At 40.1% G+C, this 113,376-nt stretch overlaps 2 protein-coding genes across 21 annotated transcripts; both read right to left on the bottom strand.

Annotated features, from left to right (window-relative positions):
• Positions 1-1,394: 1,394 nt before the first annotated feature.
• Positions 1,395-13,424, bottom strand: PGD (phosphogluconate dehydrogenase). The gene is made up of 13 exons (XM_056330699.1): positions 13,296-13,424; positions 12,748-12,823; positions 12,129-12,308; positions 11,930-11,995; positions 10,686-10,804; positions 9,262-9,331; positions 8,775-8,909; positions 7,836-8,025; positions 5,079-5,209; positions 4,455-4,588; positions 4,001-4,100; positions 2,346-2,468; positions 1,395-1,683 (listed from the first exon to the last, which is right to left on the bottom strand). Exons 1-13 carry the CDS (start codon positions 13,301-13,303, stop codon positions 1,564-1,566), a joined length of 1,452 nt encoding a protein of 483 aa, XP_056186674.1. The 5' UTR covers positions 13,304-13,424; the 3' UTR covers positions 1,395-1,563.
• Positions 13,425-14,524: 1,100 nt separating this feature from the next.
• On the bottom strand, positions 14,525-111,379 carry KIF1B (kinesin family member 1B). Of its 20 annotated transcripts, none has more exons than XM_056330680.1 (51): positions 111,053-111,379; positions 105,464-105,651; positions 88,873-88,949; positions 86,696-86,875; positions 84,552-84,617; positions 82,515-82,693; positions 81,710-81,821; positions 80,589-80,666; positions 80,280-80,345; positions 79,489-79,506; positions 77,889-77,964; positions 77,508-77,586; positions 76,832-76,974; positions 75,635-75,676; positions 73,028-73,161; positions 71,851-71,930; positions 70,387-70,462; positions 67,418-67,497; positions 65,909-66,015; positions 65,345-65,428; positions 63,589-63,769; positions 63,098-63,170; positions 50,457-50,547; positions 49,539-49,687; positions 48,784-48,962; positions 47,670-47,807; positions 46,663-46,911; positions 41,119-41,237; positions 39,249-39,334; positions 38,976-39,105; positions 38,490-38,649; positions 37,761-37,851; positions 37,062-37,180; positions 36,159-36,214; positions 35,440-35,640; positions 33,353-33,461; positions 32,667-32,733; positions 31,169-31,253; positions 30,801-30,906; positions 29,297-29,323; positions 26,391-26,505; positions 25,693-25,826; positions 25,112-25,173; positions 24,264-24,409; positions 23,651-23,890; positions 23,182-23,253; positions 22,451-22,572; positions 21,506-21,655; positions 20,816-21,008; positions 20,078-20,196; positions 14,525-19,271 (listed from the first exon to the last, which is right to left on the bottom strand). In XM_056330680.1, the coding sequence occupies exons 2-51, from the start codon at positions 105,567-105,569 to the stop codon at positions 19,229-19,231; spliced, it is 5,595 nt and encodes a 1,864-aa protein (XP_056186655.1). In that variant the 5' UTR covers positions 105,570-105,651; positions 111,053-111,379; the 3' UTR covers positions 14,525-19,228. The 20 variants fall into 20 exon arrangements, with proteins under 20 accessions (XP_056186655.1, XP_056186650.1, XP_056186652.1 ...); XM_056330675.1 differs by having other exon boundaries at positions 73,028-73,239; XM_056330677.1 differs by lacking the exon at positions 79,489-79,506 and having other exon boundaries at positions 73,028-73,239.
• Between the last annotated feature and the right edge of the window lie 1,997 nt (positions 111,380-113,376).

Here is a 113,376-nt window from a genome sequence, read left to right on the forward strand (position 1 = left end):
GTACGAGGTGCCACAGGGCTGAGCGCCGGGCCCTGCCCGCGGGGCACGGCCACAGGCACCGCCACAGGCTGTGGGCAGAGGGGCTGGGGAGCTGCCGGCGGGGGCTAGCTGGCCGCCCGGGTATGGGCCAGCAGGGTGCCCAGGTGGCCAAGAAGGCCAGCAGCATCCGGGCTTGTAGCAGAAACAGTGTGGCCAGCAGGACCGGGGCGGTGACCGGCCCCCTGTGCTCGGCCCAGGTGAGGCCGCACCTCGAATCCTGGGTTCAGGTTTGGCCCCTCACTGCAAGAAGGACGTTGGGGGCTGGAGTGGGGGACTGGGCACCAGTCTGATGGGGAGCGGAGGGGGGGTTCAACCTGGAGAGGAGGGGGCTCGGGGGGGGACCCCTCACTCTACAGCTCCCAGAGAGGAGGCTGGGGACAGGTGGGGTCAGTCTCCTCTCCCAAGAAGTGACAGGACAAGTGGAAACAGCCGCATGTTGCACCAGGGGAGGTTTCATGTTCATCACCCTCCAGTTATCAGTATTGCCTGCAATTTGTCACACATTTATTTTATAGAATTCCTAAATCTTACAACATAATCTGCAGAAAAGTTGCTTTAAACGCAAAGCAATCTTTTGGTAATTATACAGATACCCAACTAGGTAGCTGCCCTAACAGAAATAAATGGGGAAAAAAACACCCAGAAAAACTGGTGCACAGCACAAAATGTAACACTTGAGAGGTTCTGAGAAAAGCAGAAAAAAAGCTACAGGCACCCAGGTGAATTTTCAGAAATCCTAAAGATGACTGGCAGTGGGATTGCAGGAAGAGGATCTCAAACAGGGCCAACTTTGCATGCTAATGCAGGTATTTTTAATTGCCCCATGGAAAGAAGAGGCAAAGAAGCAGGGAGATTTGGGGAAAATAGTGCAGGTGCACAGCTAAGCCAACAGTTTATGCCAGAGCTTAAAACTACAAACAACACTTAGAGGAAGAACAGCTTGGTGACAGGAATATCCATCTTGACACCCTCTAAGCTGCATTCAAGTTTCTTCTCCATGATCCATCCCACCCTTCACACTTTCACAGAAAACAAACAGAGCTCACAGTGTGAAAGACTGCAGGTCAACACCCAGGAATTAATCTTTAAGCGCCAAGCTACTGCCTGTTATGAATAAATAGCAGAAACAAAAAAAAAGGCCCTTACCTCCCTGGAATCTTGGGCAGTGTTACTGTGCCATCTCCATTCTCCATTTTAGCAATTACTGAAACGCAGTCATCTCTATCTTGATCCCTATAAGTTTATGCACTATAATACAATAAAAATATTATCATTATAAAATGTATTCTATTAAATACTGCACAAAGACATTTTAGCCGGTTTTGCCCAACAGCAGTGGAAAGAAAACACTTCAATGCGTTCATAAGCAAATTTATTTAGCTTTCTTATAATATATATAAGTATACCCACAAGTTATTACAAAAGTGTCCAAACACAAGTTCTAGCACAGTACAGTAAAAAGTGGTATTCTAGGAGGAATATCTGAGATCTACAGTATCTTGGCTTCAAGAGGAAATATTTCCATTAGACATTGTAGGCAGAAGAGGACACATTTCCTCCATGGCCTGTCCAGTTAGTATGGATAAATACACCTGGCTTTGATAATAATTCATATGTATGTGCACCGAAGTAATCACGCTGAGCCTAGAATAAAAACAGACACACAAAATAGACACATGAATATCACAGTCATACGAGTACTAGAAGTTGCACCTACTGATACTTGACTATAGGAATTCTAGAAGTAAGATCCGACTCCGATATTATAACATTCAAACTTATTTTCTCATTATTAGCAAAACCACTGCAATTAAACACTTACTAATATCTAGTAATCTCAAAACCAAGTATTATTTCTGCTAGGTAGTAATCTCAAAACCAAGTATTATTTCTGCTAGGTAGTAATCTCAAAACCAAGTATTATTTCTGCTAGGTAGTAATCTCAAAACCAAGTATTATTTCTGCTAGGTAGTAATCTCAAAAACAAGTATACATCCAAAGGTTCAAAGATACCTACTTCTTTATAAACTGTTTTGATTCAAAGATATCTTACCCTTGGTTTACAGATGGAGTAGTAACACTGTCATACCCATATCTCTGATGTTCTTTATCCAGGTATCTCATAGTATTTTATTGCTGTGAGTTTCAGGTTTAATAGAATTATGTTAGGCAGTCTATGCCTTTATCTTTACAGTGTTGGAGTGATTAGGACATATTGCCATTAGGGCCTTTAGACCAGTATTTAAGTAACAACATGATGGTATTTCAGTAGGCAGAAGACTGGCTACACTATTTCAGGCACCTACCTGAAGCAGGTTAGCTGGTAATATTTCATGCCTGTATCCATCATAAAAAGAAAGTGCTGTAGTGAAGCAGGGCATAGGGATACCAATCTGTATTCCAGTACTGATCACATGTCGCCAAGAGTCCTGGAAGAAAGGAAAGGGAGTGGGGGGGAAACACAGAGAAGAAAGAAAGAAACTAATCAGTGCTTGCTCAGAGGTATGGGCAGGCATATGAACTATTCTAGTCTAACAGGACGTGCTATTTCACGTTATATGAAATCTATTGACCAAGTCTGAGCAAATGCAGCAGTAGATTCCTGATTTTACATAAATGAGGTCGATCCAAAAAAATGGCAAGTAAGATAGAGTTAACAAACAGGACATTAAGCGCGCAAACATATACTTCACGTGCAGTCAAACCACAGCCTCGAGCAAGGATGCTATTCTTTCATATAAACATAATCAGTGCATCCCAAAAACATGAACACAGTGGGGAACATGCTGAGGAAACACTGAGGCACTTTTAGGACCCCTAATCAAGCACAGTACAAAGCTCGCCAAAGGGCATAGCAGGTCAGCACAACACTTCAAAGACATGTGGGTAATCCCCGTTTCAACTGTACATCTGATTTAGTAACCTGCATGGAATACTCAGCTTCAGTTAAAAGAATTATTAATGATGAAACTACTTCTTTGTTGGTCAGATAATGTGATTTTAGTTCTGCCTGTCAACTCCATCCAAAAATCAGGACACTGTTTGAACAGACCTAGGTCAAACAAACAGCAGGTCTGGAACACTTACTTTGGTGCTCCTGCAAACAGTGGTAATAGAACAGAGCTTTGCACTCTGTACAGCTTAAGTCCAAATGCACAGTAGGCACAAGATGCAGGGCAGTGATGAGAACGTTCACAGAGGCTAGACATTTTTTCCTCATGTCACAATTCTTCTGAATGGCTAGATCTCTGCCTAAGGCTCTTCCGTAATACTAAAATGGAAACCTCCTAACAGCAGCTTGGCTAGCATCGGAGAGAAGAACCACGACACAACAAGGACTCTGTGTTTGTTTGTATTATCTTTAGGTCAACAGTACAAATATACCTTGCAACATTACATGAGATCTCAGTTCATCACTTGATGTATCTGGATGCTGATTTATAAGGCAGCGCTTCAGTGCTGCAACCCCCTTTTTTTCCTTCATTTAGAACTACCGTTCTCCAACTTGCTGATGAAACGGAGGCAAGAAGCATTTTTTCAAGAACAGGATGCTAACCCTGGTGTCTGGCAGAATTCTAGTTTGGACCTCAGCATAGCCTGCCTCATCACAGTAACTTTCTTGTTCAATTTCAGCCAACTCCAACTATGCAGTCTTACAGGATCAGGATGGGAAAAAACCCGATATGTTCTACTAAAGAAGGGTACCTTGAAGCCATAGATGATGAATTCCTGCACCCATACCTTATATGCGTACAGATATACATACACAATCCCAAAGAGCTTAAAGATTGTTTAGAAATCTTTTAGATTAAGGATGCTGTATAAATCAGTTTCAAGGGTGTTCTCTGCCTTTTCATTTTTCAGTCTAAATAGACCTGTAAAGGTAACTCCTAAGAAAGCAGCTGAGTAAGTCCAGACTGTAAACTATTGCTTTTATGTTCTCCCTTCCTTGGAAACTCACCTGGCAGTTTTCAACAGCTGTCTTAAAGAAATCATCCAACAGCAAATTCTGGAGCTCAGGGTTTCGATCAAAAGCATCTTTGATTTTTCCCAGGAACACACTAGGCAGAACACATGTAAACCAGGAATAAAATTTCAAAGCTTCCAACAAAGGCCCAGAACAAAAAACTTACAGTGCCAAAATTTGATTCAGCCAGACTCACATTCCAAACATTGAGAAAAATGCAAACAAAACAAAGACCAAAGAAAATCTGCAGTAGCTAAGCCACCAGAAAATTGGCTTCATCTGGTGACCTTTAGTGCTGTCTACAGAAACAGCATCTCAGTATCTTAACAGCAGATTGACTCCATAAATTTTCCAAGAGAGACTCTAGACCTGTCAGTCTAGAACTGCATAAACTAAATTGCCTGCTTTTCTCCCCTCCGCACCTAAGTTACCTCATTATCTTAATTACCTTCTGATGATGCAGCCTCCCCTCCACATCAGTGCAATGCCACCATAATTCAGTGTCCAGCCAAATTCTTTGGCTGCTTGTCTCAGCAGCATGAAGCCTTGAGCATATGAGATAATCTTGGAAGCATACAGGGCCTAGAAAAAACAAATTCACATTCCCAGTGAAGTCCTACAAAGCTGAATGAGAAACTTCAGTGTCTGCATGCTCTGTTTAGTCCACATCTCATCAGGGATGAATACAGTAGGCACATCTCTGCTATTTGAGAACCAAAATATCCTTTCTAATTTTTGGAAAGTCTGGTCTCAACAGAAAGAGTTCAAGAGCTATTACCCCCACTACAGAGTGTTGAGGAGCGAAAAAGTAAGCTCCTCTGCATGAATTCTGACCTCCTGCACCCCAGCTAGTTGTCGCTGCCCACTGTGCCTTTGACTTTAATTCCTTCTTTGGTCAGGAAAGGAACTGGTCGCACTATGCTCGTGGACATCACTAGACAATGCACAATGGGACAGCCGAACCACTTGTCATGAAGTGTAAACACAGATGCTCTTCGCCAGGGTTTCACCATCCAAAACCTGCTTTGATACACAGCTTGAATAGAGCACCCTGGCAAGCAGAGTGACTCACCTTGCGTATGTCCTCCAGAAAGGCCTTCTTGTTCCCACTGAATTGGGTCATTTTAGGCCCATCCAGCAGCTTACTGGCCTGTACTCTCTCGTCCTTGAGGGAAGACAGGCACCGTGCAAACACAGCTTCACCTTTAAGTATGGCAGGAAAGGGGAGATAATTAGAAAGTTCAGCATCGCTGTAAAGGCCCGAGATACTTGTCCTCAAGCACTCAATGAGCACGTCACTGAATGATGAACCACATACATAGCGAAACAGAGTCACACAGGAAGAGAGGTGTGCAAATGAATTATTTTAACAGCATTACTGAGGGACCAAACTGCCTGTCAGCATAACCAGTGGGTAAATATTGACTAATACAGCTTTCAAACAATGAAGAAAACAAGCCACAAGTCATCCACATGAAAGTTTATCTTTGGGAAACTTCAACAGCCCTTAGTTTTAAGAATTTACTTTAAAATCTCCTCTGATCTACAAAAAGACAGACAGCGCTGCATGACAGTCTAGGGACAGGCAAGGTTGAAGACTTCACTCAGTACTGTATCATGTTTTGAAGATAAAAAGCTGCTGCATAAATGCCAAGTGACATTAACTAAACGTGCTTTGAAATACACACATGCAAAATAAGAGCAATTAAAATCAAGAATAAATTCAGCAGGTTAACTTATAAGAGGAAATAAGTTTTACAAATCTGGTAGGCCTGTAACACTGGTATTCAGAAGCCCATAATGAAGTTTTATAACATCACTGAGCAGGTTACTAAATGTCATTTGCCAGGGCTAGGGTGTTAGCCAAGTAGCTCCTGAAGAGAAATCCCTTGATCTGGCTCAGTCAATTCCTAATCATGGTGGTTTAAGCTGTACTTACTTGCAATTGAAGACAGTATTGTTAATGGTAAAAAAAAAAAAACCAAAACCAAATCAACGCCACACTCAAACAAAACAGTTTCCAGGGTCTGATGGAAGGTAAGTAATCACGTTTATTATAGTCTTCATACTGAACTTTTCTTCCACCTTTTAAGTGAGTCATGAATTACCAAAAAAAACCCCCACACCCCTCAAAACAAACTAACCAAAACCAAGATGAATGAGTAATGTTTTCACAAGATCCTGAATCTTCCCTGCAGTTCGATTAATAGATTGTTATCAAAATCAGAACTGCCTCCTCTCCATTTCTGCAAAAACTTCCTTCTGCACCGGGGAAGAGAAGTGGGGGGGGGGGGGGGGGGGGGAAATGAGGAAAAAGGAGGAGCAGCGTGACTTGCTTTTACAAGCAGAAGTCTGCAAGTCATGCTTCTGCAGTAAAACCACACGCACAGCAACTGCCCTATGAACAGCCAAGTTTGCACAAGGGCTATTGCACATACTTCCTTATTAACACATCATTACCTAACACCACTCCCCTGGCACTGCAGAGGCCTAATTAGGGAGGGTTTCCTCCACCCTTAATCTTCGCAAGAACCCCAAACGGGAGAATATTAACAGCACAAGCGAGAAACACACTCTCAAGCCTAGAACTGAAAGACTATAGCTGTAGTAGAACATTAAAACCATTTACAAAACCTGTTTTGTAAAAATACATTGTTGAAATGCAGCTATATTTCTCTGATAGCTGTCACTGCAGTTACTCTTTCACCCTACTGAATACAGTTTTTCTTATCTTCTATTACAACACGACTCAACCAGCCAAGGCAAAGGAAATAGAGGTAGAGAAAGCATGAAAATTAAAGCCAATTTGAGAGCAAAGAACCTGTTGAGTCACCTTACTTACTCGGTGGGAAAGTCTACATTGGACCTGTGGTAAGAGAGCACTCTAAATGCGTTGCAGATGTATTACAACTCCTATGTCACACTTCCATTCAAAAGCCAGGCTAGATAAAAGGGTAAGCACCCAGACCGTTAGGTCTGTAGGTGAGCTGGTAAATTCTCACACGTTAGGGATACAATTCAAAGCAATTACAAAATACATGTCCATCACCTTAGTTTGGTTTTGGGTCAGCAGCCTTATTAGCCACAAAACAAAAGCCAGCAGTAGTCCGGAGTGCATGAAGAAACACCACAATTAACTGTTGTATTGGAAAAACAGCAACCATCATCCTAGGGTGGTGGTCTGCTGCTAGCCTCAAAAAAAAAAAAAAAATCTGTCTGTGCTCCTCAACCCATAATACAGTCCAACCCTCGTGTTTCTGTTTAGTCACACCAATGCTGGGGCTAGCCAAGTTATAACAAAACACCGAAATAGAAGACTTAGATACCTGAAAAATAATCCTTATGCCTTCAGAGAAGTCTAAGTACTTATCAAGCAATGGTCAAGCAACAAGGTTTTCAGAGTGTCCTGCCCCAACTTTTTTCTTTTTTTTTTAATATTTCTAAGACTATGATGTGATTTGGAGTAGCAGATAAGGTGGAGTATTACTGAGAGGAGCTGACATTAATTTCATCAATCTAGTGTGACACTTCTAGCACTGCACTTACATTCACCTGTCACCGAGTCATCACCAGCACTATGAAGATACCACGGACGAAGGCATGATAACACTACTGCCAACATTTGAGAAACAAAGTAAAAACCAAGCCCAGCAAGAAAAACAGTAACGGCTCTCATGGGCAGAAAGACTGCAATGGCTACACCTAGAAAAGCCTCTTCGAGCCAAGCCCTAGCGTGGGCTTATTTCTGAGATTATCCGTTACCGTGCTCCTTACTGTGATGTGGTACATGCCAGCAGGAAAGACGAGGCCAGATCAAGGAACCAGTTACCTATGAGTGTGACGGGGACCCCATATTCCAGGGCAGAAATGGCTGTCCACTTTCCTGTGCCTTTTTGTCCCGCGCTGTCCTTGATCTTTGGGAGGAGGTATTTTCCATCGCTGTCTTTGAATTTGAGGATATTGGCTGTGATTTCGATCAGGAAAGAGTCTAACTCTGTTTTATTCCATTCCTGAAATACCTGGAAAAGGAGAAAAAAGCATATATATATATATATATATACACACACATATATGTACACACACTGATTTACTATGTATCTCAACCGATTTACTGATGTATGTGTACACAGACATACATATATATATATACATACAAAAAGGGGGTCATACTATCTCAGTTACTGGTTATTGGCACCCTGTCACATCTACCAACAATTTCAGCGCTGCTGGAAGGCCATTGTGCAGGAGCCCTGCACTGGAAGGAGCACAGCTCAGAGTCGGAGCCGAGAGCACCCATCTCCAAGCAGGAAGGCAGAGGCATAGCCCGTCCTGCTGCCTATCATCACAGGCACTGAAGGCTGGAAACAGAACTGCCATTTCAAGACACATCATACTTATTTGACTTGCTTCAACAAGGACTTTGCAAGATTTGCCAGCTTGATTATAACATTCGATGTTTTACTAGCTTTTTTCAGGCAAGATCATTCACTTCTCTCTACAAGAAGCTGCTCCCTGGGGAGAAACCAGCCATAGAATGGGAGATTTTAGACAACATTCAGGTGTACATGCTTGCTGCTCCCCGCCTCATTTAAAGCTCAGGAATATCGTGCTCTGCCCTTGGTAGAAGGCACATCAGAAAATTTAACTTCATGACGTACAAGCAGCTTTACCTTCAACCTCATGATGTACAAACAGCCCAGCTGCCTCCTTCAATGGCAGACACAGCCACTTGGCTCAGGAAGGCAAGACACCAAAAATGACAGATCACCTTTGACATCTCCTCATGCTCCATGCCCACCACATCTTTCATCAGGTGATAGGCCTCACAGATCAGCTGCATGTCTCCATATTCAATCCCATTGTGCACCATCTTCACAAAGTGTCCAGCACCTTCATCTCCTACCTGTCAGGAAATATCAAAAAATGGCATTGGCAACAGCACTGCCACCACTTCCAGTGTTTAATACCTGCCTATAGCTTCCTCCTGCCTAAAAAAAACCCATTACTAGCTGAAAACACTGTGGCTCACAGTTCCATTTAGCTCCCCCAGCACATGATCCAGCCAAAGAGCTTTTCCCTTCTGTTGTATGGGCTAAGTTACCAGAGATGGCAGATTTGAAGCGAATGCAGCCAGACAGAAAATCAACCCACTGTCGCTGGCCTTATTAAGGACAAACGTGCATGAGTTTCATCAACCAAACTATCTTAGCCTGGATCTAACCACAAGTTAAGGTCAGTATCAGATTAATATTTACCCAGTCACAACAAGGTTCCCCAGATCCCACTTTAGCAGCAATGCTTTGAAATATGGTCTTGATGTGGGGCCTGTGGGGAGAAATAATACGCCTCAGCAGATAGGCAGAGGTCACAAACACCACACGAAAAAAAGAAAAAACAACAAAAAAAATCCACCAGTATGATTCATCCTTCTGTAACCTGCCAAAAAGCAGTTCGGTGTGAGGGAATCCTGGTAGGTTGATAACCTACCACACAGCGATGTCAAATAAAATGTATGCTCTTCCCAGAACAAGACACTGTTCGCAAGAAATGAGGACAACCCAATGTCACACTTGCAACACTGTGCAACAAGCTTAATATACCTAAAGGAACCCAAATTTCTCTATTTTATTCTCTATATTCTCTATTTTAGAAATGGAGAAATAGAGAGGCAGGTTATGATACAGGCTCATACTCATTAAAGGATTAGTGGTGGAATTGGAACAAAATCCCATTCTGTTCTATAGCCGCAAGAAAAATCCAGGGTGATCTGGTGGAATAGAGGGAAGGAGGAAAGAAACTCCACAAATGCAAGTGAGGATACAGTTATCTGCATTACTGCAGGAAGCAGGAGCTTTTGTCATTGCCAGGCTCCTCAAGCGTACTGAATTGCTTAGCCAACAGGACAGCGTTACAGAATGTCGAGTTTGGAGCAGCACTGGGAAAGGAGCATGGGTGGCACACGGGCCGCAGGTGCTGTGAAAAGGGCGGGGGACAAAGTTCAGGTAAGGGTGGCAAATAGAAGCTGTCTTTACTGAGCTGCTTATGGCAAAAAAATTATCAGACAGCAGATTACTGTGATGTTGTTTCTGGCTTTGCGCTGTCAAATTTGACCAGGCAGATGTTCACAGGGAGGAAGTTTAATATGAACATTGATAGACAGACCTTTACAGTAACATGAGTGCAGAAGAGCACAGCAGCATGGCAGAAACTTGAAAAAAAATCATGTATTTAATAGCCAGTACAAACACATACTGAGGGCTCTTTTTATGGTGTCTATCACTGCAGGGATATTTGCTGCTGCCTGTTTCATGGTTAACAGCTTTCCAAGTGCATAGGGCCTCAAAAGAAAAATCATAATCAATAAACAGTACTTGTTTAAAATTTAAGCAAACTTCCTTTCTCCCCTGGCACACATTTCTCCCTTCAGATCTGTGCAGGTCCTACTTTCACCTGTGAATTTCTGGAAGAAAAACGTGCCTTTGTTTTGCCTGCTATGGAAGCTCAGCACTGCCCCATGGGCCCAACTAGGTTGAGAAATCTTGAGCCTTGAGGAAGTGAAATGGCAACATATCTTATTCTCTCCACACCCACGTCCTCCTCCTCCCCTCCTTCGGCTCTCAACGTGAACAGAAGATGCTTGTTACAGATCATATCGAAGAATATTCTAGCTCATGCTTACCAGGCTTCTTTAGCTCCTCCTGGCATGAGTGAAGGACCGTATCTGGCACCCTCCTCTCCACCACTAACACCACTTCCAACAAATAAGATGCCCTTTTCCCGTAGCTCCTTACAACGTCTCTGGAACAAAAAGCAGAGCAGCATTATTTAATTTCTTTTAATGCCAGAGCCCTACAAAGGTTAGAAATTTAGAGCTAAAATTAGGTTTCAGTGCTGCTCTGGACATGCTAGAAGAGACAACCTTAGAGGAAGTTTGTACATGCACCAAAGTGAACATTAGGAAACGTGCAGTTGCTTTGACATGGGTCCCTGCAAAACAGACATGCTGAGAAAACAAAGTCCTTGGAAGCACCGAATAGAAAAGAGCAGCACTGAGGCTGGAAAAGGCTCGGAATTAAGTATCAGGTGATACATGCTGTGTGCAAAGATGTGGGGGAGGCAGATTAGGCCCGAGGTGGAGTTGCCGAGTTCATTGCAGAGTGAAGGTGCAAGCATGAACAACTGTAAGAGCAACTAATTCCCTCTGAGTGGGAGAGGAGCACAGGCTGAGATCCTTAAGGGAAGCTGCAAGCTCCCCAAGTATTAATCCTTATTTAATACCTGTTTTTTACTCTGGCATGGCCAACTCACTCATCCAAAATCAGGATGCCAAAGCAGAAAGACTAATATCGGCACCCCTTCCAAGATTCAGAAGTACCAATCTGAAAGCAGTATTTTCACAGAACCATCCCAGATACGCTAACGGAACTCCTTTAACTTCTATAGGTCAGCCCTATTGCAAGCTTTTTTTGTTGCGGGTTTGTTTGTTTGTTTTTTTAAACAGATAATTACTCTGCTGTTCTCGTTACTGAGACAGCCAAACCAGCAGTTCTGTCTTACAGGCTTTTCCTGTGGTCATGTAGGATTGGGATAAAACAACAACTCCACAAATATCTTCAGATTTTCAAATCTCCCTGAAAGCACCTTAAGATTGTAACAGGAAATTGTCTAAAGACCATCACTCTTTAAAAGATCTCAATAAAAATATTCTTTGATGATTCGAGCAACTTCTATAAAAATATACTTACATAACAGTCCTTAACTACTGTAACAATTGCATTTTAATAGGCTGCATGATCTGGTTTTGTAGAGATCCTTCCCCAAGCAGGGGGGAGATGGCATCTTATCAGCTGACTATTCTGATGATCAGAGGAGACAGAATCATGTGTATTTCATTCATCCACTTCAGGCAGAAAACAGACTTACCGTGGTATCTCTGTACTCGGAATTCCCACCATCAATTATGATGTCTCCAGTCTCCAACAACGGCACCTGCAAAAAAATAAACTGGCAGTTTGATTTTATCCATGCATTCCAAACCTCATTAGTGATGAATAATTGAGATCTTCTAAACATAACTTCTCCAAAAAGACAAAAGGAATCACAGATAGAATATTTGCCTCACCAATTTATTGATGAAGTCATCCACTGCACTGCCAGCCTTCACCAGCAAGATAACGCGACGGGGCTTCTTTAAGTGGGAGACCATCTCTTCCAGGCTGTGAGCACCAATCACTTTGGTTCCCTTGGCTTCACTGGCCAGAAAGTCATCCACTTTGGAAACTGTCCTGTTAAAAGCACAAACCTGGGGGAGCAAAAAACCCACGTTAACAAAAGCTGCCGACAGAGCAGTTACTTTAGCTTGGAGTAGAAATTAAGTAAGGTTCAACGCTACGTGCTCTCCCACTTCCACCTTCCCTACAGACACAAAGCTGGGATGAACCTGCAGCATGTCCCTGCACGTGCCTTGGGAACCTGCGGGTCGTGGCCAAGCCCTAAGCAAACTTCAGGGAAAAACCCTACGTAACTAACAGGCCAGGCGGCCGGCTGAGCGCGGCACGCACCGCGGGGCTGCTCTGGGAGCGGGACAAGGGGCAGCCTCGGTTGTGACTGAAAGGAGAAGCGATACCCGTTAGACCGATACTCATTAGACCGTCACAAGGGAAAGGAAACCCCCAAACCCCGTAAAGTGCTTGGCTCCAGCCCCAGGCGCTAGTGGCTCCTGAACACCGTCCTGCCCTTACCACGAAGCCATGGTCGTTCATGTTCAGGATCAGGTTCTGGCCCATCACGGCCAGTCCGATCAGAGCGATGTCAGCCCTGCAAGGCGGGAGAGAAGCGAGCGGTGAGCGGCTGCGGCGGCTCCGTGCTGGGGCAGCCCACCCCTCCGCGGGGCTGGGCAGGGCGCTCCGCCGGCTGCCCGCGCCCCGGGGCGGCCCCGCACGCACAGCCGCGCCCCGGCTCAGCGGCAGCTGGCCCAGCCGCCCGGCACCGGGAGGCGAGTGCGCACGATACCCGGCCCGGGCGCCGCCAGCGCGTCCCTGGTGGACCCAGCTCAGCCACGGCCCCACCGCCGCGGCGCGGGCTGCCCGGCACCGGGACGTGCCGCCGAGGGCTGCCGTGCGAGGGCCGCGCCGCGCCCCGCCGCGGGTGCCGGGCAGGGCGAACTCCCCGCTGCCGGGCCCGGCCGCCGCGCGCCCCCCCCCCCCGCGGGCCCACCGCCTTCCCCCGCCGCGGGCCGCCCGCGCAGCGCAGCTGGGCCCCGCGCCCCCCGCCCGCCCCCGGCGCTCACTGGGCCATGGCGGCGCTGGCGGCGGCGGAGCTCGGCCTGCAGCGCGCGCCGGATAGCCCCTCAGCCGCGCGGCCGGGGCGCGCCCATTGGCTGTTCCGGCAGGCTCCGCCCCCCGCCCATGGGCCGATGGCGGGAGCGCCCCGCCCCCTTAAAGTGGCCGCGCTCGGCGCGAGCCCGGAGAACGGCGGCCGGCAGCGGCCCCTTCCTCCGCCCTGCCTCGGTCAGCGGGTCGGCGCCGCCAGGCCAGCTGTGGACGCGGCCCGGGGGCGCCAGGCCCCCGTCCGTCTTCGGGGCATCCTAGAATGCGGCCGGAGGAAAACTTAGGAAGCTCGCGTCAGCGTCGAGACTAAATGAGGCTCCAGAGAAGCTGGCTCGCTTCATGCCGCCGCTCCTCGACAGTCGGTCCACCATCGCGACAGGCCAACGCCTGGGCGCGTTGTCCCCGCTCAGGGCACGCTGCGAGCACGCGGCCGCCGAGCCCCGGGGCGTGGGGCAGGGGCTGCAGGAAGGTGACCGCAGCCGGGCAGCGCCTCGCGGCAGCGCCAGCCGGGGGGCAGGGGCCACCCGGGGCAGTCGTTACCCAGGTGCGACCGGAAAACTGTCGGGGACGGGCGACAGCAGCCAGAAGCCGGCAGGGCACCCGCGGCCGCTTCCCCCGTAAGACCAGATGTCGCCAGCAGCCTGACAAACGTCTGCCATGGCGCAGCGCTTCGGGGGCAGGAGCCGTGTCGGACAGCAAGCAGCGGCCCCCGCCCGCGGGGCCGGGATGCTTTGGGAAGGCCCCGACCGGCTTCCCCCCCGTGACTGGTAACACTACAAAGCTCTGCCTGCAGACGGGGAGGAGGCGCAGGGACTCCCTGGCACACCCTTCTCCACAGAGCTGGTGCCTCACACTCCGCAGTTACCTGCCGTGGTTTGATTTCACACGCTTCCTCTCATTTTTAACAGCCACACCCAGATAAGCGAGTGTCTAATGGCAGCTCTACGACAACTTATTTTATCTTTCCATCAAAAGAATCTTTTGAAAGCACCCAGAAACTACTTCTAAATGCTGTGTAACATAAAGGGAAAAGGGTGAGGAAGGAGAGGGAGGGCAGAAGGGCCTCTCATCTTCCTCAAGAACAGCTGAGGCAAATTTCACAAAAGAGTAAGCTTATTCAGGACAGGTATGGAAAACAAGTGATCATTATAAGGTCCCAGTAATTAAATCATAATAAAAGGAGTACATGTTGTATCTGCTAATGCACTGGTTGGGTTGTACCTTTATTGTTTCACCTCGTTCACTAACAATTCAGTGGTGCAAGGTTACCATACACAGTTAGATACCTGCATTGCACACCTAAGGCTATACAGCAAATGGATCAGAATTAGTACAAATACATGAACTATATTTACATTTTGTATACTCAAGCTCCAAATATCGGATATATTTACAAAATAAAATAAGAAAACGAAAACCTGAAATTAATGTACAGTGTTGCTGATACACTCCTTTGCTGGGATGAAGTCAGTTTGCAAAGAGATTTGTTCAAGAAGGCCACTTATACAGCATATACCTTGTATACTTAGTGTACAGACAGATTGAACAGGGAGATGGGGACCGCAATTAAAAAAGTATGTATTTCAGTGCAACAGCATGTCTAACGTCCCAATTCAAGAACCTTAATCAACTACACGTGAAGTAAGAACAAGCGGAGTGGAAAATTAAGAACTGATCCTGGGAAGTGCTGATCTTTTGAGACTCCCTCTGCCTCTAGTCCCTGGTTTCAAGGCGAGCCAGAGGTACTGGGTGCTGCTCAGGATCAGGCCATTAACATGGCAACATGAAGAACCGAAGACCTGGGAGCTCCGTACCCTCGGTTTTCTGAATACACAGCTGAGCCCGGCAATTTAAAACCTGTTCCAAATAACATTGGACACATCCATCTGGTTAGTGTTGGACTAGTTTTGATTTCAAATACTTAGAACGCATAAATGGCCTTCTGAACAAAAAAGTCAATCCTGTTCTTGAACAGCTGATGTTTTTAAACAAGGAAGCACAAAATTAATACATTCCTGCTACATACAGTACAGTTCAGACCACACATTGGGGTTAACAACTACAATGGAGAGATGCAATGCATACATGTCAGAGACCCACTTAACGTACATTCCGCCAACCGTTCCAGAGCAGCACCGTTATCCTTCCTCCAGCAGCAGGGTAACAGCTGCATCTCCAACAAAAACACCCACCACGGTATAAACTAACACAAACTAAGGCTGCGCGAGAGTACCAGGAAGATGCGTATGCATAGGCAGTATTAGTTGACTGTATAGTACCAATGGGTGTTATACCAAAGCTAATCCTCTTATCTAATGTGCAATTAATTACAGATGTATAAATATACAATACATTACATAAAAATAAATCCCTGTAAATTAGATAACAAGCAGCAAAAAGTAAAGTCTTTGCTTTGAAATACCTTTTTGCTAATCAGTAATAAGGACTATAATATAATAAGGACCGACCAAAAAAAAAAAAAAACCAAACCCCACCCTTTCTTAGTCTGGAAATAACATTCCCTTCCCTTCTGCATCCCAGAATACAGGAATCTTCTTTAAAAAGGTACTTAAAGTGCATTTCTAAAATACAGTATAGGAAGTTTAGTTTAGTTTTAAAATATCCAGGAACCTCCAAGACCAACAACATAATTTTCAACGGACAAAAAACATCATTTGCTCCTTCCTTTCAGTGAGGAACATAAAAACCCAAGCTATGGCACAGCTTCGCACTGACTCTCTCCAAGGAATGCCTGTCAAATTTACTACCAGTGCTTGTGCTCGGCGGGCTGGCAGGCCCACAGCACTGTGCCTCGTCTCCAGCGGCCGCGTCCCCAGAGCTGTCTGACTCCAGGACTGCACACACACGCAGCGAGTAACCAGGAGCGGGTTTTTCAATGTCAAGAGGAGGCAGCTTATCACATTTTCCCCTGCTTGCTTTCTGTTGCTAAAAAGAGATTTCTAACATGTTGGGCTAGATCAAAAAAAAGCTTTACAGTGACTGGAAATCCACTTGGTTATCCTTTTAAAGAAACCTTGAATTTATTTCAGTCCAGTTTTAAGCAGGGAAACCGATGTCTCAAAGTAGGCTTCAGTAATTGGTGAAAAACTGTAACTGTGTGCCCTTGTGCCAGACCTGCAAACAGTAACATGCCCATTTGAACTCCACACAACAGCAACCTGTTTTGTCACAGATTATGCAGCTTTAAGAGATACTGATGCTTGAAAACAGGATTTTGCTCTTCTGACGATCTGTTATCCACCTAGACACCAAATCATCAGAAGCTGCTCGGAGTCTTTAGATAGAAGAGCAACATTTACGCAACACGGCTGTAACACTTCCAGCTCTGAATAAAATAAGCATCTGTCTCTTCCTACTTTTAAAGGAAGATCCCTTAATCATGTTTTTATGCAATGCCTATATCCCCTTAGTCAATTTTCTGGCTTATCCAAAGCAAAGACTTAGCAAACTAGTTTTCTTCTAGTTAAAAAAAGAAAAAGATAAAAATTAAAATGCTCTCAGTGTGTTACAAAATGCCTCCACCTAAATTGCTACGTCTCCTCAAACTGGTTCCACTTTCATTACAAACAGTGGTGATGGCAGCAACAACTTAGTGCTTGAAATAGGTAATTCTTGAGATCAGCTTAACTCCAGCTTGAGGAGCCCTCCTGCAGCACTAGCAGTCTTACTTATCCGCACACTGGAAGTGCATTATCATCCATTGCATAACAAAAGGAACATTACCACTGTATTAAGTCACACACAATTAAACACGACAAAACCAGAAAGAAGAAAAAAAAAACAAAACACCAAAAGAACATCGCCATTACGCTCCCGGGTCCCCAGGATGCTCCCTCACTTTGGATTCCAGTTCTGAAATAAACCAGAGGACCACAGGAGATCGCATGAGCAAGTGCTTTAGCTTCAGTACTATTGCAAAATATATAAAGGTATGTCCTAGCAAGTGTCAGACTCCATCTCCCTGCTCCTTCACCAACTGTGCTTTTAGGAGGCCTCATTATGCATTGCACTTTGGAGAACAAAAACCCCATAAAGCTAAAAAACTGCTCAGCTGATGCCAGTCCCACGCGCGCTTTTGGCCACAGAATTTCCAATGTGTGACGTGACCTGCTGATGGAGCCAAATCAAACTGACTCTCTTGAGCTGGAGTGTGCCCAGATGTGGGACCGTCACAGCGGAGCGAAGCCCTTGTACCTCTCCCTTGAGGCGGAACGCAGGCTAACACCCCCGCGTGCTCCCCAGGCCCACAGCCAGCCCTCTCGGTGCCCAAGGCAAGGCAACAAACCGCAGCACAGCAGCCCGAAGCACAGCCAAAGGAAAAAGAACCACCACCCCCTCCCCAGCCTCCCTGAACCTAACCAAGGGAGAGGAGCTCACTGCTCAGAACAAAAATTCATCCTGCTTTCCCTTCGCAGGGCAAGGACCAAAACTTCAGCCACAAGGAGAACTACACCGGAGGTCAAGAACCAACACCACCCAGCTCATCTCCAAGCCGCCAACTATTCCACCCCACCAACCAGGACCAGAGTCCACTTGATACATCCTCCAGGAAGGATTAATTCTGAACTTAAAACTAACTGGGGGGTTTTAGCTGATGAAAATTGTAGCAGAGAAATCAGGAAACATTCAAAAGTTATTCCAGAAGAAGTGAAAACGTCCTGCTGTTCCCTGGAGAACACTGCAAGTGCAAGGCCTGGGGAGTGTTCTGCAGACAGAGGATGCTTTCCCCACCAACAGATGGGGTGTCACCGGCGTGCTGCAGAGCGGGGGTGGACACACGAAGGTAGAGCAGCCTATCCTGACGTACCGATGACAGCTGTCAGTCTCTTCCACTAGAGGCGAGAACTGCGCCCATAGGAGCTGGGGGTCAGGACTAAAAGCGGAATGAGGAGACGCTGCCCTCCTGCGCTGATCTCCCGAAGGAGCTCTGGGGAACGGCCACACTTCTGTTTCCCTGTAATGACACTCTCCATCTGCCAAACACAAGGCTGAGCATCTAGAACTTCAGGGACTGTACCTAACATTTCAGCGATGTGGTTTATGTTTCCTCACATCAGCACGAGTTCCGTCTCCCCAGCTCAGTTCAGAGGTGGAGCAGGGAGTGTCAGTGCTTCGGGAAAGAGTTAAAGCCAAGCACTGTGCACCCGCAACCCCACAGCAAGCGTTTTAAGACAGATTATTCCAGCCAGCCGTTCTCAGTTTGGTCCCTACCTTTTTCCAGCTCATGCCTTAGCCTGTTGGACCCTGCAAACTCAAAAACTTGCACCAAGTCCAAAACTCAGTCTGCCCAGATAGATTTGTCCAATATCAGCTTTCCACAGAGTTTAAATTAGAGGCTGGATCCAGAAAGCCTGAGGAGCTATTGCAGTTCCTGTCTGGGTAATGTCTACATAGGAGAAGTTATCTTTCCCTGGCATTAGAACTTTGCCCTGAGGGAACCAACGACTACTGCCAAGTCACAAATCGAATGAAAAACCTGCAGCAGTCTAGACAGACAACAATGGACAGTGGGACAGACACCAAAAGGTCAGTTGAAATGGGAAAACAATTGTTATAAGAAAAAAAAAAAACCCACACTTTTTTTTTCTTCTTTTTAGTCGTGCATAATCACTCGGGCGTTTTTTGATTTTTTTTTTTTTCTTTCTTTTTGTCTGGCCACATGCTACTAGTACGATTCTCAGTACAAGTGAAAAGAAACAAGGTAGGGTTAGAATGCCTAGAAAATGTGCTGAAGGAGTTGGGAAGGTAGGGGATGTTAAGCCACAGGATTACATACAAGAGAAACTGTCAAGAATCACAAAGAGAAAATGAGAGGTAACACTTAGTCTATCAGAAGGTGAGTGAGGAGAACAGATGAGAACATTACATGGACTCAGTACTTCAGCTGGCCCGTGCGTCTTCGAGCCAGTTTTGACCTGTGCAAGAGAGAAGTAGAAAAATATTTGTTGAATTCAGGAAGTTTATTTTTCTTCCCTCCCCACAGTTTGTCCACTTTTTTTTTTTTTAAATCCTTTCATATAGTCCTAGTTTACTCCATATGCTTAGAAAGGAAAATGTATCAAGGGCTGAAATGAGAAAGACTTCTCACTCTCCTGCTGTGCTCCTTTAAAGGAAGATGGGATCTTTTAAGGACTGCATTGTGACAATATTATTTGATGCTCTATAGTAATAGCTTAGCTTTTAATTTATTTTTTTTTTTATTGAAAGGAAGAGCTACCGTAGCATAGTAAGACAGAGTAGAAGACAGTAGTAGAGTAGGAAGATAGCAAGTAGGGGATGTCTGTGACCTGTGTTAAAGGGAAGGCTTCTAGAGAAGTTTGAAGAAGGGAAGGAAATGAGAACTTCTACTCCAGCTCACCATCAACACAATGAAAAGGCAGTCCAGACCCGTCTGCACAGAGGTAGCAAGAAGCTTTATAAGTTTGTAAAACAGCAATACAAGAAAACCATTTTGCAGCCTCCAAAGGTAGTGCTACATGAAGCATACCACACATGTTCAAACTGGATACGTTTGTTAAGAACGTCACAAGCCAGTGCAACAGGCGCTGCATGCCCTGAAATATGGGGCTTGTTCAATTTTCTATTTTTTCTTGTTGTGCGCCCTTGTCCCTCCTTCATTTCACCTGTCTTGTCAAATTCTTCGAACAAGATTAAATTCTGTGACAAACTATCGCACTACCTTTATGCTTTGCACATTGCCCACCCATGATCTGTCTCTCACCGTATTGTGCCAGCAAGAAGTGGATTGAAGGCATATAACCAGTCATTCATGTCTTTGTCGTTGATGGCCTGCAGCAGGACCCCACGATGCTTCGTGCATACACCAAACGTGTTGGGTGTCTGGAACATGAAGGACAATTTAAAATGCTGAAGCCTCCAAGCACAGATGCTGATGCACACTCCCTCCGTGAGGAAGAATTTGCTGCGTCACATTCCTAAAAACCACCAGACCTAAGGTCTTTCATTTAAGCTCCACTGCTCATTTCCAGGATAACATTAGACAGTCAAAAGGGACGTCTTTTACAAAATACAGTTTTAACTCAGAAGTGTGGACTTTAACCAGTAAAGTTAACCTGGTTCCTTGCAGGATGTTTGTGTATGTTGGGTTTGTTGTTTGTGTAAAAAAAAAAAAAAAACCCCACAAAACAAAACACACAACCCCAAAACACCACACAAAAAGGAAACTGCAAAAACCAAACACACAGGGTGGTGGTACCCACACATGCTCACTAAAGCAAACATGCAGCGTCACAGCAGTCTCAGTCTCTTGTACAGCTGCATCCAAAACATAAGAAACCCTGAACAAACTGGCGACCTTGTGGGCGGAGCCATCAGATGCCAGCCATCCTCCAAGACAAAGACATCTCTGACCAGAGATGATGCACAGGATGGTATGGGTGCACTACTACCTGCAGTGATCCTGTTCTGTGGGTAAATAAACAACAGATCTCAGACTGACCTTTACCATTGCCTGTTGATCCTCGCTGTATTCCACCTGAGCTGTGGATAAGTTTATGAGTCCTCTTTCTACAGGATCTTTGTCACTGTTGTAAATAAAAACATAGGGACGGCGAACCACCACAAAGTGCTTGGCCCAGGAGCTGGAAAGTGGCTCCTTGAAATGGAGGTATCCTTTCTTTGAGACCACAGAGCTGGAAAACAAACCAAAACAAACCCACAAATAAACAGGAATACACTGTCCCCTAAATAAGGCACCCAGGTATCCGTATTAGCTGCAAAACACTGCATAAGATTCTTGGTCCATAGCGTGTTTTGTGCGTAACAGTATTATGAAAAAGTTCTCCCACAAGCAAGCTGAATTTTGTCTTCAAGAACAACGCAAAAGTCTGATGAAAAGGACCCACAAAGATGTCTACGACAGTGAACTTCAGCAACAGTTTTGATGGTAACAGGTATGTTTAGGTCAATGGAAATCCTGTTCATTAAGTGGATGTGGGGAATGAGTGCTGCAGAGATCAAATGCCAACATGACCTCCATCAGTCCTGCCTCCATTACACAGGACCCTGCATTTCTGCAATCACCCGTTTCATTTACCTTCCTCAAACGAGGCAAAAGAAACTACAAGTGCCAGGCAGTCCCCGTGACAGCTCTCAGGAAGCCAGGATCACACAACAGTAGAAAACTTACCCTGGTCTGATTTCCTCAATATCAGGAACAAGGTTTAGAAATTCATTCTTTCCAGCTCTGGCAAGACAGGAAGTTTCTACCGCAGGAATTAGCTGGAACTGTTCCACCTCATGACAGGGACTGGAGGCACGAGAATTTGCTTCTGGTGTCCTAAAAAAAAAAAAAAAAAATAAAAAGGGAGAAAGAAAAGTAAGTCACAACAAACCAACTGAATGTGACAATGGACTTGAAAGTGCATTTACAGCCTTGCCTGTCTCACAGGTTTCATCCTCCAGTCTAGGTTGTTTTGTATGACACTGGGATGCTTTTGTACGCTATTGAATAGCATTTCCCTTGAAATCTATGGAACAAAACTTGTAACTGCTAGTAGGTTTTTTCCCCACTACTTGTCCCTTGTTTCTCTTGCCAAACACTGTCACAACACAGAAATACATCTTACTATGGTTTGATGTAAAATGTACTACTACATTGGCACGCCTCCTCTCAGGGATGTCAAACTGAGAAGGTACAAGTTACATTATCTTTCATTAAGTAGTTTTTCCAAATGTCATCAAAAATATTTTCTAGAGATACAGCTGAGAACAATAAACAGGGATTACTGGCCAAACTGATTTATTTTGGGTTGTTATTAGAAGATAATGTTTTTTAACAGAACTGAAAAAACCTTGTGGACGCTACACACTGACGATGCACTGGTCACTGGAACGACAAGCTGACTGCTTTCAGCAAAAAGCGAAAAAATACACAACACTTCAAAAGAACAAAATGGGGGAAAACAATTGTACCGAGTATTTGTAGAGAATAAGGCAGGGAAGCCATACAGAGAAATATCTGAAAGTAGGGAAAGGGAATAAAGGGGGAGAAAAATATGCAATCAGGAAATACAGGAAAGAGATTGTGAAGCACCGAGAAGTAACGTTTTTCTATTAACACCCTATTACTTACTTCTGATCAACTGAATTGCATCTTGAATCCACAAGAGAAGGGCAGGTAGATGAGGGCGTGAGGGTAGCACTGCTGAAACTCGACACAGACGGGTCGCGCCCAATGGGGGAAATATCTGACAGCTACAAGGACAAACAGGCAAGGTGTCACAGAGGCGGTTCTTCTGCAGCTGGTGTCCCGTCCCGGGCAGCACACAGCATTCAGCCTGCGGGAGGCTCAGATAATTCCTATCAGTGTTCCTATCAGCCATTTCTCTGCTCCAAATTTTTGGACATAATCATCATAAACCCACCTGGGGGTGAAAATACAAGGGCACTTCTATAGACACCGCTTGTTGTTAACCTCCTACACTTCTGATGGTTCACATCCTGACTTCCTCAATAGAGTATTAGATTACACAGTTGCAACTTGGTGACTCCTGTGCCTACAGTCAGAATTTCTAAAAGAGCCAGTTTACCCTTTTACACAGGGCAAGTGTACACAGAAGGTGGGAGCACTTCCAGTCTGCTAATGAACTAGAAGCTATGCTACAGTCCAAGTTCACACCATTTCTAATTCCTGCACCAGTCTACAGAACCTGATGCTGACTAGCCAAATGCCTCCAATAGACTGAAAATAACAAATTAACAGGAAGTGTTTTGTCTCTTCATACTATCAACAGATTCCACAGACCACAAATACACTGCTGTTGTACTACAAATATAGCGTATTATATTGTATGAAATATTTACCTTACAATCACTGATGCTGTTGTACACCTGGTTAAATTCCCGATTGAAAGTATGAGTAAGAAGCTGCAGACACTGAGGGACACGGACAAACGAAAAAACAACACAGAGAAAAATTTTACATTTAGATTGTCAGGGAAATTTGAACATATGAGGCAATTTGTCAAGACATATTGAGCAGCTCAGGAAAGAACAAACAAATTCTAAGCTGCTGTGAAAAATCCCAGAAGGGAATAATCACTTCCAAAGCTTCATTTACAGAATTACTAATGAAGGGGAATGAGGTACAGCCATAGCACAAACCCAGCCACCAGCACGGGCTAGTGAGAATGGATTATTTCATTATAAAGCATATTAAAACGAAACTCATGCAACACTGGATATTCGCCATGCTATCTGAAAAGCTCATCATGAATCTTTAACCGTTTTTGGCACCTCAGTTTAGGCCCGTGATGCTTTTCCCATGTTATACCTTGGTGGCCAGCTCTTTCTCCCGATCCACCAGGCTCTCTATATCTGCCGAGTCATAGCCACTGCTCTCACTGGGTGTCACAGCACTCTCGAACGTTGTAGTCGAGATCTGGGAGGAAATGCTGGTGGAGGTACTGAGGGTTCCACTGCTCAAACTGGGAGACAGTGAGTCACTCAGGGACTTGGGGATGCTGTCACCAAGCTTTTCACGAAGCAGAAGGAAATGTCGGGTTTTTTCCACCTAGCAAGAAAAGAAATGAGTATCATCTGCTCCAGGATGTTGCCTGCTTTACAGGCACTGAATTCTTACGCATTCTTTTAAGATTCATACACTGAGCATTCTCCCCAGGTAAGTGAGTTTGCAATGGCACAAGAAGTAGAATCTGCCTTTGTTGAACACACTGAGATTCTGAGCTGAAGGTTCCATGCAGCAGCCAGCCACACACCTGCTACCTTACCTTCTCTGTTGGAGAATTTAATTATATCTCGACTTTGAGAACAAACTCCAATCCGGGAACTCATTCAGCTCAGAAGGTCTCACAGAGGGTAGACTAAAGGCAAATTCAAAGGTACAGTTATGCTTTTTCTTTCACTTCCCCGATTTCTTTACTCACCTCATGCAGCAGCTCCAGTTTCTCCAATTCCCACTGATGCTCGAGAATGAGGCTGTCACCCCTGGGCCTCCAACCTGCCAGGTTCTCTTCTCCTCGCACATATGCCACAGATGTATCCAGGACTTTCCTCCTCCTCCTCTGCATTCCTAAGCAGTTAAAAAAAAAACAACATAAGATGCGTTAAAAATACAGCCAGAGGCTTAGCACTAAGAAACACTTAACAATTAGCAAGCTGTGAAGTACCAACCCGTCTGTTTGGCTGGAAATACACAAGGCAATGATTTCATTGACAGAAATCACACATTCCAAAGATGTGATTTAGTCCAGCTTTCTTACTTGATTCAGATACTTTCCATTGACCACGATATAATGCAAACTCCTGTTCAGTCTAATTCAATACAGGAACTTCAATTGCTAGTTCTTAGAGGAAAAATACACTGATACCACACAATCTACATTCCTTCCAAGTTACCAAGTTTGCATCAGATAGCAGCAGTATCTTCAAAAGACCAAGAGAAAACTGCATTGATGCAAAACCAAGTCTCAGCTGTGTTAGTCATAGGCCATGTATTATGCAACCTAAGTCTATGACAAAGGTCCAGTTTCCTGGTATGTCAGAAAACGTAAAGTTTTCAGTGAATCCTTGGTTCACCACTGGTGAACACAGACCCAAGTTGAAAGTAAAAGCTTGCCTAAGTTTTTTAAGCAATAGCAATGTGCCACTGTTCCCATGAAACACAGGAAACTCTTCCCACCAGGACAGAAGATCCACAGAATCACTCTCTTCCACCTACGAAATTTTCTGCAATGTTTCATATTTATCACTTGAACACCCAGTCACTGCTTACCTGGACTTCCTGTGTCTGCCATTTTGCATAAACTTAGTTCATAGATCCCGGTCACTCGATTGCTGTTCACAAGAAACCAGAGGGAAAAAGAAAAACCTATTATCTTCAAAAATTGTGTGCATTAGCTTTAGTAAACCGGTCCCCAAATTAGAAGTTCAAGTATAGTTCTTAGTTAGAACTACATCTGAATTCTAATCTTGACAGAAAATAACCAGGAGAGACTGCAAGATCTCTAAAAATGGCTTTTCCCCCATGTTCCCCCTCACCCCCCTCATCAGATTCAGAGAGCAGCTGCTGCAGTAAATTCCAGGTCGAGATCAGGGTTGTCTATGTGCAAGTTTGAACAATGGATCTCTCTTCCCAACCGTTCAGTCAGAAGGCCGGAAAAAGGATCAGTAAAGAGAAAAGCCACCAGAGTTTTACTGAAATAAATGCAACAAAGAATGCTCAAAACCAGACTGGAGAACTGTAGGTAGACTTTCAAGGAAGAAATAAAGAAAACTAAGCTACATTCTCCCCATGCCCTCTAAGAGAAAAAGTATATGCCGACATAAAACTTCAATACCAAAACTGGAACTTACGAATCTGGAGATTTGGAGTAGCCACTGCCAAAGAGATTGCGTAGTGATCGCGGTGGGGAGATCTTGGCATCTCTTGAGTAAAAGACCATACAAACATCCTTTGTTATAACAGCAGGCTGGATGCAGTGGTCAAGCTAAGAGAAAAAAACAATAATGAATGACTGGCTGCAGACAACTATACCAAGTTATACTGCTTCCCTCTTGTGGGGGGACAGCTTTTTGAAATTTATTCTTATTTGGGTCTTTGGTGGAGGTTTTTCACATGTGTTTCTGTGAAAGAGAACTGTCAAATTTCTCAATGCATCTTATGGGTGAATTGTACTATACAAAAGAACAGTGACTTGCACGCAAAGCCAAGAGCTAGGCCAGCATTTGTAAGATAAGCAGGACTTACACAGCAACGTTCACTGATTTCAGTGGATTTTCAGATACAAAAATAGACAAAACGAGGCACAGAAAAGGAGATCACCAGTTTCGCTTCACATTTGGTACAAGGCAGTAATACCTTGACATCAAGATGCTAACTGTGAATTAATTTTTCCACCCTGTTCTCAGAAAATTAATAAAGACTTTCACTGGCTTCAGGATTCAAAATCATTTAGTCCGGTAAGTATCTTGGCTACATACTGTCTGCTGTCTCAAAATAACTCAAGTTATACTCGAGTCCACAAGCAAAAAGAAAGGCACAGGTCTCTAACCTCCAGGTAAGCAGAAAGGGTCATATATATCTTCTCTCCATACGGTGTCACTCGATTGAGGAGAAGGGAGTTATGCAAGGAGCTATCCCAAACTGCTTCAAACCGATAGAAAGTCCTGAAAAAAAATACAGTAAGAGCTCCTCTGCATCCCTCTTAGCCCTCAGTGTACAGCATCTTTTTCTTGACATCATCCACTACAACTCTCAGCGGCTTAGATAACAAATAAAAAGCAAAAGCAAAGACCTTCTTTTCTTTCCCAAGATCACTTACTTCTACCCTCAAATACCATGGCATAAGAGAACATTGCTTGTTATGAAAAAAGACTCATGTAACAGAGTCAAAAGTAAATACAGAACAGAACAAAAGCTGTCTTAACACTACAGGGAAGTCAGCACTACAGAACAGTGTTTCTAAACAGTAGAATTCCTTTCTATTGCTCCAGGTGCAATTCAGCCCAGTTGGACCTCCAGAGTGCATGGCAAGGTTCTTTTCTATAAGCACCGCTCATTCTACACCATGTTTTAGGACTAATGTATAGCAACAAAACAGATCCCTCTAACACTGAGTCTTACAAATCCAGCAGCTTCTGATAGCAACCCTACCTATCAATCATTGTAATTTAAGTCCTATATTCAAGTGACAAAGATTTCCTTCTATGCCCTTACTAGCTTCAAGTAAAAACTTGCAGATCTAACACAAACTTTTGTAAGAAATTTCTTCAGTTTGGTACATGGAATGAAAGGAGCTGAAGTTTCCACAGCTCTACCCCCGCAATCAGGAAAGTTCATCTGTTAACTAAAAAAAAAACACCTAAAAAAGTGAGAGACAGCATCATACACAGGACAGCTAAATCATTAGACCCTTGAGTCACCATGACACTCTCCCCTCTTGTAACAGCAGCTTAGGGAAATGACCTCTCTCCTTTCTCACAGGCGAAGACCGATTTCACGTAGGCTCCTCTGGAAAGAAGTCCTATACCCTTAGTCAGGAATACAGCACACTTCTCTACACTGATAACAAAAAGATGATACCATTTCTTCATCACCTCTATAAAATTTCCCTCCCAAAGCCCCTTGCCACTGAGGTTTTCCATCCTATTTTGAGTCCAAATGATGTGGTACTAAAAGCAAGAAAGTGTGTCATGTGTATTAATTTTTTATAATGTTGTATCTCCAAAGAGCTTCTGCACTAATGCCCAAGGCCAACTCAGAAAAATGGAAAATGAAACCAAAGACAAACGACAAAAAGTAGGGTGGGGGTGAAAGAAAGAAATAACAATAACGAAAACCAACCAAAAAACCATCACAAACAGCCCAAGAGCAGACATATCAGAAACCAAGATCCCAAACAGAGTTCCCAAGAAACCCCTTCTCCTGATACCAGTTGCATAATTCTGAGCTAATACATTGAGACACCATGAACTGTGCAGTCAAGTAGTGTAATTTGAGAGTATTGCTAAATACTGTTTCCATTGGAAGTAGCACATTTAAGAATCTTATTACTTCTACATGTCCTGCTTCTATTAAAAATGCTACAGAGAAAAATATTCTGAAGGCGAAGTAATTGGTAGCTGCCAAAGCACTGTAACAGAATCATCCTTATTTGGGTGAGGTTAGGCAAGCAGCACAGGTTGTCCTCTAACCCTTTACAAATCTGTGTTGAGTCCCTATGTTTAGTCTTTCATCATGTCTTAGGTATGGGATCAATTTTTTTAGCAAGCTCCAGATCTACTCTCTGGGTGGAAGAAAATGTGGTAAACTGGCTCTTCACCGATGCGAGAGCCGGCATACCTGGCCCCTGAATCAGCTCGCCACCATTTGCCAACCAGGACTTCTCATCACAAAGAGAGAATACAGATATAGATGTTCATCAGCAAAATGATGACTTTTTCATGAACACAAAGTTGAAGTACAGTTGAAATACAGTTACTCTACTGGATTTTGTCTAGCCAGGGAGTTAAACACAGAGTCTGGCCTAGTCCAAACCAGAACTTGCTAGAATAGTTACAGAGGCGGACAAAAAAAACCAGGAGTGAGCAAACTTCTTTCAGCATAGCTAATAGCACAAGGAGGGAAACGGAGTGCAGAACAAGCGAAGCATGAAAAACAGGAGAAACAGGTTAAAAGCACCAACGTGTAGTTGGGACTGATTTTTAAGTGGATTTTAGTATTAGTGAGAGGTGGTGAACCGAGAGCACTGAAGACTTAAAGTTTGCTCTTTTTCAAAGAGGCAAACCACAGAAAGCAGAGTGCAAATTGTCCCAGACTGTGCCGCCAGCACACCTGGCCATGCCCCGGTCTGGAAGGTGAAGGAGGAGTCCAGTCCCAGCAGCTACTGCACCTCTGCGTCTTTGCACACTGGTGAAGTAAGTAGTAGCAACCACATGGTTAAATTTCAGATGCAAATCCAACCTAAGAACAGAGGTTGAATGCCAGTCACATGGCTGCCACTGCTTTTTGTTCAGTGCAATTCAGAGCTGGAATTTCAAGTAACCTAATCATTCAGTCCTTGACTTGGTACTTCAAACATGGCAAGCATTACAGAGTCAGAGGCAGTAAGAAATTCCAAATTTAGTTCTTTGATACAGAACGAAGGAAGAAAATAGCAAGGGCTACAAATAGGGACTACATTCTCATGGCACATTTTTAGAATCAGAAAGACGGAACCAAGAAGGCTATTTCTTACACGTGAAGGGAAGTTTACCTTCTCAAGTCCCACACTGAATTGTACCCAAATAAACCCCTGACACAAAGGAGGAGGAGGAGGAATACCACTTCTGCAAGAGCAAAGAGGTGTGCTAACAAAATTCAGTAAAAGCTAAAAGGGAAGTGGGGGCAAGACAAATGGGACATAAAGATTCTTGAAAATAGAATGCTTTATGTACAAAGGAAGCAACCAGAAAATACCTAGGCATATCCTTATCAAGAAAGAGCCTGTAAAAACATAGAAAGAGCTTCAGTTAGTGCAGCCAAAAGCAGAACAGAAAAGCAACAGCTGAGAGGAACAGAACAAGTAGACTTAAAAAAAACCCAAAACACACAACACACCAACCAGAAAACAGGTCTGCAGACAATGAGCAAATGTAAGACACATCCTTTACCAGGGATTCACTTCCAATTCACCACCCTGCCACGCACTCATCCCACAGCTTAAACCTTGGCATTCTGGCAAGAGGTGGTCAACAGCTTTACTTTACTTCACTCACACTAATCCTTCATCCAAGTGGCCAACCTAATAGAAACTGTAGAGCTATATAGGAATTTCAAGAAATTCCTGTACAACATAAAGTATAGGACCTTCCAACTTCAAATACAATAGTAATCAGACTGGAAACTAGCAGCAATCCCCTTACATCCCAGTTATACCGACCCATTAATTCAAACACACTAACACACCCACTTCTCAGTGGGAGGCAGAGTAACTGCCAAGGCCCTGTCCCTGCGCCTGCCGCAGACACGAGGTGGCAGGAAGGATTCAGCAGGCAGAAGCAGCGTCCTGGATCCACCTTTAATATCGCAGTGGTATTCAAAGTCCAAGCCTCTAACAGAAGGAAGAGGCCATTTCAGCGCCTGGAATACCGCCTCCAGCATTCAGCAGCTGCAGCAGAGATGGGCTCCAAAACAACCTCCGGAAACACTCATTCATAGTTAAATTTCCGAGATATTCCTGCTTTGCACCAGCTAAACAGAGCCATGGAGCGGTCAAGTGACTTGGCTGATGTCAGAGCAGGGAGAGGCTGTGCCGGCAATGCAGCATTCTGCTTCGCTGCCCTTTTGTTGCAGACGCTGAAGCCAAACAATGCAGAATCCGCCTGATCTGTACAGCAATGCACCCTAATGAGGCAGCGCACACAGCCCCAAACCTCTCAGACAGGGGCCCGGCCGCTGCAGCAACCAGTTCCACGGAACAGACACCCCCTTCTTAGGGCCGGAGTCCATCTGTATAAACCCACAAACCATTAAGTTCAATTTACAAAGCATGGCTCTTGCTTAAACTGTCACATCCTTGTTCCAGGAATAATATAGGTATGTACACATCCATAAATATATCCCCCGAGACTGCCCTTGTACTTCAATGCTGTATTCTAGCAACAAACTTTGATGTCAGTAGAAAAAGTTCTGGGTTAAATTCCAAGACTCCCTTAAGCTGTTCCCTTCTGTCCTCCCTTTTTGGTGCTTACACATGGAAAGTAATTCAAATGAATTATCAAGAAATCCTCCATGTAGACCAATGGGCTTCACCTTTAGCAAGAGTTCATGGTAACATTGATTCTCGATCTGTATGCCCTGTGCCCACAGAGTTCTACATTTAACAATCAGCAATATTCCCAGCTTTCCAAACATCCTGCCAGTATCTCAGAAGTCAAAGAAATTTCAGATTCCTCCTAGAGTGCTCACTTCACTCACTTACCTATTGGAGCTGTGAGAGGACTTCAGGTATTTTGCAGAAATAATATTCAAAGACAAAATAGCATCCACAGCAGCTTCATCTACCTCTGGTTTATTTCTTATACGCCCTGAAAAAGGTAGAAGGGGGAGTCAACTAAAATTAAACTTGAAACACAGAATGAAAGTGTTTTCCCAAATATAATTTCAGACTATATGATTAACAAGCAGCTTTAAGTGGAAGTTGCACAACTTCAGTTTTTCCTCTGGATATTTTTCAAAATTCTCCCCTCACAGCCAATATTCATAAAGATGTCAGAATCCAATACAAAAAGAAATTACCGTTAGTACTTTTTCTTCCTTACACAGCAACATGCAAAACAATACACTCACCGACAACCAGCTCTCGCACATCTTTCCAGTGCAACTCACTGCCCTTCTCATGGATAATGGTGACTGTGATTCTACGCTGGATTCCCTGGTAGAATTCAAAACCAAAACATTGGTGAAGCATTCCCCACCAACACACATACTCTAACATCATTATTTTGCAATTATACTGCAAAAACGAAGCAAATAAGATCATTTAAATTAGTCTGAAACTGTGAACAAGCACCTATGTTTCAGGACCCTAAAACTGACTTAAGAGAAACATTACACTCTCCTAAATAACAGAATTTACAGTTCTCCCTCCTCATTCCACAAAGGCAGAGGATTTAACCTAAAATTGTCCTTAAACTGTTGATACACTCTCAAAGAAGGTATGTATGGTCCCTGGGATGTATCAGTTGACCACAAAACCAAGCAAATCCTTGAGTAATGTGTTCTTATGTACTTATACGTTACATTAAAGTGTATATACCAAAACAGAACATATATACCAAAAGAAGTTACTAGAAAAGAGAAACTACTCATGCAGATATTCTCCTCCTTTGTCACATGTATCTGTTATGAGCCAAAATATTGTAAAACTCTGTAATAGCTGGAAAGAAGGTACAACTGTAGAATAGAAGTAAACACCACATCTAAAAAAGAAAAATTCCCAAGTGTTGGTTGCAACAGGTTTCACTCTTCAAAACGTAGAGGACAACTATCCAGGGAGAAGGTGCTTTGCATGCAACTGTTTCCAAAGAAGCTGATAAACATTTGCCTGCATTGTGGACTTGGCAATGGAACTACACAGGTTAGAATTACTCTGGTTTGAACTGGGAGTAACTGCTGAGCACATTAGTAAATCTAGAACTGAGCAACATTATTTTTTTTTTAAAAGGAAATTATTAGAATACGATTATTATTCCTAAGCTATACGGACTGTTCCTATCATTTTAAGAAAGAGGAAATGCAAGTCAAAGTAAACTCCATGGAAAAGAACTGAGAATTTGAGAGTAGAAGAAAACCATAACAAACTTATAAACAATATTTAACTGAGATTTATCTTTAGAATCTAGCTAAAGACAAATTATTATTAAGGATTATTACAGGCATTTAAAATGCACAGAGACACAGTCATTTTGTAGACTTGTCTCACAGCCACATGCAGTGAGAAAGAACCAACGAAAGCTGAGTCCACAAGATCCTTCTGGGTCCTTGGTAGAGATGCTGGAGAACACTAAAGGCACAAATCTGGTTCCAAAGGTTCCTGCTTTTTGAAAAGCTTTCATCTTTCATGAGTGGGATGCACACTGATAAGGAAACAGCAATACACTAGGGGCCAAACGTACTCTCTTCGTAGCCCAAAGCTAACAGACTAAGTACAGACTGAAGGATGGCTGACCCTACAGCTATCATTAGACAGCTGCGTAGGAAAGGAAGGGACATGGAAGATGCAAAATCCAGCCATTCTAACCCCCCACAGAGATGAAACTTGCTGCTCTACAGCCTTCATTAGTACCTGGTGAAGGAGGAACGTCCCCTGGCAGGGCAAGCCTCCAGTGTGGTCCACAATAGCAGGAATATACCTGTGTGAGAGAGTGAAATCAAGAGGCAGGAAAGATATACTAGTACAGTGACTGCCAACAGTTACCTCTCCATATAGTACCTGAAGAAATGAGTGCTTCTGCTGACTCCCAGACTAGACTCTTTATTCACCAGAGCATCAGTAAAATACAGAAGTATCATACACTGCACTTCCAGTACTTCTGGAAAACTCTGTGGAACTCGCTTCTCAATATAATCCCTAAAACTTGTCAGGGAAAAACCTTCTGTGTAGCAGAGGTGAACATAAAACAGGGCCTGGTAGATGACTTCTGGAGCATAAAATCTCTAGCGACCCAAAGAATCTAAACTCATTGCCTGCATCGGGTAAGTTTTCCCAGTGCCTGTTCAGCTGGTGTGCACGGGCTTTCAAAATGGAAAGATTACTTGAAGCGTGAAAGAAATGTCATTTTATCTCTTCAGCCCTTTCCAGTGGGGACAACCAATGTCACCAGAATTTACACCCGATCACTACAGACCACCCAGGCCACTGCCCAATAACGACTGCTGAACATCAGCCTGGTCTGACCAGAACAAAGGGCAAAAGATCAGACTCCCATAAATGACTCTTCTTAAAACATAAAGGATTAATACTGGACTTACTCCCCTGTCGGCTCCAATTCGCTGATTTCAAACCACACAAGGAGGTCGTATTTGCTCACACTCTGGCCCAAGCTGGGTTTGCTCATAGTATTTAGTTTTGTAGCTGGCACTTAAAAATAAAAAGAAAGAGGAAAAGGAATGGTTTACAAAGACTAAACAAGTAAAGCTTACCCTAGGGCTCACAGAAACAAGTCATTTCAGTGATCCTACGTATTCTATGTACATACGCAGACAACATCTTTTTCCATGAAAATTATGTTGCTTACAGCAATCATTTCTCAAAGTGTTGTTTTTTTAAAATGTAAGTTACTAGATGAAAAGAAAAAAACCCAACACAAATAAAAAACCAAAACTGTATCCAAAAAAACTTGTAAAAATATGCAGTCTCTCTAGATCCACAGAAAAAGTTTCCACAAATACGCCATGAAGTAACTGACGTACAACAGTTTGTGATTTGGAATTACTTAGGTCTGTTCTTCTACAACATTACTCACCAATAAAGTACATTTCCCCCCCCATACACAAGGTGGGGGGAAGAATGGGGGGGGAGGGGGGGAGGGGGGGAAGAGGAACTTAAAACTTCAGTCTTTGCTTCTTCATGTTACAAATGCTAGTCTCCTGAACCACTTTAGATAATATGTAAAAAGGCTGAACAAGACTTATTCCAGAGCCATAATCCTGCCAAGATATGTTTCTGGGCTCCTTACATTTTAGTATTAGTGACTACTACTGGCCAGATCCTCTCTAATTCCTTTCATACAAATGTAGGGATAAACCATGTTAAAAAAAATAACAGGGTAACTGAAATCTAGAAATAATCCGATATCCATTCACATATACTTAGATCGGATCTTTTAGCTATCATTACATGACCTCTCTTATCTACTCATTCATTTAATTTTTGTGAAAGGGAATATTTTAAAAGCCTAGTTCCTGTGTACTCTGACAGGTATTTTTGTAACTCTGCAATTGATTTTCCTTTTTTTTTTTTCCTTTCACATACTAACTTTATTGTTTTTATTAAGCCAAATAATTATTCTCCCTTCTAGCCCCTCCAGCCCCATTCTTCCCTTGCTCAAGTATTCTTCTAGGTTCTCTGATCTTCACACCTCTGTGTATCCTTCAGCCTCCACCACAACTTAATTTCCAGTGCAGCGGAAGGGCTTAACAGTCCCCAGTCAAGAAAAAGTCCTTATACGTGTGCCTGTGCAGTCTCTTTTGGAAAAAAAAAAAAAAGTGAATTCTGCTTCTTCTCTGGGTAAAAATCGCAGCTACCTCAGATGGACAGATTTATAACAGACAAGAATCTGTTATTTACAGCACTACAACTCCATCACACTAGGCAGCAAGCTTCTGTGTCACCATTTACTCCTCCCTTTCATTACTCAGGGCACTCACTCTCTTACATGCATATCACATCACATAGCTGCACATGAATTCATTACAGCTGGACTTAAAGCGAGAGGTACATCAAAGACAAGTCAATCAAGTTTATTGCTAAGCAGAGCAACCCAAAAGATTCAGAAGAGAAAAACAACAGAAAGACACATTTAACTAAACACGAAAGCCAGTTCTAAAGGTTCTCATGGACTTGCTCTGGCAGAATTAATAACCAACGAGTTGTCTTTTTTGTGTGTTTGTTTTAAATAAAACCAAATAAAAATGTAAACGAGGAACGGCAATGTTAGTAGGAGAAAAAACCACCACAACATGATGAGCAAAAAGGAAACCTATATGGAACACAGCAGAATGTTTCTCTACATAGCTGTTTTTTCATGTGCAGCATCTCTCATCCCAGTATCAGAAACCTATGTACAGAACACACCAAAAAAAATATCAAGAGGTCCAGGAAGTTTCAAGGAATAGATCCAGCGACACAGAAAAATCTGCAATACCTAGCACTGGAGTTCATAGACTATATGGTTCTCTCTAGAATAGCCCTAAACTTAAGCACAGCATCACCTTCCATGACTGCAGTCATGGCTGTTTCTAGTCCCAAGAACGTTACATGATAAAGGAAAACGGAATTCTGCAGCACATGTTGGAACTACTTCTACATCTACTACAGATCAAGTTTGGCTACTAACCATCTCGTTTAGGAGCCCGCTCACTCTGACAACTGGGAATAGGCAGAAAGAGAAAAGGTGGCAGCTGGTCAGCTCCATCCTGGAAAGCAGCCACAGCAGAGGATGCAAGCACGTTGGCATGCTCGGATAGCGTGTTCAGCACATGCACGTTTACATAGCCAGACATAAGATACCTAATCAATTCAATTTTTCTTTCATGGTCTGCAAAGGGAATGGAACACACACAAAAAAAGGATGTAGAAATGGGCAGGTGAGAGAAAGCTGGAGGAGGCGGAAATTAATAGGTGAAATGGAAAAAAAACACAGGAGTTCAGCATGCATTATTACAATTAAGCAAAGAAAAAAAAAGGATCATTTCAACAAGACTGACTCACTAAAGAAGAATGTTGAGAGAGCAAAAAGATGAAGCAGTTAATGAATAAGCAAATTTCCAGTCAAGTGCTCAGTAAGCACATAAAGAGCCCTAGCCAGAGCTGATGGAATATGGTGAACACCTAAGGAATGAAGTTCTACCCTTTAGTGAACCAAGAAGCACTTCCTGCAAACAGAGGTTGAAAAGAACACAAACAAAAGGAAGACTGCCAGCAAAGACAGACTAATGCCCTTCACAACATCCACTCCACTGCATTTCTTGGTGTCCTGAATAGCTTATGAATACGCTACAACCTTCACTTTCGGTAGCAGACATGTGATGTACTGAATCAGAGAACTGTTCTCACCTGGCTTTGAGAGTGGCATAGGGGGAGGAAAGAATCTTCGGGAAGGCTGTGGAGGACTACAGAGAAATGAAAAGAGTTATCAGTATAGAGGCAGCTAATCATGAAAAACATATACAGATACACAAAGATGCATCTATGTACACACACACTCGTAGAGTCCCTCCACCCATTTTTGTCTCTAAAAATATCCTCACAATCGCATGAAGACAGGTAAATACCACCTGTCAGGAAAACAAGTGGAGTCAGCACACTCCTCAGACTAACCTATGTCCTTTCTCTATCTTAATTAATCCTACCTGTCAGTAATAAAAAATAATAAATTTTTAAAAAAATTACAATTTCCAACTGCTCTACCCCCATTCTGCACTGAAAATTTAAGTAGACTACAGACATTTCCCAAAATAACTTAAAAGAAAGAAACGAGTCTTAGCTGACATTTCCTCTTAAAACCAGCATGTGCTTCAATAGCCTCTTCCCTTATAGCTATGAAGATGATGACAGCTAGGGGCCCTTTCCCTGATTCCAAAAATTCAAATGCTCAGGCATGACTATGTCAAGGCACTGCATCTTGGGAACACTGGTGAGGTTTACCCAGAACTCACCAAGACCACTGCTGAAATTCTGAGTACAATGTTCTATCACCACAGTGTTTGTAGCATGGATGCAACTGTATTGGCCAAACAGCTTTCCATGTTTGAGAAGGCAAAGCAATTCCATCACTCACTAACAAAACATACTGCACTGGGCAAAAAGGTGCCTGCCAGCACTCTGACCTTGCTCAGGAATCCTAGTCGTGAGGGTGTGACTATATAATTTCAGGAGTATGAGAAAGTACTGCCTGAACTGCAGAGCTAACGCGAGCATGACTGCAGGCAGCCTTCATGCCAGAGCAGCGAACAATACCTGTTGAGATCCTGTCCCTGCAGATGGAGAGGATGTTGCTGATAATGCCCAAAGACTTCAAACACAATAGGCTTTGTTTTGATGTACTCCACAAACGATTCTGTCACTTCAACAGCAATCTATTAAGCAAAGTAAGAAAGAAAATGAGACTTGCAAAAAAGAAATCTAAGCGTGAATTTTAGGAGTTTGTATTTTTCACATGGTTTAATGCCACTCACAGTAAAAGTAATTGCATTCCTTTTTGATTTAGGCATTAATTCTACTCTCTAATACAGGAGAAAATGAAAACCTCAACATCAGGCATTTAAGCTGGAGGTGACTGCATGTAACCAAAGGATTACACAGACCATAAGAACAGTATGTTCAGTTCATCTGAGATCAAGAACACTGCTATTCACACATATTTTATTTCCTGAATTCTAGACTGCTTTTATTAAATACCATGGAAAGGCAACAGAATTCAAAGGCATGAAGTAGAGGTGAAACAGCAGAGTTAAATCTGCCACACAGAACCATTCTGCATTCTGTTCTCCACTGGGCACCATATCAGTCACCTGATCACTCCTCCTACTGCCTGTTCTTAATCATTCCCCTTGTCCCCCTTATCCCCATACACCTCTCTTGAGATTAACAAGAAGGATACACACAACTCCCCAGTGCTAAAACAGGCACTTACTATTCCTGTAAAGTTTTACTTACATTCTGAACATGGTAAAACCCAAGGGGAGTCCCTCGACCATTGTTTTTGAGAGGTTCTGTTGAGAAAGCTTCATCATGTCGATGTAAAAAGCTTTAAAAAAAGCAAAAACAAAACAACAAAAAATAAAACAAAAATAAACCACTACAGAACAGTTTAGCAAAGATTGCTGTGCTGTGAACCCAACACTGAAAGGAAACCCATTAATTTATTCTGTTAGAACTTTGCAGGGAGTTGAGTGATGACTTAAAGCCAGGAATACCCTAGCCTCTGGGAGCACAATTCCTGTACTTGTTTTATGTCTTTATTACTCCCATTTTTTCTTCTTTCTTATGAAACTAAGACAAAGAACCCTTTTACTTAAGAGCTACTGATATACTCAAGGGTCATGTAGCTTTCATTGCAATTGAGCATATGTACAATCCAATATTGTAGTTTTCACACTAAAAGCCATTATCAAGCAAAAACTTAAAAGATACATACAAAATAGTAACTTAAGAGTCCACTCTGACTCTTGATTCCCTTCTGCAAAACTATTCCTTAACACCACGCTAACACAAAGCGGGTACTGCTCGTATAAGGAATTCCAGTAACTGACAAGGCACTTTTCTCTGCTATACCACACTGCCACTCATTTGAAAAGCTCTCAATCAGACCCTCCATTGCCCACTATTATTTGCACTCTCTATCAAACCATTAATTGCCTAATGTAAATAAGGATAAATTCTTACTTGAACTGGCAGAAAATATCTGCGTATTCAGGAAGGATGCCACTGGCCTGCAGCACTGTCACACGAAAGGTAAACACACTACCCAGTTTCAAGTGATCACCAATTTCCTCGGTGAATCCTTCCATAGTCATCTTTCCATCCAGAGTGGCTGACTTCAAGTCTTAGGGAAACACAAACATCCCACATGAAATCATTTGTTCTTTTTCTTCTTTTCTTTTCTTAAAAATATTCCTTCAGGCAACAGTTTAGTCACATAATATTGCGGGTTTTTTCTTTTGAGCCCAAATTATTTGCTGATAGTCAAAAGATACAAATACCTGGGAACAGTTTTTCTGCACAGTTCCTCAAATTAAGAACTCCAGCATCTATGGTATGCAACCCATCGGTTACACCTTTCTGTACCTATCATATTCTTGAAGGACACTTAGAATCCCTATCACTGATTTCCCTTAAGTTCCCCAGAGCTACTACCTATCTCTTACTTACCTAGCTCATTCATTCTGTTGATCTCCTCCGGAGGAGTGGTAACCTCTGAATTCTGTCCTTGCCCTTCCACAATTCTTAATTCTTCCAAAGACAGTCCAGACCGAGTCATCGTAACTGAAGAAAAATCACTCTGAAAAATTAAATGAGGTAGCATGTAACAGATTCCTGCAGTTTCCAGTTTTGCCATCCCCTTCTTCCCCCACAACACTTATTTATTTAGAAACAGAAACTACTGCACTCAAAGAAACCTAACTCAATTTTAAGACTTCTTACCTTATCAAAATATTCATTGTCAAATGAAATTTTAGCTGTGCCAGACTGTCGAATACCAGATCCATAATCTGGGGCTTCTTCATCAGCTAAAAAAAAAAGAAAAAGGAAAAAAAATTATGGGGAGGAGAGCGAAAAACCCTCCGATTTCTAAATGGAAATTCTGATTACAATGAAAACCAGTCCATAAAGCAGAAGAGGCCTGGTTCCAGTCATCCAGCAACAGAGTAGAGTAAGTGCTGGAAAAAGTCACAGCAGAAATCTATCCATCATGGACTTGAGTGGTAAACCAACAAGACAAATTTTGAAGTTTCATCATGAATAAACTTTAGAGAATTTTGAATGCAAAACAACCGAGTACTCATTTTGATTATTTATTTACTCTTGATTATTATACCCAAGGTAAATTAACATACCATAACAACCCACATAAATTCATTTAAACTGCCATCTAAAATTCTGTAGCCATAAACTAAGCAGTAACACTAACAAAGCTTCACAAGTACACGCTGTAAATTTGAAGGTGGTTCAGTCTGCACAATCTGTCTATTTAACCCCCTCCTCTTTGTGGAGAGTAACAACAAGGCCTGGTTAAACGCCAGATATTTCTTCCACAGTAATTGCATGCTCGCAGAAAAAAAGATTCAGAATGAGTTCCAAAGCTTCACTTAGGGACCAAATAATGCCACGGCCCTTTTTCAAGAGATATCCCCCGTTCAATTTCTATTAGCCACGGTGTATTCCATTTATTTGGGTGGATGAATAGAATATTTATTTGGAAATATTTGGCCAGTGCCAAGGAGACCAAACCAAACTAGAAATGAGACTTCTGTACAGGTTAAAGCAGATTTTATTTCACTTGTTTAAGTCCCTGCCAGAGTGATTCTTACACATCTTCAGAGTCTGAGATTTCATTATACGTTCCCATGGAGAGTGAAACTTCCAGGGTTACCCTATCTAAACAAAAAAGAGATGTTGGCAGTTAGCCACTGCTAGAAAGGACAAAACATGAAAAGTATCTGTGCTCTCACCAGGATGGGTAAGACATGGCTAACCACCGACAGTATAACTCAACTGGCTCATCTCATATGGGAAAAGCATAAAATATTAGCAGCTGACTAGCGGACTGCAGTTAAACTCTGCATGCCTACAAAGGTAGTTCAAAACTGGATGAGGCAGCTACCGTCCCCCATCTATCTACCCTTTTCTTCGGAAAAACTGACAATCCTTAGCGATGAAATAGTATGTTAAAGCAGCTTCCAAGTCTCAACACATTTTAGCGTGGCAACAAAAAGGAAAACTGCTCTGATTTCTGTTTATAGTACACCAAAAACTGTCAGTCCAGGAAATTCTACACATGCTCTTCAGTCAGACAATGGAGGAGCACATTATTTAAAAAGATAGTTTGAGAAGAGCAAACACTTGGTACGTTTAACTTGTCTGCAAGTCATCACAACTACCAAACTTGCAAATACCTTTGTCCGCTCTTAATTCTTGGTGCCAGAAACAAAAAAAACTTTGCTTTATTTTTAGTTTTTATACTGACTGACACTAGTTAGCCCTTTCACTATCTTAAAAAGCAGTGTTGCATTAGCTGCCAAGTATAAACTTCAGTGGTCAATGTCATCATTTTAAAACCTTCTGATCAGTAGCATCATTTCAAGATTTATTCATGCTTGGTCCACACGATTCATGCCAATGAAAAAATTTCAAAGACAAGTTAATAATAAAGAACAGGCACTATTTGCAACACTGCATTATTCAGATTTGACTATAAGAGAGAATGGTTTGATTTGTTTGCCTGTTTTCTTAAAGCTGCAGCTACTTACAGTGTACCAAACAATTGCAGTGTAAAGCTCTCAGAGTATCTCACCTGCTATAGCTTGCACTGCTACTCGCAGAAATCCTCGTACTTCTCCCTTCTCACTAACAACAGCCACTCTGTGAATAAGAGGCACCGGGTACAGTAGATTGCTCAGGTATACAAACGCCCTGGTAACAGGAAGGAAAGAAAACACAAACAGCATTAGGCAATCGTCTGCAAAACCAGACTGCAGTATTTGGTTGGCTAATGGGACACTCAAATCTTCAGTCTACTTTACTCCACCTATTAGACCTGCACTGTGGTCATGTATCCATCTTGTCCACACAGGGCTCTGCAGCAGTGTCAAAGCCAAGTGAAGCCACAAAATGCACCATTATCAGAGTATACTAGAGACACAGGGCTGACATTAGTGAGTTATAAAACATATGAAGGAGACAATTTAAGATGATGGCTTTATAGAAAGTAACTTCAGGTGCACTACAGTTGCAAATGGAGCTGTTAGCAAGATGGTAGAAGTCTACTAAGGAGCTACTGATTATAAAGAATTGTTTGAGTCTTCCACCACATGAGTGTAGTTTGAAGTGATAAATTAAAAGGGAATTGATCTACTGTGTTCACACACCCTCAAATGTTGTAGTGACCACATAAAAACCACTCTTCAAACCAGATGGACTGTTTTCTCTCTTCTATGTTCATTTGATAACACTGTATACAGACTAATCAGGAATCCCCAATAAACCGTAAGTCCCCTCTTAGGTTTCTTGGAAGATTCAATGAGTAGTCTTCACAGCTAAATATCTTTAGGAATGTTCTATTCATTTCTTGAAAAAAACCCAAACCAACAACAAAACACCGCAACAGTACTCTAACAGCAATCACTTAGAAAGTACAGTTCACAACAGGAAAAGCAGCATTTAGGCCCAGTACTGGATGATCCTGCCATACACTAACTTTTAAAGTTATATACAAGCAGGGTCTATTTTGGAACAGTAAGTTAACAAGTTTTATTGTACAGATTTTTAATTAAGAGTTAGACTAAAATTAAGTTATTTTATGTTTCTGCAATGAATTGCAGAAGTTCTTAGAACTTCAGTGAGATTAGCTTGAGCAAAATCTTAGACGTTGGGAAGCCTAACAAGTCAGCAGAAGAATGGCTCTCAAGAAGAGGAAAAAAAGGAATGCTTTATTTATTGAGCTGTTTCAGAATTTTCAAAAGAGTACTGAGACACACAGAAGTTTAACCAATAGTTTTACCAGTCATTAAAGCGACTAACCAATTATGTATGTAATTTTTATAAATTTATGCATATTTAATTATACTAAACACCGGTCATTTGTTTAACTGGATTTCCTTCTTGCAGTCCTTTTTATTATTAAGTATATTTTATATAATTTTATATAATATATATTATAATAGATATTTATTTATAATATATTATATAATAGAAATATATATATTCTCAATATATATTATTAAGTATAATTAATTCCTTGAATTTATAACTGTTACTGTTTAATATTTGTAGGGAAAGTCCTGTGTGACACGAGGGCCGAGACAGAAATGCAACATTCGCTGCCTCTGTCTGGAGATATTAGCTGTAGAACTTGTTCTGTGAACACAGGGAGACTGATCCAAACTGAATTCCTTGACACACAGCTAAGGACCAAAGTTTAAAAAGTAAGTATTTCTCCTTGGGTTCACATGCCTGTTCCCAGAATGAATGAATTGCCTTGAAATGGCAAGGTAGTCAAACAGGTGTCAGTTATGAGCAGAAGAGACAAAAATGATGCTACTAAAGACCAAAGTGATGACAAAATGCAATAGAGAACAGAATGATTAATAAGGCTATCCAAGCAGCAAAACAAAAACATTAAGAAAACAGTACAAGAACAACAAAAAAAAAACCAACAAAACTGCAACATAACACTTGACTAAGATTAGGATCTAATTCCTTTCAGTCTGCTCCAAAGTGAGGTAAGCACTGATAAAGCAAGGGAAGGGAGAAGAGACTACATTTAAGTAACAAAATGGGAAGTTTTAGTATTTTTTTTTCTCTAAAACCACATTTTCATTTTTAGCTTTCAAATTTCAGGTGGTGCTCATTTGAGAAAGCAGCATCCCACCATACAAGAGAACAGTCACTCATAAACTGGAATTGTTCACTTGGACTGGACCAGAGATGGAGTTCAGGAAGGTATGGAGTCATATGCTCAACACTAAAAACACACACAGTTTGAAAACCACATTTCAAGCTAGGGTGAACAGACATTTTTCCCCCAACAGAAAGGAATCTAAATGGCCTCGCACTGGTATGTACACAGTAAGAGACAGCTTCACTAAGTAGAAGAGGCAGTCATTACGGAAGCTTTCCTACTTCAAAGCCAAACTAGTGAAAAGTGAAAGCATTACCTGTATGAAAAATAAAAATATATTTTTATTTGCATGGCTAAAGTCCTGAAGCTGCTGTTCAATATATGACAGCCAAAGCATTCAGTTTTATTAGCAAATACAATTTTGTGACCTTGGTAAAATAACCATCCCAAAGAAAAAAAAAAAAAAAAAAAAGTATTTCTCAACTTCCTTAACTTCCTTCCACTCAGTCGCTTAGGTCACTGGAATGATTTTAACTTAGAGAAAGAAAAGCAATAATACAGAAAGTTTTAAGCTTCCTGTTTGGTGACGAAAATGCTGGATCTCTTCTGTAGAATGGAGAGCAATGGCACATTTGCTGTACAAAGAAAAGAACTGGTTTATGCAGCAATACTGCCTTCCAGTGCCATTCCACCTGCTTCATTACAAGACAGTACCAAGTCAGGAGTGGATGAAATCTTAAGGTTATCCTCCTCTTTCCACATCTGGGAGGACTCCCACTCCCCAAACACCCTGTATGCAAGTGTCCCCTGCACCTTAGCCCAGCAGACTGAAAGAGGGGGAGCTATATTAGCAGAAAGATTGGTGAGGTAAAATGGCATACTCAACAAAACTAGAAATTAAATTTAACAAACAATATTTTTAAAAAATCAAAACAAAAACAACAGAACTTGGAATGATGACAGATATTTTTTAAACACACAGATCAATTCAAGATGTAAATAAAATACCCCATAGTCCTCTCCCACCTCCCCTAAAAACATAGCAAATGCTTGATATGTCAACACCATTAAATAGAATCAGCCTTAAAAACAGCCCAGCATGCCAGAAGAGATGGCTAAAGGGACCAGCTCTTTTTTTTTTTCTTTCTTTAATAGTTATAGTATAAATAAAAGACAGTCACAGCACAAAGAGAGAGAGAAAAAAAATACTGTGATGTCCAAGGAGTTGGATAACTACAGGATCAATTTCTCCTTCTCTCCTTAGTGACCTGAACTCATTATTGCTGATGACACACATCCTCCCCCGCAAAATTATTTTATCTTTGTCCTACACATTCCACAACATATAAAACAGTACACAGAAGTGTTAAGGAATTTGGGTTTTGTTATAAATTGAACACTACCTTGGGCTCAAGACAGTATTTATGTAGTGTCACAAGTATCAAAAAGGTATTTTCATCTGTTCAAAAGTAGAATTCTCATGCCGGATAACACTGAAGAATCAAAGTAATTTCTACTCGGTGGTGCTAAACCATCTAACAGCTTTCTGCTGACAGAATCAGCACAATAGCAGAACAGAACCATAAAAGAATAGAAACCAACAACTGGGAAAAAGTCGTTCAGCTGTCTACTCCGAGATAATACAAACTAAGTTTCATTCCTCAATACAATTTACAACCCAAGCTGATTTTCTTACTATGTGCAGCTTACATGGCTCAGGGTAGTACCCTTAACTGCTGCAGCTTCATGTATCTGCCTAGAGACAGAGCTCAGTATTCTTTTTAATACATGGAAATGGGAAGCAAGTTGTGTAATTGCCAGGAAGCACGACTGTTTCCATTATGCACTGTATTTGCTCAGCTTGTGCTTCCTGAAGAGTCTGTGAAATGAAGATGAATAGCTCAACTTTTTCCCAAGGACTGAAGGTCTCACTCTGAAAGAACATGCACCACAGGAGAATGTGCTGAGTATGCCAGCACCATTACAAGAAAGCAGTCCTAGCTGTTGCAAAAAGATCACATATGCTTTAACTAGCTGACAACCACTTTAAGTCAGTTAAGACAGCTTTCCCAAACTGACTGTTATAGATCAGATTAACCTGAAAGAATTTGATTTTCTAAAACACATTATCGGACATTGCACATGAGGACACAAATTCAGAGATCAAAGAGGACTCATGCAATTTCTTGCATCTTTATAACTGTAATTTTTTGTTTCAAAGACCAGATCAAGGAAGTGCCAAGTTTTAATCACAGCTTGTAAACAGGTCTACTGAAGACAAAGAATGAGGTCACACAGCACAGCTAAACTGATCTAAAAGCTTGACAAAACACTGACAAACTCAGTCCCTCATTTTCACAAATAATGCAACCAAGTTTCCTGCATTTGAGGAAACTGTCAAAAGATCCCACCTTCCTGGGCATGGAAGTCTTCCCTGCTTACAGTCACAGGAAAGGATGAAGTCAAGCTCCAGTCCATTCTTTGTTGCTCCTCCCTTCCACCAGCCATGGAGTCTTACCCCCTCTTTTGTACAATGTCTGTGGTAACCACCTCTGTTACTGCTTTAACAAGTAAATTGCCTTACAGAGCAATCAAATAAGCAGAACTGGGGGAGTAAGAGCAGAAGTGAGGGGTCACAAAAGTCACTGAAAATCTTTCTGTTTCTGGTCATAGGTAACATGTCTGAGCAAGGCTATCTGTGAAGCAGCAGCACAAAGTACTACATCTTTCTGATGCAACTTGCTGTCCTTAGGGTCTACACCAAAAACTGGTATCTGATAATGCCTTAATCATATCTACATTGGAAAAATAGATAATATTCCAAAATACGTTAAGCAAACTTGTTTCAGCAGTTCAAGTGTAGTGCACGGGGAAATTGCTGATAAAAGACCACCAGCCAGTGAATTTTAATGAAGATGACCTTCCACTACGTAATACTTCCTACTGAGTATCATACATAATCCAAGAAGCCAAATCATCTCAAAGAATGCTCTTTTCCTCATACAGAAAGGATCATTCTTCTTTCTCCTCATGCCATTTTTTCCTCTTAAAACACAGAGGATGTTAGATGAGTTTTCAGAAAATGGATTTATTAGACTGGACTGAAAGACCCTCCACCATACTCTGAGATTCTCTTCTATGGGAAAAAGTCACATACTATAATATCGCCTTGGTGATCTTGCAATGGCTAAATACAGCATTCTATAAATAATGCTTAAATACTGTACATAAGCAAACCCACATTCATTCTATGTTGTGACAGCTAAGTTACCTTGAAAGAGATTTACTCACATTGTCACATTAAATGTTATTTTCCCGATTATTATTTAGGTCTTCCTGGCCTTGGACACAGGAATTTAAACTTAATGTTAAACCACACCCATTCTCTGGCAATTCCAGTTTACATATATAGATATTCTATGCAGCACAAGGCAAAGCCATTGCAGTCTACAGCAAGAGCTGGTCCCTTTTGGCCATTCTCACAGTAACCTCACCAACCTTCCCACTAAAATGAACCAAGGGGATCGGTCGTAAAACGGGTCGCGCCCATCATTGAAGAGGTCTGATCCCTCCTCAGTTCCAACGTCGGAGCCAGTATCATCCACAAAGGCCTCATCATCAAAGTCCTCCATCTCATCCTGCTGTTCATCAGCCAGTTCAGTGATGTCGGAGTCAGCCGTGGAGAAAGTGGGGGAGGGCGTGCGATCAGCAAGACGCTCATTCACGCAGCCATGGAATATGGGGGAGCTAGATATCAGTTAACGGAATACCAATTAACAGAGTGAGGGGAAAGAAGAATGCTTCATTTAACAGCCGTCTGTTGCCATCAGCAGAGACCACCTGAACAACAAGCAAAGGCTTCAAACTGCTATCTGGACTGCAATGAAACGTAAGGGAAAGGATTGCTAACAAAGGAAAAAAGCATCCTTGGACTGAGCAGAAAATAAATAAAAAATAAATATAAACATGGCTGAACATACAGATATTGAGAGCACATCCATTTAACAAAGCTACAAATCTTGTTTACAACACAACATTTTTGTAACTGAAGATACTGTAAAGGTGCAGCTGACATGAGGACATATTAAAGAAACCCATCAGATAGTAGGTATTTCCATAGAGTATGACCAGACTATTCGAACCACACATGTAAGCGAGGCCCTGGGCCGCTCTTCCCCTCAGTTTCCAGTGTTCTTCATGTTCTCAGAGCCCTACTCCAGTGACTTTAGACAGAACTTAGCTAGCTACATTTTTTTTAAATAAGCTTATAACTTACCAAGTGTTCAGTCAAATCAGATTCTACAACGTTACACCAGAACTGGCAACATTCTAAAGAGCATTTTCTGCTCTTTGCTGTATTTTATGTCTATCAGAAATCCCTGAAAGACAACACACACAGCTAACACTAGTGGCCATACAGTTTATAACCACATTAAAAGTTCAAAGCTCATCCAGAACTGACAAAAGTTACCAATGCACCAGTGGCTGAGATTGTCATCACATACCTTCCAACAAGCTTGAACCAATGAAAGCGATCATAAAAGGGGTCACTGCCTGTCATTGTGTTTTCACTCTCATCCTGTGTATTAGAAGCTACTTCCCCAGCTCTGTCATACATTTCACGCATCAGGTCCAACCTCTGCCTGTGCAGAAGAAAGCGGGATTAAAAAAAACTTAATAAAGAACGAGTCATAAAAAAGCAGAGAACACAAAGTGGGGTACACTTATTTCACCTACATCAAATTACAAACAGGAGAGGGCGGATAAAGACCAGAGAAGTCTGTACCACTAAGTCTGGTGCTGTACTAGTTCTCCGACATGCTAGGGATTCTGGGAAAACCCACTATGCGTGAGGCAAGGTCACTGCAGAAACTTAGATAAACGTCAGATTTCATTCAAACTTCTACATATTCTTCTCCCACATCTAATCCTGACATAATGTTGTTGTTGAGTAATTTATGCAGGTTTTCTGCATGCCACTCCAGAAACATTGTCATTTTGATTCAAAATTTAACTGATGCCATTAAAGACTTTTATTTATTTCATGGAAGAAAACAAGTGTTTCATAATGCAAAATAGTTTGTCTAGAAGTTATTAGTGGACAAAAGTTACTCAGTCAGTATTTAGCGAATGTGGAAAAGACAAGTGTCTTTTGCCTATTTGGAAGAATATCATGAAAATCTGGATTACAGGCAGAATTTGTGTAACTTCCATTGAAATAGAATCTTCTTTATTTAAGCTTTTTATTGTAAATTATGCCCTATAGTACCAAGTTACATAAAAGCAGGCGGCAAGGAAACTATTGCAGTGAAAGGAATGTGAAAAAAATGAATGCAGAGAGATGAGCTCTGATGAGCCTTATTAGATTTAAAAGATAAAAATCTAACCTCAAGTTACAAAAATTAAATGCGGAAGTGAGGTAAGATCCTGGAAAACAAATGTACTTGCTTAAACAATCTAGAAAACTGTTATTTAAAACATACCACACTGTCCAGAAAGTTGGCATTTGGGAAGACAGAATAAAACCAAGTACAACAGAGAATAAACAGCAAAGGGTGAAATTTTTCAGTGAAGTTGCTTGGATATAATGAAGTTTGTTCTCCAGTAACATTAACATACTTGAGTTTTTCTAAGGACCAGTAATGTGTTGCTCCATTCTTCAGATCCTGAACTTCCACAGCTACCACTGTACGAGGGAAAGGCCTATTGTCCCGGGTCTTCTCCAACTCGGTGGGCAAAAGCTCTGGTGGCAGTGGTGAGTAAAGCGTGTCTGTCAGCAGGACAAATTGGAACTGCACCTGAATGGGAAAAGAAAAGATACTAAACCAGCATCACAAAGGGAACACACACCTAACCTAAGGCAACATATGAAGCCAGTTTGACTTTCACCTCTGTGAAGAGATTCAGGGTTTTTTTAAGTCACTTTTTTTTTTTTTTCTTTTTGGTCTCAAAATGGCATAAAGCATATGTTTCAGCTGGGTACAGATTTCTTGCCTTTCTTGTCACAGCCTGCAGAGGTGTGGAAAACTATAGACCTAGCACATCCTGCAGCATGCACTTCTGGAAAGATGAATGACCACTTAAAAGTTAAAAGCAAAAAGGAAAAGACAGGGCCCTGGGCAGATGTACCTGAATGTACGTGTACAATATTGACAGGAACAGCATAAGGGAAATGAAGAGAAGAATGTATCACCCAGATTTGCATAGGATGTTCGTTCAGCCAAAAGTCTGAACCAGACTCACGATTTTCCCAAACTAGTAAGCAAGAAACATAACTTTAATGACTACAAGTAACTCCTGAGTGTTTGAAGCAGGATGATACAGTAAAAGTTGATGAGTCAGAAAATACAAGAAGCTACTCTGCATGTCCCTACCTTTTTCTTTAACTCTACGCTGATTGCATTGGCTTCTTTCAGATACACAGCATTTCCCCAGAGCTGGTCCCTCAGTGAAGTAAATTGGTGAAATTTCCACTTTCTGAAAGCCCACTGTGCGAGTTCACACTCGTGTCTTGTCCAGGGCACTAGGAAGAGCAAAGAAACAGAAATGAAATGCTGTGGCTTCTTCCCTAGACAATCACATGCAGTTCACTAACTGTGTCATCAAGTTCTCAACACCTTTTCTGGAAGAGAAGAACAGAAAGCAAAACCCTGCATTTTTATTATTCAGTGAGCAAAAAGTGAAGTCAAACTTCCTCACCACTAGCAATGAAGATACAATGATCAAGTAAGGAGATCTGGAACAGCAAAAGCCAAATAAATTCTACTCCTGTTACTTTAAATTAGTTAACAATTATTACAGCCAAATGCTGAAACAGTGGAATGAAACCAAGTATCGTGGGAATAATAAACTGTATCTACTGTCCAGAAATGGGGTTATACTGCCACATCACAGCATGAGTTCTAAGAATTCCTACCAAGGAGAAAAAAGAAACTTTGAAGTCAAAACAAGGAAACAAAGGCAAAAGTATTATTTTGGTTTAAGACATCTGAACTCTGTTAGTGCCAAAAAGAAATCAATTCCTTTGGATTCAAGAGTACCAAATCAAAGCTCATAGTTAAACTAATCTAGTTTGTGCATCAATTGAATCTGGGGATGCATATCTGCTGTTGATGTGGAGCTTATTCTACGAATAGGTATTTTACATCTTTACGCTGTGAAGATCACAAGTCAGGAAGTTATGAAGTATTTTGCGTTTTCCAAAGTGAGTTTTCTACCTACTGCAAGAGATGCTGTAGCAACTGCTCCTTTAAGCTTGGCTTTATCCAAATTATTTTTAGCTTCAAACTCACCTTCTTCCTCCTCCTCCTCCTCTGTTGTTTCAGCTGCCAAGGATCGTGTCTCTACCTGCTTCTGTAAGGCCTGCAGTTTACTCTCATAGTCCTGTGGGGAGAGAGAAGATACCGTGTAGGAGGACAGACAAAAGCAAGGAGAACAGTTAAGAAAGACTAACGCCTCAGATGGAATGACAGACAGAGAACAAATACATCAAGACATTTCCATTAAAGCTCAGAGGTCACATACCAACATGTATTGGTTTTGCACAATCTGTCCTTGAAAAGTGAGAAGACAGAGGCCAACACAATTAAGACAGTAGTGTTTTTTAAAATTGTCAGCTATACATGCTCATATTATCTGTAAGAGGGAAAGGTTTAGGAATTATTTTTTAAGTAAATTTTTGCTAAAAACTGGAAAAAGGGGATTTTTTGGGGGGAACCTGCTTGCTGCTTTCAGGTAGGTAGGAAAGAGGCAGAAATAGAGAAAAGCACAGAAATAAACTTTAAATGGGAGAATTATTCACCTTCATTTTCTCAGACAGAAGGATTAACAGCACTACTGATTTGCCTTTTGATAAAAAAAAAATAATCAAGATTTTCCTCTTTGAATGTAAGTACCACTCTCTCACATGTGTATTTAACATATCACAAGATGACAAAAAAGCCACCACCCTGGCAAGTGGGCAGAGAAGTTGTGCAGAGGTTTCCCCACAAGAAGCACTTCAAGGACACCTTCTGATGTAAGAGCATATTCTTCCTGTTCAGCATAATTGTGCCTTGAAATAAATGCTACTAAGACTTAATGATCCTTTTATTATTTGCCGGTAAACGAAATACAAATTCAAGATATTTAGAACAGACACAGTCTCTGTGCTCCTAGTCTCAGAGCCTACCTCACTACTCTATTTTATTTTTTCTTTTAAGATAATCCTTTGGTATATATTACACAAATTAAAACTGGCTTCTCAAGATTTTTATACAACAGTTGCAACAACAATTCACTGTTACAGAGTTCTTAAGGAGAATTCTTGAAGCCACTTATCTTGTACTCCAACCTTCTCTCTTCCACAGTTTCAAATCCTAAAATTGTTCTCCAATGCACTGTTTGCAGTAATGCATTCTGAAATCTAACAGCTCTAGAAGGAAACCTTTATGCTTTCTTTTAAGCATCCCATCTAAACAGCCACAATACTTTGGTTTTGTACAGCAAGTATAGTACCTAACATTGCCACAATGTGATAGCACCAAATTTAACACAAGTTCAGTCAGAACAGTGTCTGGAAAGGAGATAAACATGAAATACATTATTTTAAGTTTACAAGTAATGTTTCCTGGAAGTAGCATGTAAAAACAGCAGCTGTGCTCTTAGAAAGTGCAGGATTTTCAACACCCAGGACCTTTAGGGAAGGGAAAAAAAAAAAAAAAGGAACTATTAAAGATATATGGTCTTTGTATGAGGGCTGTGTTTTAATTTTCTGATTCCCTCTTGAAATGTTATTTGGCTAAAATGCTCTTTCTTCAACTGTGTCTGCTCCATTCACTCTTAAGATAGCTACATACTCACAGTGTAAGTAAATCTTAGCTCACAGCAAAAGAACTACAGACAAAATATACATACATCCTTCCTTTTGATATTCCTTCTGAAATTCTTAATGATTCACCAAAAAAACTATTCTAGACTCCATGAGGAGTTTCAGACTTATCTACAGTTCTTCAACACCCAGCATACTATGAGCAATTCATTAACATAAAGGTACTCTCTCTGATATTCTTCCTCTACGTCCATCTAGACAATGCTATTATCTTTTAAAGCAAGATAAAACAGGTCAGATGCGAAGTGACAAAACCAAGCTTCTCTTATTTGCAAAGAAGGGCAAAATAATTTATTTTTCTGTAGTTTGAAGCTGATAATCTGAGGATGTCAATTTGAACAGCCAGATTGTAGAAATGAAAAGCTCTTCAAGTAGTGTTTAAGTAGAATCTTTGATCAGATTCTTTTGGAGAAACTGAGAAGCTGCAGGGGGAATGGTCAAAAATCAGGAGCATTCCACTGTCAAAATTCTACTTCCAGCATGAAAAACCCAGGCACATTAAATTCATTCAAACACAAAGACTTGCTTCTTGTCTTCTCTATTTTCAGATTTGTGAGCCAACTGTATCTTCTGTACATTTAAATACATAGATAAATAAATGCTCAATATAAGCAGACACTTTTTATTGACTCCACACTAACAAACATTACTTTTAAAACTAAATAAAAAGAGTTGAAGTTTGTTTTCCCGTATCAAAAAAGCAGCAGGTACCATCTCCCTAAGCAGAAAAACAGGACTAAATTGCCTCCAGGCACTTGATACTATGGTAGCATTTTAAAATAATTGGCACTGAACAACAGATGAGGGATGAATTTCAGGTTGGTTCACACAGAAGTGCACTGACTGCACTGTAAAGGGGTTGGTCTGCTCTACCGAGGACTGGTCAGCTCTCCATGTAAACATTTCCAGATCCGATTAGTGGTAACACACACATAATCGTTAGTACCAAGGTAAAGGTGCCTCAACTGCTAGAAAAGAAAAAAAAAAAAAAACACCACCAACCAACCCTGCATCTAGAAGCTGCTCTGAAGGTCCATGTCCCAGCCTCCCCGGAACACAATGCATACTGTTGTACAGCTTCAAACTGATTGATATCATTAGCTCCACAAATGTGGAAAAAAGGGAATGTAAAGTTTATTTTGCCCAGGGGCATGGAAATATCTGAAGCTACAAACCAACAAACGAAAAAAAACAACAAATCAACAAAAAAACCACCACCACACCCCCCCCCCCAAAAAAACCCAATGTTTTTGTTAACAAAAAAAACACCACCACACACACCCAAAAAAAACCCAACACCCCCCCCATATCATACTCTCGGATCAGACTAGGCTAAGCTTTTCAACACCAGGATGGACCAGCTTCTTAAGCAGAACACTATCATAACAAGTTAGATTCTATCTACATGTTGTCTGCAAAGGTACTGCAGTGTGTGATCCTCTCCTGGATTTGAGGTATACAAAAAAGTCAGTTTCTTTTGTCTTCAATGAGCAAACAAATAAGAACAGCCAGCACTGTATTTTCTTCCAGAATTTAAACAAATAGCATACAAGATGGTACGATGGGAAAGCACTGAAGAGTATGGCTTGTATTCCTTTGTGCTACAAAAAAGCTTTTTTTAAAAAATAAAAATAAAAATTTTAAATAAGCTACGTGACAGTAGACACACAAATCTGTGTAGGCTGCTTTTCACTTAACAGCAGAAAAATCAGGGTGGACAAACTTACAACAATCAGACTGAGGAACTATTAATGAAACCTTTTAAACATTGATAGAACAATACCAACCCCAACAAAAAAAAAAAAAATCAGGACAAGCCTGCAATCAAATTTCATTTCCATTTCACTGAGACAAGTCTGACACTTACAAGAGTATTTCATAGTTTATTGAAAGAGCACTTGTTACAATACAAACCAGTTCTGCTTTTCACAAGGCAGATGCTTGCTCTTAAGACAATCCAAATCTTGTTTTTTCTTAAACAATGGACAGATCTGAAAATCCCATTTAAATCAAAGGCAGCTCACTGATTTCTTTACAGTACAAATGGGTACACAGCATGGATTTCTCATGTGGCAGCTCTTGAAGTGGTTCAATGGGAAGTATCCAAGTCAAAATTTCAACATATAAAGAATAAATTTCAACATATAAAGGATAAAGGACAAATAGTGAAGGAGATACTGAAACTAAGCTGAATGTACTGATAAAAATAGCATCCTCTAATTTGACAGATCCCTAAACTCAAATTGCTTGAGAAAGTATGTTGAAGTCAATCAGAGGAGCGTTAGTGGCATGCATTTCCCCCCACCCCCCTCCCCAAATCCACATGTCCCTAGTGAACCCTAAAGGTTATTTAAGAAATCACTAAGGCACAGGTGGATACAAGCCAGCTGTCAAAGCACACAGCACATCAGCACTTAGCAATGGCAATTAAGCTTACTAGAACAGCACTCCCATCATGGATGCCTCGTTTCCATTAACCTGAAAGCCTTTTCACACAATCTTCCATGGAAGCAGCTGTACTACTGTTCATTAGCTCCATTAATACAAAATCTGCAGTGACAGGTGTGTGTACTTCCAAATAGTGCAAGAGGATCATAAATTTCTCACATTGCTCCCCTTATCAGATGAGGCACTGCAATCAATATTCAAGTTTTAAAGTGGGCAATTATTTTCACAGGAGCTTCCCCCTCCCCCCCCAGTTTCATTTCTGTAATACCCTCCCAAAAGCCAGGAAGAAAGCTGCTTCCTCTGAGCTGGTTGGACTCACATTTTGACACTGACTATCCTTTTGGGTTTTTTGTCGAATCATACAACAACAGAATAGGCAGGGTTGTTTTTCTAGTGCTGCACTAAAACAGCAGGGTAAGACAGATTGATGGCGACCTACTGTTCACCATCATCACCACCACCACAGGCATTTACAGATACTTCTTCTCAGATTTTGAAGCCGAAATAAGTTGGCAAAAACTTTTTAGTGTCTAGTATTAAAATGTCAAGCAGCAGGAGCTTTAATCTCATGTCAGTACATGTAGTTGCACAGACTTAAAATTACTCCATGCTCAATCATGTGGTGATTTTACAAAGGCAGCCAAAATCCTCAACAAAAATAGGACACAAGATAAAACTGGTTTGGTCTTCTCTCATGACCTATGCCATGCAGACTAACTCTGCTCGGCTCACTGATTCCCACAGAATTGAGAGGATTTTCCCGAGCATACATTTTTAAGAGAGACCAAGCCTTTCCGATGATATGAAAGAACTCATTACTCGACATGCATAAAAACAAAGTGTAATGCAGTACTAAAACAGGATTCTAAAATAAAGGCAACAGCAAAATATTACTTTCAGCCCAAAACTAATTTTGCAATTCTGACTCAAGCTCAAAGAAAGTATTGCTCATCTACCAAGGCTTCTTTTTTTAAGAATAAAGACATTTTTGGACATGATGCTTTATTTCCTTCATTCAAGTAGGCCAAAGCATGACACAAATGCACGTTACAAAGCTATATTTGGACACAAAATTAAACCTGCCAAAATACAAAATAAAAGTCCCAAGTGATGGAACCAGCTCATTCTTTTTGGACAGTTAGAGGACTGACATTTTATCTCCTACATCAGAGGGCCATTATGCTATCAGTAACATGTGTAGAGACTTAAGGGTTGACACTTGATTAATCAATATTGAAATGCTGCATGGCTGCCACATAATGTGTGTTGCAACCAGCACCTACATCACACACAGCTGGGGGGGGAAGGTGGGGGGGGGCAGTAGGACAGGAAAAACAAGATGGAAAGTAAGCTTGAGGCACTTCCTACTCACCTACAGCTAGGCTGACACACACAGAAATACAAATTACCAGTAGGTCTTACATTTTATCAAAAAATAAGCAACCTCAAGTAAATGAAGGATACTTGTGCAAAACAGCACAAATCATTTCACTGTACAGGCACACTGCAAAGTGGACCTATCTTACCAAGTGTGGTACAGTGGCCAATTTTGTTTCTAAAATCATATTCAAGTTTTAAATTTAAAAGCAATATTAAGTCCTCAAAGCTTTAGATCAGCACATACTTAAGTCCACAGATTTTCAGAAGTGCGTGCAATTTTGTCTTGCACTTTAACAAACTCAGAAAGTATATAATTATAAATGGGACTCTCCAACTGAGATAAAACCCCAAGGTTATGAAGCCTATTCCTTAATCAGTGTTCTTCTGTAATTTGTCTGAAACAGTCTGAAGTAGGGATTGCAAGCATTTGTTTTATGGCACATCACCTGCAAGTATACACCTCTTCAGATCAAAACAGATACTAAAATTTTGAAGTCTCATTTTGAATGTGGGGAAAAGGAAAATGAATCCTATCTTCTGCTCAAAATGACCTTCTTTATTAAAGAAGTCTTGAAACAGGGGCTTAATCCAAGATCAGAGGCACTAACATGAGGTATCACATTAAGATGAAACAGTTAAATTCCCCTATCTTTGTGAATTCAGCCAATTCACAACGGTTATCTGTAAGTCTTCATAAGAATAACTATTTCAATAACATCTCCCAGACTCATGCCCAAGAAAGCTGAAAACTTAATAAAAAAAATTGCTATTTGAGGCTTCTTCCTGCACCAGTGTCAAAAAATCCTAGTTCCTTTTTACACAATCTCTGTATAATAATTAAAAACTATTATGTTGAGAGAGACAATGGGAATTAGAAAAACTTATTTCCAACATACTGTTTCAGCAACATATATATATTCTGAAATAAAATTCCATTCAGGCAGGTTTAACTGTCACAGCAATTTCATACCAGTAACTATGAACTTAGGCTGAAGGAGAAAAGACAACTACTTGGAGAGTAGGTCTGTTATGACCCAATGCTCTTCTTAATTTCTCTATAAAAAAAAGCCACATATCTTGTCAGCCCACAACTTTTGGTTTAAAGATTATTGTAACTATTAAGAATTTTAGCTGAGTGGAAAATAACTGTTCTGAAGAGCCAGATCAATTTTAAAACAGATGGTCAGTTTCCTTATTGCTAAGAAAAAGCTCACAAGAAACATTCAATGCTATAACTAAATTCCTCTTTTGATTGTCTACATAGATCATGGGAGGCAGGTAGCATTTTGTAAGTTCCAGACAATATTTTCAGCATTAGAAAAATATTCAAGACACACAAAAAAAACCTGGTAAATGAGCTAGCAGGGAAGTTCGCCCCTCCACATCCCTCCCTCCAAGTCTTCTAGTCTATGAAAAAAGTTCTTACAATTTTACAGAATGTTCTTCCAATCAATGTTGTTAAAACCGCAACAAGTCACATGCAAACTGAACGGGCTGAAGGGCCAGTACCTTGTGTCTGTATGTTCAATTATTCAAGTTCTACCTGGCCAAACAAAACCCAAGACATAAGCAAAGCCAATCCTGGCTGTTTCTCAGTGATAAGCCAGAATTGCCCCTGCTTCCCTCCTCCCCCAGACTACTCTTGGCCAACTACTCATACTGTAGTTTCTCTGCCCGCTTTGAGGTTAGGTGCTGAGAATTGGCGCCTCATCCGTGGGGGCGTCACAAACTGGTTATAGTGGTTAAGCCGGTCCGTCTGTTTTGGGTGGGAGTTAGCTGTATTGCCTTCTGCACTGCCTCCATTGTTCTGATTGCAGTAAGGTTGCCGGTGCTGGTGGATGTGGCGTTTTTGCTGGAAAGTCTGCAGGTCCGGATTCTGCTGCCCGCTGTACGAGTGCAATGATTCAGATGAGCCTGATGTCTGACGCCGTAAGCTTTTCTGAGAGCCATTATTGAGAGAATTGCTTCTCCAGCGCAACTGAGGCGATGGCTGCTGCTGACTGCTAGGCTGTGACTGTGTGTTTAACTGCTGCCTGTTAATTTTGATATTATCTTGATTCCTCTGGGGGCCATAAAGATTCCAGAGCTGCTGAGGGTCTTTAGAAGCAGCTCTACTTTCTTTTTCTTTGTTTTCATCTTTGTTCTTATCATCTTCTTTTGGAATTCTAACCTCAATAACTTCATCTTCTGTGATAATGATATGGGTGCCCGGACTCCACGAGTTCCTATGTTTGGGATTGCTTTTGAAAGGAAAGCGGGGCTTGCGATTTTCAGGCGGAATAAACCTGTGAGGCATATTTTGTCGACGAAGTTGTTTTGCTATTTCCTGCTGCTGCAGATTTTTAAATCTAATCTGTTCTTGCCTCATCCAACGTAATCGCCCACGTCTGAAAGCTGGATCACCTGCCATTAACTGAGAAACACGCTCTTCTTTAGCAAGATCATCGTTCTCACTTCTTTTTAAGTCATCTGTGGGCTTTTTATCCACATCCACTACACTGGCAGAGTTTGGAGACTTAGCATTGGCTAAGGTTGACTGAGCTTTCTCTGGAGACCCTATCAGAGGTAAAACCTTCTCCATTTTCAGCATCTTATTTCTAAGAACTTTTATCTCCTCGTCCTTCATGTTGTTCTGCTTCTTCACTTCTTGCAAGATATCTTCCAATTTATCTATATGCACCTTAAGGTCATCCACATCAGTTACTCCTTTACCATTGGCCATAATATCTTCAATTTTCTCATCTCCAACTCCTACTGTATCCCAGACATCACGAGCAACAGCTCGCCAAGATTCACGCTCATTTGGATCCTTTTTCCCATACATGGCACAAAGCTCTTTCATTTTAACAATGGCCAGAGCCTCAATCTCCTGCCTAGTGTGCCTGAAGTCATTGAGTGCTACCTCATAGCATATCTCTTTCACAGCCTGAATCTTTAAGTCTGAGATGGTAACCCATTTGGAGTCTTTGCTAAGGCGTCGACGTTGGGGTATCTGGTACATTTTAATAGGCTCTCGTTTCTTCCCACTGCTGGGGAGGCCACACTTTTTTACAATGGTTTGGAGCTTGCTGGGGGGCAGCTTCTCTCTCAAGGAGGTGATCAGTCTCCAACTCTCCTCACACGATCTCTTGTCCGAATCATCCCCACTATCAGAGTCTGCATCCTTTGGAAAAACAAAAATCAAGAAGTGGCCCCAAAATAACCAAAATTAAAATTGTAAGAAAACGGAAAAGCTAAACAAGAAGTAGCAGGCAAAGAAAACTAAATAAAAAAAAAAAATCAAAATAGAACAAGTGATAAGGAAGTCCCTGAAGACTGAGTGTTAGGACATTAAAATGTATCTTCAAGAGGCATGGACTGTCAAAATTGGAGCTCTTCACTAAGTTAAGATTAACATTATATTTATAAGCCTTATTATCTCAAAACAGCAGATAATCTAAACTCTTCCCTCCCAATCCCTTCCAAAAAATCTTTAAAAAGATCAACTAAAAGCAAGTTCCTGATTTAAAAAATGAAAAACCAAATGTAATCTGCACTTCACACATGCTACAAAGACATGCAAATCCCCGCCACACACATTTGCCTTGGTGACTGCTGTTGCTTCTTTCAGCAAATCCTCCCCACGTAGGTGAACACAACAGCCATCATAGAAGATCTCATGAGCAGCCAGAGTAAGTCGGGTTAACACTGGTTAGTAACGTTGCACGTGGTTGCAGGAATGCTCAAGTTTAGAATCCACTTCACTACAATAGCAGCCAGAGAAGTGTTAGACGATAAGAAAAAAATGAAACAGAAGCAGCCGAAAGGTTCAATGTTAAAAGGACTGTAAGTGCCACTACGACAGGTGAAGACAGTGGTTCATACTCCAAGACTTGCTACAAGCTAAAAGGATATCCAGAATCAGAGTTTCAGAGGTGGGCTGTGGTTTGTTTTTGGGGTTTTTTCCCCCCCATTTGTCACCTTGTTGCTTAGTTTAAAGAAAAAGAGGCATTAATAGTCTTGTCTGTCCGAAGAATGAGTTTCAGAAGAATGCTGCAGTAATGACTTTTTTTTTTTAATTGTTTTAGTATGAATTCTCTATTTGATATCCTTGATTTGTCCTCTTCTCAAACCCTAGAGCCTGGAGCTTCCACACACTTGCTAAGAGTTATGCGTGTTTTGCTTCTTCATTACAAGTTTTCCACCTTTTGCTAAATGATTTTTAATGAGCAGTGCTTCAGGTTTCCATATGCTAGGAATGTTTGTTCAGGTATACTGCCACCAGAAGTTAAGAACAACCATTATTGCTTACTGCAACCAGGAACTAAAGTCAGACTACTTTTCTTTAAAGGATTATTAAGTTAAGATGTCTCTTTAACAAATAAAAAGTCCTATGTATTACTGTCATCCAAACATCTTCAATAAAACACAGCAGTCTGTCTCTAATGAACCCCTACCTAACACCCTTATTTTTCACATAAAGAACTATAATACATGAGAAATCAGGAACCGTAACAGCCAGTTACTCTAAAACCAAAGGAAACCCAGGTCATTGACTTAGAACCACAGGCTCCTAGACTTAAGACTTCGGGTAGAAGACCACAAAGAACAGGGAATACAATATAATTTGTTTTGGGAATGATAAAACGGAGTAAAAGAAATACTGTTCTGCCCTATGGTCAACAAGCTCCATAGCCTAAGAGTCACATTATCTGAGCTTCTTGTGACCTTATGTATTTCTAATATTTAAGAATAGCACTAGCGAATCAACTTTTCCTAGTTTAGGTCAAAAATATAGCAAAACATTGTTTAGAAACAGAATATAAACTCTCTGAGTTTACAGCTGACAAAATTTGTGGCCTAAGGAAGCAGCGTCTAGCAAACTGCATATTGCAGTGGAAACAGAAGATGCCCAGGAGGAAGACACTGTACAATCTACACATTCAAGGTTACATCCAGAAAGGCAAAACACGACCTACTCAAACATTGCCACAAATTCCACAGGATTATTCTTATAGGTTACAAAATTACCATATTACTACTTATGGGTAAAGCAGGTTTTGTGGATAAAAAGCTGATTAAGAGACACTATGTGGTCGTTGCTCTATGTGCACTCAGAGGTTAACCAGACCAATTATATAGGTATATACCCACATTCTAATAGCAAGTGGTCACTGCAAACGCATTATGACCAAGAAAATCAGGAAGATAATTTTAGCTCTATTAAACACATTTTCACATTCAATCTGTAAAATGGAAAATTATTATTTCTACTCCCTAGTAATACTAGCAAGGCAAATATATATTAGCTGGAAATTTGGGGGGACAAGAGCTGTTATTTATCTTTTTTGTATAGCACATCTGACAAATAAACACTCAAATTGGTGGGAATCTCAGCACAAAACCAAAACCACAAGGTTAACTGGATTAGCCAGCTTCTTATAGCCAAGATTATACTCCAATTTAGAACAAGAATAATATTTATATTTCAATATCAGTCTGAAACAGCAGTAAGTTAGAAAACCTGATATTGGAGCTGGATATCACAGCAACACAAAAATTTTTAAGGTATACAAGCTGAAATGCATCCCCAGACTTCCCAGTCATTATTCAACTATTGTTCTATGAATGCATTAATTCTGTCCATTCCAGACTGTGTACAGTGACATAGAAACGACAAAGTGCATCAAGAAGTTTTGCTGTCATCTGAAATATTTTTATTAATCATTGCAATAAGCAGGGTACTGCTTAACTGACCAATGATCTCGTGTGCTATGATCCCTTACAACTAGGAAAGGTGTCCTTCAGGAATAACACTGGTAATGCATATAGGATAGTCTTCCACTTTTGTCCACTAACTGAAATCAGCAAAACCAAGCCAAAACAAGCTTAAAGAAATCAGCAACCTTATTACAGTACTAAACAACCTACTATCTAAAGAACCTTCCCTTATTCTTAAGTATATGGGGAAACAAATTCCCTTCGCAACTCTTTCATAAGTGCAGCCTTATTTATTTGAAGCAGCTCCCCAGACAGCCAATTCTCACGTCTTTAATTCATACAATAGCTTGGCTTATGCCTATCAGCTAAAATTTAAGGGACGGAATTCCCATTACTTGCATCTCCCTTTGACACGTAGCCAAAACTACTCTCCATCCAAGAAATTAGTCCCTTGCAATGAAATAATCAGAGGTGCAGAAGTCTCAGTGTATAATATAAATAAAATTTTAAAACTATGTAGCTTCTACCTATAGAAGTCACAGTACTTTGCTCCATTCTGGTTTTGGGAAAAGGGGAAGGGCTTTACAGTTTAAAACCCAGCATGCATTTAACCCACAGTTTTCAGTGATCTCAAACTCATATTACAAACAAATGAATCACAATTCTGAAATTTTTATTAGAATTCAGGTACAACTATGTTTATGTTCTGGCTAAAAACAACCCCATGTAGTTAAAGCAGAATCAGGAGACTCCGGTTTCTTAAGGAAATCTAGATTTCATTCCTGGGCTTGGTCTTGTGTTTAAAATTCACAGGGTGCTTGAAGACTGCATACATTTCTATTTGTAATGCACTTCAGAAGATAGTTGTTGTGAGAAGACTGAAGTCTTCCTATATCAAACTTAATTTATCAGACTTCCTATTTAAGAAATAGGTGGTATGGTGGAATTCTCATTGCTCTGAATGAATTAACATTCCCTCTGCACCCTGCTTCCTAGTCAGAACCCCACTATCAGCATGTGTACCATTAAGACCCTTACAAGGAACTCCATGCAGGGGAAGGGAGAAGGGTTAAAACATGCACAATGCAGCAACATTTTTAGACATCATTCAAAATAATAAACCTAGTGTATCAATGTTCTAGGAACCTCTTTGGCAGCACAAAATTAGTATGTTCTGGTGATCCAAGACAAAAATAAAGGCAAACATCCCAAGAAGTAGCTGTTTAGACTACTGAAAAGGAACTTCAAAAAAACCAGAGCATAGAAATGCCCTTCTTTCAGGTTAAGTTGCCAGAAAACGAACCTGTCCCAACAAAAACTGATAAAAGCTACTTCATTGTCAATTACAATCTCTGAATTAACACGAAGGAGCTCACTTACACTGACAATAATTTACTGTAGAGACAAAGTATTTGAAAGCAAAGGGAGAACTGCATTGTGCAGACAACCCAAGCAGGTTTCCTAAACTTTCAGATAAGCAAGGACAGGAATTACTGTTTGCTGAAGGTATAGTTAATCTGAAGTAAGGACACGTACCAGCCTTTGCTGCTCCAACAAGAGATCAGCTTCCTCCTTCTCTTTCTTATATAAAATCTCCATTTCTTGTAATCTGAAGATGAACAAAAGAAAAAAAAAAAAGTAGTCAAAAGAGGTCATTATTGTCACAATGGCATTACTCTACACACACAGCCCACTGAACTACAGCTACAAGGATAAAAGTCATTCCACTTAAAAGGAACCGTTATTTGTCTGTTATAGTACTACAGAACTGAAACTTCCTCTAAGTTTCAGTTTAGTCCTTCACCCAAATGTGCACAGGGTTAGTGGCAGGTTCTTACCTGTGATTTTTAAAGGAGCTAGAGAACTGAAACACTGAAATAAAATAACGAGGAAGCTTTCTGAACTGTCAGAACAGGTAGCAGAGATGCTATGTGGCAGAACCTAAGTTTAGGTTTGCACGGACACCAGCCAAATAACCAACATTTGCCTCCTCCTTGTTTCAGATTGAAATCGAGTTATTTTGTTACCTTTTCTCCATCTCCTGCTTCATGTCAATGCCCTGCTTCTCCAGAAGCTCCCTCTGAGCAAATGTCCAGTCAACTGGCTCAGAGGGAGTCTCAGCTGATGGTGTTTTCTCTCTTTCTGCTCGTGCTTGCTCTGGGTGGTTGAATCTGAAGACGTGATTTTTACCCATGATGATACGATTTCCTAAAACATAGGAACAGAAGTTAAGTCTTTCAGGTAAATATTCCAAAGCCATTGAAAAACATCACTAAATTATTCGTCCTATCTATCCTCTTGGGTGACAGCATAAGAAAAGATTGCCCTGTAAGGATTTCTGTGTACACTGAAGTTACTAGGTGTCAAGAAAAAAACAAAAGAATGCCTGGTTTGTAAAGGACAAGACGCTGCTGATAAGAAGCAGTGCTCACAAAGGACATCATCGTCCCAGCAGAGTTTATAAAAAATAAAAGGACAAACTTGGAGACTGACCAACAGTGGCAGTGAATAAAACATCACTAAATCCCATTCCTCTCCTCCAGTGACAGAACATGAGCAAAAGCCACTTCAGCAAAATTTTCAGCTTGGAAAAGCCTAACTTCAAACACTGGAATGCATGGTGCTTACTTTTCTTTAAGATATGGTTTACATGTATTGGTTTTATTGGAGTCCTAATCAGTGGGATTTTACACCTTCTTTTACACTCATGTAAAAAGAGCTGAGGAAATCTCATATTAAGTCTTTTAGATAAATCCTAGAGATATCAAATGTCCACAAGGCCTGAAACATGTGCGTGATGGAAGACAGTAAAATGCCTCTGCTCTTCCAGAGAATATATTAATGTAGTTAACATTTTAAAAAGACATTCCAGTAAAAATAGACCAAAGTAACCAAAACTGTCCTTATAAATATATTACTAAAATATAGACTCTTAAAGATGTCAGAGACTATGTCTATATTCTTCTAGTAACTCAATCATGTAGATGCAGGGGGAAAAATAAAAAAACCCAACATCTACTTCAAGACAAAGTAATTACTAAATGATAAAAGTCATGCTATTTAATATGAGCCATATGCAGGCACAGAACAGCAAAACCTGTTCCTCCTTCATTGTCCAGACTTGTGCTGAAGTCAGTACACTTGCTTCCATGAAAATGCTCACTTATAACTTGACACAAATAACTCAGGAGGTGGGGTTTTTTTGTTTGGTTTGTTACCAGTAGAAAAGTGGGGGAGGGCCACAAAAAGCATGATATCTTGAAAGAGATAGGTTAAACCCCGTAATTTAGGGAAGTCTCTCCCTCCTCTAAATCTTCGCCCACATGTCTTTTTAAAGGAATGTAGGGGACTGAGTGGGAAATCTAATGAGAGCAAAGAGAATCTGTTGTATTCCCGCAGAGGGTCATATCTAAGCTTTGCCAGGAAACCAGGAATTTTCCATCAGCAACTGGCAGTCTGTCTGCTCTGTCTCACTGAGACTGCCAAGGGCAATAGGCTTGGGCAAGAATGTATTTGAATAATATCAGGGTAAGCAGAAGGACAAGCAGGATGCTGTGTGGCGGTGCATATTTAAGTACACATACAGCTAGTGCAGGAAAGAATGAAAGAAAATTAACTGCTGTCAATACAAAAATGGTACCAACTTCTGTTTAAAAGCTACGCTCCAAAAAAGTAACACTGCTGTCCTTGAACAGCACCCAGCATTCTCTACATATGATGCAAATATCACATATGGACAATTCTTAGGTACAGAGTCTACCAAAAAATCCTAACAATTCTTACCTGAGCGCAACTGCACAGGCTGCACAACCCTCTTGCCATTAACATAAGTCTCTGATCGTTCACAAGGCTCCAAAGTAACAATAACTATGAAGAAAACAAACAACATGGATGAATGAGACTTTAGAGAGCACAGTATAGAAACAGAAGTGTGCAGACCCTACAGGCCTCTCATTTTCTGCCTATCTTCCTACTAACACCAAAACAAGATACAAATGAACCGCTCCTTGATGCCATGGCTAAAACAGAAATAACGCCCCACAAGAAGAATCAATACTACTGACAACTCCAGATATTGCAGCTGGAAATTATTAATGTTTTTTCTGTTTGAATTTTCATGTTTGTAGTTAACGAAGATCAGAACTTAACTCTTATACTGACTGCAGCAATTGAAGCTAAATCTAAATCTAAATCACTTAAATCTAATTTTCTTCGCCTAAGACTCAAAAAACCCAGCGAGTCAAAGATGATTGTTTCCTTGAGGTAAGAGAAACTTACAAATACCAAGCCAACTATTAAGTAAGAGGGGAAAGATTCAACAATACTTTGCTAGAAGTAGGTTTTTACCTTCACCATTGTTGTTCCTCTCACTTCGAAAGATACAGTGTTCTTCTTTGATATGAGCCCCACTCAGTACAATGTCTTGCCTTCGCTCAGCGTCAGCCTGGCCAACCCTGGGTCCAAGAGAAGATATTTCAAGAGCAAATCAGACACTTCCTACAACCCTCAGAAATACCCTGGAAAATGGTCTACACTATTAAAACCATCCTTCAAGTTCAAAGGGTAGAAATAGCACTTTGCATTGCAGAAAACTTACCAGATGCACCATAAATTGGAGGATAACTGCTTGACAAAAGAAAAGAGATGTTTCCTCTCTCTTAAAACATATAATTTAAAGAGAGAACTGAAATGTTAAAACACCTTCGGATTTAATGTGTTTCCTTGTCTCTTGTGTACCCCCTTCTCCCTTTAGCAAAGGCACACAGAAGGAAAAAAAAAAACCACAAAACTAACAGCAACTTCCAGTGGTGCATTTCAGCTGGCATACAGTGATCGTGCCTTCCAATAATCACCATCTGCACTTTAACAAAGCAGTAAAAATGGCTCGGGAGACTCTTGCTGACTAACATGATGCCACAAGCAGTTTCATCCAGCTTCCAGACAGTGAGAGGCTAGGAGTATCCCTGGAGCTTGAAGATTTATGTCCATTCCAAACTCAAATATTTGAGGAACTCTAGATACGGACAACTTAGTTTTCAATCCTAATGTTTATGAACTTCTTGCTCTACTTATTACTCTATACATTTCTGCTGTCCACTAGCTAGGCTCAAAATTTAAAATGGTTTCTTAAGCCCTAAGCTATTCTATTGATTGTTCTGCACTGAATTCTCTACAAGTTTGATATTCTTTTCAGTGGGTCCAATGCATATTAGAGTAGTACCATACAGCAGCACCTGTCTGTGTACTCTTCCCCATCTGTTCCCAAAGAATATACAAACTAAGCAACCAAACATGGCTTAGTGCTCCAAAGATAACAAAAATCACCTCTATTCTTCCAGATGTCTTGAAACAAGTTTTGGAATAAAATCCATTTTAAATTCCAAATCTGGCTATTAAATTTAGTCTCATACATGTGAATACAGAGTATGTTAACTGTGCAGAGGCAAAGATAAGAGTTTATTTTAAAAATGAAGTGAATGCTCATCCATATTCTAGTTGCTTTTATCAAGTTTTCAATCCTCCACCCACCAGAATCTCAAAGGTATTTTCAGGAAGTTTTATTATTTTTGGTTTGCGGTATCTTAGAAAAGATATCATGCTTTCTTTTATTGCCCAAGTGTAGTAACAAACTTGTTATAAAGCTAAGTGACTGCACCCATTACTCTGAAAGCAAAAAATCAACTTAAAAGAAAAAGCGTTCATGTACTTTTTTCCACCTACAACAATCTCATGCTTTGTTTGTACCTGCAAGCTGAATAGTTCAATGCACAGTTACTTAATCTCACGGTGTCTCCAGCATGGGGTTTTAAGCAAGCAAAGAAGCAGACCTCAGAGTGTATTAACACCAATCCTCACCTAGTAATACCATCTTTGATGTAGTAAAGCAGACATTCAGACATGAGAGGATCTTCATTAAGGTTTACAAGATGAGGAGTCTGAAAGAACAAAAAGGAAAGTTAATTAAGAACGGAAGACCTATTTTCAGGCTTCTTCCCACAGCTGTGGAAGATGCACATTAATCCAGCAGCCTTGCTATGTATCTTGAGGTTATGCCATAATGCATTTTTTCAAATATAACCTCTTGCGGTACTAAGAGCATAAAAAAGGAACAGCAGAAATAGAGCCCAGATTGCTTAGTTATCTGAAATATCAATTGAGGGAATAAAGGCTTCAGCTGGAAAAAAAACCAAACACCACAATTCCTTGTAAAGTCTCTGTAAATTTGTTAAGGGAAGTCCAACAGCAGAAAGAAACAGTAAAATTTTTAAACTGATGGGGAATCGACTTTGACTTTTCTTGGGCAAAACAGGTGTGATGCTCATTTGGCAAAGTCCATTAACATCCAAAGAAAATCTAAAACTACTAGCATTCTTCAATACAAACAGCTAAAAAGCTCTCCATCTAAAGTTCTTCTAAATTCAAATCCACTACAATTACTAAACCAACCTTCTTTGGTGAAAAAACCCCACTGGAATCAGCAAACAAGTCACAAGGCCTTGGTGTGAAAACCTAGCCAGTGAGATCACAGTAAGCACAAATACAAAAGAAAAGGCAAAAAAGGTTAAACAGAATTAAAGAAGAAAGATGATAAAAGAGATGTAAAACTTAGTAAGCAACTTGTCCCTTTGTTAACCTCAAACAGAATAAATTCAACAAAAGGAAATAAATTTGACTAAGATTCCTTGGGAACATTGCTTCCATCCATTTATTATAGCTCCAAAAAGTTTACTTCAGAGAGATGTTAACAGCACTCAGTTTACAGAAGCACAAAAACTACTGGATGTTAAAAATGAAATCTGTCTTTGAATGAAGAAGTCTAATTGTCAATTGCCCAACAAAGATGTAACTACGAAGACAGAAAAGGGGAAAGAACAAGACACCTTTTTCACCCCTGAAAAGATAGGGGCCACCTAAAACTGCAGCTAAGGGTGTCCCATGCCATCATCGCTATTCACTGCATTCAAATCAACACTGGGAGCTGTATAAAGCTTTTAAATCAAGAGAAAACTGGTAAGAAACTAAATCCTATAGTCAACTACTGTAACACCACTATGACTTGCACCACTTGGACACTCTGAAAATACTGCTGTACCCTATACAAACGTTTCAGCATCCAAATTCGTTTATCACACTAAATTAAAGTCTGAATGGGTCTTTCACAGGCAGAGATTTTTGTAAGAAATAAAGCTCAACAACTTGAAAAATAATGCTAGCAAAACCGACTGTTCACTCATTCTATTATTCATACACAAAGAGTTATATCTTAAACTTTCTCCTGTCCGCATTTCTCAAGCACGAGCTGAAGGACTTGCCCTGCTCCCATCTTTGATGACAGCACCAGCAATTACATTTCCACAAACCATTTAAGAAGTTTCCTGCCAAAAGCAAAACTGGTAGATACAGCAACAACTGCACAATGTCGTACCTTTTAATTTGTAAAGTAGGCAAAATATACCTTACAGAGTTCAATTTACAGCTCAGTGGGTAAAAACACAATGCTGTCCTAGTAGCATACAGTTAGATTATATATTGGTACTTCAGAAGTGTAAAGTCTTTATGAAAAAGATTTCAAATTTGCTATCTACGTCTCAGGTTTTCACAACAGCAGCCACAGTTACTAGAAGGAGAACTAATGAAACTCAAGTGCAAGGATAGTAAGAAACAGAAGCAGAAAGGACTAGGTCAAGAGTTTTACTTCTCCTAATAAATCCTATATGGGTAAAAATAAATACTATCTATTACCAACACAACTACTTAATCCAGATGGCATTTATACACGAACCTGATCAGCTGAAAATGCACCAAAAGAGTCATCAAAAAGAGCTGAGGGCCTCTGAGGGAAAATCTAAAAGGAGATTAGGATCCATAACAAAAGGACATGTAAAGAACACTCAACAAATTGCCGTCTTTACAAACCTTCGGCACTTCTGGAGTTGATAACAAAACCAAACCAGACTTCTACCTACTGCAAACATAACAGTTTAACACTACTTTAAGCAAAGGATTAAATATTTTAATCAGTTCTGCTGTCCCATGTTTCTGTACAATGCCTCTAGATAGGTCCCCATTTAACCTTAAATCAGGTTTGTTACATGCTTGCACATAGAAGTTTCAGGCTAAAATATTACCCTGTGCTCCTTGTTCAAAGATTTTTGAGATACAAGTACATTCTTCTCCTTGTACTTCTTCAATAATTCTGCTTTAACTGCATAGATAGCTTCTTTACCAATTTATCATTTTATATTTACAGCACTGATTTATGACCTTTTCCTGCATAGTCCTGCTTCTTTCAACTTTCAGAAAATAGAAGTATTGATATATCCTGAAAGAAATATTCCCCTGCATCCCGTGTTCAGTGGTTCATTAGATAACAACCCCTTTTTCCAACAGCAAAAAGGATTAACAAAAAAATTCAGGGAAAAGCATCTAAACAAGACGTCAAACTTCTGTGAGAATCTTAATGAGGAGTAGGTAGAGTACCTGAAGGTCACACACAGATACTGCTGAAAACAGCAACAACAATTTATGAGGCAGCATTTCTGAGCTGCTAACGAAACAACAATATGCAAGGAGCTACAAAAAAAATGGGCAATAATCCTTAGATGTAATGTGTTTTGATAGATTCTAACAATAAAGCCATTTCCAAAAAGACACTGTAAGAAGAACTTACTACTAGGGGTCCAAACCTCACTTATGTTGTTACGTATCTTACATGAACACAAGCCCTTGTATGAATGGTAGCTCCTCATCACCCTTTCCTCCCAGGTCCACCAGCCTTTTGAAGACATTACGCAACTGTTACTCTTTTTTTTTTTTTTTCTTACCTTTTTAGGTGAGAAGACTCCCAGTGTTCCTCCATCTTCCCGAATGGCAACTCCCATTTCTGCCAACAATGCCTCCCTGAGAGAGAAAAGGTATGCATTATATTTTGAGCTTCTCAGACAAAATTAGAGAAAGTCTTAGAAAAAAAAAATAGACCTTAGTCTAATGAAAGCCATGTAATATAATACATTAGACTTTCAACAAGCCTATCAACTGACCATACAGCCAGGACTTTCACCACCTCATAACACAACAGGGCAAGTTTCTAAACTTTAGTCCTAGAACTTACAGACCTGCGCAACAGCAAGAATTTTTACAGAGATTTAACAGCATTTTAGTGCAATAACCTATCACAAGGTAAGTACATTTTAAGACATTACATTCGTTGCTTCTTTAAGGAAGGTTAAAGTCTGTTCTAAATTTAAAAATTTCATTTAGTTAGGAGGAGCTACTACTATCCACTAATTTACAAAGACTTAACTGGCTCTTCCTGATCCAATATAAAAAGTACTTTCTCCTTCTTAAGACATAAAAAGGATTCTATTGGGTCAAACTCTTCATGTAATACAGTTTCTTGGCTTTGACAAAACACAACAGTGGCACCAACACAGAAGAATAAGAAAGTGGCAAACACTATGCTATTTTCCCCAAAGTATTTTCACAGTCCCCCAGTTTCTTCCTAAAGAATTCCCATAATTAACGATTCCATTTCTTTTAAACAGCTATCCAAAATGTTGGGGTTTTGATGTTTTCTCCTTTGTTTTTCTTTTTAATTCAACTCCTATCATCATCAACATAACGTAGTGAAGACTTTCACAGCTTACCTATGTATTGCGAGAACTTCCTATTGTTTCAAATCACCCGACAGCCTTAAAGTCCCTTAGCTCTGTCAGTGAATAATCTATCTCGATCCACTTTCTTCATACACCTCTCACTGGTTTTACAGACTCAGTCACACTGTTTCTAGGCAAATATGTTCCACTTACGTATTCTGCAAGCTTTTAATATTCTAGTAAGTAATGCTCTGTTTGGCTGCACTCACTTTCTGACAATTATTAAGCATCTCGCTCTAGAACACAATTCAACCAAAGCTGAAAGGTAAAGCTGCTTCGTAATTTTAGATACTCCAACACTAAAAACTCAAATCTTTTCTGCTCAACTTTAGGGCCAAAATTTTTGGAATGTAAAAGAATGGTGGAAAGGGGAAGAAAGAGACGAGGACTCCATGCTGCTCTGCAGCAGAAGCCAATGCAGCAGGTTAAGATTTTACCAGAATTACAACAGTACACTTTAACTGTAGGAAATACAGGAAAGAATACAGCTTCCTCTCAGCATTGCCCCTACTGTTTATATAATGCATAGGTAAACAGAATTGTCACTGAGCACTATTCTGCTGTTCCATCGATTCGGAACAGAGTAACGTTCTCAGTTTTCCACACTTCTCCATTTTCTGGACACCATCCGACCTTTCCATCCTAATGGCCTCAGTTTTCCTCAGCTTCTCCTCCCATGTTTCATTCAGCTCTGCAATGATCTTCTCAGATTCCTGTGTGAAAATCCCAGAAGCTGTTTTACAATTCTCCTCAAAGTTCTTTTCATAATACACAAAACAATGAAAGTCTGTGCTCAGTTCTAGGCCTCAAATTAAGTTTGGATATAAAACGTACTCTTAGCTCTTCAAAACTAAGTTGTCCTCCTTAATTTCTCCAAGGGTAAACGGCCTTGATGGCAAGCTGAGAAAAGATTACTTTTTATCTAACCACAGTCAGACTTTAATTTGAACACCTAAATTTTTTTCTTTTGCTATTTTTTTAAAATCTGATTTACAGACATCATTCAGTAACTAGATGCCAAGGAACTGCAGAGGCCACACTGTTACTTCCATGGCAACAGAGGGTTTCCAATAGGAAAGGGATTTGCAGTGTGTGTTCCAGCCCATTCCAATCCCTGTAGCAGTGTGTCTCATGGATAAGACATGAGAATGAAGCAGAGATTCAACACTGCCAGCTCTCCCCACTCATCCACCCATGGAAATTGGGAGGGGGGCTTTCATAAAAATCAAGAAATACTTCACTGTAATGCACTTTTGATGCAGTTCAATTTTATGCAGTATTGGGATAAGGCCGCTATTGTCTGGATAAAGCATGCTATTCTGTGTGCTTCACATTTTAATCTGTGGGGGCTGGGCAAATACAACAGTGGCAGGATTATTCTTCCTCCTTTTTTCAACTTTGGGATAATGTGGTTTTCTGAAAGCTGAATGCATTTGCCAGTCAGATTTTGTCCACACTAGTGCTGACCAGGCCTCCTGAAGTCTATACTTATGACCAAATTTTCTGCAATTACCACTGCATCAGAGAACCTGTAAACAACAATCACGATTTTCATTTATAATTTCCTTGTAGCTCCAGGCTACAATTAAACCTAAATAATCCTAACAGGAAAGGCTGTGCATGAACACAGTTTCTAGCCCACAACACAGTTAAGTGCCCTTTTCAAGGTGCCGAGGAGATTTTCAACAACTTCTTATATATGCAGTGTGCTACTGTTTCTCTCTGTGAAGTAAAGTTCTCCTGGGTTCACTGCTATTTAGCCTTGGAAAAGACCAAAAAAATGGCCCCCTTAATCTACAGCAAGACCTACCTTCAAACGCTCAATTGCCTCTTCTCCTCCAGGTGTTGACATGATTCTTTCCTGTATACTGGACACAGATGTTAAGCCCACCTGACTACTGAGAGAGCAGGAGGATGGAGATGCAGTGAGGGACCCCATGGAGGCTGTGGAAAAATTGCCAGGACGTTGATTCTCGGAGGCTAGCAAGTATCTATGTTTATTGTTCTGAAAATCTTTCAAATCTGGGAGAGAGACACACAGACAGAGGGAAGGCAGAAAGATGGGAAAAAGGAAAATAGGAAGAGGGAAGAAAGAGGAAGAAGGAAAGGAAGGAAATACCAGCATAAGAGGAAAGCATTTAAGCAGCAACAAGACAAGTTTTGTAATTTTTTAGATGGCAGTTCCGAAACACATCTTTTAATATTAGTATCTATAACATAACAATAACTCATTTCAGACCCTGAGGATTACTAGTTGCATCATAAACCATCTTCATAAAAAATGCCTGAAAAAATAAATTACACACTTGCCAAAAATAAACCATCTTATTCCTAACTGAACACTGAAATGAGCCCCACGGAGCTCAGATGAGGAGCAGATTCCGTTCCTCATGAGATTAGTGACATTTTGGGCTAAAGTCTGAATAGACACCAACCCTTTACACTCAGAAAAACATTCTCTTCCAGGCTCCTTTAATCTAAAATGATGAAGTAAATCTTTATTACAACACTGGTTCTGCTGACGAGCCACCCAGACCACACAAACAAAGAACTACTCCTCTAAATTCTCACAGGAGTGTATGTGAATCACCTGTCAGTCCATGACGGGGAGAGGAGAACACAAGTTCGCAGAAACATTATTATGTTACTTCTTGACCCTCCTTATCTGAAAAATGGAAATCTAAAGATACCTGACCAGTGGAAAAGGTGATAGGTGGTGCTCATACTGCAGAAGGTGCCTGAAAGCTTTTTGGTCTTAATTTAGATGAGGAAGGCCTTAAAAAGCCCCAGAATTTAATAAGGCAGCTTTTGTAGCCTGAAAATCTGGAGGCCTGAAAGATGCCTCCTTCAAAGACAGAAAACAAGAAAAATGTGCATGAATGATTTAAGAACAAATATCCAAAGGTAATTTATTTTAATCTTACTTAGCTTCTCAGATACGTCTGTAAACCATATCCTTGGAATAAGCGCACAAAAAAATCTTACATGGAATTAGACAATTAAGTAGCTCAGTATTAATGATTTTTATAGTTTTAAATTCTATTTCTAAAATAAATCCTTTAAAATAAGCATCCTTATGAAAGAACCAAGTCAAATCAGACCTTGCAAGTTATAAACAAGGGCTTCACACTTACAAAAATGAGATGCTCACCCAGACATTGCATAAATTTCCATGTCCTCCTACATCTCCTCTACTCTTATCCCGAACAATTCTGCTATTGTCAGCCTTATGCCCTAGTTCACTCCACATTCAGCCTGCTGTTTCAGCCTCGTGAAACTGGTGATTGCATCAAGTCAGTTTGAAAACCACCATCTGCAAATCCAGGAAGCAGGGGTGGGAGTTTAACAGAAGAAAAGCAGGTTAAGGAAAGGGAATGCCATCGGGATGAGGAAGGCAGGCATGACAGAGCAGGGAAGATGAAGTCTCCAAAGGCCAAGACGCATGCAGTCCTGAAGATAAAGGACGTGGTGCTTGCAATAGCTTTCGCAGTTGCTGTGACCACGGAGAACCAAAGCCCTCAGCATCATGCACGCTTTTCCTGGAGGCTGCAGCTTTCACACAGATGATATATGCACACGCTGGAAGCAGCATCAGAATGTAAGACAAGGCCAGAATGAGTCTTTACACCACCAGTAGTTTTAATTTTAGGAAATTTCAGACAGATCTCTTCCAGTTGATATTGTTTGAGCAAGGGTGAAGACGACTGACTGAAAGAATTTTAAAAGTCTAGCAACCCAAAATTTACATAGAATACATTTCTCTTGCAACAGACTACATATATTTCCCTTTCATAAAAGCACACAGTAGAACAGAAATAAAATGCTGTTTGCTGACTGCTTTCAACCCTATGAAGTTAATAATCTACAACCAAGTATTTGAGCTCAAATGAGACCGTCAGCAGTATAGGATGTTCAACTTTTTTTTTTTTTAAGAAACTATATAAAATAAAACTCAAGCCTCTCCAGGAGGAACTGATAACATTTCACCTTGAGTTAATCAATTACGACATTTAAAACAAATACTTTTAGCTGAAAAAGAGATATTAAAATGCCAGGAAGCTAGGTGACCGGAAGCTGTTTCATTTGAATAACTTGAAAAAGGTTCGAGAACAAGATTTTCTGGTTCAACTCTAAATGGCTGGCTGTCATGAAAACAGACTAAAGAACTTCCACTATCCCTTCTATATTCCGCCAGAAAGGAAGAATGAACGTATGTTGCATTTTAAACTTTGCACTTTTTTTTGACTGCCAACTCAGTCTAAGGAACCGTGGTTAAGCTAGTTTCCATGAAACTGCACTGCATTCCACAGTGAGTGTTCTGTCTGGGATTTCCCTGTGAGAAATGCTGGCATGCAAAGCTCAGTTAAAAGCTGACCCAGAGAAAGCAGGTTAAACAAGAGAACCACACAATACACACATTTGCCTCCACTTCCAGAGTATTCATCTCCCATTGGATCAACTGAAAGGAAGCAGGAGGGAAAATACAAGAAGGATCAAAATTGAAGGTTCACTAGCGACATAGGAAGGGAAGAGAAAACTACTTGATGTTTAAAGAAACAAAAGCACAATTTTCAGTAACACAGTTTTTTCAGTTTTGATTTAGAACCAAAAAACAGACTGTACCAAGCATAAAAACACTTGTATTTCATTGCCTTCTGGCCCCATTCTCTTGAAAACAAGTAAATAAAAAGGTAAATACATACTACACATCTTTAAATTGTCTGTGACTAAGTCAGAACTTCTGCTTCACAGGCAAATAAGTTCTGACAAATCAGAAACTGGTGCAATTTTTTTTTATTTTTTTTTTAAGTCCAAGAATCTTTTAATTCACTGGAATACACTCTGTTTTTATAGGCATTTGCTTCACTAGGAATTAAATCACTGTTCATATTATAGAAGAAAGTACCAGCTAAAATTTTAGTTTATTTGCTTTATTTAGAATGAGGACAAAGTAATCAGGCACAAGTGTGTTCTGGTGCTTTAAGAGGTTGCTGGCAAAGCAAATCAGTACAATACTGCTCTGCCAACCTAACTCAAAATCTCGCCCCAAAAGAATTCATTATTTATTCACAGGCAGCTGTTTCATAGCTAGTTATTTTGAAGTGACAAATGGTTTGTCACTCAGGACATTTTCTAACAGGAATTAGCCGTTGTTTTCTTTCTGAGCGAGGACAGCACTGAAGCCAGGTATCAACAAATAACCTTAACCCCTTAACGAGGAAGAAAAGATGCTTTCTTTCTCAGTATGAAATTAAGCTTCTATACCTCAACTATCCTTTTACTGGCAGCTAGACAAAAAGTCCTCCATAACTCAGCAGAGCAACTCCTGAATGTGTAAGTTCTATTACACAAAATCATTTCTACAGTAACAGGAAACTCAATCCCCACGTCTTCCCTTGAGAGTTTGAAGGTGGTCTGTCAAGTCTACAGACAATCCTAAGGATGCATTGTTTAAAGACAGAAGAGGCTACTATTTTTAAAACCATGTTCAAAATTTAATACCAGCACCTACATTTAACTTCCATGTTTCTAACCGCTTCCGCTCACAGGCCCAGCTCTCCCTCCTCTATAAAAGACACCAACCTCAAGATGATAGTCTGTTTAATCCACTTACTGTCAATAATATCTCCCAGCCCTTGAGCACGCAGGAGATCCTTAAGCCTTGTCACCTCCTCCTTCAGTTCACGCACGAGCTTGGCATTGGGATCTTCATTGATAACAGCATTGCATTTAATCTGTTTTGCACGATCAGCATATCTGGAAACAGACAAAACATTGAAACCTTACAACGAACATGTAAGCGCTTATATGGAACACAGCAATATAGGAGATGTTTAGCTTGCAAGTGTACATCAGAAGAGAATTCTGGATTACAGTCAATTATGCATTTGAATTCATATTTAATACAGGGTATTGCTGCTAAAAAGACAAGTCCTATTCAATATGGATTAACAGTATGTACAACAGACAACATTTTTTTTTTCTTTATTCAGTGCTTTGAAACCTCAGCTTAGCTAACATGCTCGGCTTAGGGACCACACTAGAAAAAACATAGGAACACAAGAAGGTTAGTTTGATTTTTCAAGTTTAGAATCAGCAATAAATCACTAGCTCCCTATTCATATATAATAGATTGGTTTTCCTCTTTCAAAATAATCGAGTTCTTGCCAGCACAGAGTCGTCTTCCCCACAGATTTTCTCAGAGTATGAAAACCCAAAGGTTTGAAGGATAGAATACAGCCATTTGAGCTAACAGCTATCCATATCCATCTCAGATAAAAAGACAGTACCTTAAAGTGCTCAAAGTTTCATCATAGTTTATGTCTGCTGGACTCAAAGCAGCAACCATTGCAGTTCTGGAGTTACCGCCTATAACAAACAGGCAAGATTTTAGACGGAACTAGAATGCACAGTCTAGGCTCTAACTACTTACTAAATATCAGCATTTTCACAAAATTATAGAATTCAACTATATTCTACCTTACTGAGAAATATTCAAAAAATCATAGGAAAGAGAGTTGTAACCTTAACAAAAGATGGAACTATTTGACTCAGATTTGACTATTAAAATTATTTAACTTAACATTTGATACAAATTTAAGAGAGTCAAAAGCAGTCAGAGAATTTAGTGATAATTTCTTTCCATACTGGCATAGGCAAGTCAGCCATACCTAGATTTTCTCGAAGAAGCCATGTTAGTACAGAATCCCTGTATGGTATAAAGTCTGTCTTCTTCTTTTTTTTACTCTACAAAGAAAGAACACACTACTAAGAAACAGACACCAAATGGAAAATTAATACTTAAAACATAAAAATCATAGTATAGGTACTAAAAGAACCATGACAAGCATACACATAAGCTATCTAAACAGAGGGGTGGCCCGTGGTTGTACAAGTGGTTACTGAGTTTGATATTAGGTAACATGCAAAATATTCAGCTATCTAAACAGATGATGATAAGCAGTCCAGAGAACTCCCTTGACACACTATGTCCAGAAAGTGTATTCTGTGTATGAAGAATATCTTCCTGACAATTAAATTCTGTGTTTTAACACCATTGCAAGTGAATTTAAGAAGTAAACCTTACTCATTCAAAGGAAGATTCACTTTTCCTTTGTTAGAAAAGTTATGGCTTTTTAGAGCAGTCAAAGGTCTATTTACAGGAGATTGCACAGCTACAGAGATACAGGTACACACGTAAAAGGACAACTATCCAATCTTCCTGGGCTTCTGTAAGCAGTTATTAGGAAACTTGAGGATGGAAGAGATGAAAGTACTTTCACGCTGAAATTAGAAGTATGAGTAGAAAGGAGGTGGTTTAGGGGTTTGTTTTGGTGGTTTTATTTTGGGTTGTTTTGGTTTTTTTCTTTTAAAAAAAGGACAAAAATATTACAGAGACTACTCAAACTGAAGCACAAGGCCACGAGATGTGTGTCCAAGTATTTAAGTACTTCATCGCAAAATCAGTAGTGATCAATGAGGAACTTTCACAAAAGAGAAGATGGCCTTCTAAGCACCTTTGGTAGACTTCCCTCCAAATTTCATTAAAAAGGCTTTGTCTGGCTTATTTGGTCTAAAAGAAACAATTAATTTCTAAAGCTCTGTAACAGAACGTGAATCTTTGGTCATTCATTTACTTACACAAATAGGAGGCAAACACGTTGCTTTGAGAGATGTCAAAAGTCTAATTCCACACAACATTCAATACATGGCTTTGCAATAAAAGGCCTGATTATAATTTGTGTGAAACTCTTCTTAACACTCAAAAGGTGCTTAAAATGTGAGCATTGGTCTTGGAACAGTTCTATTGCCCCTTGCCAAAGGTAAGTAACCTTACAATGGATGAGAAAAATTACTAAGGGCAGGTAAACACCAGATATTAAAGCTGGAAACTAGAATTGACTATTAAATCCATCACATGAGGTAAAGAAAAAAGCATGGAGAGCAGAAACACGAAAGCAGAGACAAAGTTATCCATACTAAAAGTAAATATTCCTCATGTAAGTCACCAAATCAGGAGCAGGAATGTAATAAAAGAATATTCCTAAATACGCACCTAAATGTGTACTTTTCATTCATTTATCCCCAATCTTATAACATTTTAAAAATTTTAGTACAGGTAATTCTAAGGCTTCAAGACTAATTTATAGTCACAGGAACTTCTCAAAGATCTGACATAAAAGGTCCCTGTTCTTTGATTCCAAAATGAAGAGAATAAAATCTTACGCTCAAGCAAAAAAAAGACACCATCCCCTACTACTCAGACCATACCTTGTTAGTGCAGTTATCCTAAGTTGAAAGCATTAAAGAAAGAGGAAGGAGATACAAAATGAGCTTCTTAACAGAGCTTTATATATAAATTCCATCTTAACTTGGACAGCATTTTCTTTTCTTGAGGAGCCCAATAAATGAGAACAGTTTTCATGGGAAAAAAACCCTAAATAGCATGTAAGTATATTCAACCTATCCAAGCTGTTGAAAACTCATTTAACTCACTTTTAAAAGGAGCAGTAATAATTTACTTGTTTTTTTTAAATAGTAGTTGAGTGTAGAAAGGAAAAGACAAAGTACTTTTCTAAATGTACAATCTTATGTTTGGATCAACAGATGCTCACTCAACTCAACACCTAAGTCTTGCCATTGCAAAAAAAGCCAGTGATAATCAAATTATTACATGGGTACTTCTAAAATTTTGTAACAACAAAACTGCAGTTAGCTTTCTAAAGTTATTCTTTCAGATAAAAATAAAAATTACTGCTCTGCAGAACTAAAAGCTTGCTACCTGAACGCATCTTCTACACAAATGCAGGCTTCTTTTGCATGGCTTCTTCACAGCTAAATAAACCAATGCTTCAGTCTAATGACACATCAAGTTTCTACCAGGCTGCATGCCATTCACAGAATACTATCCGCACTACTCATTTATCAAAATACACACAGCTAATTTGGCTAAGAATGCTAGACCAAGAACAGTGAAAGATTCTGCTGTACTCCGTGGTTTTTACTGTCTCAGTTTTACTAGCTATGGAAAGGTTGTTACAAAAAGTAAATGCTGTACTTACCACTTCGGCCAATGCTGATATAACTTTGCCCAGAGTTGTAAGAGACTTGTTTATATTTGCTCCTTCCTGTGAAAACATAATCCAATATTATACAGCAATTAAAATTGTTCAAACGAACCTCTGTAGACTAAATGAGCCAAATGTGACACCCATCATCAGACGGGAAAAAAAGCGCCTTCAGTTATGCCATTATTTTTTCCATACTTACAATACCAATCCTTTCTTTTCCTATCATTTTTCAAGCAATGGCTCCATGTGATGCTTGCACACCCACTTCCCTTTCTTTACCCTACATCAATGGCCCAATACCTTTAATCGGGTTCCTTTGGCACCAGTTGAATCGGCTCGCTCACTGCCAGCTAAATCCACAAGACTAATCTTGCTGACCTATAGAGCAAAAGCACATTAACAATGAGAACTAATTCTTGGTGAACGAGAGCAAGAACAAAATTTCAAAGAATTCTATGGCATGAGATGAATTCTACTGTCTAAAAAAAAAAAAAAATCATTGTACTGTGCTTAAAACTACAGTCAAACAGCATTTTCACAAGCTATTAGCTTAATACTGTTACCTTATGGATAAGAAGTGTCTGGGATTATGCACTGTTTTAAGTAGCACTATGCTGTACCCAAAAAGACAGTGAGATCTCACATGATCAGACCAAAACAGAAGTAAAAAAAAAATCGTTACTGCTACAGACCACACAAGAATCTCAAAGGAAAAGAAAAACTCATGTTTCATCCTGACTCTAGTAACGCCAGCAATAAAGCACTGGCGTATCAAAAGCTACAGAGTCCATGTCCATTAACAGTAACTTTAGAGGGTCTTATCATTTGGTGGGTAGGTGTCTTCAACACAAATTTTTTCAGATCTGTCCACAGTAGTCAGTTCAGAAACATGAACATTACCTGTGTTTCATCTACTATTGCATGCAGAGCCTGTATTGCAGAGTAATAAAAGCCAGAAAACTGTTCCATACTAAACAGGGTACCTCCTTTTAACATGAAAATTCCACAAAGTGCCTAAATCTCACTCATCCCAATCCCTGTGCCCAAAGGAAAGAACTAACAAGGCAAACATTTTGCACTGACAAGCAAAACCACAGAAAGTTCTGGGAAGACGACTGGGGAAGGTTAACTTATTTTATTTCATACATCCTTCCCCACAGAACCTAGTCCTTACAGCTGTATTTTCCTCACATCTATATATTCTCCTCCTGCACATATTCCCCATTTAGTTGTTTTTTAGACTACAATCAAACAAAATTCCATAGAAAAATAAAAGGGCTCCACCAAGGCACAAAGCAATTCACCCTTATACAGAACACCAGAAAAAACATTTAATTCTCATTTTCTTGTCATACTGCCAGTAAGTTATTACAGGGAAGATTTATGAAAAACAGTTGGAAAGCCACTTATCTGTAACATACCTTCTCTGTAGAAAGATCAGTTTCTGTGTCATGTTTCTTCTGAGTAAAGACAATTGTAAACACAGCATGAGAGCGGCTGCTGGTTTCATTCATGTTGGTAGCTGCCACAGTCCTAAAATATGAAGAGATACAGACATGTTTAGAAAACAGTAGCCTCTCTGCTGCAAGCACAACTACCTGCAGGGCTGCATGCAGCTGTAGAGGAATGACACCAAGAGACTGTACAGTTGATGCTCTGCCCTGTAACCGAGACCAAGCCATACCAAATACCATTAAGAAACCCCTTGATTTTTCACTCCTGGATTAGTCCCACCTTCATCACAGTTTGAACAGAGCTTTCTCAATCTGTGTACTCAATCTACCTTACACCCAAGAAAACATGAGCAGCCTTTATGTCAATCTTTCCCACACGTTGTTAAAAGAAGCCTACAGCTGACACGTAAACGACTACTAATGAACCAGAACCTAAAGCTAGAATGCCAACTTTAGTCCTGAACAACTTGAATGAATAAGGAGACTGTGATGATACAGTACACAAAGGCAGGAACAAAAGCCAGCAGAATTATTCACATACTTCATCTCAAGCCACTACAAGCTTTAAATATCTATACAGTGATTTGCAGCACTATTTCACCACACAAATCAATTTCAGTCGTTTAATAGCATTGAACAGTGCATAGTGCAACAATATCCCTCATGTGAAATGAGTTTTTAAGAAAGCATCACAAAAGGTATTTTAAATTTGCTGCTATATGCCATATATCGCAACTGAGATAAAAATATGTAACACACTACCATCACTAACCTGGCTTTGTTCCCGGCATCCATGAGGTCTGCAATGTCTGTATAAGATGTGACTGCTAACTTGGACAAATCTTCCACATATGGTCCAAGCAGAGGATGTTCTCGCACCCGCAAATTCCCTTTGTTCTTCGGGTTCAACAAGTCTCTGACTCTCTCACAGTAAATCTCCATGTAACTCACCTGAAAACAGGAATTTGCATGGACAATTTAGTGCTTTGCAGCATTTTAGAGTGCCACTGGTGCCAACTCCCTCAGTCCACTACAAGAAAGCTGTAGGCGGGCATCTCCATTCATGTAACAGCTTGACACAATGGCAGAAAGGAAAAGGAGTCACTAGTCTCACACATCAGATCTCCCACATATACTGCAGACCTTGGATCCATGTATAGGTGTCTCAACCATTTCAAAAAACATTGGTGTTTAATTAAACATGAGTTCACAATCATCTTAACAGCTTTAATATGACACAGCAGAAAAACTATCTTTCTAAAGAGGCAAAGAAGACAGGTGGTAAAAGGAGTCTGCTTACAAGGAATCTCTTATGAACTTCCCAAGCAAACTTAAGCAAAAAAGTTTAATTTCTTTGTATGCAGAAACAACTTTTGATTCTGAGCTGTATCCACATCTTGCTGTATTCCTGACTCATCAGTACAATTATTCAAAGCACACTAATCTTAAATCTGAGCCCTTTGAAATAAATTATAAAGCTTAGATTTGTCACGGCACTATGCTTATCCTGATCCAACAGCAGCTGCAGCAGTCCAGATAGTAAATATTAAAAGAGACAGTAAGTTACTCACTTTCATTCTGTGGATTACAGATGTAAGCAACAGCCTTAGAAATTTAGAGATTGAAGATCTCTTTTTGTGTAAGTGCAATGCAGAAAAATGAATTCTACATCCAAAACAGATCATAATACACTATTTATACATTTCCATCACTACTTCTGTCTAACTGCCTCCCTTCTTTGCTTTTTTTGTCAGATGCTCATTCTTTTGGAGAGATGATTTCTCTCTCACATGCACAAATCTATGCTTAGAGACATAATCAGGACCATAAACAAGTACCAAATAGAAAAAATATCATGAAAATGTTAGAATATTCGCACTCACAATCCTAAATGCGATACTCCCATGGTATTCAAACATTAATTCATCAAATGTTAACAAAATACAAATAAGTGAAGTGTTAAAATGGATTGATTCAAAGCCTAATAGTTTTCCAGTTCTGTAACTTAGAAAATAGTAATGATAGGAGTTCACATTTATTAATAGCAATCACATTTGACTTCCACCACTTTTGGTCTTCCTTTCTTTCAAAGCCTGCAACATACTTGCATGTGAGACTATTAAAACTGATTGGGGAGGGCGGGGGAGCACACAGGTGGTAGACAACACTACTGTAGAAGAAAGGAAATACCATTTCTGCAAAAGTGGCTGCTTTTATTTTTATTTTGGAGCAGAACAGGAAGACAGGAAAAGAAACGGTGCAGTACGACAGCATATGAAAATGACTTTCTAAACACAAAACAACCTAAGGATAATAATTAAGAAAAATTAAGTACTGACAAATTTCTTATGTATGCACAACTTAAACATTTTTTTTCTGTAAACCAACCTTACTAACAGATGTCAGGTAAGACTCCATGACTAAGCTATTCTAGACAATTCCTGTAGAGAAACAAGGTATAAATTATGACTATTCTAATTGGCAAGAAATATGTAATTTTCCATCCAGCAGTCAAAACAAAAAGTTAATCTACAAATTCATCTTCAGGTTTTTCAGCCCATCACTTCTTTCAGAACTGCTACACAGGAGGGGGGGGGGGGGGAAAGTGTCCCAGAAATGTTTTATTACATTTGGCTAAAACATAAAATGGCAAAAAGACACAACGCCAAAAAACCCCAACACCCACACACAACAAGAAACCCCACACACAATCAAAAATCACCATCTTAATGCAACATCAAGAACGCAGCAACTAAGCTCAGTTTGATGTTCAACACACAGATATTCTTTGATCCCTCACCATACTCACCTCTACGGAATATGACATTTCTTCATTGCTGTTGTCATTGATTTTCTCAAACAGTTCTTCGCATAGCTAGAACGGGATTAAAGCCAAGTCAGAAATTAATCTTTACCGAGTAGTAACAAGTACCACAACATGTCATTAAACTGGCTTCAGAGTGAGGGCAGGGGAAGAAAAAAACCCCATTACATCAACCACATACACCCTCACTGGGAAATTCTACATCACCATCATTCAACCTTGTTTTATAGACGACCTGAACAATTGTTCTAGGTTTACTATTCTGTACTATAAAATTAGAAAAAGCCCTTAACTGAAACTGGAAATAGTAATTTTAGAAAGGAATGATGAAAATCTTTAGTCCTGTCCTAGCCTCATAAAAACAACAGCCTGTTTATTCAGTGTGTTGAAGTTCCAAAATCCAGATTCAAATCAGCAGGCAGAAATTATTTCAAAATTTGTTAGCAGTATTTTTGTGTGAAGGATACTTTAACTACCAGTGGTCTACTTCTCTCAATAGTGCTTGTCTAGAAGTAACAGAGACCCAAAATTAAGATTATAAAAGAGGAAGAAATGAACAGTGGGCAAGCCATGAATATACATCTGGAGATTAAAATGAAAAGCATGGGTACAGAGAGGAATAATTGTAAAAAGAGGTTTCTGGAACACATATCTACAAGCCACTGTATGAAAAATGAACAGATAATGAAGAATATAAGCAATTTTGAAAGTATACACTCTAAAGTATTCAGTCAACACATGGTTTAAGTACCATAAAGTGTCACACTAGGTTGGCAAACAGGGAACTTGGCCAATGCATAAGAATTTAATGTCAACAACCTATACTACTTGGAACATGATTGTGCTGTACCTTCTGTGTATGAGACAAGAAAGACAACAGATGCAACAACATCTCCCTGAACAGATAATTCATTTTGTACTTTATGGGCAGGCCTCCCAGTGAAACTGGAAGGAAAAGTTTTTGTTTTAAAACTGTAGTAGATTACAGGAGCATTATTCAATTGGGAGCAGGGGTCAGGAAAATGTTTAATTCTTATGTATTTGAAGTTTCAGAAAAAACAAATAGAAGTATCCCCATCACAACAAAAAAATTTAGCACAAAGCTGTTGTCACAGATTTTCAGTTCATTTCACTTATTACATCGTTACTTTGTATTACTGTAATAACACCAAAATGCTTAGGTATAACAATTCTGTCCTTCATCACATTAGTTCTTTCAACATTATTTTAAGCTGATCACCAGAACACTTGCAACCTATTTCAGCACATATGCCCATGCCATTAACGGAGAACAGCGCTCCGTGTCATCTATTTCATACCTGTGGCACAGGGCCAATGTCTACTGCAGACCTGCAGCAGAATGAGGACTCAAGCTGTTCAGCATTTTTTTTTTATTAAGACTGAAACCCTGCCTCAGATTTCTATTTTGAGAATGGAGGAACACACTGTCTTCCAACAAACTTGGTCCACTGTCAGTGCCTACACACTGAGGAAGGCCTGCACATAGAACAAGTGCCACACAACCAACAGCTACAGAATGCTAAATTCATGGTGACAAACTTCTGCCAGCCAGAATTTCTTGTGTGGGTATCTCAACTTCTTCAAATTTCATGGCAAATGTCAAAAGAAATTTCAGAGAAGGAAATAACACTGGGCTGTGCTCAGTTGCCCTATTTTTCCCAATTTTTTCATTTTGATGAGCTTAATTTCTTACAAAGATATATTATTCAGTTTGTACCCTTGGGAAACTTATCACTACAAAAAGTTCCTGACATATTCATCAGTAATACCACCTTGTATTCAGTAGGAATTCAAAAAGTGCTTAAGTGCTATCCTAGCTAAAGTCAGAGAAGGGGACAAGAAACCCAGTGACTAAGACGTCTTGATTTACTAGTTTGCTGGGGAAGTGGAGAAACTGGACGTACAAAAAAAATATACAGATTGTACAGTACAATTTAAAAAAAGTCACAGCAGGAAAATTACTAAAAATGCTTTTTTTCCCCCAGTATCCTTTCACTTCAGAAGTAAGCTGTGGTTCTCTTGTTAACCATTATTGCAATATAAAAAAAGCATATCCACAAGCACGTGCCTGAACATGCTATAAAAAACCCAAACGGGCTCTGCTCTACCTGGGGGATTATGCCTGCTTGGCTCTCCTCCTGCTTGCCCATCATTGTGTAGGATTTCCCAGCTCCAGTTTGTCCATAGGCAAAAATGCATACATTGTAGCCCTCAAAGGCATGCAGTAACATCTCCTTCCCAATATCATTGTACACACGGCTCTGAGATGCAAAGCAGGGATCTTCAGGCTGAAAAGACATGAAAGCGGCACAAATATAGTCTTATCCTATCATTCAAGATCACCAACAAATGTCATTCAGGGTGTTTGGGAGGAGGGAGTCAAGGGGAGAAAATCTAAAGTAGAGTTCAGAAAGTCAATACAAACAAATAAAGGACTGGAAGCTACAGAAATCCCACAGTGGCTGGTCTTGACAAGGGGTCTGAAGGGTAGCAGGGGGAAGAAAACCAAAGTTGCTCACATTTATTTTGTTTCCTTTTTTTAAGATTAAAAGAGTAAACAAATCATTAACATGACCAATTTTTTCTTGCAGCTGATTCTACTGTCTAATAATCCAGGTTTCGATTTACAACCTCCAGTGACTACAAAATCTTTATGTCTGTCAATACATATTTCGAATTAGCAAGTACCTGAACTGGTCAAGGAATCTATCAGAACATTTTTCTATGGCTAAATACAAGGTTAGCAATATAACATTAAAAAAAAAGCTACTTTAAAGCAATTTAGCCCAGTGATAAAATAAACAACACTCTACTACAGATGCACCCTATGACAGAAATCTGTATATGGATAAAGCAAGTGACCACCTCCAAACACTCAACTGAAAAGTTTGTTACATTTTGAGAAGAGGCACTGCTGCACATGCAGTGGAAAAAAATAACCACAAGTTATTGATGTCAAAAAGAATACACTTGTCAGATCTCAAGGCAAATACACAACTTGTACAAAACAAAACTTCATGAATAATTCTCCATTTTTTAGGTAGTGCATTTCAGGTACTCGGGCACCGTACCGATCAGACTCCAACATCCAGTCATGAGAGGCAATCCAAGATGCAGCTCCAGGAATGGTACAGAATACAAAAATGCTGAGAGAAAGCTGGATTCAGGGTATATGCTCTTTTTTCTGATGTCCTCTCTTGATCATTTAGGCAAGTCCTTAGTAAATACACTTGAAAAAGTTATAATACTAACGATTATCTATGCAGATGTTTTAAGTTGCACAATGTAGTAGAGATTGCATAGATAACATGCTACTGAAACTTAATTTTGTAAGGAGTATGTCACTACATTGTATGTGACTACATTATTCTTGATCTATCATTCTCTCTCTCTTCCTGAAGCGTCAGATTTTAACATTACTTGCTCTTGAAATCAGGACAGATATAGCTGTGCTAACATTCTAATGTCGGGATCAAGGTTTTATCAGACCACTTTCTTTCCTGCTAGTTTTCAGGAATTACGTTCATAATGTTCCTCTGACTGATCCTGTAATCTACTTGCACAGGTGCTCTGGAAGATTCGGTAAATGAGCTATAACAATCCAAGTTTTTCCATCATGAAAACAACCTCATTGGCTACAGATTTGCTCAGAAATATTAATTCTTATTTGCACCATCCCAGTAACTAAAATTAATCTTAGAGAAACACATTATCCTTTCTTTCTATATCTTTTGAGAAAATAAGGCAGGGGAGGGGTAGATGGCAGAACACCACAGTTCTGCTGCAAAACAATTACTGGAAGTCAGCAAGTCCTTAGCACCAATTCGCAAGAGGGTGGGGCAGAGATGCTAGATGAGAGTTTATTGCTTTTCCAGCTATCAGAAACACGTATCACTACTCTGTCTTTTCCAAATCTGCCAAGGGAATCCACACCACATTTCTCCTTGATCTATAAGAACTCTAACAACTTTCACTTGTCTAAGAACAAAACTGAATTAACTGTGGTTCACAGCCATCCTTAAAATATTTAGAACAGAACACTGTTGGAGAATACTTTTCAGTAGTCTTTCAAATATTTACAACTTGTTATTGAACTCCAGGATCTTTTCTTTCTGCTCTCCCCCAAACAGGAAAAGACTACATACAATGACAAGCTTTTAACCTGAAAGAGGGTGAGAGACACAGTGCAGAAACATCTCACAAGGATCACATGAACAGAAGAGAACGCAGTTAGTGTCAAGCCAGTCAACAAGAAAAAAAACAGTTTTTTTGTAAAAGAACTTACCGATGTGTGGGACCAGTAAGAGTAGTCAAAGCTGAAGGACTTTGGTGCTTCCTTAGGATTCTTTGGGTTGATAATACCTACAAGAAATAACATTCAAACTCAGCTAACTCAACATTTAGGAGCATTATTAATGAGCTTGCTGACCCTCAACTTAACATGTGAATCTGAGTATTCACAGAGTTGCCACATTGCACAGGAGTAATAAGATTGAAGGAATAGATGCACAGCTTCCTAACACAATGTTTCTGTAGGCCTTATTTCAAATAAATCAAGGGGGGGAAAAATCCTAGAAGGAATGCTGCTGCTAAACAAAATTCTTCTGTTGGACAGAAAACCAGAAGCAGGTCAACCTGGTCCCCTGCCTTTTAGAATGGTACAGGCTTTTATCAGTTGAGGGGTATTAGCAAGGAAGACAATCTGAAGCACAAGGAGTTCAAGAATCCCTGGAGATTTCACAGCCGCACAACTCAAGTCTGTTTTGACATACATGTTACACAGAACAAGAGCTCATTGCAGAAGGATTTGCTTTAAGAAGCTTAGTATTTTCAGGGCATGGAAGAAGATAAAAAAAAAGCTGGATCTATAGACATTTCAGAGATTGTCTGCGCAGTTTATTTCAATGCTCTTTTATATGCACAAAGCCTACAGACAAATTTTTATTAGGGCTGACATTAACTGAACCAACCAAATAACTGGTAAATGTTCTTAAAGCATACAGCCACTGAATCCCGTAGTGACCCCCGACCAACTTGTGTACTTTCTCTCTCTGGAACTTCTGTATAATATACAATGCCCCTATGACGAAATTCACACACGCACACACAAAAAAAAAAGCCAGAATGAAAAAATGCTTGTGTGTAGTTCCTATGTGATAGCCTTTAAATCCCTGACTTAAGATCAAAAAGCTGATCTCCAACTGCCTTTTCAGCTCTTGCAATCCTTGACTTCATTTTCTTTCCAAGGCATTCATACCTAAGAATCTAAGAACCTTCAGTGAGTTAGTCACTGAACACTTTACAAATACCAGAATAAACGTGCTTTTTAAAAAACCCTTTTTTCTCTTCATCTGTAAATTTTATGCTCTTTTCCTTTTCTCACATCCTCTAATTCTTTCAATATCTGACCCACAGATGTGCATTCCCCACAATTAACAAAAGCTCTTCCAAATACCTTTCAGGTTGTTGGTTTTGGTTTGGTCATTTGTTTTGGGTTTTGGTTTTGGGGTTGGTTGGGGTTGTTTGTTTGTTTGTGGTCGTCGTCCCCCCCCCCAGCAACAAAACAGCTTCCTATAACCTTTGCTGGGGGCTGGGGAGGACGGGACCGACAGACAGGTAGTACAGAACAGATTCAGCTGTCATTTTAACGGCATATGGAATGTCTGTTGTTTCTGTATTCCAGTGAGGGTTCTGCTCTTGCTGCAGAAATGAATCTCTACTGCTTTCTTCTTTTCAGTACTACAGCACTGGAAATACTTAAATCTATTCTTTCCAGCAGCTGTTTTCAACACCATCTGTGTAAGGACAGACCGTAAAAAGGCATACTCTTGAGTATATCAGAATTAGATAAACCACCTTGGATTTACACACACCTATTTCCATCTAAACCAGCAACTTGCCTCTGGGAGCGATACACAGATTATGGTACGTGCAAACAAAATCCATAGAAAAAAAAGCTATACAAAGGTGGTGACAGTTTTCCTGGGGATGATTTACATCCTGGTATCAGTCATTCTAAACAAAGGATGCTTATTTCTCACATATTTGTGCCAGTTAGACTATGCTTTGGGAGATGGAGGCTTTTCCTTTCCTTTCTGCAATAAATAAGACTTCTAACACCCACATCTCTTATTATTTCAAACACGAACTTAACATCATGTTGCACCGAAGTCTCTGAAAATGTCGTTAGAGAATCCCTACTAAAATTAAATCACTCTTCTACCAGATGCTGTGTCCCTGAGCAGGGCTGTTGTCCAAAATCACAATGTGGAGGAAAGATCACTGTCTGGATTGCAAATAGCAACAGTTGCTACACTATTTCTTGTGGCCAACTCCATCTCATTTGGATGCACCTTGAGCTGACATTCTTGCTTATAAAAGCTGAGAGACATGCAAAGCCAATGAATAATATGCCTTGCACCAGTACAGTATCAAATGGCAAAAGTGCTTGTGGCTTTGGAGAGCAACATGGGTATCAACACATAACAAACTGGTAAGCTAAGCAATCATATATGGCTTTAGTTTCCTTTGCTGGTTTTAACCAAACAGCAGTACATCTACAGCATGCTATTAAACCAGTTCTAAAGTGCGTAACAAACCCCAGAGAACAACCCCCCTGCCCCAAATCTGAATGAGCTCTCTCCTTCCAGTGTATTACAGACTGCTACAATTCAACAAATCCTCGTTTCTTATTCAATTACTTAACATCAAGCTCTGAAAGGTAAGGAAGAAGTAAAGCCTTGTACCTGAAGCTCCTACCCAAAAAAGCAGTACAAATAAAAACCAAGCTCCACATCAGTTCAAAGTAACAACCTTTGGGGGTGAACATTATTTTCTTCAGTTGTTTTGGGTTATAATGTCAAGGGAAAGCCATCTAACCACTGAAAGCAGAAAAAAAGCAGCAATAAACAGAACCCATTCCTAGGTACTGTATAACACAATTCGAAGTAGATACCTGAAAAAAAAATGTATTGTCGGCATCTCTCCTGACAATATAGATTCTGCTGCTTAATCTCAACAGCAAACCTTTGTAAGCCAAATTTTTGATAATAGTCACGTGAGGGGAGTCACGGCATTGGTTACCCAAATGTCACATTGATGCCGTTTTATTTGAAGGTGCAAATGCCATCAGAAAGAGCACTTCAATCTCGCTTATCTACCTCGTGGCACAATTGATTTGTCTCAGAATCAACAGTGAAGTAGCAAGTATCCATAACTTATTCTCTTCCATTTTTATATTGTTGTCTATAAGCAAAACGGACATTTCTCTTGGCCAAGGCAAAGCTGCACTTGGTCTCTCCAAGGAAACAATTTAATTGCCTTCTAAGATTCTGCTGTGTCAGAAACAGAAAACAGAACAAGTAGCATAAATTTCAGTATTATACAAAACTAGGTTTGATGTGAAAATACATGCTTCCCATTAAATGTTTTTTAAAACACCCTAAAAATCTCTAGGAAGTCTACCACTTCCAAAAAGAAAGCAAAGAAGCCAAACATTTAACCGAAAGAATAGCCAATTTTTCCACTAAGCTCACTAGGCATAAAGGTACATTGAACACCCATGAAAGACAAGATCTCTAGCTATGCAATAGGCTTGGTGTTTCGAAAGGCATTACAAGCTTGCCATTATAGTTTCATCCTACTTGCTTCAAGCTTAAATTTGATCCACCACACTTGTGATGTTCAGGCACCACGATTTGCGCAAGTGGTTCCACTCTGCCCCACTTTTCTTTTTTAAAAAAGACATATTATTATTTTCTCAGACAGGCTTTCCTTCGCGCCTTCACACAAAGTTCCATGTCCAGGTCACTATTCTGAAAACTACTTTCTAGGATGCATGGTTTTTGTAAAGCATATCTTCAGAATCATATCAGGAAAGATATTATTAACGTGCAAGAAGGCAGCTCTGTCAGAGGTTGGGAATGCAGCTGCCTGGCCAAAACCTTCCACTGCAGCAGGAACGGGTAAGAGGAAACCTCTCCTGGCTGCCAGAAAATCTGCATGCTATCCCTCACTAGCGTGATCCAGTCACCGGCTTCTCACTCAGCTTCTAATCCAAGCCTGAAGTCTGTTTATGCCCATTCTTGTTCCTTACACAGAGTCTTACATCCTCCCGTTTCAGAATCACTGGTTTAACAGAATTCTCAGTCTGTCTACAAATAAATCCAGCAGAGCTGGCTGAATTAAGAAAATGTAAGATTACAACCTCAACAGATTTCAACTGGACTGAAACCCTCTTCATTTGGAACACTGAGCACCAAGTAAGTAGCTATCAGCATCAGTCATGTCTCACTGGGTCTGAGTTTGAACCAAGCGATCAGATATACAATAATGTGAGAAAAGACACCTGAAAGATGACAGTGAGGCAGCTAAGAAACCAGGAATTCAAGTGGAAGTAACTGACCTAACTTGAAGGTCTACTGCACCAAGCATCATCTTTGGAAGGACCAGCAAATCCATGAAATCTAGCTGCTTTTAAAAGGAAACTAAAGGATATTTCTGAAGAAATTGAAAGGCTTCTTACAGTACAGGTAAGCTTTATCCTAAATTCATACACAAAATTGGAAAAAAAGGAATGATCATGAAGAAATTAGAGTGGAGTAGGCAACACTGATTTTATGTACCATGTTATTCAGCAAGCTGTGTTTTCACCTGGAAAAGGAAACAAGTAGAATTTTAAAGAAAGGACTATTTCCAGTGTCTCCAATATTGCTTTTCAGTTGTTTTGTTTGTTTTTTAAATCATGCAAGGCTAAGATGAATTGTACTAGTGAATCATGAAATAGGTCGTCATCTATCTCCTCTCACCATAGCAGACTCATGGTATGGTAGCAAGCTAATGTTTTAATTACAGAGCCTCAGGAAACGAGAACAGCAATGAGGCAGACAATCACAGCAGGAACACATTAATGGCCTTTTTATCTTACAGAATAAATTTGTTTATCTGCTGTTTCAAAGGTCCAGTGTGGCAATTAACTCTTCTGTTTGCAAACTGACACTAAAGCTTTGTGCTGCAGCTACAATTAGTTACCATCAGCATGGCACCGTAGCAACTTTGAATGTTGGAGCTAGTCTAAGCAGCCAGTTTCTGAGAAACTCAATCCCTTTTTCAGGCCCCTTGCTTCACCAAGAGCCAACTTCTTAGGTCATGTGGAATCTTTCAGCTTTCCACAAGTTAAGTATTCTGCAACAGACGGGATATTTTACAAAGTCACCATCTCCTATACCGTTGCTACTGAAAAGGGTTACATGCATTAACTCAAACGTGGAAAGGATGAAAAAGTTGAAGATACTATTTTCTGACTGCAGCGTCTAAAACACTCTTCTGGGATCAAAGGAGCAACCACAATTTGGGTTAATGTCCACCATTTACCTTTTGAACAGAAGGCTGATTAAAAGGCATGAGAACATGAATGCTTTAAAAATACACTCTACAAATTGTTAATTTGGGTGAGGGAGATAAATGCCGATATTATTCCTTTTCTTTACATAAATTACCAATTACCAGAAAATTTTAATAATATGCTTCACCTTAAGGCATAATATGTATATCCATTTTCTATCTTTGTAAGCAAACAGACTAAATAGAATGTGTGAACAGCTATGCAGCATTACCATTTTATTTGAAGCTGTGTATTTAACACCCACTGCCATCCCAGCCTAGAGACACAGCTTGCATTTTAAAAGCTTATTTCTCCTTACGGTTCTACAGCAAGTCATACAGAGCTGCTGTATGCCATCTGAGGTGTCTCTAAAGCAGCAGTCATCCATATATTCCCTGAAGCTCAAGTTCTTTAAACAATTCTTTTTAGTTGCTTAGTTGTTTAAGTTCAGTGGTGGTTTTCTGATACCTGTAACTACAAACATATGAGTTTTACATATCACTGACCAACAGTTTCAAAACAAATGTCTTCACACCAAACAATCTAAAATTTCCTATCATTATGAAGACCCACGTACTTTAACTAATTAGTGTACAGGACAAGTATATAGAAGGAGCAGTACAACCTAATAAAAGATAAGGAGAAAACAGGAGCAAAATTAATGAAGGAACTATAATTTTAGATGTGCTGTATCAACAGTAAGAAAATAATCTACACATAACATTTAGATTTTAACATGCATTTACTTAAACAAGCAACTTCATTTCTTGGCATAAGGTACTTCCACAGTCCATCCTACTTGTTCCTTAATTAACATTTTTCATACCATTCACCATCTGCTTTATCAGCTAGCACAAAAATAACATACACTTTCAACCTTTCAAATCTATGAGATCAAATTCATTGCTAGTTTTTACTTTTCGCAAAAACTGTTACCAAACTTTTAAAATAACACTTCACTATTGAAACAGCACCCATGTATTTTGTGATCTGTATTATTTTGCATATTTAAACTTTTTTGCCTTACAATCCAATCTTGATTTGTTGAAGCTCAAATTCAAAAAGCAGACCTCAAATATGTTATTTATTTTACAATTATAACCTGAGTACGGAACACAACAGAGAGGTGATGCAAAGTTATAGTCTTCTAGGACACTTCTGGAAGCAGTGCTCTGTCTTCTCACCCCTTCCTAAACATATACATAAACACATTCCCACTTCAAGCCTTCATTTCTGGACTTACACTTCCACTCCCAATTAAAACTAACCAAGTCAACAGAGAGTGTGAAACCTACAGAGAAAGAGCTGGGGGGGGGGGGGGGGGGGAGCAAGCAAACTTATACAAGAACAGCCCCCTCATTCCATTCCCATCTATTCAGCCACATCAATATTTTTGCAGACAAAAAGAATGTCCAAAACTACTTCTTAACCACTTAAATGTCATGTCAGATTACAACACTGAATTCGCAGTCCAAAACTCATCTGTTTCCATCCCAGTCAGCACTGCTCCTCAGCACGTTACAGATTTTGCAGGTTAGAAATTATCTGCAGTTCAGTATCTGGAGATGCAAGCAATTCTTCCTAATAAGCTCTTGGAATATAGAGACAAGAGCACAAAGCACACAGCAAGTAAGAATTGGAATTTACTCTTTTATCCCTCATTGCATTTAAAGTCAAGTCACTAGATTCAATAGCTCCACCTCTCTCTGTTAGCGATGAGAGTCGTGTTACAGGGCATTTTGCCACTAGACATGCCACATATTAGTCACTGTAGGGTGCTCCAGTGAGGAACTGACTAACTGCAGTTTGCCCTTCAGACAAACACCAGCAGACAGAATTAACTTGGGCTAAATCCTGGGATTAGCTGATACACAGTCTGCGCTGGAGGGAGGTGACAGACTAATAGATTAATATTAAAAAAAAACAAAACACCAAAACAAAACAACCCCAAAAACCCTATTGAATGCCAATCAGAAATGAAACCCAATAATGCTGTAAGTCAGGTATGGAACTAGAGAAACTAAGCTTCCATCATTTGTTCAATACAGCCTGCTTTCTGTTGTTTACATCTTCCATTCCCATCCATACTGCTACCACATCTGTCAATGCTGAAGACACAAAGCCTCTTTAATTTCTATGTATGAAATAAAATTAGGTTTCATCTCACAAGAGGCTTCACATCAGCCTCAATAATTCTCCCAGTGGTAGCAGTAACCTACACAGAGTACACGTTCCTACCAAACGCCAACTTACTAAGAGGTAATAGCTAGTAAAAAAAGGCACTGTGCTGTCTTCACTTTTCTTCTCATTAATCATTGGTAAAGGAACAGAAAGAAGATTTCAAAAAACATGCGAGTCTAGACAGAACTTAGAAAGGGCTAACATTCAGGGAAACAAATACCAAGTAATTTATTTCTGTGCCTTCTTCAAATTATTTGAATCAATGTAAGCAGTAGTTTCATTTTATGATGTCTGAATAATCAGTTTAACCAATATAAAAGATCTGGGGCTTTCAGAACTGACTCCACAAGACCAAATTAACATTAAATATACAGTCTCTTAAAAAGCATGGGTATGGAAAATAAATCTGCACCATCTGTAGACTGGAACGACAACAATGAGAATATGTTCCTTACCAAGAGCAGGGTGGAGCAGGCATTCTTTATTTGTTGGAATGTGAATAACACCCCAAAGACACGTTTAATACAGGCTTCTTTCCTAGGCATACGTTGCAATCAGATATATGGCTATACTGTTTTTATAAGAGAGACTTTCAGAGTTGTTATTATAAGAGATAAATTAAGGGAAATGGACACTTCCAGCTTGTAAAGCAGTGCTTGCTTTTCAAAGCATTGTTTGCATTTTTCAAATCATTAAAAGGGAAGGAAACCAAGTAGAAGCTAAGAACAGCTCCTTTGGAATTCAACCGGATTCTCTCCCTACTGTGGAATTTCAACCCTGTACTGGGAGAAAGGTTGGATGGGGGAGGGAGTTAGGCTCAACAGCACCAGAGCAAGGTAAATGCTTGCTCACAGAAGCTGCTAGAAAACCACTCTCATCCTCAGCTGCTCTTACAGATCCAAGTGCTATAAATACCATCTCTTCAGCTGGTGTTCTTGGAGAACAGCATGCCAGCAGGCTTTGCACCAAGTGAGAGCTAGTCGAACCATACTGTTCTACCTATCAAAAACCTGAACTAAAACCATTCCAAAACTTCCATTGTCAACTGGTTCCCTGAAAATGGTCTATTGCAAAATATGCTTATCAGGTCTATGCAAGGCTAAGTATGTACGGCTAAGCACTCTGAGTTGAGATGAATTCTTTCCTCACATTTTCTGTTTCAAGGCAAATAAAACAGTATCTCCCTCCACCCCCTGCTTTTATGTGACTACATCTCCAAGAGCCAACAGCCTTCTCCAAAGGCCATTTTGACCTTCAGACACATGCCAACACTACATTAAGAGAACATCATGTAGCACTGGAATCCTGGGGAGTCAGTTCTGCCAGCCTCAGTATGTTAAAGGATTCATGTAGTGAAAATACCCAATTCTTACAGTAGTTCCCATTGACAATTTGCATTTTCTTTACTTCCACTTGCATACTGAAAGGTGGCACATTATTTAAACATTTCTTAAAAAGAATCAGCTCTAAAGCCCTAGCTCTACATGAGCAGGCACTAATTCTGAAGGGGCAGCATTTCTGTTTACTCACCACTGACAGAAAACTTCTCTGGGTTCATTAGTAATATTATCTCTCAACTGCAGTTCTATACTAACTTCATAACAGTTTTTTTAAACTTAGTCCACCTGCTTTTAACATTACCCAGAACATTCTAGCCATCCCATGGTCTTGCTCCAGGCCCACTACTTGTCCATTAAACAAAAATTAATAAATGATAAAAATCATTAAATATTCATGTTCTCCCACTGCCCTGAAGTAATCTTCCAAATAGATTTTTTTTCCCCTTTTTTTTTTTTAAGCGTGCAGAATTAACACTTCTCAAGTTATTTTGATACAACCATGAGAAAGGCTTTAGGAGGAAAACCAAGCACCTAGAAAAACTCAGGTTTTTTCTTCTCCAAAAAAGTATTCAAGGCTTGTAACAAAACATATCAACAGTCAATAGTGTAGGGCATTCAGAGCCAGCGATTAAGACAGACTTATGGACAAGCAACAGAAATCCCTAACCCTGCACAACATTGAGCTCTGATGTTCATGTATAGAGTCTTTGCTTGTTGCCTGTATCCAGCGTTACCTGTTACCCACCTTATGACTCCCACTCCTAGAATGACCCAGTACTATTAGAAAAACACTGGAGAAGCAAAACAAACTCCCCATGAAATTCCACTACTGGAGCACCTATTTAAAGAGAACAGCAATTGTCTCCATTTTCTCTTAGAGACAAACTTGCATTTAAGCCTTCTGTCACCTGTTACAGGACTTGCAACAAATAATGTAATTGGTAACAGCACAGTCAGGAGATGAAGTTGGGCGACCTCTACTATTGTGACTTCTTTCACTTCTCTTTCAAACCAGTTTCCAATTCACCCACCCTCCACACAACACACGATTTATCCTCCCATAAAAGAGCCTGTTTTGATAACACGTCTACCACCAATGCAATGTACTATTAACATATTGGACAAGCATTCATTTAGTTTTAACCCCAGTTATGAGGATTTACAGACCAGAGAATCAGGGCAGGGGTTAAGTGACTTTCCTCCAGTGCTGTTTATTTCCCCAAGACAACCTCATCATGCAAGATACAAGCATAAAAAACTGGAAACACTTAAAAAAAAAAAATAAGAACAAGCTGTTTGCAGAAAAAACACTACACAAGACATCCTTCTAGAACCAATGCTTTTTGTCAGGCACAAATCATTAGAAATGGAGTAAGACTTTTATGTATCTAAAACTCTGCATTTTCAGAAGACAGATGGAGAGTTTGAGATTACCTACAAAAATGAATCCACCTATTCTATACTTCCATTGAAAATGTCTTACATAATAACTTAACCTTTTTTTATGCTCCTGATGAGACAACTACAATGTACTCTTTAACTTGCCTTTAACATATAAAAATAGGTAAAGCTATATAAATTCCCATTACTTTACAGTCTACATGTACACAGTACTAGTCTAAATTAAAAAGTTTCTTGTAAGGACTTATCAGCAATTTAGACCAAATTGTTTCTATGATACAAGTTCCTTTGTGAAACTATCCAAACTATGCTTACAGAATACTACTACAGAAAAAAACAAAACCAAGCTTCTTCTCCTGAAGGCATACACACACACAATAAGGTTTCTCTTCTATTCGGTGTGTCTTTTCATTACTGAAGCAGTTAAAAATTAGGTCAGAAAGAAAAAGTTCAGGAAACCATACTTTTTTCCCCCCCTTTAGGTTTGAGCTTCTTTGAAAGAGGTTACTAAAGTTTTAGAGCCACATAACAACAAAAAAGGCAAAAATTAACAATATACCCATCAATGTATACCAATAAAGTACTGCCTGAATTACTGATGAAGTTACCTTGCTCTATGAACCTCTCAATACTTTTGACTTTTGTATTATTTTTCAAATATCAGCAATTTTAGTATTATATTTCAAATATCAATAGACAAACACACCATAAATCAATAGCCTTTTAAGTTAAGGCCTGCTTTCCCACCCATTTTTATTTTGTTCCAGAACAATCACATAAAGCAGGACACATCTTAGAAGGAAAAAAACCAAAACCACCAACCAAAAAAAAACACAAACAGAAAAGGAATTCAAATTGGATGATACTCTATGAACTTTTTTTTTTAATTTAAATACTGAGGTTTAGACCAGAGCTTTATAAACCTTAGAGAGAAAAAAACCAACCAACCATTAGAAGAAAAATACTTTTTTCCTCAACAAATTAACTCCAGAACACCTTCTGAAGTTTTGCCGATGCCAAGGATGCCTGCCTGAGAACCTAACTGCCATGTGTCTACAGCAGCAGCTGTGACTATTGTTACTGGCAGATGGGACCGCTCCACTGTGCCTGTTTTCATTAAACATCCAATACCTTAAACAGTCCACAAAACAATCCTCCAACATTACCAAGCCACAGAGACTATCACTGAGTTAAAATCCAAATAGGTAATTTTCAGTCCTAACCTGAGGATCCAGTTGCACTCATATCTTTCAAGATAACCTAGACTGTGCAGGCACATTTCTACATTAATATGGTTCATGGCAAAAACCAGAACATACAACAATCTCAGGTGAACAAGAATTTCCGAATTTTCGTTTTACTCTGTCACTGGCACCCACAAGATGCTGAAACCTATCTATACTCACCTAGTGCACAATTAATGTAACATCAATTGCAGAGGACATATTCCAAGTAGGATACTTTATTTCTCTCCTTCATTAATTCAGTTTTCTACACATTTACTTAGCTCTTTAAGAGTAAGCTAGTGAATATCTAAATGCTGTCTTGTAGCTACTAGCTTGAACTTCTGCTTTATTTTCATATGGTTTTATTTATGCATTATTTATTTACATACAGAATTATCAAATCACTTCCACACAAAACAAACCGCCCAAACAAGGAAAAAAAAAAAACCACCAGAAAAACCACAACACTAGGGAAGTCTTTAGGCATAGAATAGCTTAGCTTTTTGTTTCAATAATCCAAGACAGCAGCTGCCAGCATTGTTTTTATTTCTTACATTTTGAAATCTGATACAAGAATGATACAAAGTCTACTGACACACAAAATGCTCTTAAGTCTATAGTTCACCTTCATCTCATGTTATTACACAGCAGAATCTTTTTCCTACTCATCACAAAAACAGTAACTAATTAAGTGGACAGGCAATAAGTAATTAATACATTGTGGGTAAGATATTGTTGTAAGTCATTCCAAACAAAAAAGTGAAAAAGCAGGAGTTAAAGACAAAACATATTTGACCAAGATATACTGCTGACCATGATCTATCTGTTCTTGAATTATTCATTTCAAAAAGCTGCTTGTGAGTTTGACCCAGAGCATGATAAACCACCTACCCAGTAATTTAAAGAAAATATTAAAGCAGATGAATTTTCACATTTATATAAAGACTGGAAAAATTAAACACAGTTATCTCAAAGACAAAAGTATTCTTTCTGAACTTTACATGTTTCAACAATAGGTGAGGTTTTATCAATAAACCACCACTGCAAAAAACAACTTAAAGGTCCACTGAATATGCCAAATATGAAACAGGCAGCATCAAGCTAACATAGTGAGGACTGCAGACAGAGGGATCACCCTAGGGAATTAATTACCAATATGAAAAGCCCTCAGAGCCCACTGATGTTTCCCTTCTCTCACCAGGAACCCTGGCACTGCTGACTACACTACAGGCAATGCTACAAGCACAACTATACCGTGCTTAGGCCTGAATAGGTACGTGCGCCTGAGACTTACGGGCTTATGTTCATATCTACTAGCGACCTCTGTATAACAGACAATATAGATATGCTCATAAGAAGATAACTCCAAAAGAAAACAAAGCATTTAGGTCAGTTGAACCCACTTAGCTAGCAGATGCTTTTGGAAACAATCTTATGTTCTGTAATATCATATCTAAGTGACAATAATAAAAAAAAATAATGGTCATCTTTATAATCCTACTCAGTTACAGTAGGTTTTTGATTAGTGATTTGATGGTGACATTACCTTTTCTTTGGAAAGCATTTTGCATTTCCAAATTAACTGAAGTAGTAAGATTTTGCAGCTTCTAACTTCTCCTGTCTTTAAGAATTCCTCTGTTATCATCTATTCTCCTACCCCCGCTTCTCCAGTTTCCACTGAAGAGCTTTTGGCAGCATCATTCAAATGGATACCATCTGCAATTAGATATGATCTGAGCAGCACAGGCTTTCTGCCAAAATACCAGCCCCTTAATGCAGTCAGCACACGTGACTTCAGCTGGACTGCAGAATTTCATTTTTGCAATGTATTTTAAAAACATAAAGACTGACAATTCTTATAGTGCAAGCTAGTGTATTACTGCAGATCAATACCTTTGCAACCATAAAGTGGAAAAAAAATTTTTGTCTTGTCATCTTAGTATAGTAGCAAAAAAAAAAAGAAAAAAGATACACAAACAGTATGTTTCAAGTACCAATTTCAATATTCCCATATTTTGCATCCTTCTGACACAAAAACAGAAGTCCTAATTACTCAAAATAAGTGCCATTAACATTGAGAGCTAAAAACCTTTGTAAGAACTCCCATTTTCCTGAGATTAAAGACTTATATAAAACTGTATTCAGCTACACTGTCATTTTTTAAACACTGAGAAATGAGAAAGATGGAAATCTACTATGGATCTTGATTAAAGGTCTCGATCTTCTACAAGGAAATGACATAAAAGCCAGATAGGATAACAAGTTAATTCTGTAGAAGACCTCAAGCCCACAACAAAATTACACTTGTTTTGCTTCTAAGGCAAAGTTAAACTCAATAACAAAACTGAGAATAAGCTTTCTAACCCAGGAGGATGCACTGATTTGCTGGCAAGCCCACCATGAATGACAGGCAATCTCAAAAGCTGTAAACAGCCAAATTCACACAAAAGCAGACAAACAAAAGCAGCGTGTCCGGCAGCAACCCTGATTGCTGATTTCTGTGACATTCTGATTTCAAGAATATACCCTATTATGGATGTCAAAACACACTCCTTTTTTCATACATTCAATTAAAAAAAACATAAATGGAGCACACCTGTGATAGACTTCATTAACTGTATCTCTATAGTATTTTCCTTAAAATAATGCGAAGCACCTAGCCCCAGTTTAACTAGGATGTAGTCTCTGCCTGTATCAGCCAATTCATTTACAGAACAGACTTGGACAAATCTATAAACTCGGGACCCACAAAAGATTTGTAGAACAGCTTGGCCAATCAATGCTTAAAGAAGTAAAGTTTAAGTAACAGTCAAAAGCCCTTCTTAGCTACCAGACTTCACACTGTCTCATCAATCCTGTCCATCACAATAGTCCATTAGGCTAAATTCCAAGACAAGGGAACTGTTAACTGTCTTGAAGGCTTAAAATAGTCACTACTCAAGATATCACTAGCCTCTTGGATTTGCCTCCTTTCAACTTGACTAGTGTTCAAATGAAAAAATAACCTTCTCAGAAGCAAGGTATGTAAGCCTTGATCATTTCACCAACACTTTTGAAAGTATGAAGCAGAACCTCCATAGGCTAGAATTACTACTGAACTCCCTTTATTTTGAAATTGCTGCAACAGGCACAAGAGTCAAATACATTGTCACTTTGTGTAGTCGGCTTTTAGTCAACAACCTCAGACATTAATAATGAGTTAAATAATGCTAACTGTGAGCTGCAAAGACTGAGGGATCATGAAAAAGAATCCTGACAGAAACAGCAACAGCACTCAGCCCCCAAACCTAACACGTAGCCTAAAAGCACACCAGAACAACTTCAACTTGAAGTTATGTGCATCAACTTCATTAGGAAGATTCTTTGGAGAAAAGACTTCCGCTCAGGTTTTTTCCCCACCAAACAATTCCTTATTCATATATTTTATTAGATGATCTTCTTCCACTCAACAAGTAAAATTACCCCTGTCTGCTGCTTCCTTCTGTATTTCTCCTCTAAGAGGAAAATACAGGGGGAAAATAGCCCACAGATTGTAAAAACATGTAACTGATGATTCCTTTCCCAGTCTGTAATGGCCCCTGATGACTTAAACCTGACCATCTGTCATATCACCCTTCTTGTATCAGAGCCACAGGACTCAAATAGAAGGCTACAGATTAGAACATTTCCAGAGCACAAAATATAGCCAAAGCTGTGAAGAAACTTCCAACTAGGTAAGTCTGGTAACATTTTTCTCCTTTTGAAAGCTGATGCAGTTCCTTAAAAACACACCTTTGTAGTGCAGCCCTAGCATTCAGTAACAGAACCAATGTCTTTTGACACTGGTCAAGAAAAGGAACCACATTTCAAACTCAGACAGCTTGCCAGAGATTCACTGGTCACCTTTGTCACTGTACCACAAACAAGCAGCTTCCACAGGCTCCTGGAGTTCAAAAATCTTAAGCATCTAAAATTACTGCTGTCATGTCATGACAGCAGCAAGAAAACCTATTACAGTGGCACCAGTAGTGCTGTTGTAGTTCACAGCTTGGTGGCATTTCTGTAACAAATGCCATCTAATGAAGTCTATAGTTCTTTCATTCTGCACTGGTTTGGTCTGAAAGTTGGCAGGCAATGGTGGGATACAAGCACCTGTTTCTACATGAGATGATTTCTAAACATCCCTCCGCACCAAATTAAGTGGAAGTTTTGAGATCAAACTAAAACAAGTTTCTTTGGGCAATATTCCACATAAGGTCTGAAGATAAGAATTTACTGCACTGAAAAGCAAGCTCTCTTCTATATGATGCCTCTCTTCCAATGAAACCATAAATACTGTATATAATTTAAGTGACCACAATCAGGACTTAAATTCCTTTGCAGAAGCAGGCTGAAGTACAAGCTTGACTAAAAAAAAAAAAATTAATATGGAGGAGCTTGTATGAAACTTCCTTTGTATTAACAAGCATAAGTAAATACTCAAGTAATTGACAGCAAAGTAACTCTGTGTTCTTGGAACCTTATTTCCTATAGCTATATAGACAAGATGACTCTACTTGATTACCTAACAGTGAAAAACTACTGTAACAGCAGCAGTTTATAGGTAGAGCTATTAGTCAACACATGAGCAATGATGCTGCAGCAAATGGCATCAATACTGTCTTTACCTTAAGAAGCAGGTAAAAAATAAAACTAAAAAAATAAAATAAAAATCAATAAACGGTGTGCCCATACTCATTTTCTCATAAAAGAGTCTTCTCCTCCAAACTACACCCACAACAGTTAAGAACCCTAACAGTTCTAATGGGTTAGAAAATGAGATGATTTTATGTAGTTTGCTATTGTGACATTGTTTAGACATCTGATCTATAAAGCATAAAACATCCTTTTCTCCTCAACTTTCTCACTCAAATTATGCTCCTCAACAAAGGCACAGAGTGCAGAATAAGCACACCAAGAACTAAAGCACCAGGCCCAAGCAGGAGTTACACCACAACAATTCGCATGTGGTGGTCTGCAATGTCTCACTGTATCTATCAGTCTACACGATATTCGCACACACTTAATAAAGTTAAAAGAAAATTTTCACCTTGGTATTACAATCTTTCTGTAGAATTCTCAAGTCATCAGAAGCAAACACCATAAACTGCATCAAAATCAAAATACTCATCATTCAGTCAAAATTTTTATTCAAATTCAGAGAACACCCAGTATGCAACAACAGTCTCAGAAGAGAGGATTCCCTAAAAGAGTAATTCTATATAATATAATGGGCACGTGTTCAGTTTACTCTGACAAAAAGAAGAGTGTTAAGCAGGAAGGGAGAGGCGAGAGAAAGACTCCCTTAGGAGATTAAAAAAAACTTACTGGTTGAGTTGCCTTGCATCTGGATGATACATTTGGATTCTTTGCTGGTTTCTCGAGAATTGAAGGGCCGGACCCGAACAGCCACCTTCACTGAAGCCCCCGACATTCTGGTTGCTTGTATTACAGTCAAGAAATTGAAAGCGAAGGGATCAAGAGTGTTTCAGGTTAATCCTTCTTGTTGGTGTTTTCTGAAGAGAAAAATATAATTTAGTTATTTACAGCTATTGCGTTAAAGACGTTGATACAATTAGGGAGGTTCAAAGTTGTTTGATTACTTCAATTTCTGCTCTGCAATCACCCCCACCCCACCCACCTCCCTGAAGGCTGTCACTTCAAAGACAGAACTGGAAATACACTTAACAGCACCAGTACACTGTCTCCTTAGTCACTTCTGTCACCTGAAGCAGCTTTTTTGAAGTGTACAAACATATTTGTTTTCATTACTTGGTTTTCCTCCCAGAAGGTAGGGATACCAATACCAAAATGAAGACCTGGTTGCAACATGTGTTAGGCTTAACCTAACAAAAGTTAATTTTAGCAGTAAAGATACAGCTACTTAGATTTCAGCATGAGGTAGCTAACCGTATACTACATATCTAGGTTCTCTAGCTGTCAACCCTTGCTGTCACAACACATTAGCAATAACATTAACACAAGCGTGATGGGCCATATCACACTGACTTTCAATACACACACCATTCCAGAGAAAAAGGTGTATCCAACAATTTTAAAGAACCCTTTGCATTCCTGGGAAATTCCTCTTCACAAAGGAAATAAAAACTCATTTCCTACTCTATATCTAGTGATTAAAGGACACAGCACTCTAAGGAAGAAGAGGAATTAAAGATTATTGCCTTCAGGGTAAATATTACTACCTATCTTCAGAAAATGTTCACTAGTAAATTCATCTTCATTATCAAAATACTTGTTCAAATCCTACTGCATCCAAACGATGAAGCATCCAAACGATGAAGCACTTGAGTTAGCAGGAAACTATTCCAAATACCCACAATCCAAACTTCAAGACAGATCTGAGACAGTATTGAAACATAGGGTTAATAAAGATTGGTTCAATTGCATTGTCCTCAAGGAACTTTTTCCATTAGAACAAAGTTTTTCACTTGGTCTACAAGTAAGCAGTTTAACTACTGTCACAGGAGTCAGTACTGAAGCTAAAGATGCTCAAAAAGCAGTGAGATTCAAAGAAAAAAGCCATCCAGGTCTAGTAAAAAGCTACCACCCTTAGCCAGGAAAACCTCCACGGCACAGACCCTCAGAACCTGGAAGACTATACTGAGAACAAGATGACATGGTTGATTTATCCTTGTATTTTAAACACCTGCTACGGCCACTGCTGAAGACTAGATGAATCTCTGGTCTGACTCAATGCAGTCATTTCTATCTTGAATCTGAGGTAATGTGGGCCGAACTCTACCATGCACAAGTCACTATGCATGGGCCAGAAATCTTAACATCATCTTTTCTGGTTAGCTACACACCACATATCTAATGAAATGCTCTTTCCATGGTTGTAATCACAGTGCCACAAAAATACAAAACTACTAGCAGATCTCAAGTAGCAGCATTTCAGCTCTAAATTAAGTTCTACAGCTGGTAAAATTACTTATACATGCTTAATTCAGGTTATGACACAACTTCACACAGTACAAGAAGTTCTTAATAAAACTGCATTACTTCATTAATGCCATCCCATGGTAAAAGGCAGACACTCAACTACTCCAGGTAGAAGTAATTTAAAGTGTTCCTTATTTTAGAGGGTACGCAAAGCATCCCATCAGACCAGAAGAATAGTAATGCCTTTATGAACAAGCCAACCGAATTTCAATGTCAGTGGTACAGAAAACTGCTAGAATAATGATTCATGAGACAGCCACATAGTCAACTTCAGATTACTATAGGATTTTAAGAAATTTCACTAAAAACTTAAACACATAATAGAGCAAAGAAGTAATGGGAATAAATTTGCATGCTCTTCAAAGTTTAATGGAGATTCTGGGTTGTTTTAGAGGACTGCTTTACTCACTCTTGCCAAGAAGTGCCTGCTTTTATATAACAAAGTGTATCAAACACGCAGCTTCATTATAAACCTTCTTCTTTAGTATCTGCTGTGCGGAATTTCTGCTCTCCCTTCTTAGCATGACCCTTGCATAAGTACCTGTGCCCTCCCATGAAAGCTAAGTGACCAGACTAATCCTGATACATCCCAGACATACTACTTAACTGACCCTGAATACTGCTACTAGAAAACAGGAATGTTACTGTATATGGCCACTAAACATTCTGTTTCTGAGTGCAAAAATCTGTTATTATCAAGTTCATAGTAACACAGTTTATAACTTGTCAGATTGCAAAAAAAGTTAAGTCAGTGGAATTTCATAGGGTGTAGCACATCACAGAAGCTCTAACTGACAGTGGCTTAGTGGTTCTCATCTTTCTTTTCCTCATCTAGACATATTAATGTGCAAATCATAGTTTTGTCAACTTTCCACAAGGACCAATGAATACAGGTTAGGCCATTAATGACAGGGATTTTTTAATATTTTTTTAAGAAAACAAAAATACAACCAATGTGTTCTTATAATATTATTTATGAAACAGAGAGCTCATTTTCCCTTCTTACTGAAGAGTCCCACAAAGAAAAATTTTTTTTCTGATGTTTTCACAGAAATACCTCTCAGAACACTACATTAATTTCTGCAGGTAACTAGTATATCTAGGACACTGGCAAACAGAAGATGGAGTGAAAGAATCATCTACTTAAAAAAAAATAAGTAATTCCTGAGTACCTCTGAACATCATATTCACAAGATTAAAACATGAAAAGCACATCGCCAGTCTCCATGTGTACTAGCTATAAGATAGCCTTCTTTAAGACATAGCTATGAAAATACTCTTACAAAACAGATCACAAAATCACCAACTACAGCATAAAAATTTAACTGCTAGATTTTTGCGATTACAAACTTTTCCAAACTCTTAACTTTTGCGCTCAAAGAAAATCGGATGTGGAGCAATTTTAAATCTCATTCATTCTCAACTATGCTATTTTTCATAGCTGAAGTAAGCAAAATGCCTAATTGTAGTTGCACACGGATTTTAGATGTTTTGAATATAGTCTCACTATGCAAGATTTAATTTTCATTAATAAGAAAATTAACCAAAGCAAATATATCTTTCCAATCCATAAGTTTTTGGGGTCTTGAAGGATTTTCCCGCCCCCCACTCATCAGTAATTTTAACTGGTTGGAACATTTTAGAAAGGTAGTATTGCCCTCATCATACAGAACAATAAAATAAAGTGAGACCAAGTTGCATAGCTTCACAGATAATAAACTGCAAGTAATTTTTCAGGGTTCACATTTCCAGTAGTATCAGTTACTACTACAAAACACTGTCTATAGAGTGGTAAGAGGAGATGTAACTTGCAACAGAGCAAAACAAAATGTGCAATACAGTCTGTGGTACAGATTTGGTCAAACAATCTTTAAAAAGAAAAAAAAACCACCCTGTATTTTATATTTTCATTATATACTTACTTAGAAGGCTGCCATCCATGCTAGAATGAATCATTCTGCTAACGTCCTGGAAAGAATCTACTAGCTATGTATCTTTCAACGTTTAGTCCGTATGATTCCAATCAGGAACCAAGTAAAGAAGGGAACTGCATGCTTGGGTCTTTGACATGGTATACCACTGGCTCTAAAACAGGTGGTGGATAATATTTGAGTTGTTTAGTGAGCTCCATCAGCACAAAAGCAAATCCTACATATTAATTTCACACTTATTTTAAACTGTTATTAAAAGATATCCACCATCCACCCTGCGAGTCACACAGTAAGGCTCAATATTAAAGCATGTCATTAAACAATCTAAGTATCTTGTCTGTTTTCTGTTATTCAAGCTGACAAATCCAATGATGTTGGTCAACCACCCTTCACAATCTTAAAGCACTTGTAACTGGATTTGGACTTTCACACAAACATTTAAGGAAACAAGCTCTTACTTGGATCCTTGGATGTATTTGAAAGTTCTGACAAACCAGTTTTTAAGCAAGGTCAAAACACAGAGCATACTGCTGTTTTTTGAAATAAAGTTACAAGCAGAGTAGGGATTACGATGCAAATTATTATTTATATATTCAGAGAAATTGCAACAAGTCCAAAGCAGTTACAAAAATAACATCCAGAATCCATATCTCTACAGTGAAATAAAAAAAAAGAAGAAAAGAAAAAACCACCACCACACATCACAAATGAAGAAGCATCACTTTTATTTAATGTAGCCAGCCTTGCATTGTGTTTGCATAGGTATGCCTACCAGAAGATATGCTAACTTTTACACAAAAAAAATTGCTTGTAACTTAATCGGTACAACAACTCTAAAGAAAGAAAATGAACAAGGGGTAGAGATTAGTATATGGAAAGTTAGCAAAACAGCTGTTAGGAGCAGCAGGGATTTATGAACGAGAGGACCCCAGCAAATCCAATTTTAGGTCCTCGACTACGGATCTGGTAGTGATGACAGTCTGATATATCAGCTGAACTCATACACTTCCAATTGCTATCTTTGTACTCAGTGAAGATGCCAGATAAAACAGTGGTGCAGAACTTGGCGCGGCACTGAAAACCTGATCGTATAAGCATATGGCTAGTTACCAACATGCCAATGTACTGGATTGTGCCATGACAAAAAGAACTGAGCTAAGAAGGAACTGGAAGTGAAGAGAAATATACTTTAAAATTTAGTGGGAACAGATTTTAAGCTTCAGAGAACAGATACGAACCCACCATCTGCTTCTGGTGAATTCTAGTTCTCCAACCTCAATTTAATACCCATATTCTGCCAATGACCCCAAAACTACCAGGCCTGTCATCCCGTCTCCTGACGCCTGCCTCCTGACTCCGCTCACAGAGGATTGTCAGATCATCATCTCAACATGGCTGCCTCAGTAATTGTTCTGTACTGAATCCAGGGACAGAGCCACTACCCACAGGTCCACAGAAAACACCCTGAAAACCACAATCCTTTCGAATTCTTGCGTCTTGCAGCTGGCTGAGGCACTGTGCCTCTCTCCTGGACAAGCAATTACCGCCTCCACCTCATCTGAGCTAGAAAAGAGAGAAAGGACGGCGAAACGCGGCGAAATTCGCGACCCACGCAGCGGACGGGATTCGGACGAGGAAAAGGACGGGAAACGGCCGCACCGCCATAGCTCGCAACGCCTGGGGGAAAGGGGAAGGGAGCGTCCCAGGGGACAAGTATATACATCGGGCAAATGAGGAGGAAAGGCCGAGTCAGGCCCCACGCCCTTGTACCGCTGCCCTGACAGCTCCGGGCCACCCCGGCCAGCCAGCACTGCTTGCTGCCCCCGCCACCTCCCAGGCCCCATCCCACCCGCGGCGCCCCCCTCCCCCCTCGCCGAGCAGCTGCGCAAACCGGCAGCCCCCGCCTTCCCCCACCGCATTACGGCATCCACCCCACCCCCGCCCCGGCTGCCAGCCGGCCCGGTCACCGCCCCCCGGCCCCCAGCGCCGGGCCGAGCTGCTCCAACGCAGACCACCCCCTCACCTGGGGACGCGCGGGGGTATCCGCAGGACGCGGGCGGTGCGGGGCCGCCGACGCTGTCAGCAGCTGGGGAAGGCGGCGGGGCCAGGGAGGCAGCGCAGCGCGGGGCGGAGCGGAGAGAAGAGTGCGGCCATCCCCATCACGCTTCGCCGCCCCCACCAAGACTGGGAGACCCCCCCCCGCCGCCAGGAAGGGAGCGACAAAGGCGAGGGAGGGCAGAAACGGGGAGGGAGGAAGGGAAAAGACAGCCCGCGCCAGGCAGAACGAGCGCAGCGCGCCGCTCCCCTCAGCGCCGCTCCCACACTGACAGGATCGCGGTGCCCCGTGCCCAAGCCCGCCCTCAGGGAGGGGGGGACGCCAGTCCCTCCAATAGCTGCGCGCCGGTGCTCCCGTCTCCCTGGATTCCACCAATCGCCAGGCGCAGAATCGGCGCGTGCCCGCCTCCCGCCGTGCCAATCACAGGCTGCCACAGCCGCGCACCAATCACAGCTCGAAAATGCCCGTCCGCAATGACGAGCCTCACTCCTCCCGCTGAGTCAATCCCTCCGCCGAGCCTCGGTGACAGAGTGAGTCGGCTCTGCTCCATCCCCAGCCAATCAGAGCTCGGGATGGAGGCCGGGTCGCCCCTCTTTCAACCTATAACGAGCGCCGTAACCACCTCGCCGCTGGGCCTTAGTGTGTGCGTGCGCGGCGCAGGCCAGCCCGCCGCGCGTCCGTGCCGAGGGAGTGACTGAAATCGAGCATTTGTGACTAAAAAATTCTCTCAGTGTACGCGGCTGGTCGGCGCCCCCGACTGGGGGAGCCCGTGCGCGTAGCTAGGCCTGCTTGCCGAGCCGCGGCGGCCGAAGTAGCGAAACCGTTAGCTCCCAGTGGAATTCCGGGTCCTAAACAAGGCCTGACGGTGGTCGTCCAGAGGGGAGGGATTTACTTTCCCTCCCCCCGCTCCAAAAGGTTATTTGAGCAGCTTATTTTTTGTAGATCTCACAATATAAGTGATTGCATTAGTCAATGGTGGTGTATTAACTCCTGCAATTTCAGTAATTTCACACAAAGTAAAAATGGTGTGGCAATAACATCAGCTCTAAAGTTCCTCCTTTCCATTAGTACTTTGATAATTCCTACTGCTAGAAACAGGGTTGTCTTTAAGTTTATAAGCATTTTAAAATAATAATCCATGAAATGCTTTAATTATGTATTTTCCATAGATGCACCATCATAAACAAATTGGATTTAAGCTGTTGAGAGCATTTGGGACCTGAGATTTCAAGGTTTATTTCTGTTCACAGGCCCCTGACTATTAACTACATTAATCTTCACTGAGTCTCTCACGTTCCCCATCAATTTCAGGTTTTGGTGAGAATGAGATATTTATTACTTAGTTAAGTGAAAAGTGGCTTTTCTCCCTAACCCATCTCACTAAATGCACCGCATCAGCAGCTGTGTCGATGGATGCAAAAGCTTAACAATACATGCTTGAACTGTGGTGGGTAGCGAAATCCTGCCACAGAACCAACAATGTAAAAATAGGTGCCTTTTTTATGTCCTAGAAAATACCATTATTTGAATTTTGGAAGAGTTCCCATTGATGGGACATGTGATTCAGGGATGTTTTTAGTGTGGTATAACTGTGCTAACTTCTATCTAGGGCCATGCAGAATTAGGTCAGCTATAATTTCTCTGGAGAAAAAAAAACAACAAAAAAACCACCTCAAAAACCAAAACCAGTTTCAAAAATCTCTGTAAACTGTCAGAATACTGGGTGTGTGCTGTAGTCCTTCAGAGTAACAGACAATGTGATTAATTTTGCTTCAGCAAAGTTGGTGTAGAGTCTCTTCAGAACAATAGTTCCTGCATCACTGTCTTATGTCCAGACTTGGAGAGTACTCAGATAGGATAGATCCAGTATGTTCATTCAGTTGCTTGCTTACAGTCTCTTGAAAAATCTGGAAATGTCCAGAGAAAGTCTGGTTAAGTATTAAGGATGAAAATGGTAAAGGGTATGTGACATACCCTGCATAGCATCACAGAGGTCACTCACTGCAACAGGAGACAAGAGGAAAATTCCCCTTTAAATATCCACATATGGAGTTGAAAAGTGGTCAAGTATTAAAGCAGTCATCTAGCTGGTTGTGATGCCTTTTTAATTATATAACTTAAGCATTTTATCTCCATTTAATTAGACTAGCCTTCTCAATACCATTTTTGAAAGTCAGGTCTCCTTAGGTAATTTATAATTAACTTACTAAAAAATGTACTGAAGTGCAATTCTACTGCAATGTTCTACCAGTGATTTCTCTGTAAAGAAATGTGTCCATTCCCTTATAGGA

This window comes from Falco biarmicus, chromosome 3 (assembly GCF_023638135.1).
Source record: "Falco biarmicus isolate bFalBia1 chromosome 3, bFalBia1.pri, whole genome shotgun sequence".
Classification (NCBI taxonomy): domain Eukaryota; kingdom Metazoa; phylum Chordata; class Aves; order Falconiformes; family Falconidae; genus Falco; species Falco biarmicus.

What these genes read in the sequence shown, in the direction of transcription:
- PGD (XM_056330699.1), bottom strand. An exon ending in GGGAACCTTGTTGTGACTGG is followed by an intron (nt 8,910 to 9,261) that starts GTAAATATTAAT and finishes ATTTCCTGACAG; the next exon opens with GTAGGAGATGAAGGTGCTGG. An exon ending in GGTCCCCGTCACACTCATAG is followed by an intron (nt 5,210 to 7,835) that starts GTAACTGGTTCC and finishes CCATACTTAAAG; the next exon opens with GTGAAGCTGTGTTTGCACGG.
- KIF1B (XM_056330675.1), bottom strand. Translation starts at nt 105,569, where the DNA reads ATGTCGGGGGCTTCAGTGAAGGTGGCTGTTCGGGTCCGGCCCTTCAAT. An exon ending in GATATTTTCTGCCAGTTCAA is followed by an intron (nt 37,852 to 38,489) that starts GTAAGAATTTAT and finishes CTTTTTTTAAAG; the next exon opens with CTTTTTACATCGACATGATG. An exon ending in GGTTTTACCATGTTCAGAAT is followed by an intron (nt 37,181 to 37,760) that starts GTAAGTAAAACT and finishes TTTGCTTAATAG; the next exon opens with ATTGCTGTTGAAGTGACAGA.